Source organism: Petromyzon marinus, chromosome 19 (assembly GCF_048934315.1).
Source record: "Petromyzon marinus isolate PM22_M1 ecotype Great Lakes invasive population chromosome 19, UKy_Petmar_22M1.pri1.0, whole genome shotgun sequence".
Taxonomy (NCBI): Eukaryota; Metazoa; Chordata; class Hyperoartia; order Petromyzontiformes; family Petromyzontidae; genus Petromyzon; species Petromyzon marinus.
In genome coordinates, this window is record NC_133685.1 from 9,269,719 (window position 1) to 9,413,897 (window position 144,179).

The 144,179-nt window shown below is 44.1% G+C and overlaps 1 protein-coding gene across 4 annotated transcripts; it reads right to left on the minus strand.

The window, feature by feature from the left end:
* Positions 1 to 3,919: 3,919 nt before the first annotated feature.
* Positions 3,920 to 96,187, minus strand: LOC116943861 (corticotropin-releasing factor receptor 2-like). Of its 4 annotated transcripts, none has more exons than XM_076068140.1 (13): positions 94,605 to 96,187; positions 54,625 to 54,712; positions 43,675 to 43,794; positions 25,314 to 25,399; positions 23,031 to 23,134; positions 20,213 to 20,330; positions 17,341 to 17,494; positions 16,345 to 16,405; positions 15,699 to 15,771; positions 14,287 to 14,372; positions 12,690 to 12,828; positions 9,981 to 10,022; positions 3,920 to 9,324 (listed from the first exon to the last, which is right to left on the minus strand). In XM_076068140.1, the coding sequence occupies exons 1-13, from the start codon at positions 94,644 to 94,646 to the stop codon at positions 9,184 to 9,186; spliced, it is 1,254 nt and encodes a 417-aa protein (XP_075924255.1). In that variant the 5' UTR covers positions 94,647 to 96,187; the 3' UTR covers positions 3,920 to 9,183. The 4 variants fall into 4 exon arrangements, with proteins under 4 accessions (XP_075924255.1, XP_075924254.1, XP_032813021.1 ...); XM_076068139.1 differs by having other exon boundaries at positions 20,213 to 20,333; XM_032957130.2 differs by having other exon boundaries at positions 12,690 to 12,825; positions 94,605 to 96,185.
* Positions 96,188 to 144,179: the final 47,992 nt, after the last annotated feature.

A 144,179-nucleotide genomic window follows, 5' to 3' on the forward strand; every position in this document is an offset into this window, starting at 1 on the left:
GCGTTATGCCCGAGGCTTGGCTACCCACGTGGGAATGTGCAACGGGGCAATTACCAGAGCAATTTGGGGGGGGCGGGGGGGGGGGGCGGGTGGCGGGTGGCGACACTCGAAGTGCCACTAGGCATTTAGGTCGTTGTAATTGCGCGCCCAAAATGATCTCTGAAATCTGAATGGACATATCCATTTCGCCTGGCTCGCGATGTGGCCGTTCTAAAAGGGGTCGTTGATTGTTAGGCAACCTTGCACAGGGTGCGTGGGGTTGTCGTGGAGGAGCGGGGTGGAATATGGGTGTGCGAGCAAGGCTATTGTAATTCAGTTTTACAAGCCGATTCTAACATACGATGGTATCTGTAAGTGCTATACTGTCACGACAGGGTGAACGTACGTAAAATAATGTATTGTTAATGCGCACCAGCTCAAACAAACAATTGTTTGGCGTTTGCTTCTGCTGTCAGGCCACATTTCCATGTCTTGTGGCCAATCTCTCTGCGGAATAACCACTTTTGACTTCCCACAAAGTGGTTACGATTTAATTTCATACATAGGCTTTCACGACCAATATTATGAGAAATAAGTGTTGTATTTTGGATTTGATCATCGTGTAAACAAGTTTGTCGTGAGCCTTCCACCACCCTGCACAGTCTAACAATAAAAGTCTCACATGAATCAATCGTGCCAAACATTACTGCTTCAGCAGCATCACCACCGGTGTTGTTGCTGTTGTTGGAGAGGAATCTCACAACATTTGGAGATTACATCCAGCATTCTCAGGTTAACAGGCGCTAGCTCAGATCTCTACTACCAATAGATGATTAGGATAAACGTTGGTTCTTTGACCAGGATTTTTACCTTCAACTTTTCAAATGCAAGTCAAGCCCTCTCGCCAAACCACAAGCCAGCCCAATATGGATGAAATCGTGAATACCGGAGATATAAATCATAACACGTTTCAAAATAAAACGTAATGATGAGTGGTGGGATTTTTCAGTGGAGTATTCAACAATTGGCTGTCCACCACTTCATGTACAGCACGTTATCCGATCGACAAAAAAACCAATTGCTTTGCTTAATTGTGCTTCACTGCAACTGCATTAAAGTATATTTTACATATTATTCTTTTGTTTTTTCGGTAAAGTCACGTAGAAATAATAAAATAACCTAATAGTGTACGACGTTTCGATTGCAACACAAGCAATCATCATCAGGTACAGAAGAGCTAAATTTACGAGAGAGAGGAGACACATAACCGCAGATATATATACAGACACAGATACAACAGGGGATACAGAGAGAGAAAAACGTGGGAGCACACTAATTCAAACAGGTTTTAGCAAGATTTGGAAACCATATAACGCAACACAGACGGTCGGTCAAAACACAATTAACGCAAGGTCAGGTTGATTACGTTATTTCAAAGATTGCTAAATTGTATATATTTTTTTAATCTAAAAAATACAGACCGCATACATATATAGACATCCAAGCAGAACGAGTTAGCACAGAGACACATGGAGAGAGACAGGCACACAGTGAAGCATCATCTCTGTGTCAAGGTTTTAAATAGACAGAGAGGGCGGGGCTGAGATGTAATGGGGCTACAAATTCGAACGCGGCACGAGGCCCAAGGAAGAAACTACACATTCTCGGCGAGACAATGGGACACAAATTAGCATGAGGCATGCAGCAAGTGGGGGCGCGGAGGCAGCAGAGGAAACGGCACACACTCGGAAACCCAAGGCACAAACACAGGCAGAGACAACACAGAGACACAAACCTATGTCAAGAACACAAAGGTAAACACACCGGTAGAGAACACAAAGACACATACCTCATACCTCCCCGAAGAGGTGGTTGAAACTTGAATATTTTACACACTTGCAGTGCTCATCTCAGTAGAGTCCTAAAACCGGTGATGGACAATCCACATTCGTATGGTTGGGTCCCGTCTTTCATTTGGATAGCCCACAAAGTGGTCCCAGTTGTATTGAAAGCAGAAAAAATATTGCCTAAGTCACCCCCCAAATGGAATTTGTGCTTTTAATCTTCCGGCCGCTGATCGAGCACTGTTCCACAGCACCACCCGTTCGGAATTGGTAATTAACAAACGATAGAACATGATTCCTCAATGGCATATATAAAATAGGAATTTAAACTGAGGAAGAGAGAGAGTGATAGAGTAAAGGTCACAGCCCATATTGGCATGTTTCGCTGTCGTGACAAATACATCTTTGTAACAAGACTGATTGTTAAATTGCTTCGTGTTTCTTTGGGGATCACAGCTTGGTGCAGCAAGCTCAGGTTAATTACACATTTCACCAATTAACTTTTCATCTGAGAACATTGCATTGTAATTGCGAGTAATTAAAGCTGTGTTTGCATAACACAATTTTAATTTAATTTGTTACAGCCCCCTTCTCGATCAATTGTTAATCGTTTGCAAATCTAAAATGGGAGCATATGCTCTGCTCTCACTACACATTTTATTTGTTATATGAAGCCACACTTTAAGAAATTATTTTCAATGCAAATGCGAATGGAATAATGGATATTTAATGAGAATGAGTGCCCGAGATGTGCGTCCCCAATTAAGGATAATAAAATAATTTTGCAAACCGTTTGTAATTGCTTTAGTTTGTAAATCTTAGCTACAGATGAAGGGCACTGAACCAGTGAGTGTGACAAGTAGGATCCACTTACTGCAGCAGTGTGATCATGCGGTGATCCACTAAATACTCCCTTTGCCTGCTGAGGGGGAGCGGGGATATTAAAGACCCTCTGATGTTGTTGCCAAGAGCAAGACATTGCGTGCCACCCAACAGTTCAAATCCCCCCCCCCCCCCATCAATAAATGTCAAACAATTCAAGATGCATTGCAAGTTAAAATCCCGGGTGTGAGTTCGCCCAGCCTATGAACTCTCTGTGGTTGATAAAATAAGTACCACTTTGTGTTGAAGGTCAACAAGTCGTTATCCCATGGAGAGAATGGCGTCTGCCATAAGAAGGCAGAATTTCCACCACTGGATCAGAGCTGCCAATAGATATGACCACTGCCTCACATTTCGTGCTAGAAATGCCTAGACTTGGCTCGTGTTTAGTGCGTATGCAAAAAAAAAAACATTTTCGTACGGAAAATAGGTAACCGCCATCATCATTGCATGGGGCAATGATCCAGCTCACGTGCAGGGTCCAGATGGAGGGTTACAATGCAGGATTGCAAGCGATGGCAGTGACTTGGGAAAGCCTGAAGCTAGCAATGTATTGAACATGGCCGATGATGATGATGATTATTCCTATGATGAGAAATTATAGTGGGAGACGTTTTCAGGCAATGTTGATTCTTCACTTCGCATGCGTCGGTGTCTAAAGTGTTTGCCCATCATTTATGTATATAATTAATATTTATTTCACGATGGTAAACATGCAAATTGTCTTCGTGCTCAATTGAGCATCGGATGGTGTTCATGCATTTACATTGGCAGCCCTCTCCGAGCCAAAGGCGGGATTCCACATTTACGTGACGGGATGCTGCCGTGGCGTAGCGGTGAGCGATTTGCCATCGACAGGTCGCCGGCTCGATTCGCTCTCCTGTCACGGCAGCTGACAACGGTGGGGGCGGGGGGGGAATGCAAAAGTTTCCTAAACCTTTCCGCCTCTGTGCGCGGCAGCGGAATAAATGGGTACACGGCGGTCCGTCGATCGGCAAGGACCGTGTCCAGCGGGGTTAAAGCCTTGGGTATCCCCCACGTCTTCCAAGCAGTAGGCGTGAGCACGCGATTTGCCGAGCTACGTCCTGAATGATGAGGGCACTCTTGGAAAAGGACGTACACCGGTGAGCCCCCCACGGAGCCGTGTTCGTGCTATCAGCCTAAGCACTGTTAATGACGTAAGCGGTGAGATTTCATCAGTCTGAGATCGTACATCAATGCCAACAGATTTCACTTGGGTTTTATTTTTCATTTGTACACACATGTGCGTGTCGCGTGTAATTCCCATACATATATACACACATACACACCCACACATTCAGTATACACACGTAACACAAAACACAATGCATTTATAAACGTATACACACTCAAATTAAATAAGTGTATAGGGTTAAAGGACAATAAAATTAGTTATTTTTTTATCACCTATATAGAAAAAGAAATCAAACGCAGTAACAATAATGTATATCCTAAATATATAAAGACCAGCTTGAGCTCAACATTAAATGTTTCCTTGCCAGGCAGAAAGGAATAAATCACTTAAAAATAACGTTACATTCAACTTGTATATGATAGCAGAATAATTTAATTTACTATACAAATATACAAGAGACGAATAATTATAATTTCTTCATGCACTGTTAGAGAAGTGCTGTTAAGACCGACGTGGGATACGAGCGTATGTTGGCGCCGGAAAATGCGCGGTTGTTGATCGAAATAATCCCACATCAGCTGCTCTGTTTAGCCTTGGTGGGTGCTATGGTCAGAGATCATGAGTCACAATCAGAGAACATGAGCAGTCGACTCAGTCCATCATCCCCTCAAGGTCGATAAAATGAGGACCGCAATTCTCCAATGTATCTTCCACTCTTCAGGAAAATTAATTTCGGTGATGTCTGCCATTTTGCTCCACGTGCTGGAAGCTTCGTCGGTATTCATTTTTTTTTCCCCCATCACACTTAACAGCACATAGCGGCGCAACCTGAAAACACATTGGAGAGCTGCATAGCACAACGGTGCACACCTGCACAGTCGTAAGAAGGGTACCACTTTGTGGGAAATCAACAATGGTCATTTTAACGAAGAAGAGTAGCTCCCGGCATGGGAACGAGGAATTTCCACTACTGGCTGAATGCCGCCAAGGGAGATGAACGCAGCCAAACGCTTATTGGAGAAAAGGTGCAATTTATTTTTTTACTCATCTCAGGCCTAGTCCACCTAGGAGAGGCCTGTGATAGATACAGATACCAATTGCGGCTGGTATTTTGCTTGGCAAAGGGTGAGCCCAGGTGACCAGGGACACGTGAATCGCATGAACCACTATGCTAATTCTCTGCATTGTACACTGCACTCTACACACACACAGATAAGGATTGCCAATGCAGTCACGTAAATGACAGGGACAAGCGCTGTTAGTGAGCACCTATTAGGGGGGGGGGGGGGGCATGACACGTGAGGCCGGTGCTACGGCTATAGTACTGTGCTCGGCCACCTTTGTCTCTCCAGTGCAGATATCTGTCATTCCGACAGGCATCACTGGGGACTGTGGGTTCAGGTCAGGTGAGTAATGGGTTCCGTTTCAGGTTTTCTCGTGAATAAATCTCCGTGGCCTCCTGGGAGGCAGCAACCTGGTTCATTAAGCATCGCCTCCGCTTCAAATTGCACTCTTAATCCATTGATCACCTGCTCATGTCACCTGCAATTGCAAAACCCGGCACGGAGCTCACTGTCCACCTGAACTGGAGTCACGGAATGCCACTCTCAGGCACTCATTTAATACTGAGTGGACTTCGAGAATTGAACCCCTGTTGCTGGAATTGTCGCATAATGTGCTAACCACATACACATATATACACACACACACATTTAATCTGTATATACTCCCACAGTGGCTAGATTACACCCACACATACTTGTATGCCACCATGGCATAATTATTGACCGACCGTATAAAACTGATACAATGAGATGCATATTGGAAACAATAGCTTCGTTTACATCGATAAAGATTTGACAAGTTTAAATGGTCATTTAATTCTGCATCGAAATGATCTTTGTTAATTCTGACATCAATTGATCAATGACACTGAAGCTCTGCTGCCTTGTGCCAAGTTTCATATTGCTCCGTTTTTAACAATGTAATAACCCCGCGAAACTGTTAACATTGAAATATAAAAGTATTGCCCAGCCATAGTGTATGGCTTTATACGTACGTATATATATACAGAGATATGCAAGGAGCTTGTGCCATAAGCAGTACCTTATCTGAAACATTTAAGCCAACAGTGTACAGTTTCAAGCACAAAAACAGTAAATTCAATTAAATTAAATAAAACATGCAAATACAATTATTTCTGCTGCAGATATTAAACAAACACGTGACGAAACAAAAACTCGTCGTTTTTTTTTTAAACTCCACACTTAGGCAGTGCAAAAAGCTTTCTTAAGTGACGTCTGACACGCTGGCGCTGCCAAAATAAGCTGTGTTCCTGAATGTCCATTGAAAGTAATTTTTCTCATGAAGAAGGTTTCAAAACTCATGTCGGACAGCCTTGTTCATTGAGCCTAGGTGTGTAAGCTACAATAGCTGTTTGTTGTTGTATTGAGTCTTCTCTTACGTTGCGTGTTCCACTTACATCGTAACAGGTCTACAACGTGCAAACCTCGCAATTATGACGCACGGCCCATCTTCCGAGCATTGCGATAAACGATTGCACTGGGGATATACTGCCACAGTGGACAGAGAGTAAACCTTCGTTATGGGTAAAACTGAACCACCGCTGCGAGTCTACAAACAGCCAGACTCGTTCCGTTCCAGGGTTAAACGGAGTCGACAAAGTTCGTGCAAGTCCGAGGCTATTGTTTGGGAAATGTGCACGGTCACACTGTGCGCGCGCGCGCGTGTGTGTGTGTGTTCTAGAATCCTGTGGCACTCGGTCAACAATTATTATTTTGATGAACCTCACAATTAAAGTATGTTGAAAACGTTCTCCAGACAAAATGCCATTTTATGTCGATGTCCCATTCACCGCAGGCATACGAAATGTTATTTATTTTATTTGTTGTTGGAGAAATGTCAGCAATCGTGAATGCATCTTGCTAGCATGCTGGAGGGTGACTCATTAAACAATAAAAGTTTCACGGCTACAATTTAAAATTAAATCACCTACTTATCGTTGCACTGCCAAAGATGTACACTCATCGCAAACCCTATATGAGGGGGGGGGGGGTGGTAAATCCAGTGAATCCACATTTCCATTGATTCTCTCTTGCACGACTTTTGATCACAATGCCTGCTTGCCCATGGCCACTAATCTACAATGGAAGTCTGTAGATCCACCTGCTTTGTTGAAGGAGCGTGGACTACAATGTTTTTCTTTATGGGAAATCGTTTGCGTTGCATTGCCAAAATCGCACGACCGTGGCTTGCCATTAATTTGTCATTCATGGAGGGAATGTCCACATCGGCCTGTTGATGTTCTAATGTGATTGATGGTTCCACCGCCAGTGTCTTCGAGGCAATGTCAAAGCCAGGAAGTGCGATGATGTTTGGGTCTCGAATGAGCTGCATATTCAGGACGTCCGCGTTGTTCCACTGTTAAACAGAATTCTTCCGGATCTGGGTGATGTATACTGACAACAGAGTCGTTATAACCAGTGGAAACAAACTACATGGAGTTGTGGCCGAGCTTAATAAAGAACGCTGTTAGGTGGGGTTCAAGGTAAATCTGAACACAACTTTGCTAGCCAACTGGAGATACCTGTTGGCATGTCACACCTGGAAAAATGTATTTGATTATTTATACCCAGGGCAATTATTAAAGGTCAAACAGGACCAAAGTAATGAAATAAAGAGGCAGAAGGTGTGCTTTGCGGGAATTAAACTTCATAAGGAGAAGCAAGAACAGCAATGAGCCTAAAAATGTATTTTAATCGGTGATTATTACGTGCTATGACAAATGAAACATGGACATTGACAAAGACACTGAGACAAAACCTGAAAAGTGTACAAAGAAGCATGGAGAGGTGCATGCTCGGAATCACACATGCTTAGACTGAAAGAGGGACTCACGGTTCAATCTTGATTTGAAGCTTTCGTGACTGCAGGAATCCATACTCTTTGATTCTTTCGGTAAAGTCATGTAGGTATAAAATAAAATAAATCACGTTTCGGGCGCTTGTGTTGTGCCCCTTAACGTCGTGATTTATTTTATTTTATACCTACATGACTTTACCGAAAGAACGAAAGAGTAAGGAACTCACGGATTGGATAAAATATTTAAGCTATAGACATCAAATTGGCTTTTAGGTAAAATAAGTGGGTATGGGCAGGAAATGCAACTGATAATTAAAAAAAGATGATGAAAGGGACAGGTTGGGGAAAGCCTTGGCTGTCAGGTGTCGACGGGTCAAGTGGAAGGAAGCGATGGTAAGGTGTTGGTGGTATCACCTACACTGGCTGCGATGAACTCTTGATATTGAAGACATTTGTCTAACGCTTCTCATTGTCCTTTTCCCTTCCATGTTCGTACTTGATGGTTTTAATTTCTGGCCAGGTGGCACTATTGGCAATGCTGCACCGAGGGTCATCGGTGAAACAGTTCTCATTGTCCTTCCAGGGTTGACGAAACGAGCACACCACTGTGCTAGAAGTTCGCAATGGTCATCTGATGGAGAGACTGGCTGGCCCCTGCTACTGCAATGTGGGGCTTGCCACCACGTGCCCAGCGTCACCCACGATGACAGAGACGGGCACTGCCGTCAAGGTTGTCTGACGACGAACGCTTGCCTTGACGAACGCTTGACTTGAGCGTGTTTTAATAAAATACACACACGTGTTTGAAGAAATTATCTTACAGCTACGTGGGACGCCACAAATCCCACGCCCACGCCTGCTAGCGAGCAAAGTTTAAACTGGCGTATTTTTAATTTTGCTTAATAAGCACCGCTTTACCAATTTGTAAATCAGCTTAACACCACCGCCGCCTCCCCCCCCCCCTGCTCCCCACCCCGGCTGAGGGTCAGTGCACTCTTTGAAAGTCCTTCTGCAACACAAGTCGTCGTGGCCCTATTCACTGCTTGAATCGTTAGATTGTTTGGGGAAAGACAAACCACTCGAGTTACCCCTGCTTCCGCTTTCAGATGGAACGATATTTTCGTCGAATAATAATAACAACGACGACGACGATAAATAAATAAATAAACAGAGCGCCCCACCCCCCGCTAAGTAATAAAGTAATTAAAAAACAAACCACCTTGAACGCCAGGAGTCCATTCGGGGTAATACGTACGGACAGCCGTTTGGAGTTTTTGGACGTGAATCTGCGACCTATTGACCCCGAGCGGGAGCGTCAGGTCAACGCCGGCGGTGGCGGAATCCGAGAGCGACGTGTGCAGATGCTGTGGGTCATCACTGTCATCGTCGCCGCTGTCCATTGCCCTCGACGATCCGTCTTTTTCCGGAGCGCTCCCTCCGTCAGACGGACGTCGTGCGCTTGAAGCTGTGGAAGCTGATGCGCGTGGGCGACGTGGGGATGGACATGGCCCTCGTGACACGCGCCTGCAACCGGTGGTTGTCCATCCAGCGGTTCCAGCGCTTGCGCAGGGCGGAGCGCACCTGCGCGTGCGTGCGCGTGTGTACGTGCGCGTGTGTACGTGTGTGTGCGTGCGTGTGTGCGTGCGTGTGCATGCGTGTGTGTGTGCGTGTGTGTACACGCGTGTGGGTATTTATGTATGTGTATGTGTGTGAAAGTGTTCGTGTGTGCATGTGTGCGTTTGTGTGCGTGTGTATGTATGCATGTGCATATTTGCGTGTTTGCGTGTGCAAATGTTTGCGTGTGTTTTGAGCGTGTCAATGTGTGCGCATCCATTAGTGTGTGTGCATGTGTTTTTGCGAGTGTGTGTTCATGTATGCGTATGTTTTTGTGTGTGTGTGTGCATGTATGTATGTATGTGTCGGTGCATGTGGTGTGGGTTTAGATGGGTTTATAGGTTTGTTGGTGAAAGATATGGTTGCATTGAAGGCAAACAGACATTGCTTTATAATCTGGAGCACATATATATGTACAATCTGATATGCACACATTGCTTAAAAAGTGATTTGAGATGCTGTGCAGCATTTACATATATTAATGCCACCCAAGTGTATCCTTACATTAACTTATAATTTAGTATAGACGTAGAAAATGTATACACGTACAACACGTTTCCATGAAAAGCATTTGCTGCATCGTTGTACTCTATTTGTACCTATGTGGCTCAGTATTCGCTTACCTCCCCATTCAGGAAACAGTAGAATACTGACACAAAGAATCCCTGAAAAGCATGAAATACAACATCGTGTTAATGTTTTTTTTTAACTTGTAATTTTTAAATTGTGTCTTTTTTTTGTTATTTTATTGAGCAAAAAACGCCATTAAATACGAACGGACATTTCGAGGTTATCACAGCCAGTAAACACGCCAACTTTGGGCCAACGTTGACTCAACGTTCCATTTAACATGTTGTAGTAGTAGGCTTTCGCGACCAATATTATCCACAAGAGGTTGTTTGGGTTAGATCGCATACATATAAATGTGTCGGGTGGTGGTGGGTTTAACGACACATTTATATTTATGCGATCTAACCCAAAAAAAAACGTCTATTATGGATCAACATTCCATGTTTTTATTGGAATAATGACCACACACACACTTGGCCTTTACTTCCTTCCAATCTGATCCTACAACTGTTACACAGGTGGACACCTGGCCTCCAAGTACTCAATTAGAATCAACACAGAAATCATCGCCCCCACCCCGCTCCACTGAGAACACTTGGCAGGATCCTCCTGATAAAGAGACACGAGGCTAAGTGAGTTTTTTTTCTGGGTCATAAGAAATAAAGTTTGCTGTTACAGGCTCACGGTCACTGACCTGTGCCTTCCACTGCCAATGCCTGTCTTATTATTGTTACTTCTGCGCTTTTTTAACCAGCAAAGCCTCGCTGAGTCTCACGACCAGGGGGTCGGCAACCTGCGGGCTCCCGAGCCGCATGCGATTCTTTAAGGAACTTCTTCGTCACGTAATGTATGCGTGCACGTACGTATTCACATGTATTGGCGGCTCTTGAAATATTGAGTTTTGTACCGAATTCGCAAAAAAGATGGCTCTTCTTGTTCCTTTGGTTGCCGACACCCCTGCTCGTGACTCTTTTTCAGAAGGGCGCCTGTCAAGTTGTCACAGATATGGAAATAAACTGGGAGAATCCGGAAGAAACCCACACATAGAAACTTCACACAGAGAGGCACCCGAGTCGGGAATCGAACCCAGGCGCCTCTCGCTGTGAGGCATGAATCTTTACCACTGTGCCACCCTTGATGAAGCACCGACTTCCAACCTGCACATGTGCCCGCTCATCGTAATCCGGTCTTCACGATTCCTCATCCAAAGTGGTTTATGCAGTCCATTGACGAGCCCACTGCTGACTTACCACGACGTGGTGTAGTATAACACCGTGTAAGCTGCGCTCGCTGGCCACGTAGATTTGGGCAGTGAAGTGAAAAGGGACGAATACGTGAACATCTATCAAAAATGACGGTTACACCACCATGTAAAAACACTGCACAGAGTGTGGGGTGGTTAATTGGGCAGTGCGGATATGAGATGGTTAGATACGTGACATACTGTATGGGAAACTACCAGATTTTTGTTACGTGTAAAAGATAATATTAATAGTAAATAAAGTAGATGACATTTTATCCTTGAGCAGAGAATCATCATAATGCGATTAAAGTTTATCATCAAGAATTATTCACGCCATGCACAATGGGTGAAGGCGGATATGCGACCGGTCGGATATGCGGCACTGTACTGCACTTGTTGTATCATCCTTCAGAATCAGAATATTGATTTTGACTGGAGCAATCCGATGAGCTATAAAGCTCTTTTTCACAGATGTCCAGTAGGGGGGGGGAGGGTAACAATGTTACAAAAAAGAGTGCAAAGACATTATCTCAGTGCAAAGTACAAGAAAGGTAAACAGATCACCCAAACTCTTTGGTTCTTTTGGTAAAGTCATGTAGGTATAATATAAAATAAAAATAAAAATTTTAAAATATTTTTTATAAAAATATTAAATAAAATATAATTTTATAAAAAATTATTTTATTTTATACCTACGTGACTTTACCGAAAGAACCAAAGAGTATAGATTCCTGCAGTCACGAAAGCTTCAAATCAAGATTAAATCACCCAAACACATATAAATAAAACGAAACCACCCCCAATTCAACTAGGAAAAGCCCACTTCGGTGTTCACTTATTTCTCAGAAGCGACCTGGCCACAAATGATAGCTCAACAAAGTGGCCCCATCATTTGGACATTTATAGCACCGAAATAACCTCAACGGACCGACGGTTTCAACCGGGATGTTTACCAGCGTGATGATTACGAGTCAAGCTCTAAAACCACGGCGTCATCGTCCAAATACCACAAAAGCAAAGAGATGAGGGTGGCCTGGGTGGGTAGAAGAGGTGTACTCGCAGAGGGGTCAGCTAGGGTTGATTAACTGTGGATAATCCAACTAATAATCGGTACTGCATATTCTCAGATTAATATGATCCATTGTAACTTATATGATTACATTACCCCCCCCCCCCACGTCTGGTCTTCGAACCTGATTGGCTCACAGTGATGACATCACATTTACTCCCCTATTTAAGACCGAAACAGGAGGACTTCTTCACAATTCTGGCTATCGCCTGATGAAGCTGGTTTTAATCATTACTCTAATTGTAATTGTTATGAGTTTCACTCTCCAACACACTGGTGTTTGCCGAAGTTGTAACTAATTGGCACGCATTGTTTCCGTGACCAAAACTTTACGAATTGGCTGTGTCGGGTGGTGGCGGTGGGCGGGTTTAACGACACATCTATATTTACACGAACTAACCCCCCCCCACCCAAAAAACCCTATATTATGGATAGGGTCGCTCTCTTTACCTGGAAGGACATGAGGAAGGAGTTGACGTAGATGAAGATGACCTGGGAAACGGGGTCTTCCCCGGGGTTCACGAAGAACAGCATGTAGGTGATTCCCAGCAGGGGCAGCAACACCAGCGTGGCCTTCACCGCCTTCCTGCTCCAGGCAACACGGGTGTGAAAACCTTTAGGGGGGCCACAGCGGCAGCACGGAACTAAACTAAAACTTTCGTCGTTTTATTCCACCAGGTAAGGCCCACTGAGCTATACAGTTTTTTTTTTTTCTCCAGATGTGTCACACCAACATGCAAAGCATCATCCAAACGTACCTCGGATGGAGTGCAGAAATGAGCAAAAAAAAAACATACGGCAATTGCCTTCATTTACCCCGGAAAGTCTCATTGAATTGTCAAGACTCCTTTCTAGGATGGTCCTGAGTTGAGGATGTTTGGCCAATTCCGATACGGAGAGTTTAACTGAATGTGGGAGGAAATCAGAGAAGCAGGATAATATGCACTATGCACACGATTAAAAACTATTACACTATTTTTTATTTACCAGGTAAGGCCCACTGCGCTATATTGCTCATTTTCAGAAGCGACCTGGTCACAAATGATAGCTCAACAAAGTGGCTTATCAAGTGGAAATTTATGGCAGCCGAATACTCTAAACGCGCGTTTATAAATGTGGAGGAAAAAAACGTGAGGACCCGAAGAAAAATCCACACAACCACAGGAAGAGAGGCATGCACACTCTAAATATACAGCAGGTATCAGGGTTGGGACCGAACCCACGTCCTCCTGTATACCAGACGAGGTAGTTAACATCTCGCCACCTTGTCAGCAGCAGCAGCAACAGTTACTTGTTCCCTGCCCCAAGTTGAGGAATTGTAGCAAGAAGGAAGAGGCGGATGAGCGTGACTTAAAAACAATGCATGTATGTTGAACTTCTTTCGCGCCGTACATAGCCAACCGTGCTAATCGCACGTGTGGAGAAGAGCAACAAACTAAACACAAAAAGCAGTTCTAAAGAAACGAGTTTTCAATCTAGATTGAAAAGTGCGTAGCTCCAGTGGCTTCCTAATATCAGAGTGAAGAGCGTTCCAGACGGCCGAAGAAGTGCATCTGAAAGAGCGCGATGCAGTGACCGTCAATTATGATGTATGTTGAACTTTTTTCATGATGGTGAGGATGACGTGGAAAAAGATGACGGCGATTTTGATGCTAAATAAAGATGACATTATTCATAATTTATTTTTTGAATGGGCCACGTAATGATCTGACCAAATCTTTTACCATGAGGAATCCTCCACCACCCGACACGGCCGTACACATGCAAACGTCCCGTGTACTGTGCAAACATTTAACGAGCCAATTATTCTCGCTCGAGCCCTTAGATTTGGTCACATAATGACGCGGCGGCCTAACCCAAGAATAAATTGTGAATCCTAATAATGGCTGCTGTCACGTGTTGCGTTAAAGATGATCTTGATGTTAAAAGTGGATGATTTTAACGATAAATTAAAATTATTATGATGGTAATGTTCACTACTGGTGCTGCTGCAAATACTGATTATCCATAAAGTTCCCCTCCCAAAACACCTTTTGTGTATGCATACCTGTATTGGATGGTTTCAGAAGTTGTGGAGGCTCTAAGCTTGGTCATCAAAATACGCACGATGTTGAAAAGAAAAATGAAATTGACCTGTAGAGAGGATGGTACAAAGGCATGTTAAGGGTGTGCATGCGCGTGCACATGTGGTGTGCCAATTTGTGTGGCTGGATATGTGTATGTATTTACATACACAGCTGTAAAATTACTGGACATCTATGAAAAAGAGCTTCACAGCTCATCGGATTCTTCCAGTAAAAATGTAGATTCTGATTTTGACTGGTATGTTAATAATTGGGGGAAAGCGGTGGTGCAGCGGCTAGTGCACCGTGCTACGAACCAAGTGACACGAGTTCAATTCCCGCTCATGGCCAACACCAGTGAAAATTATCTGAACCGGTCCTGGGCCTCCTCTAGGTCGACTCGGCCTCAAATGAGTACCTGGTGCAATGTGTAAACATCAGCACTGGGGAAACACAGGTGGCCGGATGTGTTGCTGGCCACCCACCCCCTCGTGTGCTGTACCGGCCTTCATAGGTGCTTGCTGGCAGTCTATTATGGCTACATGGGGGGAGGGGAGGGAATCTTTATCTTTGTTAGCATATATATGTATGTGGGAGTTGTTTGTAAGTGAATGTGTGTGTGTGGATGTGTTTTATTATTTCATTGATCAAAAATAGAGCAATTAATTTAATCAAACAAATGACACGTGTAAAATAAACATTAACAACCACGGGACATTTTACATCGCAAGGTCATATGTCTAAAGTAAATAAATAAATAAACAGGATTTACAATTCATGTGCTTATGAATTAATGATGGTTTCCAAACTCACAGGGATCTAGTTTCAACAACACCCGAGCGTGTGTACAATACGTGTTATGGGGAGCAGTAGTACAGTGCTGCGTGCACTGCGCCAGGAATCAGTGACCCATGTTCGATTCAAACTTAATGCCGACATCAGTGATGAATATTTGAAATGATAACAGGCCTCCTCCGAGATCGACACCCGTACATGAGTACCTGGTGCAGTGTGTAAACATCAGCGCTGGGGAGACAAAGGTGGGTGAACGAACGCAATCCGAGCCATTCCAGTCTCCATCCTCAACAGCCTATTGAGCCTACAGCGGGATATTTCTCTTACTTTGTCTTTCCTTGTGCAGTTCTATGTATGTATGTACGGGCAGACAGTAACCACCACTGTCAAGTTGTCGAATCAAGGCTCGTTCCTAAAAAAATGTAAGCAAAAAAAATACGGGGGAGCATTTGTTCCATCTGAAATGACGAGCAATCAGAGGTTGATTTTTTTTTAAAAGTAACCCACTTTCAGCACTGATCTCTGTGCTGTGGAAAAACAAAACAAAGATACAACACAATCGGGAAGGAAGTGCAAGTGACACACACACAGTATTCATTACCAGCAGAACAAGTATAATGGGTCCTTGGTAAATGTAGTCGATGTATTTCCCTTCCGTTTTTCCAAACCAGCATCTGCAGGGCAATGTAAACGCACACCACAGCAACAGTTGTGGACGTGGCTTCAGCACGTCTTCTACGAATCGTAATAATGACATCATTTATTTATCCAGGGACTTCATAACGTCTCAAGACCGGGGACCGGTTTTTTTTTAAATGCCGGTGGCCAGAAGTAAATCCAATCTACTTACTCAAACAAAACGCGGCTCATAAGTGTTTTATATATTTATAGTCGCATGCGTTGTCGACAAATACTGATTAGTCTTACGAAAAGTGAAGTGTCATCAGGTTTTTGTAGTGGAATGAGCCAGGGATGTCAAAAGCAAATTCCACATTTATATTGCAGCAGCAAGTCTCTGCATGGATTTTGTATTACCCACAAAGTGGTAATCATTTTGTTGACCCAAAAGGGGATAAACAGGCTGAATAAACTTAAACCAGGATACGAACTCATGACATTCTGATTTTTATTCAAGCACACTGCTACGCTACTGCCTGGATGGTATATCCTAATGAGCTATTACAATTATGTCATGCATGCATGGCTTAAGGATAATTACGCTATGTTTTATGTCGGATTGTACTCACTTTTCATCTTCGTAAAATAGCTTCACCATAGCCCAGACTATGATGATAGGCGCAGGGATGCCTGTAGTTAGACAAATGAGAAGTTTGAGAAAAATTAAAGTTACCATTTTCATTTCACATTTTGTAACCATTCATCAAAGTGTCTCCCTGCTTACGTTGACATGGGGCAGCACTCGTCTTGAGCCAGTGGTGGAAATTCTACATGCCCAGGGCAAGGACCAATCTCTCCACTATCGATTTTCCATAAAGTGGGGCTCATTTTTATTGCATACGGAGGAGTGATTGGCAGAGTGGATGTTTGACCAGATATTACATTCGCAAACCTCCAACTGAGTCGAGTGTTCTAATCAGAGTGTCACATGGCCTGTGTATACTACGTTTATTTATTTGCCAATCCACTGCTGGATGAAGGCCTCCCCACACCGTGTGAGTCATGGAGCATGAGTATACATCACCACGCTGGTTGGTGCAGGTTGGTGAAGGTGCGCCTCAGGAACGGTTAAGAGATTACATGCCACTGATGTGAGATACTTTCACATGCGTTTCTGTGGCCGTCTGGAATGCTCTTCCTTCCGATAGCAAGAAATCACTGGAAGCCATTGGAGCTATGCACTTTCACATACAAATTTGAAACTAATTTCTTTAGAACTGCTTTTTGTTTTTACTTTGTTGTCCCTCCCCCCCCCCGCACCTCTGATTAGCATGGTTGACTATGCACGGTGCGAAAGAAGTTCAACAATACAGCAAGAAACGACCGGGTTTGATTCCCCGACTCGAACGCCTTTCTCCGTGGCATTTGCATTTTCTTTGCCTGTTCTGCGTGAGTTTTCCACCGAGTTCCCTGGTTTATGTCAATAACCGAAAAAAAAAATACAGATTTATTAGGCCACGTGCGTAGCCGCCGCCACCGCCCGACCGCCGGCCCCTCGTGCGACTGTGAGCGGAGCTGAGGGAGCGAGCGAGGGAGGGAGGGAGGTTACGCGGTGCGGCACTCACACCAGCCGATGCACACAAAGATGGACTTGCGCAGCTTGTCCGTCGAGTACGTCATGACGATGGCCGTGTGCAGGTAGCAGCCCTCGACGAACATCCAGAAGAAGTTGGTCACTTGGAAGTAGTTGAACACCGTGATGACCACACGGCACCATGGCTGCGTGGGGGGCAGAAGGCGCCGTGCGAGCATTAGCGAGAGGTCAGGGATGACGACCCATCTCAACGGGGCTCTCGTTCATTCACTCGTTGGTTTGCTTCCAACAACGTATTGTGGTTGGATGTGGGAGGGAACGGTAGTACAGCTTCCCCTCGTTGTTCGCGAGGGATACGTTCCCGAGATGATCGTGAATAGAAAATGTCACGGATAATGATAATGGCTTACAAATATCGTTATGCGCAACGTCTGCAGATGCTTATTGAAGCTACGATAAGTTTTCTCTCTCTCTCTCTCTCTCTATTGCTCTCATCTCTTTATCACATCACTTTATCTCTCGTCACTTATTGCCATCACTTTCTCTCTCTCGATGCAGTAATGTAGAGTTCCAGATGCGATTTGCGGATAGCAAGGTCGTGAATACAGGGGGAATACTGTGTAGCGGTTAGCGCACTGCATCTTACGAATCCCGTGAGCACGAGTTCGATTCCCGGCCACAGTTTGCATCAGTGACGAGTGGCATATGTATCAGTCACGGATGCCCCCATCTCTTCACCAATCCACATGACCAGAATGGTGAAGTATGGTCAAATAACCTCCATGACCGACAAGAATGGGGTGGCCTTTATTTCGCAGTGAATTTACTTGGGGGCTGGATATTATTATTATTGACCAAATAATTGAGATAACGTGAAGAATGGAAACCTTTAAGTAGTCTGTATTGCTGTTAAAGGTGATGCTGTGCGTTAAGATGCATTACTGTAACCTTCCAGACTGCCAAGTGAGGGGGCAACCCCCCCCCCCCTTCCAGCCACACAACTTGACCTCCAATGGCCACACCAATTCAATTTGAGATATTTGGCAAATATGGTTTCAGACCAGTGTGACAGCTGGCTGAGATCGTTTCAGCTTCTCAAATGAAGCGAATGTTAATAGCCAGAGCCCAGCCACTGATGACACGCGTAAGAAAACCATTATATAAATTGGCCCTCGTGCTTAATTTGGCATCGTAGCGCAGCTCCGAGGAGTTATTCTTCGCGGAGTAGGCACACGGAGAAAACGGCACGCGTATCTGCACCGCTGTGATAAGATAAGGTGCTTGATTGATGTCAGGGTGTGGACTGCTACGTTACGTCGAGGTCATTCCCCAGTGTGGAACATTGCTGCGCTGTTGAAGACTGCCAGAAAGGAAACAGGAATGTTTCACCTTGGCTGGATGCCGACAGCAATTTCAAAGACCCGAGTTCATTAGCTCACGACCTGAACAGACCAGGTTTGGCAATGTGCGAATGTAGGTGCAGGCATCTGAAGATGTCATATGACTTTTTAAATCATCGCAATTAGGTTGAAAATGCTCAGGCTTCAAGGAAACAATCATATTGCATAGGCCTCTGCTTATTAAATACAAACAGATGCATGTGAGATATAATAATAAATATACAAACACTGGTTTCATCATGGGACCTCCTTTGCCAGTACCAAAATATGAGAATAGGTTTTCCCTTTTTTCCTGGTAACAAAACAGGTGGTAAGATGTTAAACACCAAACTGAAAGCTGTCTCTGGTGTGGACCAATCAGTTTCAAAGACAATGCATATATTATCAGAGTATGTTTTTTGTTTGCATTCTGGCCACAAGTATTGTGGTTAATGCAGACATGATTCAGTTTGGTGTTTTAACATCTTAACACCTACATTTTTATTTAAAGCTTTCGTGACTGCAGGGATTCATATTCTTGGTTCTTTCGGTAAAGTTATGTAGAAGGGAAACAATAAAATAATAAAATAACCAAGAATATGAATATCTTACACCTATATTCTTGGTTCTTTCGGTAAAGTCACGTTGAAGGGAAACAATAAAATAATAAAAAATATATAAAACAATACAATTCTCACGACGTTTCGACTGCAACACAAACAGTCATCAACACAAACAGTCATCATATTATTTATTATTTTATTGTTTCCCTTCAACGTGACTTTACCGAAAAAACCAAGAATATGAATCATTGCAGTCACGAAAGCTTTAAATCCAAATCTTAACACCTGTTTTGTTTTCAGAAAAAAGGGGAAAACCTATTCTCAAACAATGGTTTGTTTAAACACTAAAAAAAGGCAAACATTCTTATTTTATGATTGCGCTCTTTTACCCGGGGAAAGCCTCACCGAGTATCTAACTTTTTAGAGACGGTCGCTGGATTTGAGCTGTGAGCCTCCGCAGCAAGTAACAAAATAATTACCGTAGCTGCGCATTTAAACCCCATTAGTCAAAAGGCTCATGTTTTCCTTTTGTAATTCGTTCAAATATGCATACTGGTCAAGTTTCAACTTTCAAAATTTATACAGCAGAATGTGGCCTGTTCAGAAAAATAATCTGCTGGGTTTTCTGGTATCTAGACCAAAATATCGGTCCAGAAGGATTGTTTTTTGATCGACCTAAATGTATTTTACATTAATGAAATGCTTTACAACCCACGCATTCCTCTCAGTCTCATACAACCAGTATTCATACCTTTAGAGAAATGTGTCTGAGCACGGCAATAGTCTCCTTCCAAATGGTCAGTAAGAGTCACACTAACACCATCAGTTTGGACAACCGTGAGATAGGCGTGCGAAAAAAAAAACCGATTTGGTCGGCCGTGCCCTTGGTTCGTTGTGGGAGACTGGGGGTATGGAGGGCGGAGAGGAAAGGGGCATTGCCAGCCGGGGCCTTTTATCGTACCTCGTTGCGCTCCTGCGTGCTCAAGTCGATGATCTGCAGGAGCAACCAGGCGGCGTTTCTCAGGATGAACGTGGTCACCAGGTGCCAGTGGATGGCATTACGGAGACAGCGGATGCTCCTGCTCGAAACGCCACGAACGGTCGCGCACAAAACGGGACAAGTAAGCCATCGCCCGCAGCCACAGCCCGAAGCTCATGCTCTCCGCACACCCTTGGCAATCGTGGACCCAGTGAAGCTTTCAGCATCTGGGCGTGGACCAAAGCAGCGGGTTCCCACGCTGTGGTTCACCGACCACTGATTGTCCGGTAAGGCCATGGGAATTGGTCCGCAGAACTTCTTGCAGACACGGTTTATGTTCACAAAATGCCAGGTTTTTTGTTGTTGTGTTCACTTGCATGGTGGTTGTTCTGAGTGTTGATAGCGGGTTGCACAGATCCTGCAAAGTTGGGAAATGCTGGGTTAAGTAAGCTGAAGCATTTGTTAGATTCTCCTCCATGCGTTGCCGGTACGACCTGCTGCGGTGAGACCGGGGATCAGTATCTCTCACTCGATATGTTCTGCAACACTGCTCGGCTGGCTTGCAGGGAGAACGACTTTATCGGCATGAGGCACGACCACTGGAGAGCAACGTACGCCGTAACGATCCCATTTCATTATTATACCCGAAGCTATGATCAAATGAGGACAAAATAAGGAGAGATGGATGTAGTCTGCCTCCGATTAGCATGGTTGGCTGCGAAAGAAGTTCAATGTACATACATGCGTGCCAAATAATGCCCGGAACAGCATGCCAGACTCTGACAGCTGAAATTAAGTTCTGAGTTACAACCAACGCACGAGAGTCATCAAAAGGGTGGAGATATATCTGATTCTTAAATTAGCATTGGGTGGTACTCATCTCCACTGAAAGCCCTGTTGAGCTGGTGGTGGATATTCCATTCTTATGGCACAGGCCAGTCTCTCAATTCGAAAACTACTGCGGACTTCCCACAACTGATGATTGCGTTATTTAAATCTGTGGTATCTATTCATCAGGCAATGATTCGCTGCCCTGCCTTGGAAATGTTCTGTTCACAAGTTGTCCTCACAATCTGATTGAGTAGTAGATTTGTTTTTGTCTCGTTTTTTCCACCTCGTTTGTATTGTTGCTCGTTTGTCCGTCTTGTTTGCACGCACGATTCAATGGCGTCTCATGGATATGAGACTCAGTTTTAATCTCTATTTTGGTGGTTCGTTATATGCCCAATTTCTATACACATTTTGGCATGTTATAATGACAGTAATAATAATAATAATTGTATTAGTCATGAAAGCCTCACTGAGTCTGAACACTTTTCCAAAAGGGCCATGAATTTGGATGTTTGGACAATTCCACGAATCCGTGTGTATTTGCATATGGGGGGGGGGAGGGAAGAGAGTGTGTAGGGAAACCCCACGCGTTAAATGGGAATAACAATCAACAATCGGTAACGGGTGGGCCGGCGACCACTCGTTTTATTTCCATCGACTGTCCATCCCACAGTCTCGGAAGGTTTGGAGAATCAAGCACGTAGTAATATGTACGTACGTATGTATGTTCAACTTATTTTGCACCATGCAAAGCCAACCATGCTAATTGTAGGTGCATATCCGCGTGATCCATTAACATCGCCCTCCAAAGAGTCACCCAACGATGGCCAGCACGGGCGACTTCGCAAAGAGCGAGACGCCAAAACAGGCTTTTTGAGTTCACGGCCGTGCATAAAAAGGGATGCCCAAAGAATTATCCCGCCACCTTCCTCCAACACCCCCCCCCACCCACCCTCCCCCAAACAGCAGTGAGCAATGATGTTCGATTAATATTTTAGCATGTCTTATACAGCCAAATAATGCCTTGAGTGCTTTTAGGATGTAATATATTCGAGGCTAACGAGCAAGTGCGCCGGAGTAATTTACGCAGTGTCAGCTTCCAATTGCTGTCCTTGGACACCTTTTTGTGTCGCGAGCAGGAGTAATTAATGGTTCTTTGCCGCGAGTCCCAATAAAAGTCTACCACGAAAAAAAGCCCTTGCTTCAATCAATCTTGTTGGGCCAAATTGTGTGGTAAATGTGCCACAAGTAGAGGTGACTGGGTAGGTCGGAGGGGCTTACACCAGGGATGATCGTGCCGAGGTCCTGTTTTTTAAATCCGGGCGGCCAACCGCGATCAACCGACGTTATTAAGAACAACGGAGGTAATCCTCTCAGCCCAGTCATCAAATCAAGTAAAAGCGTCCCCGTGATCAAATGACCATAGAATGGTGCTCATCTCCATTGACAGCCCTGAGCCAATGGAAACAATTCCACATGCCCACGTAGGGGGTCAGTCTCTCCAGACTATGATCACTGTTGACTTTTTCCCGAAAACCAAAGAGGTACTTATTTTATCACCTCGATTGTGTTGCGATCGAAACATCGTGAGTTTTTATTTATTTTTATTTTATTATATTCTATCTACGTGGCATTACAGAAAGAACCAAAGAATATATAGGGGCGAGTCAACATCCAACTGTGATTTGAAGTCACGACCTGAAGCAAAGCGTCGCATATCCGACCATCACGAATCCGCCCCGACCAATTAACTGCCCGCATCTATTTCAGTATGTCGAGCATGGGTGGAATTTTCGATAGATGTTCACGTATCCACCTATACTTGAGTCCGCCCCAGCGAGTCGGCTGTGTAATATTGCGTGGCGTGATGAACCACAGTGCCACTCTGTCGTTTACAGGGCTATTGCAATGTCACAGAAGGCATTTTTTTCAATATAGTTCCTAGCTCGTATGTTGTGCACAGCCTTACCGGAGCCACCAGAAGAATCCAAATGCGGTGATGAGGGCTGCCAGCGAGATGCAGTGTCCTAGGTAATTGACGATGAGTGCAATTTTGTAGTGCTGGCTGTTCGGCTAAATTGAAAGAGACGGGTGGAATTAATTCACGTATCATTCCAAAGACACTCAGCTCACATTCCACGGCATTAACAAGTAATGAGCATGAAGATGACTTTGAAATCTTTTTTTTCACATTGCAAAGCTGACACTGTTATTAAAAGAAGGGGAAAAGCTTTGAATCTCGTTAAACCAAAACATGTTTTAATTAGCATATACGCCATAATTTTACGAACGTTCTCCCCTTTATTTTCCACATTAAATCATCTAATCCGACCAGCTTCCCCCGAACACCCAAAGGTATAATAATGATCATTTTTTTGCGTGTGTGCATGGCCCCAAATTATATTTGCTGGTCAAATTGAACTTTGAGTTTGGTAAAAAAAATACATGTGGACCTCAGATCAGAGATGTGTGACACCTATTGGAGATGCTCGAATAGCACTCAATGAAAGTAAATCAGTGTCTGTCAAATCTCCATCTGCCAGAGGAGCATGTGGCTGCACTCATGCTGTAGTTTCTCTACGAACGTGAATCGAGGTAACTTTAAAACTATATCTATAAGAAAGGTCAGATCGCGTAAATATAAATGTGTCGTTAAACCCACCACACTCGACACAGACAATTAGTCAGGTTCGTCACGTACACAATACGTGCCAATTAGTTACTAGTTCAGCACACCCTTGTGTTGGAGAGTGAACCCACGACGTTTACAATTCGAGTACGACGTTTTGCTGGCGATTACAACCAGCTTCATTAGGCGATAGCCAGAACTGTGAAGAATTCCTCCTGTTTCAGTCTTAAATAGAGGGAGTAAAGGTGATGTCATCATTGTGGGCAGATCAGGTGCACAGACCAGAGAGGGGCTAACGTAGTCATGTAAGTTAGAATGGATCGTGTTAATCTGAAAATTCGCCGTACTCATTATTGGTTAGGGTTATTCCATAAAACAATTATCTTTGCCAGTGAACGAGAGATCGCTGTAAAGAGATTTGAATGACTGCGAATGTGGGGTTCAATTTAATTAACTCTATTAAAGTAAATGGCGATCACTTTAACAGGCAGCTGTAATGAAAGTGAAACGTGATCGAAGTGATGGATTCCCATCAAAAGCGACCAGTCATTGTTCCAAGCGGTGTCCATGAAAGATAATAGACAGCCTGCGTATCATATCTACAGATGGCACTCAATGACTTTGAATTACACTCGATGTCAACGCAGTTATGCACGTGAAAGGTGGTAACCAAGTGAAGCGATTAGATTTTTATTTATTTAAATTAAACTTCAGCCTAAGCACAACGATTCATCCTCGACGCAGCCCCCCACCAATGTGATGATGTGTTATGATTCAGGGCGATGGGTTCCGTTCAAGAATAGATTCACTTGAAACAAGTGTGGTGATTTGGCGGCATCTCATTATGTATAAATGTCAAACATTCATTATTAAAGTCCTCATTCGATGTGTATATATCATGAGTGCAAGGGTTGACGTTAATCAATGCACGGATGCAGCCTTCCAGACTCGACTATTTAATAACTTATTTGGTGATTCTGCATTGGCGGTGGTGCACAAATAACATGTTGCAACGATAGAAGGGCCATTGTCCGAAACGTCGACTTGTATATCGTTTTCCTGTAAAGGCCACACAGCATTGCCCACGTTGAGTTTTCAACGATTTTAGTTTTTCATATATCCTTGTTGGAGGGGACTGTCGTGTTGGTTGCACGTGTCCGTGAAAGCAATTTGACAGTCAGCAGGCAACTTCAAAACGAACACTGTTTCAGAAGTACCCCAGCATTGCTTTTACAGAATTGTGCACAGATCCGCTCAGGCTCAAGGCCTCGAGGTTAACTCTCCCCACCATACATTCACTGCACATCACCTTTTTCCATTTTTTCCCCTTTCTCCTCCCCCTCTCGTGCTATTCCTCCCCCCCCCCCACCCCCCACACGTCTCTCTCTTTGCACCCAATTCAATGTGTCAGGCTGGTGGTATACTTTCCATGGGCGACGATGCAAATTAATAATGAATAAGGATCGCATTTCGATATACGCGTGTATCCCAGCCATCCTGCTGTTGTGTACTCGGACCCTGGTTTCCCTCCGTATATGCCATTGTTGTTATTGTTTAATGCAAAAAAAAAACCCCAAAGCATTGTTGGTAAAGTGTGTAATGAGGCACAGAGCACACACTGACCTTGGCGTCGATGATTGGCTTGCACAGGGAGTAGTTGGAGCGTTGTGCCCACGTCCCGTTCGCTAGGCACTCGCGGATTACGCTCTCTGTGCGGAGGGAGAGACGGGACACATCCGACAGGAGCATTGCGTTGTGGGTTCGTGAGCCAGCAAGGACAACGAGTACAAATGTATCCGATTGTTACTCGGTTTCTTCTGGGTTTTTTGGTCGTGTAAAAAAATGTGCCGTAAGCCCTCCTCCACCTAGCACAGACAATTAATACAAGTGTCACGGGAATCAAACGTGGCCAAATATGTTACTGCTTCAGCTGCACCACCGACATCAGTGTTTGTGTTGTTGTTGGAGGGGAATCTCACAACATGTACATAAGTACGACGTTTTACTTGAAATTACATCCAGCATGCTCAGATACAAATGTATTTTTGTCTTGGGGATGGGGGGGGCTCATAATCGCCGTGTCAAAGCATTCAGCTGGCACCACTCAAGCACGATAAAATTGGATTCCGAGGAATACTGAGTTAATGGCCTCAGACTGGTCACCAATAAATGCAGAAAAGTCCATGATATCAAATCACAGTTATGTTCTCTGCAGTTACCAGGTGATAATATTTTACTATTATCGTCTCTTAAAACTATTCTGAAGGATAATAACGCAAATGAAAATGCAAGAATGATGATGTCAGCAGGCGTTTGATTCTCGCGAGAATTTCAAAAAACAATGAAATCCTCGAAGTAATAGAGTATTCAGATTTTGTTGAGGTGGCTGTGTGGCCCCGAGGTCAGAGCGCTGAGCTGGCACTGCTGGGATATCCTGGGTTCAAATCCAGACAACCACCGGTGATAAATCTGCGTCAATGACTGCACACACACAAAAAAAAACACGACTCTCACATTCAATTTGGTCGCTCGCTTAATTTCGCGAATTAATTGTCAAATATCTGTTTGTTTCGATGCAATAGTAACTCCCAGTCACCGAGTGCGGCCAAAAAGAAAGGGCGAAATTGAATTTTGCTGCAACTCACGTTGTCCATACCGCACGGCGAATTTCGTCGCCGGGGCTAAGGCCGTAAAAATCGCTGTGCCGAGAAGCTTTTGTTTAGTTTCATAAACCAAAAAGACAATGTTCACGTAGTTTTTTTTTTCTCATTTGCTCCAGGGCTCGAAAAAGCAGGATTTAAGAGTTGCTGTCTCAGCACGCTTCAGGACATGGCGCATTAACCTGGGAAGCCACCCCACTGCCACCGCAATGTGAGCATTCACAAATGGCATGATTCGACTATGGTGAAAGATATGCTTTTTGGATTAGGTGCAAGTATTTTATGTTTCTTCTCGTAAAATGTTTCATTTTGTCAATGCGGTGTAATGACTTTAGTAATGGGCTGAAACTAATAATAATGCACCGTTTTTTGTTGGTGTTGCACGTTTATGGAGAAATGGTGGTACCGCGGTTCATGTTACATGCTGTGCAAGAACCCGATAACCTGAGTTCGATTTCCAACAGATGATAACATCGTTGGTGAGTGATATCGGAACCAAACCTGATACTTTGATCCCAAATAGCCAGCGTGAAGTATGGTAAAACAGCCCCCATGACTGACACAGCATGGAGAGGAGACCTTCACCCGGTAGTGGAATGACAAAGGGCTGTACATAATAAGTAATACTACTGTTCAGTTATTTACATAGCATGGGCATTCCTGAAAAATAGCATTTCATCTTCGCTGAGAAGCCGCACACAAGCTTGGAGGCAGCCAGGTGGTGAGCGAGTATTAACAATTGCCCAAGCCTTGAAGCCCTCTATATATAGATGTTTTCAGCCAATTAACGTTTTTTTTCTGATCTTTACTTCTTATCCGGTCAAGTGAAATGTTTATCACTGTACAAATTATATTTGCCAGCTCCCGACTGGCCAAAGGGTGCGCCTGAGTCAAGAGTACAAACTCTGCGTCTCTGCAGCACTCTCCACACGAGTGCTCCTGACTTCCCCACAAAAGTGGCATGGATTTTATCGACCCTGGAGAGTGATGATGGGCTTAGGTGACCATCCAAATGGTACTTGCCACAGCACTGCCTGGTTGATTCTACGATTGGGACAAAATGTGTGTTTAGTTTGTTGTCTGTCCCCGCACCTCCGATTAGCACGGTTGGCTACGTACGGTGCGAAAGAAGTTTGACATACATACTGTACATACACATTTGGGATATTCCTGAACAGTCTGTGTTCGGACCCTTCGAACGTAAACACAATCACAACATGTTACTTCACGTATGCTAAGTAATTGTTAGGACACATTTAAAAATAAGTGTGCAATTATTTTGTTAACATCAATGAGTTCGGTACTCTGGCCCAGTGTGTCTTGTGTTGTGACATTTGCCAGTTTTTTTTTATTAAATCATGGAAGTGTTTACCAACGGTATTACAATTTTTTGCTTTGTGCAGCTCAGGCAAAGTTTATTTTATGTCAAATGATTTTGAAATGTATGTACGTCTGCAATTTTAAAGCACAATGTGACGTTGTTAACAGTGGTTGCAGTTATTCGCCCCTGCCATAGGAAAATATAATTTCCTCCCATGTCTCAGAAGCCCAGATACACATGAGTAATATCCAATGCTTGGGTCGAGAATTGGGAATCCTCGTTTTAATCGTTGTGTTTTATACTATGCAGCACATTTGCTGCAATGAATATAATTAATCAGTTCACACATTGTTTACCCTGGAAAGATTCACCAAGTCTCAAGACTGATTTGAAGCTTTCGTGACTGCAGGAATCCATACTCTTTGGTTCTTTCGGTAAAGTCACGTAGGTATAAAATAAAATAAATCACGACGTTTCGAACGCAACACAAGCGTTCGTCTTCAGGTGAAAAATCGCGATAGCAATCGTGACTTTAAGCGAAAGAACCAAAGAGTAAGTCTCAAGACTATTTTTTCATCAGGGTCCTGCCACGTTTTCGGAGGAGGGGGCAATTATGCTGGGTGTAATCCCAATTGAGTAATTTGCAGGTACATTTTCAGCTATCGTTGGGATGTTTGGCCAATACCAATTACATTGTATTTTCAAAGCCATGAGAGGACATTGGAGAACCCGGCAGAAACCCATGGGGAACAGGGAGAGAACACAAATAGGGAATCGAACCGAAGCGCTTGCTGCTGTGGGGCACGAGTGTTACTGCTGCGGCACGCCCTGCCACTCCAAATTAACAACGTGGAATATATTATGGAACAAAGGAATGGTGTCACGGTGCATTATACTGTGGCAAAGCAACACTCCATGAAGATAAGCACAAGCTGTGCGGTCTAATCATGCACGTTTAGAACACAACACACTTTTGAGGCTTCATTATGCAACTGTAAAAATAATACAAAGCATCACACCAACATACCTCGGCTGGCAATACAGACATTAGCAAAAGAACAAATGATAAATTGCCTTCATTTATACTCTTTGGTTTTATTCGGTAAAGTCACGTAGGTAAAAAAAAAACAAATTAAAATTAAATAAACAATTAAAACACGACGTTTCGCAGGCAACACAAGCTTCCGTCTTCAGGTGGAAACAGCCACAGCAAAAATTCGCTGCACCAGGTTTCCACCTGAAGACGGAAGCTTGTGTTGCCTCCGAAACGTCGTGTTTTAATTGTTTATTTTATTTTAATTTGTTTTTACCTACGTGACTTTACTGAATAAAACGAAAGAGTATGAATTCTTGCAGTCACGAAAGCTTCAAATCTAGAATTAATTCCTTCATTTACCCAGAAAAGTCTCATTGAATTGTCAAGACTCTTCTTTAGGATGGTCCTTAATTGAGGATGTTTTAGTCAATTCCGTTATGGATAGTTTAACTTAATGTGAGAAAAAAAATCAGAGAAACAGGATAATATCCACTGTGCATACATTATGACACTATTTTAAGGCCCACTGAGCGATATAGCTCTTTTTCAGAAGCGACCTGACCACAAATAATAATATCACACGACCACGGGGAGGGAGACATGCAAACTCCGAATATACAGCAGGCGTCAGGGTTTGGGATCGACCGCACAACCTCCTGCATACCAGGCGAGGTAGTGAACATCTCCCCACCGTGATGCCCCCCAAAAATCTCTGCATTTAAGCGTGCAACACACAAATCTCCGCACAGATCGATTCAAGAATATATCGCCGTGCTGCTTTCTGGCCACCTCACAGATCAAGGCCACAGCATGTAGCATTCCCAGGCAGTCTCCCATCCGAGTGCTAACCAGGCACAAACCCGCTTAGTATCTGAGATCTGGTGGAATTGGGTCCATTCATGGTGAATTCCAGTAGTCAGTCGTAGGCATATTCGGGGCTGATTTTCCTTTTCAGTAGCGAATGCAGACCCAGAGGCAATGTAGGAAATAGGGTAAGCATTGACACGTGAGGGCGCAATGCGGTGTCTGCATGGCGCCGTGATTGAGCTCTCGACTAGAAAAAACAAGGCTACACGTTCAAATCACAAAACGTAATCTACTCCAAAATTATGTTGTGCTATACCAACCGTGTTGCTTTTCTTTCTACGGAGAGACTGGCCTTTGTCATATGAATTAAGTATTCTGCCACTGGTGGTTTGGGTGTTTTAACGTGAGAAATGTAGTAAAACGGTATTAAAGTGAGCTGAATATTAAGTGCCTGTCACCGATTTGGTGTTCGTTATTGCAACTTGTTGGACATTCTCAATACGTATTCTTGTCCTTCAATACAGTCTTGATTTATAACGTACTTTGCACGAAATGTCAACATTAGCTACGTAAGTAAACAGGTGCTAATCGCACCTCTGATTAGCATGGTTGGCTACGTATGGTGCGAAATAAATTGAACATAGATACGGAGTTGAAAACATACCTAAACACACGCTTATTAAATCCTTGAATTGACTGTGTCAGGTATTGAAAATCAAACTTTTAAAAATGATTGGCCATATCTTGACCGACGATTCAATGTTACATTTTGACAATGGCTGCTTTTCCCATAAATTTATGCCGACTCGCAAGGCTCTTTTTTTACGACCGTTAATCCAGACTGAATAAAATATGTTTTTTTTTCATTTAACAGCCTTTTGTCAATCCACTATACAAAAGCCTCTCTATACCATTTTGGCAAGGGAGGTAGATTGAACATACTTCAACATGCTAGTCAGTGCGTATTGGTGAAGGGGTGCCCAGGACTGATTCAGATATCACTCATGGCTAATATTAACTGTAGCAAGGAATCACACTGAAGCTGCTGGGTTTGTAATGTTTCCCATGACAGAGGAATTATTAAACTAAGTACCCAGAATCTAACATGGCCCTGCCTGGGTTTCTGATTTGTTACAATATCAGATATACCATTGTTTCCATCCATATCCCATTAATTTAAACCCATCTCTTGTAAAGTAAATACTAGATATGTATGTGCTTTCTAAATGACAGTACTAACAAAGTTTATCAGCTGATTACAAAAGAACAGCAAAATAAAGTCTAATATAATCACCATAGATCCAGTTCAAATTTCATGAATATTGTTTACGTTTTGAAGGGCCAAAATGTATAAAGCAGTATCAGAAAAATAAGACTTAAATGGGCACAAATAAGCATAGAGAGATGCTTACTTTGAGACACACAACAAAAGCAGGTTAATCACATTATTCAAACTGTTCGGAACAATAAGTGGCTATATTCGGGATATATTGCTTGAAGGGACGGTGGCTTATGGTCATGAATAGCGATGGAATGGTAGCCAAGGAATGGAATGCATTTGACAGGACACCCGTCAGGGAGAGGAGCCAGTTTGTGTACAGCCGTGAAATGGATTATTACATTGCAGGATCGTGAGAAATGGCGATGGATTTCTGATGATGATGATGGAGGTGATCATTAAAGTTCAGTCGGAATGCAAGTGATGCTGCCAATGTCATGAAAGAGACTCGTACACTCGGGAACATTTCAGCTCTGTGGTGGGTGCAGCTTTTTAGCATTGTGCAAATGTGGCAGAGAAAAAAATGTAAGCTAGTCTTATTAAGGATGTTTTAGAAAAAATGTTGACATCTGCAATGTTTGCTTCGTGGAACTACAAAAGAAAAAGCATCTGTGGTGTCATAACGCGTGTTCCCACTCCACAACTAGAGGCAGGCTTTGCTTAAACTTAAGTTGATTAAACCTCTTTAAAGCTCAATGGTTATTTTGCCTTGGGGGCTTTAGGAGAGCAATGCCAAATCCTTAGCGAGTATTCTTGCACGTGAATATGGGGGACAGATGGATTTCGGGAAAAGAACTCCTGCAAACGAAGAGACAATGCTCAAAAGTCCATATGGAATGATCAGCGAACCTACTTGCCGTACTGCGATCTACTGGAAACCCTCTTAGCGTTGGAAGGTTTGGAATCACACAGCGCAGCCGTAGGTTGGTCTAAACCAGCGGTGCGTATGGAATACATTAAGGGAAGCCTCTGTGTGGAGTTTGTGTGACGGTTCCGCAACAGCTGCATGGTGTGCATTTGCGGCTAAGAGAACATTTTAAAGTATTTTTTTTAGCACAGCTTACAAGGATCGTTATTAATAATGATAGAAGTTGAACGTTTGCTTGTGTAGTTACGTGTCAAACTAAAAATCGCGCAATGTTGGCATCATTAAATGGTTAAATAAATATATATTTCAGCTGTAGTGGAAAAATAGGCCATGCGGGTGCATGTACTAGCAAAATAAAAATAAAGGCCCTTTCACAAAACACAAAGCCATTATATATTTGTCTGGATGCTGGCACGGACAATTTGTTTTGCTTCATGTTTGTTCATGGAACGAAATAGGTCAGAGGGGTTTTTTCATAAACATTACATGCTCTAAAGAAGTTGTACGATGGGAAGGCCAAGGTGAGATTCACCCATGCTTTGACCCATTCCTAAAATTCTCCCGGAATTGGCATTTTAAATTGGGATGAGTCGGTTAAATCGTGAAAATAAATCGAAGTGATTTGCTTCTCCATTGCGCATCAAGGCTTTGAGCCAGTGGTGGAAATTCCACATTCCTATTGGAGGGGCGTTGCATCTCTCAATTTGACAACCACTTTTGAATTCTCCACAGTGGTACTCATTTAATTGACTCGACAAATAACCCCCCACCCTTACCAGGATTTGAACTCACAACCTTCCAATTGTGAGTTGCTCTACTCTACTGCTGAGCCACCTGTTGATTATATAGGTTTGGACGAAGGATCCAAACGCGTAAACGGTCACTGTGAAAATGAACAGTAGCAATGTTAAGTCAGTCGCAGTCGGAGGGGTATAAGTTCAAATCCCGAGTGGATTGACTTAGCCCATCACATCTCTGGGGTAAATAAAATGAGAACTACGTTTTTGGGAAGTCAACAACGTTTATCCGATATACTGTTATTTGCTACAGGAATGTGGAATTTGCATCACTTCCTCAAGGTGCAAATGAATGTCAGCACCATAATTTGAGCAGAAATTACCGACACAATTCAAATACATTATTCAATCATAAACAACACTGCGCCTTGCTCAAATTAATTGTGTTTGGTACTCGACTTCATTGGTGGCCTAGTGCCAATGGAATAGTTCCAAATTCATTTAATAGGAGCCAGCTTCTCCATAAGACAGCTACAGTTGGCTTCCCATAAAGTAGTACCTATTTTATTGCCATAGGAGGAAGGATGCTGGGCTGAGGCGAACCTCTGCCAGAATGTGAACTCTGGTGGGAATTCCAAGTTCCCCTCTGTTTGGCAACTACCGGTCACTTCCCAAGCAGGGATACAGCCTCACCAGGTGGAACTCATCTACCAACCCTAAAGGGATGGTGATGATGAGAGGGTTAAAGTGAACCCTGGCTGGGTGGGATTACAACTAATAACCTCGTAACTGGAAGCTCTTTAGAGGAATCTGTCTGGGCAAAAGGTGGGTTCACAACTTTTTGACTCACGTTAATTGAACGTCCCGTAACTTAGACGACGTGAAATGAGTTACTCACCACCGCAGCACCTCCGGACTAGCACGGTCAGCTACGTAGGGTGCGAAAGAAGTTCTAAATAGGATGAAACCTAACAACACAAGGGTCAGTGTCGTGCGAATCTGTGCTGTGTGACGATTTCTTTATCGTTACACCGAGCAATCACCGCCACCCCCACCCCCACCGCCTTACTGGTAGACTAATCGCTGACTGTTTAACACATAGGTTTTCGCGACCAATATCATCCATAATACAGGTTATTTGGGTTAGATCGCGTAAATATAAAAAATGTGTGGTGAAACCAGCCACCAATTGGCACAGCCAATTAGTAAGGTTTGTCACGTAAACAGAACATGCCAATTTGTTACTAGTACAGCACACCGGTGTGTTGGGAGAGCCATGCCGCAACATTTACAATCTGAGTGCAATGTTTCACCAGTAATTACAACTATCTTCATCAGGCGACAACACTTGTGCACTCTTCTTGCGCGAAGTGGGGAGGGGGATTCATGAATGCATATAAATAACTATGGGTATCCATTGCTGTTTGGGCTATTTATATGGTCATCAATGTACATTATGCATGTGCATTATGCAAGCCCAATGTTCTTGTACCCTCCTATCCATTGTCTCGCTTCCAAGCAGCACTAAGTCTGTAGCTATCTGAACGCCTATTTCTTGTGGAAAGAATACGTCTTGAAAAAAAAAACAAAAGGAAGGAGCAGCAATGGGTTCTCCTTCGTCTCCTGTGATAGCGAATTTACACATGGAAGATTTTTTAAACAAAAGCAATAGCTTAAAGCACACTAAACCCTCTGCTTGGTTTAAACATATGGATGACACATTGGTGTTCTGGCCACACGGCAACGATACACTTAATTAATTGCTAGATCATCTCAACTCGCAAAAAACATCCATCCAGTTCACCATAGAAGTGGAAGCTGACAGAACTCTACCATTTCTGGATATTCTGCTCGGACGCGGTCGGAATGGTAAAATAACACAGAGTGTTTACCGAAATAAAAGCACATTAACGCCTATCTGAATGCAGAGTCACACCATCACCCTGCCCAGAAATCCGCTATCATCAAGACGCTCGTACATTGGGCTAAAAAAAAGTGTCAGATGGTGATCGTCTAAGTAGTTAAATAAAACATTTTAAAGCAGCGCTGCAATTGAACGGTTACAATGATGCACAGATCAACAGGGCATTGGATGCCAAGACCAAATCAAATAACACGAGCATTGAAACTGACCAAGTAATTAAAACGATCAAAATACCGTACATTGCGGGAGTAACTGATAAACTAGCCAGATGTTTGGAAAAACAAAACATCCGAGTCAGATTTGGCACGGTATATAAAATACAGAAATTTATATCTGGTACAAAAGATGTATTACCGAAGCGATCAACAGAAGGTGTGTACATGATTAATTTCACTTGTGGCAAATGCTATGTTGGGCAAACAGAACGAATGATCAGCACAAAACTAAAATAACACCAAAAACAATACTAAATACTCCCAAATACAATTGTCAGCAGTGGCAGAACACACTTGCCAACAAGGACACTCAATTGATTTTGATAATGTTGAAGTTAAGTGCAAAACTAGTTACTACTGGCCAAGACTAATTAGAGAATATATCGAAATTTAGAGAAATAAAAATAATTTTGACCGTTCAGATCACTACAGACTTAGTGCTGCTTGGAATCAAATCAACTAATACATTGTTTAAATGCAATTCTATACAGGTCACTCTACTTCAATATACTTCAATAGGGATTACCGTTGGTATGGCTATTTTAGTACACACAATCGACAAGAAGTGCATGCATAATGTACGTTGATCACCATATAAATATTCTAGATTTAAAGCTTTCGTGACTGCAAGGATCCATACTCTTTGGTTCTATTCGGTAAAGTCACGTAGGTAAAAAATAAAACAACAAAAATCACGACGTTTCGGCCACAACACAAGCAGCCTTCATCAGGTGAAGGGATCAGGCTGTCTCAAGGACAGCGCCGGAGTGAAACACAGCCACGCTCAGACCGCGACCTTTAAGCTGTGTGCGAGGAAACAAGGTGCCTTGACAAAGGAATTAGCATAAAATTAGCATTTGATTGGCCGACTTAGCATGATGAACGGTGTGGAGGTGGTGTACATGTGGGTGCACATGCCGGTTGGCGAGGGGGGGAGGGGGAGTTTACCTATTGATGGTGTGAAAAGGGAATTTTTAAGAGCTGCGAAAGTTTGGGGTACCACTACTTGAAAAATATACTGTACCATTGAAAATTAGTTTAATGTTTGGTTCGATTTAGAACATCTTTCCAATGGTTGCTTAATTTGAAACCATCTTCTCGGTTGAAATTGTGTCTGTGTTTGTAGATCTGAATTGCCTCGTGAACAAATCTCTGATAAAAACCCGTGGGTTTGCAAAGAACCTTGGTATCGGAGAAAATTATATCGTGATCACCCACAGCGTTGTAACAGTGATCAGCTACGGCAGAAGAACCTGATTTCTAAATTCAACCACCTATCAAAGAATAACCCAGTTCCACGTATAACAAAACTAGACGTCAACAAAATCGTCATTAATCAGAGTAGCACCCCGATTTCGGACAATCTGAAAACAGTACTGGCTAGGGGACTGAATTTTGCTGTCACCCCAAAACACATACCAGTAGATGGTATCATCTCTCAGGTCGATGTAGCCCTCAAAGGCGTAGGACACATCCAAGCAGACGTTGCGAGAGCTGAAATAGCCACTATTCTTAAGAATGCTAAGAAACCCATTAGTAACATCAGCAAAAATGAATGCTCTGAACTCGCGAATTTAAAAAACAGCAGTGATATAGTCATCCTCTCAGCCGATAAAGGCAACGCTACTGTAATTATGGATAACGATTCATACAACAACAAAATCCAGAATCTGCTCAACGATGGAAGTTACTCAAAAATTAAAAATGACCCTACCAATAGCCTAGCGATAAAAACCAACAAGATCATCACAAGTTCGACCTCCCTAATCGACCCAACTAAACGTCCCTCCCTAAAACCTTCTGCTGCAAGACCCCCTAGATTCTATGGTCTTCCCAAGATTCATAAAGAAGGCACCCCACTACGACCCATCGTATCCACGATCAACTCCCCTACCTATAGACTAGCCCGTTTTCTGTCAGATACCTTGCTGCCCTTCACTGGCAAGACTGCCTCAGCAGTACTTAACTCAGCCCAATTGGTCTCTATGGTCAAATACGTTGTACTGTCCCCTGACGATATCCTTGTCAGCTTCGATGTGGTCTCTTTGTTCACCAAGGTCCCAGTACCTGATACCATTGAAATAATTGAAAATTTGGTCCAACATGGACTAGACCCCGATACACCTGCACTGGTTAGGCACTGCCTCAACAATACCTACTTTACTTAGAATGGCTCCTTCTACAAACAAAATGAGGGTACCCCCATGGGATCCCCCTTGTCACCAGTGATAGCCAATATTTTCATGGAGAAATTTGAATCAGACGCCATCCAGACATCCACCCTCAGATCTTCCCTGTGGAAGAGATATGTGGATGACACTTTCGTCATTTGGCCACATGGCCTCCCAGCTCTGAACCTTTTCCTACACCACATCAATTCCAGACATCCCGCTATCAAATTCACCATGGAAGTGGAGAAAGATGGCAAGCTACCATTCTTAGATGTTCTGTTTGAGAGGAGACCTGATGGCTCATTGGGGCATTCTGTATACAGGAAACCCACCCACACAGATTCCTACTTGAAACCTGATTCCGACCACCACCCAGCCCAAAATAATTATTTCATCAAAACTTTATACCATAGGGCTCATTGCATTTCGGACCAACACCACCTGACCAGTGAACTAAAACATGTACACCTGGCCCTCAAAAGGAATGGATACTCTGACCGTACCATCCACCAAGCTGTTTCTCCCTCCATACAGAAACAACCACTTGATACTCCGGTCAAAACCATCACACTACCATATATAGCAGGCGTTACTAAAAAGATTTCCAAAATTCTAAACAAACACAAGATCCAGGTCCGGTTCAATACAGTACACAAAATTCGTGATCTGATCCCATCCGTGAAGGATGTTATTCCTGACTTACAGTACCCCGGGGTTTACAAATTGAGTTGTACCTGCGGTGATTGCTATATCGGGGAGACAAAGCGACATGTCTCTGACCGAATTCGCGAGCACAAATCAGATTTGAAACATGGCAGAACGAATTCTTCTGCCGTAGCTGATCACTGTTACAACGCTGTGGGTGATCACGATATAATTTTCTTCGATACCAAGGTTCTTTGCAAACCCACGGGTTTTTATCAGAGATTTGTTCACGAGGCAATTCAGATCTACAAACACAGACACAATTTCAACTGAGAAGATGGTTTAAAATTAAGCAACCATTGGAAAGATGTTCTAAATCGAACCAAACATTAAACTAATTTTCAATGGTACAGTATATTTTTCAAGTAGTGGTACCCCAAACTTTCGCAGCTCTTAAAAATTCCCTTTTCACACCATCAATAGGTAAACTCCCCCTCCCCCCCCCGCGCCAACTGGCATGTGCACCCACATGTACACCACCTCCACACCGTTCATCATGCTAAGTCGGCCAATCAAATGCTAATTTTTATGCTAATTCCTTTGTCAAGGCACCTTGTTTCCTCGCACACAGCTTAAAGGTCGCGGTCTGAGCATGGCTGTGTTTCACTCCGGCGCTGTCCTCGAGACAGCCTGGTCCCTTCACGTGATGACGGCCGCTTGTGTTGTGACCGAAACGTCGTGATTTTTGTTGTTTTATTTTTTACCTACGTGACATTACCGAACAGAGGCAAAGAGTACCATATAAATAGCCCAAACGGCAATGGATACCCATCGTCATTAATATGCATGCATTAATCCTCCCCCCACTTCGCACAAGAAGAGTACACAAGTGTTGTCACCACATCTACGCCTCTATTTAAGGCACGAAACAGGAGAACTTCTCCACGAATCTGGCTGTCGCCTGATGAAGCGAGTTGTAATTACTAGTGAAACGTCGTACTCAAATTGTAAATGGTGTGGCTTGGCTCTCCAACACGCCGGTGTGCTGTACTAGTAACAAATTGGCACGTTCTGCTTAGATGACAAACCTTTACTAATTGGCTGTTTCGGGTGTTGGCGGGTTTAATGGTACATTTATATATTTACACGATCTGACCCAAAAATAACAGTATTATGGATAATCGCTGACTGCAGCCTAGGCGCTGAGTCACATCGTGCCCACATGGGCAGCTGCTACCTGGGATGCCCTTTCAAATATGTTGCGATCACGTGTAAAGTACTCCGAGGCGCCCCGGCATAAAGGAGGGTGGCTGTCTCCAAAATAAATAATTTCCGTAGGTATTATTATTGTTATTACCATCATCACACGAATGCTTTGCTCTGTCCCTGATTGGCTGCCAGATCATGTAACATTCACTTAATACGTTCTAAAGTTCAACAAAGCAAGTCTATTTTACGCCTGTGTGACCTTGAAAAAGTTAACTTTAATGAGCAATTACGTTGAATTGCAAGATGTGCGTGCCCTGGCATGAACCTGCCCATAAACTTCCCCCAAGGTTCCATCCACCAGGCATTTAACTGAAAATGACTCGTAAAAGGCTGAAAGTGCAACAGAAACCCCAACAACATTCCCGTTTGTCCTTCGTGGGAGACTAATGTAATGTTACACACAATTACAGAATGCACTTGCGCAACTTGCACTACTAGTCTCTGAACCAACTGCCAAAGAGCATTTAGAATAATTTCAGTTGGTTTCTAAACTTGGTAAAATTGTTGCCACCAGTGTTGCTTGAAGGCACCGTCCCTGCATGTGATTGCGTGGGAACGTAATGACTTTAATCGCTGGGACATTATGGATTGCTATAAAAAAAAGACCACGGAAATGCGCTCGATCTGCAGTGGGCAAATCGTGCTGGCAGCTGCATACAGCACGTTCGATTGTTTATTTGTTAATTATGCTTTTACACTTTCTCTGGGAGCATAACAAGCCCGGTGGTGCTGAGGCACATTGCCAAGTTCACAATTAGAAGGGTCATGAATTAAAATCAAGGTAGTGGATCAGATGCGGCTCAATCATCTTCTGGTTCCAATGAGCAAATGGTGGCAATCGTCTCCACTGACAGCCCTGAGCCGGTTTAACACAAAGTAGGCGTTCGCGACCAATATTATCCATAAGAGATTTTTGGGTTAGATCGCCTAAATATAAATGCGTCGTTAAGCTCGCCACCACCCGACAAAGCCAATTAGTAAGGTTTGTCACGTAAACAAAACGTGGCAAATCGCTATGAGTACAGCACACCGGTGTGTTGGAGAGTAAGCCCACAACATTTATAATTCGAGTTGTGTCGGGTTGTGGCAGGTATAACGACACATTTATCTGATCAACCCAAAAACCTCTCTTATGAGCCCCAAGCCAATTGGTGGCAATGACCCATTCCTTTGGCGGGGTGCGGTCTCTCCATATGATTACCACTGTTAACGTCCCACAGTGTGGCACTCAATGTGACCAAAATAAAATAGTCGGCATCTCCGACCAGTACCACCTATCCAGTGAACTGGAGCACGTACGCCAAGCCCTCAAGATGACTGGATATTCGGACCGTACAATCCGCAAAGCTGTATCCTCAACCATGGGTAGAGAACCATCTGAGGACCCATGCAAATAATTTCTCACAATTGCTGGGAAACCACAGACAAGGTGAAAGGCAGCCAGGAAGTGAACTGGCACCAACAATTGCCCAAGCTCTGCAGTTCTCTATACGTGAATATCTTTTTTTATCAGCTAATTAATGAGTGATTTTGCATGTGGGAGGAAACCAGGGCACCCGGAGAAGAGCCACGCATGTCAAGGTTTGCCCAGAGAAAACCTATACAGATGATGTAACAGGTGGGGGTCCACGTTTCCTCCACGGTATCCTCCTGACAAGGTAGGGTATGGGCACCTTGACGCCGATGGGAAGGGAGTTTCACGACATCTGTGTGCACCACCAACCCTCGCCTAGGCAGTGCTGAATTACAGGCATGTGCCATCCCTGTCCTGGTTCATGAAACTAAATTGTATTATGAGCTGACCTCAAAATAAAGGCACTTCGAATGATTCAGAAACATAGAGGTTTTCACAGCGAATCAGACATTGCTCTGCAGTTTCAAATTTGTGATGTGAATGGGCTCCTAATCCTCATTCCCATGACAGGTGCTTTTCTATTATAATTTATTTTTCCATTGTCACTTCCCATTAGGTCTTTCTGTTCTGTTTGTGATTCTCGTGCCATTTGTCTTTCCATGTCGCAGTGTATATTTGGACTCAAAAATCACATTCTCTTAAACATTTGCATTGCACTTGTTACATTTCTATTTAAAGTGTCATACTTGCTTACGCTGCGTGTGTTTGGGTACTTGTGTGTGTGTGCTCGTGTATGCCGTGCCGGCTATCATAGATGGTCGCTAACAGCACTTGACCCAACAGTCTGTTAATGCTTATACAGGGGGTCTTTGCGATGTACGGTAGCGCAGTGGAGAATGCAGTGTGCTGCGAACCTGGCGACTCGGGATCGATTTCCGCTCACGACCAATGACGCCGACGAATATCTGAACTGGTCCTGGGCCTCCTCTAGGTCGACTCAGCCTTAAATGAGTATCTGTTGTGGTGTGTAAAAACATCGCCACTTTGGAGACAAAGGCAGTCGAACGTGGTGTTGACCACACACCCCCTCGTTCCTCGTGCCGGCCTTCATAGGTGCTACTCGCTAAGAGCAGTTGTGCTACGGTGTAGAGATGTTAACTACTTCGCCTGTCACACAGGACGTTGAATTCTTCGATCCTGACTCTGACGCCTGCTGTATATTTGGAGTTGTTCTCTCTCCCTGCGAGTTGCGTGGATTTTCCTCTGGGTCTTCCGGTTTTTCCCTCCACATTTAGGATCGATGTGCGCTTCGATTATTTGGCTGCTATAAATGTTCACGTGATAAGCCACTTCGTTGAGCTGTCATTTGTGGCCAGGTCGCTTCTGAAAAAGAGCTATTGTATATAGCTCAGTGGGCCTTACCTGCTAGAATAGAAATGGTTTAGTTCATCGTTTTAAATGTCGTATAGATGATATTTTTTACCTGTCTTTGTGTTTAATTTATGTTCTAGTATAGTCACTAGAACTGGGCAATTCTCATTATTGCTAACTTTGAATCGCGATTGCATAATTTGAATCGAATATGATTTCCTGTAGGATTGTGGGATTGGAACATTCTTTAAAGATGGGATGTCCGTTTTTAAGGCAATTGCCACAATTCTGGCCTGCTGGAATCAACCCTCGATAGCAGCCTGCCCCGCCTATGACACAAGTACCTGGAACATGCACTCAATATCATCAGCTCTGGGAAGATAAGCTGTGTTGAGCCTAGATAATGTTTAGATGGGTGACCAACATATGCAAAACTACAAACTAAACTATTCTTATTATTTGAGCAGGTAAGGCCCACTGAGCTATATAGCTCTTTTTTAGAAGCGACCTGGCCACAAATGAAAGCTCAACGGAGTGGCTTATCGCGTGGACATTTATAGCAGCTAAATACTTTAAACGAATGTTTCTAAATGTGGTGGGAAAACCCGGAGGATCCGGATCAATATCCACGTGACCACGGGGAGAACATGCAAACTCCAAATCGGTGTCGGGATTGAACTCATGACCTAATGTGTACTAGGCGAGGCAATTAACATCTCGTCACCGACCGCGGCACCCCTATTACAACCTGTTACACGTGTCATAGGTTGTGTGGCCGACATTATGAACAATCATTAAAACACATACTGTTGCACTGTACTTCGATTCCCCCACGTCTATGCTCTTCACCTTCACCAACCTGCACTGGCCTTGTGTGGTGAAGTATAATGAAAAAACCCTGCTACTAATATGAAGTTGAGAGACCTTTGTCTAGAAGTGGATTAAGAATTATTATTAAGGGATGCAAATTTATTAAGAGAGAAAAAAGTATATTTGCTTTGTGACATTTATTTAAAACATGTCTACGTTTTTAATATAAAATATAATATATTGCTTGCTTGCTGTTTTTTAAATTAGTTTTGTATATATTAACATTTTGTACCATTGCCCGAGTATATCACTCTGTATTTTCTATACGTTTCCGTTTTCTAAAGAGACACAAGCTCACAGAGAGCTCGTGGGTGCCTGAAAATGTTGTTTGCCTTCCTTACCAACTAACCACGCTCACCATCAACCTTACCCGGACTCATGCCTGGCAAAGTGCACTTTACCTAGGTCAGTTACGCTCGGTCCTCAAGGGGAAAAAGGTAGGAAAAAAATATAATATATTAGTATAGGAAGAACTACGCTGATTACTTCATAATATTAATTCTACCCTTAATGGTAGAGTGATAGCTGAGTCTTCATTTCTCCGTGAACGCGGCTTGCGGAGACGATTAAACAGAATCGTGAAGTTTTCCTTCTTGGTTTTTTATCCCAATTATATTCCAATTGTGCAATCGGCGGCCTGCCACGAGATGAAGAAATGTCCCATCGGAATGCTCACAGCCAGCTGTGCATCACCTGGCCATTGGGGACTCTGTAAAGGCATTGGACTCGGTGGAAAATTGATGCATCCATTCAAGTTCTCACAAACCGAGGCCTGGATATATATAAAAAAAACATTTATGAAATAAAAACGATAAAACAATGGGACAGCTCCACTGATATGGCATGAAGGAAGTCACAAAATAGATATTAGCAGGGGAGTCAGGCCAGGTCATAGCATTTCTCCAAGGTTATTCAGAGCGACGGCAGAATGTGCTCATAGAAAATTTAACAAATAATTTGGAAAATTCTGTGTTGAAATTGGTGCACGAGCACAATTAAACAAAATATTTGGTGTACTTTCAAAAAGATAAATTTTCTGAAATGTCACAGATTATGCATATATTTTTTTTTAAATGTGAAACTCACAGAGTGTTATTGATGGGTGTTTGTTGAGTTTTTTTGTTCACTGAAATTCGATTGTCAAAGAAAAGTAGAAATCTAAATGGAGAAAACATGAATAATAATATCAGATTTATTGACAACATAGCGGTTAAAATACGCAATGGGAGTGAACGAGACTAAACGATAACTACATGATAACAAACAAAAAATCCAACAAAGAAGAGCTGACCTCAAGATAAATGTGAGAAAAACTAAAAAAAAAATATAAGCAGAATAAGTTTGCAACAGAATCAGAGAGAAGAAACCCCTTGCAGGTGATGAAACAGAAACTTCTTCTGACCGAGATAATGTCGTGAACAGGAGAAGCGGGATGGGGGTGCCGTGCTGCCACTTACTGGAGGAGTCGTAGCGCACGCCGTTGAAGCGCTCGGGACAAGGAGTTGCCACAGTGCGACCGGCCTCGCTCTCTGGCCAGCACGTGCCGATCTCGTCGCGCGTCGCGTTGCACAATGGGCCTGTATGTACGCGCCCGCGCACACACACACACACAAAGACAAAGGTCCCCCGTGTAGCCTTAACAGACGGTTGTGGGCGAGTGCTGTTAGCGAGCACCCTATGGTAAGCCAGTAAGCCATGTTAGTACAGCGCCACGCCCGGCCGCCCTTGTCTCCCCAGGGGTGATGTTTTTTTAACGCCGCATCATGTATGCATTTGACGCCGAGTCGACCTTTGGGAGGCCCATGACCGGGTCAGATAATCGTCCATGGTATTTACCATGAGCGTTGATCGAACTCGGGTGGCCGGGTTTGTAGCGCAGCGCGCTGACCGCTACACTACCGCTTCCCCAATGCACGGACACACACACACACAAACAGGCAAGAGAATGCAACTTTCGACAAACGCACGTGCTTTTATCTCCCCAACGCTAATGTTTACACACCATACCAGGAACTTTATTTAAAGCTTGTGCTAACCTAGGGGAGGATAGGGACTGGTTCTGAAATCGCTCGTCACTGACCGTTCGCCGTGGGTGGGAACAAAACTCGTCGGGTTAATAGCAATAGTGCGCTAACGGTTGGGTCAACGTCTACCCCGTAGATTATATATGATATTTAAAAAGAATATAAGGACTATAATGCATGATATCCAAATACCTCAATCAGGCAATGACGACTAAAGAATTGTTCTATTCAAAAATGGTAGTAACACTGATGAGAAGAACTACATACCCATGAGCATCGTGTCGCACGTCTATCAATTATTCGCGAGGATCATCGAGAACAGTTATGAAAATGTTAGATGGACCAATCAAGTGAGTAGGCAGGATTTAGGGAAGGTTTATCTCTTTCGACCACACGGATCACTCGAATTCTAGAATAGATTAGTGGAGTTCCAATAGCCTTTGTAGACGGTGCAAATACCTAAATAATAATCATGAATATTTAGATGTAATTAAAACCCTTTAGAAACCTTGAACAAATGCACTGACACCATTTTAAGAGAGTAGGAAAATATTGGTAAAAATCGGTAAGCCACCTTGTACATTGCATCGCTCATCACGGGAGGATTTCATCCGGAAGTGGATCAACCACGGCTGATGATGAATGTTTAACAAGTACTACCTGCAATAAAGTTGAGCGCAATTGTAACAGCGTCTACAAGGCAGTTCGTGGAACACCCCGTATATGACATTAAAGTGCATGGGCTGTAGTCCCACATCCATAAAAAGGGTCATTATTGCATGGCAACTAGATTATTCTATACACAGCAGAATGGATGATTTGTAGTTTTCACTCGGTGCATGACTACTAAATTAATGCTCCCTGTTGGGGATTGATTACCTGAAGGGCAACATTGAATGTAGTGTGTGTACAGCACTGGTGATTGGGCTGAGACAGGGCTATCAATCGCTCATATATTTGTTTAAGTGGTACACAGGGGATAATATTCCGCAATAGGCAATTACATTGTCCTGCAAAATTCGCATGCTTTAGACCAGATTCTTCGCCTTGATGGAAACAACAAAGTTGCAACTGATGGTACACAATCCACACTACCCCCATCCGTCATCATATATGAAGTTGGATTATTCTAGCTCTGAAAATGTTGCATTTTGATTTGGATAAGCATTTGTAACTGAGCATTTAGATAAACATTTTTTTTAAAGGTACTGTATCTAAAACATGTGCCATGTAGTCTGAATAAAAGCCGAATCAAGTGACCTCACAAGAAGTTATGCGATATCTTCTGGGGCCCATTCTCTGAGCCACAGTTCTACACTGCTCACTGAAAGAGATTCTTCCTTCGGCCTGGTGGCTCAGTAGTACAGCGAGCGGATCACAGTCGGAAGGCTGCAAGTTCAGATTCTGGTTGTGGGTTGACTCAGCCCGTCATCCCTGTGGGGGTCAATACAATAATGACCACTTCGTGGGGAAGCCAGTAGTGGTTGTCCAATGAAAAGGCTCGCCCCTGCCCACAGGAATGAGACATTTCCACCACTGCTTCTCCAGGGCTGTGAACAGGCGACGAGCACCGCCTTGATGCCCATTTGAGCAGCGATATCACGGACTTTTGTCATTTGTACGCGACTTAAACGCAGTCAGAACATAATCGGAGTATATAAAACAAAACAAAAAAGACATTCGACACTCGTTTTAACTCGGTGTTATCCCAGTGGGAGCAAGGGAGTTGAAAGCACCTGAAGAACTACACCTGTCAGGAGCGTATCCCTATCCCCCCCCCCCCTTGTTAAACTAGAAATGATAGCTCCCAAGCGATCCTTGTCACCGCAGTTAATGTCAAGATAAAAGCGCGTCTGGTTCGCACGTTGTGTGCCGATATTTCACGCAGATGTGTTCATCGGCGTCTCTGGATCCCAAGTGTGGAATCTTCCAGTACGACCCAGATGTGGCTCTCGAAACAGGTGTATGCATCATTATTGCTCTATGTTCTTGTATGAGCACACAGTATTAATTAAGCCCCAAGCGATGACGAATTAAAACTAGGTTGCGGTTGTGACGTGTGTCACCAGTCCCGTGCTATGCAGGTGGGGTTAGTGGATCGCATAGAGATTCATGCGTGCATGGAACCCAAAACAGATGTTGACCATACTGTACCATTCACTTGTTTTTAGGCTAAGTTGACCTCGAGGAGGTCTAGGCCACGTTAATATAATAATGCCGTTATGATTGTATACATATATACAAGCCCCTATTGAGGGGTTCCCCAGAGGTCCCTCCCTTTGTTGTACTTTCCCGCACCTCCCATTCGCACGGGTGGCTACGTACGGTGCGAAATAAGTTCAACATACATAGGCGCAGGCCCATCCGGCAGCAGTGTGGTGAGCAAGCAGTTTGCAGTGCTGCACCTTTATCATGTTTTTATTTATTCAGTGGGTATACGCGCAAATGTAACGTTACATATGTACACTCTCCACCCAGTCTTATTTTACACGCATGAGCACATGTGTCCTACTGAGTTGAACAGTGGAGGATCGCTCGGTTCACTACCAGAAGGCCCTCATCAGTAGCGGCGGCGGTGGGGGGGGCGGGATCCGTCGTCATCAGATAGTAAATATTGTGGCTTTACTCTCCAACACACCGGTGTGCTGTACTCGTAACGAATTGGCACGTTCTGTTTACGTGACAAAGCTTATTAATTGGCTGTGTCGGGTGGTGGCGGGTTTAATGACACATATATTTACGCGATCTAACCTAAAAAAACCTCTATGTTGGCGGGGGGGGGGGGCTTGACTCAGCTCATCATCCTTCTGAGGGCCAATAAAATAAGCACACAGCTTTGTGGTGAGTCAACAGCGGTGGTCTTGCAGAGGGACTGACTTCCAGCACATTAAATGCGGAATTCCCATCAGCGGCTCCAGGCCCAGCAGTGTAGATGACTACTGTGCAGCGCTCCTTTGAGGATGGAGCCACGCGTATCCATATTCACTAAGCCTACTCCCCCTCAACCCCCCCCTCCCCCAAATATGGATCATTGTATTGCCTACGAAAACCTACGTTTAATGTGACACATGGACTTGAACATCACAGCTTAACATGCCTAATCTCTGATATTGAGTGTCGGATCTCATCTGTACGAAGACATGGGTGAGCGTCCCATCACTCCGTGTGCATCCACTCCGAGTACTAATGGCATCTCCTTGCGAGCGGGCAATGGTGTCCAAGGGCAGCTCGCGACCAGGTCGCCTCCCCAGAGATTTATTGACAGGATGAAAGGTCAAGGACGTGCCGCTATCCCCCCCCCTCCCCACACCTCACGCACCCTGCATCCGTTCGCGCTCGTGATATCTTTCAAAGTCTTTGATGAAAACCGATAGGAGATTCGAGCGGCATGATTTAAGCAGCGATTGCCTTCTAAGGTGCGAATGTCAAAGGCCAACATTGCAATGTTCCCCATGACTGTCCTTGAAAGATGAATTACCTGGGTCATATTATACATGAACTATACTTTTCAGGTTTTTAAGCATAGAATGTTACAGTATATTCGCTCTAGAGTGAGTTTTTGTTTGTTGCAAAAGCACAATGTTTAATGTAAATACAATATAAAATACGATCTTTTATTGACATCAATTTCGTAATAAAATACCAGATAGAAAATATCACGTAGTTATTATTAGTGACAAGCATGTTAACTGTAAACAGTGTGCCTGCATAGTGATATGTGTTTATTTTGCAAGCAATACGTATGTTATATTCTCATAAAAACACGTTTACATATTTCCCAGATTAAACATGTGCCTATTTAAGTATTATTAATGATTTTGCCAATATGTTACTTACAATGTAAGATTATACTGTATTGTGTCTCTCAAAATGTAGGTCTCAGCTGGGAGAGGAGGCTTCCATTTATCCATATAGTCTGCGAAAATGCCTTTATCAAGTATCTATTAAGGCCAGCACCATCCGTACATCATGAGGCCAGATAGAAACACCAATTGCTTGGCAGCTTTGTCTCTAAGGAGCTAAGGTTAACACACTGCACGCATATTTTCTGCGAAGCAGATCCATAAGAAGCCCAAGACCGATTCATAAACCAACCGCCCACTGACTTTTATCTGGAATCACACCAAATTCCCTAACACATCATTGGGCCAAAACGCTAACATTCCACGCACACATTCACATACATATTAACATACACATCCCATTAAGAAGACTTTTGTAACTTTTTTTTATTGCACTCCAAATGCAATATGGTTTATTGATTAATGAAGGGCACATGCATGAAGATTCATGATATCATTTGCAAAACATATACAAATTCATATTTTTGGTTCTTTCGGTAAAGTCACGTAGAAGGGAAACAATAAAATACAATTCTCACGACGTTTCTTCACCTGAGGACGGCCGCTTGCGTTGTGGCCGAAACGTCGTGAGAATTTTATTATGTTGTATTTTTATTATTTTGTTATTTCCCTTCTACGTGGTGACTTTACCGAAAGAACCAAGAATATGAATCCCTGCAGTCACGAAAGCTTTAAATCGAAATTCATGCACAAATTTCTGCTGAAACCTAGGGCCATTTGAAATATGATCTAATAGAGAGACTGCTGGACCCAAAGAGTGACCAGCGTAGAGGTAGGGAAAAGGTTGCACACAGAAGAAGAAGACGAAGAAGATGATGATGCAGGCAGTGGTGAGAAGGAAGCTGGCACTATTTGGCCACATATGTAGGATGGACAACAGGAAAATCAAAAAATTTACTGTTCGGAAAAATGGAAGGGACCGGAAGGAGAGATGATGCAGGCAGTGGTGGCACTATTTGGCCACATATGTAGGATGGACAACAACAGGAAAATCAAAAAGTGTACTGTTCGGAAAAATGGAAGGGACCGGAAGGAGAGGAAGACCTCACAGAGGATGGCTTGATGACGACGACGACGACAGAAAGAGATTGGTGCCAGGAAGATGTCGCCACTACTTGAGCACATTGGCACAACACAGAGGAAAGTTGAAACAAATGACGTCATGTGCAGTGGACACCTACGGCCCATCTGCCCAAGGATCGTGATGACGATAATGAGACTGCTGCCAGGGTCAATGAAGCATCAATCAAAATAACGTGGAATTTCCACCAACGGCTTAGGGCAGCCGGCCGACGGAGATGACTGTTGCCGCAATTTTCCCATCGTCCCATATCTAGCGACCTGCCCTGCCCTTCCCCTCCCCCCTGATCCACGTGCTCCGCATTCTGTCTCTCAACGTAATTCTAAGCACACCCCCTCCGCAAGAGTCTTTGAAAACTTTACATATTTTGCACGTCTTTTCATTTCCTTTGTTGGATGTCCCTGTTTCCGATCCGTACGTCATGGCATGTTATACGTAATCGTATACCGTATATATATGTCCTATGACGGAATCCATGCATGTGCATAATTTTCTCCCTTGTTTACTATGCCCCGTTCAACTAATTATCATTGCGCTTCAATGCAAAACACAAGACGGACCGTTTTGCCACCGCGTGCGCAAAACGAGCTGTACATTCAGCGTAATTAAATAAACGAGCAGAATATATGTGTGTATGTGTGTATGCGGTGGCTCTAAACGTTATGGCTCATGCAAACAGATGGGGGATATGCTCGAAAATCACACAGATACCATACCACTTGGCACTGGATGTTATAGCGAGTGGCGGCTTGTGCCCTTATTTAACCCGGAAAATGCTAAGGGCGACAACACGCTCTTGCTGAGGCGTGACTTCTGGGTGTTAAATGGACAGCAGATAGCATGCACTGGAAGCCTCTGGTCCAAGTGTATAATTTTAAGAAGGTAAAAAAAAGAACGACAGACGAGGTGGCTTAGGGGGTTAGTCACTGATCCGGTACTTCTGATATCCTGGAATCAACTCTGGGTTTCAGTAATCTGTGATTAAACTGGGCTCTCCAGTGTAGCAAGGCAATATTGTCCATCCAGTTGCTAATAGCTCATCTCATTGCATTTCTTTTTTCACTTAATTTGCTGAAAATCCAGCTCGATATGAAAGTAAATGGGTTTGATTGGCATGTGACAAACCTCTCTCTATCGCAGGGCCTACAGGAGAGCGTAGCGCACCTGCAGTGGAATCTCAGAGTAGTTCTGTGATATCATCTTCTGCGGATCATTCTCTACTGTCGAGTGATTCAATGCTCTGTGAAAATTCCGAGGTGACTATTTGTCTCGTGACATGACGAAGACAGCACAATTGGAATGCAATAGGGAAAAAGATGAGTATATCAAGAAGGTAAAAGATGTAACGATTCACTGTTGAATTTAACATGACATAGTATAAATCTGTTCGTGGACCTGGGCCAGTGGTGACAGCTCTACATTCATATGACTGGAGCCAATCTCATATTAGGAAAACACCTGTCGACTTCCCAAAGAGTTAAAGTCTGATAATGATGAAAAAACCCATCAAAAACAGAAACATAACCACAATGCAGTTCTTCCGAACTGGTGGTATTTTATAACGCACAGGGCAATGAGCTTTTCTGCATGAAATGCACACTTTTGTGTATTGCTAAATATATTTTTGACAATCTTTTGGCAGCTAATGAGTTTGGATTTGAAACCTTCCAAATGCGAGTCACGCAATCGAATTACTTTGTTGGTTCCCACAATGGCAAAGTGGATTTTCCAGCGCTGCCAATGAAGCGAAACACTGCACCATGCTTGTTAAACAGAGATTATTTGGCTTGGATCTGACATGCAGCTGGAACCAGTGTCGCCACGAACACAACCACTGCTCTTGATACTGCAGGGGTGCTGCCCTGGTGTAAATGTTAGCACACTGGACTTGCAATCGTGAGGTCCCTGGTTTGATTTGTAACAGTTGAAACATTGGGCAATGTCCTATCTCCCCGCTCTGTCCGCTTAGCGGTGTACATGGGAACACTGATAATGCGACCTCAGCAAGGTCACGTATGGTGGAGTATAGTGTGGGCACTCCGATTTCTATCCAAAACGTCTGGCTGGCATTAAAGTGTAGGCCACAATATAAATATGCACACCTCTCTAGAGCTTTCTCCAGTGTGAGCCCTTTCGCTAGCTGCGGCACGAGTAAGAAATGGCAGGGCTGCAACTTTACCATTTATCCTTTACCGATTGATACTTCTAAAGCCTTAGCGCCGTACAAATTGCAGCCAAGAACTGACCTGGTTGATATGTTGTGTTTGGAAACACCAAAACGGGAACATTGCCTTGCAACCGCGCATCGGCTGCTCGATGGCGCCCTCGCGGGAGGCGTGCTCCGGAAGAAAAAAAATGCGCATACGACCTTTCGGGAATCAAGGGACCTGGGCGTGTGTCACTGCCAACGCTCCCCGCCGGGGGGGGAAGGGGAGTGGTGATACCGGCTGAGCAGAGCCTCCCGTACCCGAGATTTATCAACCTCGCCGCTCCCAAAGCTGGCCCGGAGTGTGACTCACCCTGGGAAGCTGAGCTCCCGGGTCACCCCACACCCACCCCCGCTCGCCCCCATCGCTCACGCTGCACCGTCAGCGCGCGCCGGTCACTCGCCGTTTTTTTCCCCGATTGGACGCCGACGACGACGACGTACTCGTTACGCGATGGGCGCTCAATTACCGCTTAATTGCACAAATCGACGTTAATGAAAGCAGCTCAAGAGGTCGAAATTGCCTCCACGCTCAAACGAGCCTCTGGGCGGGGGCAGGGGAGCCCTGCGTGTTGCTGCCGGTGGCCTTGAGACTTTGGTAGAAATTCCACATTCACTTTGGCGGGGGACAGTTTGTCTACAGGGCAAGCAGTTTGGACCTTCCCACGAAGCGGTACTTTTTTTTGTTATCAACGGTTACAGGAATTGTTTTTTTTTGCTCGAACGTCAAAGTGTGTTTTGCTCAAATGAGCATTGTCGGCAGTGCTCAGCTCTTGATTATCGTCCTGAGCCATTGGTTGCAATTCCACATTCCTGTGGCAGGGATGATGATTGTACGATATGTGAATGGCATATTTCCCTTTTTAAAGCATTTTTTTTTTAAGAAAATACTTTTTTTGTATCATGACGTAAATTAATATTCTGCATTGGCGTCAAAGTGATTTCTTTCTCAAATGACCATTGAGGCAGGGCTCAGCTCCTGTTTACAGCCTTGCGTGAGTGATGGGAATTCCACATTCCTGTGGCAGGGGAGAGTCTCTTCAGATGACGACCACCGTTCATTTCCTCTAAGGTGTGACGCTCACGCTAGTGAGTATGGAAAGACGATTTGTCGAGTCAACCCTAAACGAGGATTTGCAATTGCAACTTTCCACTCGCGAGTAAAGAGCTCGAACAACACAGCTGTCGCCTCGTCAGCTCCGCTCGCATGGAAGGGCACGCAGCAAAAACACGAACTCCGATGCATCGGCTCTACAGGATGCAACACTTATAACGTCATCCTTTGGCGACTAAATAATGGAAAGTTCGTCTATCGATGCCGCAAAGTAAACGTGATGAATTGCGTCTAATATTTGAAAGGAAATTGGAGAAATAAAGGCAATGCAATATTTTACGCGCATTTCCATCTGAACAGACGCCATTTGTGCATCGATGTATGAGTCCATTTGACATTGAGAAGGAATAGGCCACAGTACGTTCGCATTGGGGCCAATATTTAAGTGCCAGAAATCAATAAGTAATGTTCCCTCAAAAATACACAAGTGACCTTATTTAATGTGCTGTGCACAGCTTAATTTGGATACACACGGGCACGGATTTTCTACTTTTCAAGTTCTCTGCTGAAATTTCGCACGCAGAACGATGAGCAGAGCATGGTAAGCTTCTGTTAGTTGTTACGGCATGAAGCGTTCAGCTAATTCGGAGCTGTGTTTTAATATTCAACGGACCAAAACTTGGTTTAACTAAAACATGTATTGTTGAAGCATGGATAACAAGCCAACATCAACAAGGAAAACGTTGTATGCAGATCAACCTTGCATTGGCAGCTGGAGCAGTAATTTTAATACAGCATAACAAGGGATTTCATTCTAAATACACAGCCATACAACATATTAAATGACAGAAGCTAGATTAAATTCAAATTGTATTTCTGCTCAAATGTGTTTGGGATTATGCCAATCTCTTTGCTAACCCACGCTGAGGCAGTGCTGCAAATTCCAAATTCACATGCCAGCCTTGAGTCACTCCATAGCATGGACATTGCATTGTATGCAGCGCTCTAAGTGAACTCCTATTGACAACGGACAAATTACGATGACAATGGTTATATTTTGGATGGCCCAGCTCTGGCATCGGAATTGGGAATTTCGATAAATTGATTAGGGCCCCAATGAGAGGCAAGTACCGTCTCGATATTCATTTGAGCAGGTAGACACTTTTGACTTTGATATCTGTCAAATTAATCCCACGTGGCCTTGGCTTGATCAAATTAAGTTGAAAAATATATTTGTTTTTGCACGGCGATAGGTGACCTGGCTCAGACTATCAGATTCACAATGTCACGATCATACAATAGCCTCCACTTGCAAATGATGTTCGAGACTGTTGAGCATCGAAATTAAAAAAACACAGAAAAGCTTTGAGTAGTTTTCACACACACACAAAGTCTATTATCCGCCAGCGGTAGCTCAAATTAAACCATGTTTGCTGGAACGAGTTGGCACAGCAGCGAATGCAATGACAATTGCGCTACACGACTACCCTTGCGGTGTGCAAATCCCCCTTGTATGAAGCCTGACAGACCAACAATGGGAGAGCACATTGCGTCAATGCATCGGAACGACTTACCAAGACAAGTCGTTCTGATGCACACTGGCGCCGCCAAACGTCAACATACCCAGGAAGGCGTAGCAAAGTAAAAGAGTACTAACAATACAACTCGGAGTACCATACTGCAATGCTGTGCGAGGCGGTTGGGTGGCTTAGGGAGATAATACCTCCGATGGGCACGGTTGGCTGTGTACGGTGCGAAAGAAGTTCACCATTTATACAATACTGTGGCAATAGCCAAATCAATGAGCACGAGATACGCCTTCGTCAACCGCCCTAAGAATGCATACATTGTTCCCTTTTTTTCGTCCCAACAGCTTTCCTCCAACAAATTTGGAATTCCCCGAACGTCTTCTCTATTCCCAGGCTCTCATAACCTCGCCCAATGCAGGGAGCGTGTTACACTCTCTTATCTGCGACAAACAACTTGTGATGGTGCTATTTGTTGCCGTGCCCGTTTGATGTTTTGGGTCTGCGCTCAGCAGCCGCGTTAGAAACATATATTTGTTTTTTTTTCTTCCAGCGAGCCATGTACGTTTTACACCAAACGGGACGTTAATGAGGCAGCAGCAGCAGAGGCGGCGGCAGAAGATGCAGGTGTGTGTTGTTCGCTGGACACTCACCTGTGAAGTTGGCTTGCTCCTCCCCGTCGCACAGCAAGCGTTCTGAGCGCACCGTGGTCGAGATGCCCAGTAGAAGCACGAACAGCATCTAGCCGCCCAGGAAACAGGTTGCGTCAGCTGGGTTCACTTGACCATGTGTGTTGAACTTCTTTAGCACCGTACGTAGCAAATCGTGCTTATCGGGGATGCGGGGGAAGGACGACAATTTAAATTAAAAAAGCAGAGGCGTTGGGAATTGCCAATCCCCGGATATGCCAATGATCTTATCATCGGGGATGTTTGGCTGGCAGGGCTCAAGACTGAGGCGGGTGTTAACGCACCTCCGATTAGCACGGTTGGCTACGTACGGTGCGAAAGAAGCTCAACATTCATACAGGAGTGCGCACACGACGGCACCGATATGAAGAATGGCATCTCCGGGAGCAGCCAAGACCTGTACGTGTGTTGAACTTCTTTCGAACCTTAGATAGCCAGCCGTGCGAATCGGCGGTGTGGGGGAAGGACAAACTAAACACAAAAAGCAATTCTAAAGACATTATTTTTCAATCTAGATTATTTTAACGTGCATAACTCTAGTGACTTCCTGATATCTGAAGGAAGAGCGTTCCAGACGGCCGCAGAAGCGCATCTGAAAGGGGCTCACATCAGTCTCTTAACCGTTTCTGAGGTGCGGGTCAAATTGACTTTGGGGCCGTACACAAATGACGTCACGCGATTTTGGACGATTTTTGCCCCCCCCCCCTCGTCACACGGCGTCACAAAAAGTCAGACCCCCCCCCCTCAAATATGACGTCACAAAGCTCTGCACCCCCCCCCCTCCCAAAACCATATTTCCATTTTGAAAATAAAACATGCTTCAAATCGCTTTAAACTATTGTCATTGTAGTGCGTATTTAATGTGGCGCTGCACTCTGATGTTGTAGGAGTGTTGTTATAACAATTAGTGTTGTTATAACAATTCTATATTTATTTAAAGTTTCGCATTTTGATGTGACGTCGCATTTCTCAAACCCCTCCCCCCCTCGTCACACATCGTCACAAATGTCTGACCCCCCCCCTCTCTCTAGGTGCGTGACGTCATTTATGGACGGCCCCTTTGAGGAGGGAAGTTATAATTTGGGGGGGCTCCAATTTGTACAATGAACACTGAGGCCGCGGCTCAGCTCCTGGTTAAGGTGGCACTTGGTACGGTGGGGTGAATTTACTATCCCAGTCATTTGATCAACTCCGGGAAGGGGGCCGCAGTCAAACTCCAACCAGGATTTGAACTCGCAACCTTCCGATTGCGAGCCACTCGGAGTCTACCACCACCCATGCCAAATGCCCCATTGGTATTTTGCCGTGGTTACCTCACAAATGACTCGGTGACTGCGTTGGCAGCGGTTTCACAAGCGAAAACAACAACAACAACAACAAATAAAAACCCCCCGTAAAATTATACCGTGTCAAATTTGATATTAAGAAGAGTCGTCGTTTGAAACGTCACCTACTGTTACGTTTTACATTTTAAGACGAATGTTATTAAGTGTTTTGGTTGCTTCAGCACTGTGTTTTTTTATTTTATGTACGCGTTGCAAAGCGTGATCAACATTAAAATGAACGAAACTAATTTCATGTCGGAACATGACCAGCAGCGGTACGCATAGTGATGCTGTTGCTTTAATGACCGAATTTCACCGTGGAATTTAGTGCTACTGCATTGCCTTTCAACCATTATAAAGCAGTGCTGTGTATATATGTTGGGGCTTGGGAGGTGGGGGGCTCAATGGTCAAGCCCCTATAGCCCCTGCTGCGTTAATCTGGCCCTGAGCCCGACTTGTGTTGGGAGAAATAGGGTGTTTAACACGTAGTAGTAATGTGGAGTAGAGGGTGTTTAACACGTAGTAGTAATGTGGAGTAGAGGGTGTTTAACACGTAGTAGTAATGTGGATTGCAGGGTGTTTAACACGTAGTAGTAATGGGGAGTGTATGGTATTTAACACCTAGTAGTAATGTGGAGTAGAGGGTGTTTAACACGTAGTAGTAATGTGGAGTGTATGGTATTTAACACCTAGTAGTAATATGGACTATAGGGTGTTTAACACGTAGTAGTAATGTGGAGTAGAGGGTGTTTAACACGTAGTAGTAATGTGGAGTAGAGGGTGTTTAACACGTAGTAGTAATGTGGAGTGTAGGGTGTTTAACACGTAGTAGAAATGTGGAGTAGAGGGTGTTTAACACGTAGTAGTAATGTGGAGTAGAGGGTGTTTAACACGTAGTAGTAATGTGGAGTGCAGGGTGTTTAACACGTAGTAGTAATGTGGAGTAGAGGGTGTTTAACACGTAGTAGTAATGTGGAGTGTAGGGTGTTTAACACGTAGTAGAAATGTGGACTATAGGGTGTTTAACACGTAGTAGTAATGTGGAGTGCAGGGTGTTTAACACGTAGTAGTAATGTGGAGTAGAGGGTGTTTAACATGTAGTAGTAATGTGGAGTAGAGGGTGTTTAACACATAGTAGTAATGTGGAGTAGAGGGCGTTTAACACGTAGTAGTAATGTGGAGTAGAGGGTGTTTAACATGTAGTAGTAATGTGGAGTAGAGGGTGTTTAACACATAGTAGTAATGTGGAGTAGAGGGCGTTTAACACGTAGTAGTAATGAGGAGTAGAGGGTGTTTAACACGTAGTAGTAATGTGGAGTAGAGGGTGTTTAACACGTAGTAGTAATGTGGAGTAGAGGGTGTTTAACATGTAGTAGTAATGTGGAGTAGAGGGTGTTTAACACATAGTAGTAATGTGGAGTAGAGGGCGTTTAACACGTAGTAGTAATGAGGAGTAGAGGGTGTTTAACACGTAGTAATGTGGAGTAGAGAGTGTTTAACACGTAGTAATGTGGAGTAGAGAGTGTTTAACACGTAGTAGTAATGTAGAGTAGAGGGTGTTTAACACGTAGTAGTAATGTAGAGGGTGTTTAACACGTAGTAGTAATGTGGAGTGTAGGGTGTTTAACACGTAGTAGTAATGTGGAGTGTAGGGTGTTTAACACGTACTAGTAATGTGGACTAGAGGGTGTTTAACACGTAGTAGTAATGTGGAGTAGAGGGTGTTTAACACGTAGTAGTAATGTGCAGTAGAGGGTGTTTAACACGTAGTAGTAATGTAGAGTAGAGGGTGTTTAACACGTAGTAGTAATGTGGAGTAGAGGGTGTTTAACACGTAGTAGTAATGTGGAGTAGAGGGTGTTTAACACGTAGTAGTGATGGGGAGTGTATGGTATTTAACACCTAGTAGTAATTTGGACTATAGGGTGTTTAACACGGAGTAGTAATGGGGAGTAGAGGGTGTTTAACACGTAGTAGTAATGCGGATTGCAGGGTGTTTAACACGTAGTAGTAATGGGGAGTGTAGGGTGTTTAACACGTAGTAGTAATGTGGAGTAGAGGGTGTTTAACACGTAGTAGTAATGTGGAGTTGGGGGTGTTTAACACGTAGTAGTAATGCGGATTGCAGGGTGTTTAACACGTAGTAGTAATGTGGATTGCAGGGTGTTTAACACGTAGTAGTAATGGGGAGTGTATGGTATTTAACACCTAGTAGTAATATGGACTATAGGGTGTTTAACACGGAGTAGTAGGCTTTTGCGACCAGTATTATCCATAAGAGGTTTTTTTCAGTCAGATCGTGTGAATATAAATGCATCGTTAAACCCGCCATCACCCGACACAGCAAATTAATAAGGTTCGTCACGTAAGAAACACGCGCCAATTATTTACAAGTAACAGCACACCAGTGTGTTGGAGAGTAAACCCATAACATTTATTATTCCTTATTAGTACAGCAAACCGGTGTGTTGGAGAGTAAATCCACAACATTTACAATTCGAGTTGTCTCCGGTGGTGGCGGGTTGAACGACGCATTAATAAATCAACTTCTTATAGTGCGTAAACGATATGTACATTCACATCCAATTATCATATTCTTGGTTCTTTCGGTAAAGTCAAGTAGAAGGGAAACAGACCGCATCCATTAGTTTCGTCTCCCCCCTCCTCTTTCCGAATATAGATGGACTCGTCCATCTGAACAAACTGTCAAATCGTTCTCCGTGGTGCTATCGTTAAAAAAACGCCACTATTTTAAAAAATTCTTGCTGTGGTCTTTACACTTGATGATGATTGCTTGTGTTGCAGTCGAAACGTCGTGAGAATTTTATTGTTTTATATTTTTTATTATTGTATTGATTCCCTTCTACGTGACTTTACCGAAAGAACCGAGAATATGAATCCCTGCAGTCACGAAAGCTTTAAATCAAAAAGCCCATTATCAATCAAACTGCTGGATTTACCAAGTGGGGAACCCGTTTGGGTGGACTCACGCTACAACTATTCATCATTTTTTTATGATTTTGCTTTGATTGTCGGGTTTTAATTTGCTTGCTATGTGTGTGTGTGCTTATCCAACTGCGCACATGGGATTTGGTCCTTTTTTATAATTAATTTACAGCGTTGTGGAATTCTGTTGCCATGAATAGCCGCTACATGATATTATTATCACTCGCTGCTTGCAATCATGCATTTCCCGTTACGTTTGGAGCTGTGGCGGGTTTGGTGCGGTGCTCATCTTCGATAAAGCCTCCGAGCTAGAGGTGGAATGTCCACTTTCCTATGGAAGCATCACAGGGCAACCTCTGGTGACGTCCCACGATTTCTGACCTCGCCTATATTCCTCCCTGTTAAGATGGGCTTTGCCTGGCTTGGTCGGAGAAAGTGTGGGTGCTGTGCTTTTTGCATTTATGTACGTCGAACTTCTTTCGCACCGCACCTAGCCAACCGTAGGTGCGCAGGCATCACGGTCAATCCATCACAATCATCATTGGCCATAATCTGTCCACTGCTGCATGAAGGCCTTCCCACACCAGCATTATCCTTCGTGGTCCTGAAATGCTTCGATCTGTTCTCACTCCTGGCATATGAGCAGATCTCATTCATATTATACGGGGAAAGATGAACAAAATTAAACAACTAAGTTATTTTTGTTTCTCTCTCCATTTCTCCTATGTGTAAGTGAGCGCATTCTCTTCAGGTATTTTATCCCAAACGGACATTGGTTTGTGGGGATTTGGCAGAGCTAAAGCTGATGCACACACCCTTTTGATTACGAAAGGGTCTATATATAAACATATGAATGGGGCAGGGGGGGGGAATTACGGGGAGCCATGGCACGGATTCAGTCAGGATCGATTGCTACGTTGGCCTCTCGATTAGGGTTTAGCGAGAGTACAGAGTAATATTTTATGGCTCGGGACTATGGAAATCGGTGGCGTGTTGAGCAGCCTGAGCCTGCTGTTGTCAAGACTAAACAGCCTTCTGCTTCATCGGGCATTCAAAAGTTAATTTTGTTTCTCGCTCAGATGAGCATTGAAGGTTGTGGTACGTTTACTGTCCTAAGCCATTGGTTGCAATTCCACATTCCTGTTGCGGGGATGGGTTAATCCACAGGATAGCCACTGTTGACGTCCTTAGAAAAGTGGTATCCATTATCATGACCCCCTGAGGGATGATGGGGCTGTCAATCTACAACAATTATTTGAACTCGCAACCTTCCGATCAGTGAAGTACCTGGTCGGTTGGTCAATTTAGCACTGGACCCTGCTTATGTACAATGGCAGTCCTGGAGTATATGGGGAAATTACACGTTAATATGGTAGAGCCCGCTTCCATAATTAGACAAGGAATGTTGCAGTAATAATGGACGGTAGTGGATAGCCTTGGCCAAGACAACAGACATCGCTCGTCAATGAGAATTACCTTAAATGTACCTCAATTTATCCAGGCGCCCATCAGTTTAGCTCTATTGTCTGCATACCTAATAAATTCTTACCATTAGCTGAGTGTATAATCTGTTCAACACAGCCGGCAATATGCCAAAAGCTCGAGTTTGTTTAAACAAAAAGTAAACTCTTTTCCCACTCAACTAAGCAGTTGTATTTTCACGTCAGCAATAGGTCCAGCGGTAAACGCAATGCAAAAGAGACTCACATTGGACTTGCACTACCAACTCTTCTCTCCCCAATATAATCACAACATAAGCGCCACTCTTGCAGTCACGAAACCGCCAAATCAAGTTTATAAGCACCACTCTTTCAAGTTGAAACGCCACATCGGCGACGGTGCACTAAATGCCCCATTACAGTCCATTGACAATCATTCGACCATCACGCTAGTGACGCTTAACGCATTAAGGTAACACGTGTCATGCAACTGTGAAATAATTCACTAACACAATCCAATCGCATTTCTGCCGCTGCAATTTACAAAAGCGCCATGGCTCAGCTGTGGTTCTCCGAGCCTCTAACGCTCGGAGCGTTAATGTAGCAGTCCGTCGGCGGGCATGGCTTGTTGATGAGCTCTTATTAGGCCAAATAAATCTATTTCCAAATTGTGTTGTCCTTCATGTTCTTCAAGGCAGCATAAATTAGTCTTAAACCATCGACGACGAGGAGTTTTGTTGGCCACAATTTATTAAGCACGTTGGCCACGTATAAATAATGTAATTGTGAACGTGACAATCGTTCGTAATAGAGGTTTTTTTGGGTTAGATCGCGTAAATATATAAATGTGTCGTTAAAACCGGCCACCACCCGACACAACCAACTAGTAAGGGTTGCCACGTAAACAGAACGTGCCAATTCGTCACTTGTACAGCACACCGGTGTGTTGGAGAGCCAAGCCACAACGTTTACGATCGGAGTACGACGTGGCAATCCTGTCGGATGTTGGAGGGTTAATGGAAATAACTTTGGGATAAACTACCACCACGTCTCCTAATCCCAAAACAAATACGGATCATTAGACAAACGTAATTACCGTAATGTTTCGGTGAGTGAGACTTACACTCGACCAAGCTGCGAACGTGCCCATTCCTATTTTTTTCAGGGGTAATTATTGCAAATTTTTAAAGTGAATATTGAAAGTTAAAACATTGTGTTCAACCGGAATTATGCCAAGTAAAGGGAACCTTTTATCACTCAGCAAAATTACTAAGATTGAGATCACCAGTGAGTATTGGCTGATAGTAATCTAATTACTGTAATGGTTATCTTCTCAAAAATAGGTGCTGATCATACAATTGCTACAGTAGCGCAATCTTGGTCAAGTTAAACATAATTTAAATATTTTTTGTAATTCACAAAATACGATTTGAATTTAAACGGTAAATTAATAACATTTACAATAGTACATGAATTGCATTATCTGGATATATTTCTCCCTGTCACGGAGATGTGGAAAAAAAATCACAGATGGCAATAAATGGAAATGATCGCTGGCCACAAATGCTCATTTAAACACACTGAGACACTCGAAATAGACTTTGAGTAACAAATTATTTCCAAACAAACAATAAACATTAAAAAAAACCCGAATGTGCCCTCGACCCAACACACGTTTACTACTATAAGTGTTAAGTATATAACATATAGCTCTGAGATATTGCATCTGAATGGGTTTTATGACTGGCAATAACACACCGTGTTGATGATAATCGTGTAACACCTGCACAGTCAGTACCCTTACAAACGCATACAATTTTCATCAGAGGGCAGGTCAACACAACACCACCATGCCTCCTGTCTCCCCTCCCATCACGTAACACAACAGGGGGGTGGGGGGAATGGAGGGGCGGGGAGGGAGGTAGAGAACATTGTTTGCGCGTGGGGGCGGAAATTTAATCCTAAATGTTCACTTGAAGATTGTTCAGCGCGTATCAAACAAATAAGTTGCATTCCACACGCGCGCCGCCGTGGACGAATTCATTATGTAGTCGGTGCCGAGCTCGTGGAGATACGCTGGCAGGTGCGGGTCAAATGATGTATTGTGAATCGCATTGAAAGCGATTAACAACCCAGTGGGCTGCTGGAGCCACGCCTGCCCGGAACGGGTATCGGTTGTATTTCATCATCCAGATCCGGCTCAAAACTAAAAACATTGCAGCCGAGTGAAGGCAGCGGTGGTTGGTTGCTAGCCCAAGGGTTCGGCAACCCGCGACTCAGGAGCCACGCGCGGCTCTTTAAGGACCGCTGCTTCGCGACGTTGTTTAATAAGGGACCACCACCGTCTCGTATTCACCACGGTGCATTTGCAGTTCTTGAAATAGAGTTTTTTTTTTACAGAATTCGGACAAAAATGTCACTTCTTGTTATTTTGGTTACCGACCCCTGTGCTAGCCCATTGGGAGGGCCTTAAGCAGGAATCATTGTTGGGCGCGTCACGTGACTAAAGTAGAGACGTGACATGATGAGCAAGCGACACGGCCGGACTGTATCGCAGTCGCATTAAAGTAATTATGTTAATAGACGACTTTCAGTTAAAATTATTTGAATAGTATCATTAGAATGATGACAGTGATAGTTTTTAGATCAGCTGGTCGAGTGTGGTGGGGCAAAGTGTGAGTACTCCCACCCCTTCAAAAGACGTCTGGCCAGTGCCTTTACCGACAAGAATGATGAGATTTAATGTTTTTTTTATCTTAGGATCTGACATCGAGCTGATATTTGGTGCACACCTATTATTTTCATGGAGCCACAACCCCGTTGAGTTACATGGGGCCCTCAGCCTTTGCCGAGTTTGCTTATGCAAACGCCACCACAGATTGTAGCCCGCACTCCCCCCCCCCCCATCCACTAGAACAATGTGGAATTCCATCCCACTGGCTCAGAACCGCCAACGGAGGTGGCACATCACTCACTGCTCATTTACCCAGGGCGACGTCGTTACTTTGCTCTGCAAAAACAATTTCAAGTTTTTGATACACACAGCATTCGCTCGCCCTCGACGAGAGAGAATGTGTCAAGAGGCGCGAGGAGGGACCACGGACAAACGGGAGCTGGCACCAAATTCCCTCCAAAGCTCTGTGGTCCTCTATATATCCAGGTGTTAGTGGCCAATTAATACGTGTTTACATGTGGGAGGAAATCGGAGCACCCAGAGAAACACGTGGGTGCGAGGGGGCAACACTCTATCCCATACAGATGGAGCCCACAATTTACTGCACCGCCTACTCCTGGCAAGCCAGGGTATGGCACCTCTCTTGTGCACCAGAGATGAGTTGGCCTTGTGGACACCTTTACCTGAACGTTCGCTAACACGATCTAAGTAGAGAGAGAGAGCACACACCCATATGGCCATAGAGTGTACATTGCAATGGGAATGAAAAGGAGACGCTGTGCAATGTTTTGCTCATGCTACTGCTGGCAGAAGGGCCTAAACGAGGGGGGACTCTAGATAATCTCTTTAAACATTATTTGACCTACTCTTCTACGCTGGTCAGAGATATTAGAAGAGATGGGAGTACCCACACTTTATCCCACCACACGTGACCTGCCGGTGGACGAATTGCATCTCACACAGTGTGGTAAAATATACAAAATAAATGAAAATCTCAGCTTCAGTAAATCGAATAAATTGCCACTGGTCGCAATTAGATAAGGGTAGAAATTCCACATTATCATAGAAGAGATCAGAGCATGGATGACTTCCCACCTCTGGATAAATAATTACCTATGATGGAAGTGTGGATTCAAAACCTTCAGATTGTGAGTCAAGTGCTTACCAAAATCATGACTGTCCCTCATCGATGTATTATACTCGTGTAGAGCCATCTACATTTACAAGCTTTATTCTGGCTCCACACCTCAGTGGCCAGTTGCGCAACTTTATGGACATTACTCAGATGATCACGTAGGCTTTCGCACAAGTGTTTTCATCACATCTACCCCTCTAAGAAACGAAACAGGAGGACTTCACAAATCTGACTGTCGCCTGATGAAGCGAGTTGTAATTCCTGGCGAAACGTCGTACTCCGATCGTAAACGTTGTGGCTTGGCTCTCCAACACACCGGTGTGCTGTACTAGTGACGAATTGGCACGTTCTGTTTACATGACAAACCCTTACTAGTTGGCTGTTTCGCGTGGTGGCGGGTTTAACGACACATTTATATATTTACACGATCTAACCTATAAAACCTGTATTATGGATCACTCAGATTGTTGACGTTTCTGCAACCAGCTGCGATCAGTTTGTACAACTGGTTGCTCGCAGCACAGACAGACTCCCCTTTCAAACGTCTCGTCTGCTCGGTGATCTGTAGCAACGTATTTCATTCATCACGTGCCGCACATTTGCGATCTACGATTGGCTGTCGGGATCCCGAAACACGTGCCGTTTAATCTCCCCGTCGTGCAACTGCTCGCTCAGATGTGGACAAACCAGGGCGCAGGCGGTGATGGCCTTGCGCGAATTCGGTTGCGCTACTGATCGCTCAGGTGTGGACCCGGAATGTAGTGCAGTCTGTACAAAAACAAAGCTCCCCCGTATAGCCTTGAAAGACTGTTGGGGCAAGTGCTGTTGCCGAGCACCTATGAAGGCCGGCACGGCACACGAGGAATGTGGGTGGCTAACACCGCCCGGGGCCGCCTTCATCTCCCCGGCGACGATGTTCACTACACACCGCACTGGGTACTCATTTGAGGCTGCGTCGACCTAGGGGATGCCCAGGACCGGTCCAGATAATTATCACTGGTGTTGGCCGTGAGCGGGAATCGAACTCGGGTGCCCGGGTTCGTAGCACACGGCGCTAACTGCTACGCTACCATTCCCCAAAGTCCGTATAACACACACACACACACGTGTGAAAAGAATATAATACCGTGTGTTTATGGTCTACACATATTTGTAGTGTATACATGCAACGCATAACAAACTTGTTTGAAAACACAGTATTTCCCAGTGCTAGTGACCTTACATCTACAAACATTGTAATTTAACACAGCCCTTAGTCAATCGCCTGCTGGGAGAAGGGCCACTTTATTTCCGTTTCAATCGCCGAGGTTGTTTGGCCGCACTCCTCCACTGTGTTGGTGAGTGTGGATTTGTGGGGAGGAGGACCGAGGAACGGTTCATATGTCACGTGTCACTGATGCTAGCCTTTGTTCGGAAAATTAAACTCAGGACACTGGGGTTTTTAAGAATGCAGAGCGGTAATTACTGCGCCAACCGCTCCACCCGCTCCACCCCTACACGCTAGCAAGGGACGTTAACGTCTGTTAACCGAGTGAAGAGTTGCTGAGAGTTTGCTTATCCCTAACACGATACCACAAGCTGTCTCGACTTCAGGCCTTCCTTTACCCCACGACCCACCCGATCCAACCCGCGGATCATTTCGATGCAGCCAGCTCGGTATTTTTTTTTTCATTTGTGCTCAAACATCACAAATGTTAAAAGATCACAATTTTTTTTACATTCGGACACATTATTATTACTCTTAATATCAGCCCGTAGATGAACTCAGCCAATCATTATCAGCAGCACTCTGGAGGGGGGGGGGTAAATAAAATGATTATCACTTTTTGGATAGTCATCAGTCATTGACCTATATATTTATTCTAGATTTGAAGTTTTCGTGACTGCAAGGATCCATACTCTTTGCTTCTTTCGGTAAAGTCACCGACGTTACTTTACCGAAAGAACCAAAGAGTATGGATATATATTTAATTGCACAGTAATTTTCACTGATGTTACAGCGCCACAACTTACACTGAAAATTCACGCGAGTGATATTCATCAGCCGCCCTAGAGTGGAGAGCCCCCTGCCCAATGCATTTTCAGAATCAAAAGCACTATTTAATTCTGGAGCAATCTGATGAGCTATGAAGCGCTTTTCACAGCTATCCAACAGGGGTGGGTCAGAAAGTACAAAAACAAACAACACAAACAGCGGTCGGAGTGCAAAGTATAGGGGAGGAGCAGAGGAACACTTTGACCTGGACACGATGATTATCATGGTATGTGTGAGATTGTGAATAATGCATTTATGTCATAAAACAAAAATTGAGAACTACCCTGAAATAAGTAAATAAACCCAGGACAATTTCCAATGTTTTTGCAATATAACTCTCATACCACACCTCAAAACGGCACGATGATAGAATTGATCTTCCTGCCATAAGGTAGTGCATTACCACTTCAATAGCCTTAAGTCAACAAGTTGTCACCCAAAGTTATTTCACGAAGATATTAAACCGAACCATCAAAATGTGGAAATTCTACCAGGAGCTGTGGGCCACTGACAGTGAAGAGCACCATAGCCATGATGAATCATGGACATACTAACCAAGGCTGTATCATTTCAGTTTTAATTAACAGTCATTTAATATTCCATTGCACTTCAAAACATATTGGGCCAACGTCTTGCTACTCACGCACTCCTTTGTCAAACATTTATATCTAAAGGTTTAATTTTGATTTAAAGCTTTCGTGACTGCAGTAATTCATATTCTTAGTTCTTTCGGTAAAGTCACGTTGAAGGGAAACAACAAAATAAAAAAATATTATATATTATATATATTTTATTATTTTGTTGTTTCCCTTCAACGTGACTTCAAATTCAAGGACAGTGCATATTATTATCAGAGTTGTCTTTTTTGTTTGCATTTTGACTGCTTGTGTTGTGGTCATTGCAAACATGATGCCTTGAATAAAGGTATCAGTTTTTGTGCCAGTTAAAAGGGTAAAACCTATTCCTATAAACTAAGAATATATCTAAAGGTTTATTTTACAACGTGTCATAACGTTCTGCCTTCTCCCTCTCTGTTCTAAAACAAGAGGGCCGACTGTCAAAACCTTAACTTAAATATTTTTACTACACATTCCACCAATAAGGCTGTGCTTGTTAATGATTTTCATGGGGTAGTTTGTATTGCAGGCAGATTAATACAGAGTTATCTGTATTGGTGTGCTGTCATTGGTGATTAAACCAAGATCATCAAACCTGACACTTTTTTAATCCAGGGATTAAAATTCACGATGTCGCGATGGTGGTGACTCAGTGCTTGGACATAAGTAAAACATTAGTAAAAAACAAAATAGGCCACTCTGTCAACATAACAGGAGCGTAATCACACCTGAGCAGGTGGTTCGCAATCATAATTTTGCGAGTTCAAATGACGGTGTGAAGTTGAATCAGCCGATCATCCCACTGGGGTCGATGAAATAAATACAACCCTGTGGCAAAATAAACAATGTTTGTCCGAAAGATATACTTATTCCCGCCACAAGATCGTGGAATTCCCACCACTGGTTCAGGGCTGTAAACAGGAGGCGAGCCGTGCCTCAATTCTGATTACAGCAAGAAATCACTTTGATGGTTGAGCAGAATATTAATTTATGCAATTGATGCAATTCATACATCGTACAATAAAAAAACAGCACAAACAAGCTACCTCATTCTGCGATTGGTTAAACGACTGAAGCAACACATTTACTCCATTCAATCAACCAAATTAATATACACGAAGCAGACATGCAATAACATCACGCACCCTATTTTTATTGGAAAATTCATCAGCACAATGTGTTTCCAGAGGTTTTTTTTCACGAAGTGCTGGATTATGCATTGAACGCAGTTTAACGTGAGCTAAGTTTTTCCAGTCAATGTGAAACTTTGCATTTCTTCAGGGTAAATTAATTAATGTCCAGTCTATTTGTTCAAGGCAAAAGGCTACGAAGTAGGCCAATGAGTTTGGGATATATTACTGCGACTGGTTGCAGATTGACGGGTATTTATTGCGGTTTTTAATAGAAAGTTCTCATGTAACATAGGGCTCAAACGAAGGACATCTTTGCACTGGTAAACTACTGGATGAATTCACACTCATGTTCCAATGTTAATGCTGTGGATTGTATTGGAATACATCATCATCAACAGCCGTGATCAATCCACTGTTGGATAAAGGGTCCCCCGCGGTTGCGCCATCGCTCACGGTGCTATGATCCCATGATCCATCTTGCTCTTGTACATGAGCTGATCTCATTGCTCCATCTCTGTGGCGGTCCGACTCTTGGGTGTGTTCCTGCGTCCTCCGCAAGCCAACATCACGTTATCTGACCGATGTGTTTCTCTCCTTGTCTCTCGATGTAATTCCCAGCATACATCTCTTCACGCTTCTTTCCGCAGTTTTCAGTTTTTGCTCCATGTCCTCTGTCAGTGTACATGTTTACGATCCAGTGGGTCATCAGCACTTTGTCGAAACGTCTCCTCTTTAGTGACACTCATATGTTTGTTTTCTTCGAATATTTTTTTTTTCAAAAGCACTGCAACCTGCTTTGGCTTACCTCTTCATTTATTCTGTTTGATCCAGGCTTGCCTCAACAATTTCGCTCGATAAACACAGATCTGTTGAACATTCCACTCGTATCCTTTCACTAATATTTTCTTTATTTTGTTAGGATAAGTTACCTTTAAATTAAATGCGGGCGGGGGGGGGGGAGTAACATGTACACAACGAGGACTTTCTATGTACATTGCAAGGTACAGGGTTAGAATTTCATGAAAACCAAGTAACCCAGAAATGTACCCACCCTCCTCCGATTGCGAAAAGCTAGCAGGGCTGGTCGTGGTTAGTTCTTGTATGGGGGATTTATAGGGAATACCAGGCTTTGTTGTAGGTGTGGGCTGCGACGTGGCCGAGAGACAGCAGTGCGGCCATGGACCCTTGAATATACCTGAGTGGACATTTGACCGTGTCACTGTCTCACATGCGTCAGTTTTTTTTCTTGGCACTCCAGTTGCCTCCCACACGCCCCGACTCTCATGAATGGCATCGGTCACAGAGTTCCAAATGCAAGTGACTCACCCGCGTAAACAAAGACCACCGCCATCATCATCAACGTTATTATTATTACAGCCACCTCTTGGTAATGTGATGCCACTGGGGTTAGTGGTGGCCCAGATAACAACAACGCATGTAAACAAGGCTGCCGAAACGTATTCATCATTTACTGGCATAGGCACTGAGTCACGGGGCCCTCATGTGTCAGGAGCATTACAACTTCATGCAAATGCAAGAGTAGGTTGCCTTCTTGTTAGCAACAAGGATGTAATACATTTTATTTCATAGTTAATGCTTTCCAATAATGCTTTCTATTAATCCATAATAAACATGTATTTTGGGTTAGATCGACTCAATATAAATGGATCGTTAACCCGCCACCACCCAACACAGCCAATTAGTAAGGTGTGTCACAATCACAAAAAGTGCGAATTAGTGACTACTTCAGCACAATGGTGTATTGGAGCGTAAACCCACAAGGGTTACTATTTGAGTACGACATTTCTCTGGTGATTACAACCATCGTCATCAGGCGATTTGCCAGAATTTTTAAGGAATCCTCCTGTTTCGGTCTTTAATAGAGTAAAGGTGATGTCACCAACTGTGAGCCGATCAGGTGTGAACACCAAAGGGGGGTTAATGTATATTTATATATTACGTTAAATCTTGATTTGAAGCTTTCGTGACTGCAGGAATCCATACTCTTTGGTTCTTTCGGTAAAGTCACGTGGGTATAAAATAAAACAATAGATCACGACGTTTTGTTTCCCTCGTTTTCTAACGAGCTGGATGTCTCACCAGCACATCCACCGTTGCGTTGGTTCGTTTACATTGACATGCAAATCTCTCACAATACAATAGCCACCTCCTCAGCTCTCGTACCTCTCACCCTGCCCCCCCTTCCCTCCCCCCATCTCGATTCCCATCTTGGATTCCCACTCGCTAAGGCACCATCTCTAGCCCCCACACTCTTGCCCGATGCGGCAACCCCTACCCCCCCCCCCTCTCCCGGCTCTATATATAAGGACTTGTTTCAGCAGCCTGTTTCTGTCTCCCACCTGAAGACGGTTGCTCGTGTGGCGATCGAAACGTCGTGATCTATTATTATTTTTCTACCTACGTGACTTTACCGAAAGAACCAAAGAGTATATTACATTTACGTGATGCAACCCAAAAAAAAACCATTTTGTTACGGATAACATTGGTCGCGAAAGCCCACTCGTTAAGCTTTCCAACAATAATGCTATCTTGTAAGCGTCGCCTTAGAGCATTTGCTCGCTCTCGAAGAGAGCGGACGATCCAGAAGCGCGAGGAGCACCCAGCAGCAGCCACGCGGTGAGCCGACAACTACCAATGATTGCTGCGTTCCTCTTTATGTCACGATGTGTTCAGCCAATCAATGAGCGCTTGTGCATGTGGGAGGAAACTGGAGCACCTGGAGAAAACCCCACGCGTGCGAGGGGGCCACGCTCTATCCCAGCGTTCTTCATTGCAAGGCTCCGTGGGCCACTGCCGGCCCCTGGTGGCCTTAAGTGTGGCTCCCCGACAATACACAAATGTGAAAACAGACCTTGCGGGCGGTGCGGCAGCCCTCACGCTGATGATGCCTCATTGGTGAAAGTGTCCCCCCTCTGAAAATTAGTGAAGAACACTCCTCTATCCCATACAGATGGCAGAGGTGGGGATTCGAGTCCACATTTTTGCTTAACCACCTTCGCCTGGCAAGCCAGGGTATGGTGCCTCCTCGACGCCCTACCGTGCTGGATTACAGGCCACGTGCAGGATGGCAACTATCGTTTGAGCTGGGAAATTCTGATTCGTTCTTGTTTTTCTGCGCCATCAACAGATGACTTGAAGCCTCCTTTAACAAATGGAAAAAAAAAATCGCATTTGAAATTCTGAAAGCTTTGCGGAGTAATTGCTTGACGTTCGTGAAACGGCGCATTGTGAGAGAATAACATTACGCATTCACAAAGTTAACGAAAGAACGGCCTGCCAACTATTGAGTCCCCGCTATACAATTTGAATTTTAAGTGAACATTTCTCATTTTATGGTTGCACAAGCTTGGCCGGTGGTGCTTATCGATGTTGGCGGCCCCGAGCCAGCGTTAAAAAAACTCCCACGGTGAGGACGAGGGTCTTTGAAAGGACAACCAACGGTCAATGACAACTACAGCTGTGCCCTTAAACCGGCCAGGTAGCTTAGCTGTAGAACGATCGGCTCGCGGTCAGAAAGTTGAGAGTTCAAATCCTGCTTGGGGGATTGGCTCAGCCGATACTCCCTCTGGCTTTGATATGACGAGAACCACCGCGTCAGGAAGTCAACAGTAGTTGGTTGTATCGATACACGCCTCTGCCATGAGAATGTCGAATTTCCACTGCTGGATCAGGGCTATTTATAGGAGATGAGCACCACCTCAATGCTCATTTGAGCAATAAATAACTTTACTTTGAACTTATTGTATCGAACCCTCAGTCAATCCCTCACAGGAAATTGTAATTTTCTAATTAGTAGTTGCTTGCTATAACCTGCAGCATGACTCAGCTTGAATTTGATCTATACGTTCTGCTAAATTAGAACAAAAAATAATTGTGGAGGCAGCCCGTGAAGGCCAAAAGTCAGCTTTACAAGTGCCACGTGGTTCAAAGAGATCACAGAATTCCAAAGCAGTGTCAGCAAGTAAGCAAAATAGCCTATTTAAACTGGGAGCATGGCCACGTATGTATTATTACTACGAATACTAATAATGCTTCTACCCAGAAAAGCTTCACGGAGCATTAACACGTTGCCTGGTAAGTATATGTTTAGCTAAATACTTGAATGTTCATATAAAAACAATTAAACTAGGTATATATTTATTTATTTTACCAGGTAAGGCCCACTGAGCTATATAGCTCTTTTTAAGAAGCAACCTGGCCAAAAATGATAGCTCATGTTTCTAAATGTGGACGGAAAAACCGGAGGACCTTGAGAAAAATCCACAGACCCGGAGGAGAACAGCCAAACTCCATATATACAGACAGGGATCAGGTTAGGAATCGAACACCACGACCTCCTGTATACCAGGCGAGGCAGTTAACATCTTGCGGCCAAGGCTCTATGTAGAAGCAGAGCAACAACTACAATTGTACATTCAGGTGGTCAGGAGCAATGGAGTGCATCGCTGTGATGGCCCCATCCTAATTGTGAATCGGGGCATTGAGTCGTTATACGATGCACGGTCCGTTCGGGATGACCACAGTTGCACACTGGATAGTTTTTTTTAATCTTCCATTTGTGCATCAGGCATCCGTGTCAGTCAACATGATGTTACCAAATGGTGTTTCTTCCCTGATCTGCGTGTTTCTAGTTTTGTACCTCAGGGTTATTCTCAGGATGCATATCCTTTGCCTTTCTAATCCACGTCTTGCCAGTGTCCATGTTTCTGATCCATATGTCATAGCAGGCAATCCACACTGATTAAAACGGCCCCCATTAGGCACACCGGCACTGTACCGCTGCTTTTCAGAATAAAATAAAATCTTTCAAAAACACTTCATCAAGCTTTTCTCACCTCTTTGTTCAATCAATTTGGTTCATTGTCTACCTTCAAAAGTCGCCCCAATAAATATACTGTATTATGTTGTGTTTGACAGTTGCATCCCTCCAACAATTGTTTTTATCAATGAGCTTGCTATATAACTTTTGTTTTGATTATATTTAGTCCGACCTTGCCTATACTGTATTGAGCCCAACTTGGCAGGATTCCTCTTAGTTTTTTTCGGTAAAGTCACGTATAAATAAGAAATAATAAAATAACATAATAGCGTACGACGTTTCGGTTGCAACACAAGCAGCCATCATCAGGTACAGAAGAGCTAAATTATGAGAGAGGAGAGACACATAACCTCAGATGTATATACAGACACCCAAGTAGGGGGAACTGACACATACAACAGGGGACACAGAGAGAGAGGCATACCAGACAAACAGGGTTTAGCAAAATTTTTGGAAACCATGTAAAGCAACACAGACGGTCGGTCAAAACACAATTAGCGCGTAGTCCGGTTGATCACGCTATTTCAAAAGATTGCTAAATTGCAAGTAAAGTATGAAACTCTGTGTGTGTGTGTGTGCGGTCTGTATTTTGAGTTTCATACTTTACTTGCAATTTAGCAATCTTTTGAAATAGCGTGATCAACCGGACTATGCGTTAATTGTGTTTTGACCGACCGTCTGTGTTGCTTTACAAGATTTCCAAAAATTTTGCTAAACCCTGTTTGTCTGGTATGCTTCTCTCTCTGTGTCCCCTGTTGTGTCTGTGTTAGTTACCCCCTACTTGGGTGTCTGTATATACATCTGGGGATATGTTTCCTCTCTCTCGTAAATTTAGCTCTTCTGTACCTGATGATGGCTGCTTGTGTTGCAACCGAAACGTCGTACGCTATTATGTTATTTTATTATTTCTTATTTATACGTGACTTTACCGAAAAAACCAAAGAGTAATCCCTGCAGTCACGAAAGCTTCAAATCAAGTCTTGGCAGGATTCTCTGTTAAGTCCTGCAACCATTTCATTTATTTAATTTCCATCGGTTGCTATAAAATGACTGTCATTAACACATCAGAGATGGTGAATATGTCCTCTTTAGTTATGTACGTGCTTTATTTCCTCAATACAATTTCAACGTGTCTGTTTTTTTTTTTTTACAGAATTTCCTGTTCACAATATGTGCCGTCGCTTGCCGTCGGAACGCCTTTGCGCGTTTGTGTCCTCTATTTTCATTAAAATTATTTTCCAAATGGCTTCACCAAGTTTTGTCTTTTGCTTTGCATTCCACCTTGAGTGTGACATTTTCATCGCTGTCCATTTCCTTCCTCGTCGACATCACCCTCGCTGCGGTTTCAGACAACTTGCTCTCCGTTTTCTGTCTTCAGGCCTCCTCAAATTTCAACGCTACATCCATTGCAATCCTTGTTAATGTAATGATCGTCGTGGTGCCATCCACTTTGGCGTAGTTCTCCGCGAGCGGTTTCAATCTGTCGCTTGGAATAAGTCGAAATTCTCGCACCTGAACTAGATTTTGTTGTTGTCTTCGTACAGACCGATGTTGTTTTTGTCTGTAATTAGATATGATGTTACATTATCTTCTATATACATCAGCTCAAGGTTTCTGTAAATCAGACGACTTGTGTGACCACCCCCACTCTGAATCACTCTTCCTCTCTTTCTCACCCTGTGAAAGCCCACAATGCATGAGGGCCCTTATTCAGACTTTTCCGCCCTACCCTCATCTTTTATTACCCTTGGCTCCCGTTTCTCTCTTCCTTTTCCATCCTTGACCTCATATTTCCCATTCTTCCTCATCCTTTATCTTCCCCTTTCCCGTTCCTCTTTCTTTTTCGCACACATCATACCCCTTGACTCGACTCCCCTCCTGCATCGCTTGTCAGTTGTAAACGTTGCTCGTAAGATATTATTCCAAGTGGGTTTATTTTTTATGTTTAACCCAGGGTAGAAATTACTGCAAAAACATCAACGTGGCAATCATTTTCAAATTGTTCACTTTGAATGAGAGAAAAAAAATGCACCCCCCCTCCCCCCACCACCTGAGTTTTGGTCAGGTAAGCACACAGACTGCCTAAGCCCTAGGAAAGTGCTGTGCGTATACAGGATATCCACATCCTGGAACGTTACCATTGACAAGGTGTGCAAACATAAATAGACAGGCTGCTGGGGCAAGTGCTGGTAGCGAGCAGCTATGAAGGTCGGCAGAGTGTACGAGGTGGGGGGGGGGGGGGCGTGTGGCCTGAACCACACCTGGCCACCTTTGTCTCCCCAGCACTGATATTTATAAACTGCGCCAGGTACTCAATTAAGGCTCAGCCAACTTAAGGGAGTCCCAGGACCGGTTCAGATATTCGTCACAGCTGTTGACGGTGAGCGGGAATCTAACTCGGGTGACCTGGGCGCGTAGGGCAGTGTGCAAACCACTGCGCTTTCACTCCCCACATACACAGAAACAAGAACACACGCGCACATAGGCGCTGCGCTCTCTCACTCGCATGAACCATTTAACTAACACCAACTGCCAGCAGGGTGACTTTTATTATGAATCACCTTTGCTGGTCACAGGCCCAGATACCTAAAACTCTAATCAGCCAGCAACAAACAATGCCATTGAAGGTGTAATAGATAAGAGGTCATATTTTTATTTTGAGATGTAATATTATAAGAGCTTGTGAATAGAGACGAGAGGAGGGAATTCCAAAATCGAGCAGTGCGCGGAAAGCCGCAGTGGCGAGATATTAACTCCTTTGCCTGGTACGCAGGAGGTCGTGGGTTCGATTTCGGTCGTGACCCTGACGCCTGTATATTTGGAATTTGCATGTTCTCTGCGTGCTCGCATGGGTTTTTCTGCGGTTTTCCCTCCACATTTAGAAACATTCGTTTAAATGTATTTGGCCGCTATAAATTGCCACACGATAGGGTACTCCGTTGAGCTTTCACTTGTGACCATGTCGCTTCTGAAAAATAGCTATATAGCTCAGTGGGCCTTACCTGCTAGAATAAAGCTTTGTTTAGTTTGTTTCAGAGTAGTGTTTTAACCTGCAGTTTTGTTGGTCGAAAGTGTGGATGAGACGAAGTGTTCAGCCTGGCTTTATCAGGCTTCATTGCCACCCAAGCCAACAGATAAAATATAATTTCCTTTACACTGTTTGCATCTAAAATATAATTCTACTTTTTTCGTGTTTAGCTTGTCGTCCCCCCCCGGCACCTCCAATTAGCACGGTTGGCTACGTACTGTGTGAAAGAAGTGCACACCTCCTGGTGAGAATTTGGCCACACAGACATCGATTCATTGAGCAGCACCTGCTGCTGTTCAAGGGCATGATGCCTCGGGGCTCGCCTCGTGAGCAAAGTAATCACTCACTTCTATGTCACAGCATCGCCTACAATGTGCGGATTTAGGCACAAAGTTGTTCATTTTATGAAGCATCCAACAAGGTTTTATGTCACTTGGCATCGCTAATAAATGAAGCAAAGGACACACAGTGCAGCCTTTTTAAGCGATACTTGCATGTTCGTACTTGTTATGCCTCGCAGGCCATTCTGTTTTTATTATTAAATGTATTTACTGCATTGTTGGCTTGATTAAACAAATGCTACTGGATAATTTTGGTCTAGAAAGCCAATAGGCTGATGGACTGAAACATATTTTAACATGTTGAGATAGAATGGAATTCTGCTCATACAGGTAAATGTTCTTGCCCATAGTACTCTACATAAATGCATAATAGTTTTTGTACATGATTCACTTTTGTGTTGGAGCGACGGTTGACATGGAGTGCTTTTGCACACTAGGTCATCTATGGATGGACTAAACAAGCCTTGCTGTTGATGAAATCCAGAAGATCAAAACCAGTCCAGAGTTGTTTTCGTGATTAAATACATGCTTTTGAATAATATCTGCCTGGATAGCCAAGAGTCCAATAGGCTGAACAATATTTTAATATGTGGAGACACAGAATAGAGGTCTGTGTATATATTATTTTTGCGTCGTTGACACTGAAACTATTTTCCAATGTATTCGCACGTAATAAATAAAACTAATCATATTGTATCCATGCTATTCTTAAGTTTGCCTACCACTGACACAAATAAAAGCAGAAATATCGAAAGCCAAGGGTACATGTGCATAATTGAACAAATTAACTCTGCGTGCGAAACTGCTAACACATTCATCACTGGTTCGACTGAATGCACTTTAGATTGGAACTGTCTTGGCCCATTGGGCAAATGAATGCGAGTTTAATGCGAGCTCCTGAGCAAAGAGGAATGTATAAAAAATAGAAAATGTAATTCGGCAAATCAGGTGACTGTTTCATTTTCAAACTTTGCGACTCAGATAAACACCTAGATACTAACAAAGCAAAAGGAACAACCAATTTAACGGCTTGCAATTAACTTCAGCGTTCACCAGACAATTACCGAAATGGAAAATGCCGACGCTTGAATTTAAATGCGAAATAGGGCATATAGGTGTCGTGACATAGAATCAGTCAATTTGCAGCATAGCACTTGTTGCTGGCAGAGAAGGGGATCTGCAGTTGCAGCAGCCCTGACTAAAAGCAGGTCACGTGTTAAGCAGACAGAGAGGGATGTAGGGGGAAAGGTTACAGAAGGGGGCACGTGAGGGAAGCTCGGGAACCCGCTGGTAGGTTCTAGAAAGGGGGCGTGGCCGGGGCGGAGCGAGGCCACGCTGGGAGGATAAAAGGGGGCCCCGAGCGAAGGCTCGGGGCTGTTGCCTGGAGTGGGATCCCCTCGCCGTGCTGCTAGAGTCTTCGCCGCTGTCAACGTCTTCACCATTTCGGCGTCGTCAGTCAGGGAGTCTGCCAGCTGTCCTAACTGGGAGCTGTAGTTACTTTACAGTGAGGGAAAAAAAGTATTTGATCCCTTGCTGATTTTGTACGTTTGCCCACTGACAAAAAAATGATCAGTCTATAATTTTAATGGTAGGTTTATTTGAACAGTGAGAGACAGAATAACAACAAGAAAATCCATAAAAACGCATGTCAAAAATGTTATAAATTGATTTGCATTTTAATGAGGGAAATAAGTATTTGACCCCCTCTCAATCAGAAAGATTTCTGGCTCCCAGGTGTTTTTATACAGGTAACGAGCTGAGATGAGGAGCACACTCTTAAAGGGAGTGCTTCTAATCTCAACTTGTTACCTGTATAAAAGACACCTGTCGACAGAAGCAATCAATCAATCAGATTCCAAATTCTCCACCATGGCCAAGAGCAAAGAGCTCTCCAAGGATGTCAGGGACAAGATTGTAGACTTACACAAGGCTGGAATGGGCTACAAAACCATTGCCAAGCAGCTTAGTGAGAAGGTGGCAACAGTTGGTGCGATTATTCTCAAATGGAAGAAACACAAAATAACTGTCAATCTCCCTCCGCCTGGGGCTCCATGCAAGATCTCACCTCGTGGAGTTGCAATGATCACGAGGACGGTGAGGAATCAGCCCAGAACTACACGGGCGGATCTTGTCAATGGTCTCAAGGCAGCTGGGACCATAGTCACCAAGAAAACAATTGGTAACACACTACGCCGTGAAGGACTGAAATCCTGCAGTGCCCGCAAGGTCCCTCTGCTCAAGAAAGCACATACGCTTGTCTGAAGTTTGCCAATGAACATCTGAATGATTCAAAGGACAACTGGGTGAAAGTGTTGTGGACAGATGAGACCAAAATGGAGCTGTTTGGCATCAACTCAACTCGCCGTGTTTGGAGGAGGAGGAATGCTGCCTATGACCCCAAGAACACCATCCCCACCGTCAAACATGGAGGTGGAAACATTATGCTTTGGGGGTGTTTTTCTGCTAAGGGGACAGGAAAACTTCACCACATCAAATGGACGGGGCCATGTACCATCAAATCTTGGGTGAGAACCTCCTTCCCTCAGCCAGGGCATTGAAAATGGGTCGTGGATGGGTATTCCAGCATGACAATGACCCAAAACACACGGCCAAGGCAACAAAGGAGTGGCTCAAGAAGAAGCTCATTAAGGTCCTGGAGTGGCCTAGCCAGTCTCCAGACCTTAATCCCATAGGAAATCTGTGGAGGGAGCTGAAGATTCGAGTTGCCAAACGTCAGCCTCGAAACCTTAATGACTTGAAGAAGATCTGCAAAGAGGAGTGCGACAAAATCCCTCCTGAGATGTGTGCAAACCTGGTGGCCAACTACAAGAAACGTCTGACCTCTGTGATTGCCAATAAGGGTTTTGCCACCAAGCACTAAGTCATGTTTTGCAGAGGGGTCAAATACTTATTTTTCTCATTAAAATGCAAATCAATTTATAACATTTTTGACATGCGTTTTTCTGGATTTTTTGTTGTTATTCTGTCTCTCACTGTTCAAATAAACCTACCATTAAAATTATAGACTGATCATTTCTTTGTCAGTGGGCAAACGCACAAAATCAGCAGGGGATCAAATACTTTTTTCCCCTCACTGTATGTGAACTGTTAAGGCTGTTAATAAACAAAGTGCCTCCTACTCTTAGTGTCTCCGACCAAGTCACTACATAGGTATAACAACAATATATTACATAAGAATAAATGCCAAATAGATTTTTGAAGCTGGCATTTCCATTTCGCCCATGGGGCAGTTCATAAGCTCTGGTTGCGATTTCTAAGTTCGACTTAAACGATGCGTATTGACAACCTTTCCACTCACCTCCTCACAACACTGGCATCGGCAGGAGGCAATGACGCTGACGTTGAAACCAACAACAGGGCAGTACGCGCGCAAATTATTATTATTTCTTACCCCCGCGTGCGTGTGTGTGCAAACACTCAGTTCAGAGCTGTGCCACCCATTGTGTTACAAAGGAATAAACAAAGCCTCTCATGATTAAGATGATGTTCGCAGACTGTTGCCGAGTGCAGTGAAAAAGCGTATATTCCAAACGGGGCGAGCGAAAAACGATTCTGCGGTACAATTGTATGGTACAATCACGCGGATGCCGTAAGAGGCCGTGTGATGACCACAAGGGCACTATAGAGGTGTAGATTTTGAGTGATTTTTATTTTAACGTGTACATCTTGTCCAGATTTTTTTCTTCCCAAGCAAGCCCACTCATTTAAATAAGCGATCTGCCAAACACCCAAATACAGGCCCCTGTTAAGCAAGAGCCCTGAGGCTCATCGAGGCTTTCCCGAATAAATTAGTATTTTTTTTGCATGGATAGATGAATTAGATTATTGAACACTCATGTTACTCATCGCGAACACATACTATGTTAAATTGCGTTGTGTTTCTTCCAACGTGGACCAGTTGCTGTGCACTACCTGCACAAATGCCCATGGCACATCACACATTTGGGATAAATTTGGAGGGAATGGATAAATAAATATTTAAAAAAACATTGTTAAGAACACATGCAAGCACATTGCTCATATAGAATATGCTTCAGTTGTGCAACTTGCTGTCAAATAAAATATCATTAATCCGCCTGTACTCCGGAGGCTGGCAGGACAAACTGGCCTCATCAAACGTGATCGTTAATACAACGCAGTGGTGTTTGGCACTTCCAAAGCATCTCAGTTTTTTACATACAATGTCCAAATGTTATATATATGCATGCATTTGGTATCATCGAATCTCCGCTCCGTTTAATGGGAAAATACAGGGTGCTTAAAAATGTGTTTTAACACTTATATGGGACTTTCGTTTCTAATGAAAAAAAAAAGAACGGATAATACACTGTCTCCAGAGCCCAGAGGCACATTTGCAAATTCTCCGAAGTGTTTACATTTTTTTGAAGCACCCTATACACCAACGTGTTACACAGAGCATCATCAAGAGGCAGTGACAATGTTTGCTGAAGCGATGCTGTCGGTACACGTGTGCCCACACTTATAACAGTGAATATGAGTTGTCTCCGTGAGCTAATGCCTCTCTGTTAGAGGACTGAGCCAGCACTTCTGAGATCCTGCATTGTAAGCCATGCAGCCATTCACGATTAAACAACACAAAATCAACACATTCGTTAATAATTCTGCCTCAAAGGGAAATCATTATCATACCAGGTTCTTAAGTCTGGTGTGTTTTTGGATCTAGACCGGTCAGCGATAACTATGAAATAAATGATTTTATTTTGAAAAAATCTACCATAACCAAATGAAGAATGGGCCAAAATCGTCTGCACTGGTAGCACTTAGCTAGTGGTAAAAAAATCCACATTCATATGGCAGGACCAGTCTATCCATGAGATGACCAACAGCACTTCAGATAGAGTTGCCCAGGTAACGTCAAGGTTCTTGAAGTACTGCAAGTTGAAGATAATTCAAACATGTGTTCAGTCAGTGAGCCCTGAAGATTTAGCACTGCACCAAATGTATGAAGCAATGGACTTCTGAGGGAAAACATGTACAGTAATAACATCAGATTGAGAGACTTTAACGAAAATATAGCCAAGAGGTGCAGAGATGAGAGGATGATTCGAGAGATTACAATTTGTAATATCTTGATTCTTATGGACAAAGCACACATTGCCAGAAGTGTCTGTGTGCTCTGTGGAGAGGACACAGACAGTCGTCAAAGGTTGAAATGTAGGTTATGGTTCAACATTGCCTACGTTCGGGACAAGGCTATTTGCAAGATAAAACAACACCCTTCGTGTGTCATAATCTAGTTCTGGTAGGACAATTTTGACTTGCTATAAGCCTATAATAAAAATCCTGATGTTAACAAAGTTATGAAATGTCTGTCACAACTTTAAGTAAGGAAATAACGGAACATTGTCTTGGGCTTCACGCTGAAAGTGAGGGCAATGTAAGTGAACTGTGCTATGAACAGTGTCCCGAGTACAACTAACATCAGGCTGTGGTGACGAGTGATATCTAAACCAGTTCTGAACTCCCTCATCTCCAGCCATCTCCAGCCAGCACTGACCAGCATGGTGAAGTATACTCAAATAACCCCATGACCTATATGGCGTTAGGAGACCTTAATCCAGCTGCGAAAATTGACAAAGGCTGTAAATGATTTATTGGAAGCTGCCTAGGATAAATTCTAAACTAAACGATTTTGTTTATTTTACAAGGTATGTCCCACTGAGCTATATAGTTACCTTTCAGAAGCGAACTGGCCACAAATTATAGCTCAATGAAGTGGCTTATCACGTAGAAATTTATAACAGCCGAATACTCGAAACGCATGTTGATTATAATTGTGGAGGGAAAAACCGGAGGAGCCGGAGAAAAAAAATCCACGCGACCACGGGGGGCAGTGGATCGATCATGGCTGTTAATATTTGAACATCACATGATTGGCTTTGATTATAAATTAAGTTTGTTTTCCTTTGTAATAGCTCCTCGCCATTCTTCAAGTCCATAATCCAGATCTTTCTAATCTAATCAGGCTATGCCAGACACTACTTCACCTCCCACACGCATCTATATACACAGTTCATATACGCGTCCTTTCTCCTCTGATGCACACCCTATAACTGTTTCGTGCAGGCTTTTGAGATATGGTTGCATATAGCAGCGCTATATATATATCCCACTTGCACCTCCTCAAGACGAGAAACGTTTCGTAATGGAACAAAAGTAAACATTACACACACTCAGGACAATTTGTTTAACAAGCCTGGATCTGCTGATGAGATCCATAAAGTTTGAAGCCGGTTCAGAACTGTTTTTGCTTTAACAAATGCTGTTTGATAGTATTTCGGTCTGGAAATCCGATAGGTTGATGGCCTAAACAACATTCATTGTGTGGCGAAATAGAAGCGAATTCTGCCTTCGGTGTTTCTTTCAGCCAATAAAAAAAAAACTTTGGAACGATCTTGGAAACTTACAAATATGATGTTCGAATCCCCATAACCAAATACAAAAACATTCCCCAGGTTGCGTAAGTTGGGAAGGAATCGGTTAAAAGCAATGCACTTTTCAATAATATTTGGGTTCACCTGTCACGGAGAATTTGATAACTCCGAATTGGAACACAGCGCTCTCCCATTCCCAAGTCTGATGACAACACACAGCTGCCACGGCGTGGCAAGAACACTTATTTTCGTTTTTTTTTGTCGGTAAGTTCTGATTTGAAAAGCCCCTCGGTGTTTGGGGGAGCCTTGCATCCCGCTTTGCCCGCCGCACGCCTTCAAAGGCAATTAAGTTGCTCGGTGAGTTCTTAGCACAGCCACACACGTGATAGGGCTCACAGGGGAAATTCTGCTTACAAAACTTCGTGAAAATAATTAAGGTTGAAAAGACCGTCTATGTGCAATTTAAATTCCTAATTAATGACCTTTGGGGAAACTCTTTTGAGTTATTTTTTTATTCTTCCCAGAATGGTTCGAGAGGTTTTTGTGTAATGGGCAGATTGTGGGCAAAGATGGTTACCATGTTTGGGCATTATCTCAGTTAATTGCACCTATAATAAGGGCGTATATATTTAAATGTGCACGGAGAAAGATTATTGCCCCAGAAAAGCAAGCGCATTATTGTTGGCTTTAAATGTTTAATTAAAAAAAAATCCCAACCAATTATAGCTCAGAAATGTAAGTTGCACGCTATTGCTATGTTAATGTAATTATAGTGCATAAACGGGATGGTCTATCGCTATCATCAATTGTTGGTGGTTCTCGGTGCACTGCTGGATGAAGAAATTCAACCTTCAGATACTTAACCTCTAAGTATTTATACTTATACTAGCTTTACGACACGGCTTCGCCCGGCCGCCTTTGTCTTCCCAGTGGCGATGTTCACACACCACAGCAGTTACTCGTTTGAGGCTGAGTCGACCTACGGGAGGCCCAGGGCCGGTTCAAATAATCGTCATCGGTGGTGGCCGTGAGCGGGAATCGAACTCGGGTCGCCGGGTTCGTAGCGCGGCGCGCTAACCACTACACTACCGCTCCAAAGACAAAGATCCCCCATATAGCCTTAACAGACTGTAGGGGCAAGTGCTGTTAGCGAGCACCAATGAAGGTCGGAACGGTACACGAGGGGGTGGGTGGCCAGCACCACTCCCGACCGCCTTTGTCTCCCCAGTGGTGATGTTGACACACCACACCAGTAACTCGTTTGAGGCTGAGCCGACCTAGGGGAGGCCCAGGACCGGTTCAAATAATCGTCACCGGTGGTGGCCGTGAGCGGGAATCGAACTCGGGTCGTCGCTAACCACTACACTACCGCTCCCCCCCACACACACACGCGCGCGCGTCCATAGGTACACAAAGACGCGCATGCTGCAGACACACAACTTTCAGGGTGCGTACGGCAGTAAACGGCTGAAATAATAAAGCAATGCTGCGCGAAGAACGCCTTAGACCTGCAACACATTTGTATTTCACTTTACCCGCGATCAGCAGGCACACTCCGTTTCGCTTCTGCACACGGTTCACATGACAGATGTGACGTCACAGCTCACTTGCCGTGCAAAAAATAAATGCATTATTGAGCCCCCCGCCCCCCAAAAAAGTACAAAAGTCTATTTTTTATAATTTTCGCATGGTGTCCAGTCTGGAAAGTACCCACATGGTACCCACATGGCAAATTTAAAGTTTGTTGCATGTAGAGAAGTACGCGAAACATTTTGAACAGACACACATAATCAAAAATTTCCCTTTTTATATATATAGAGATAAAAACACACAATACTCAGAAATATGGTTGGTGTATCACAAAGGGATACAGCCGGACGAGGTGTGCTACACCAACTCCCAGTTACAGGTGACCTTTAGGAGGCTGTACAACAAGTATGTTACAACATTTATCTGTTGCTGTGCTGGTGGCATTGTGGGTAATAGCTCATAAATAACCGAAGAGACAATGGCCTGTTACACCCCCAAAAATAAAATAACCCTTAAGATATGTCAGACTCTGGTGCCTCTGAGCCACACTTTACAGCACCATACTTCAGAGTCCAAATTTGTAAAATTTGAAATGACGCTCAAATGACTCACATGGGATAATGCGTAATAATAATTTCTCCCTACTGGCAACTTAATGGCACAGGTCAAATGAGACTATCCTGGTCTCTTGAGCTCCCACCCGGTTAAACAAAATTAACTTGAACTTCATTTATACCTACATCATTAGATCTCCTTTGCCAGTACCAAAATGTAATAATAGGGTTTTCCCCTTTTTTCTGGCAACAAAACTGAAACCTTTTTACAAGGATTCATGTCTGCATTAACCACAATACCTGCAGTCAAAATGCAAACAAAAAACATACTATGATAACATATGCATTGTCCTTGAAACTGATTGGAACTTCATTTGTTTAAGCATTCAAACTCTGACCTCGTTTAGAATTTTAAGTCGTCAAAATGTTAAAATGTTGCCGCAAAACATCTACTCAGGAAGTTCAAAGGATATTGGACTTCAACACATAGACTTTAGTGACCAATATTATGATTCATAATTGATTTTTGGGTCATGTTGCATCTGTAAAATGTGTGTCATAAACCCACCTCCACCCAAAGAAGCCAATAAAAAAAGTTGTCACGTGGTGAAGAAACGTGCCAATTTATTACTGTTTCACGATATTTAGCAATTGGCTAGTATGACGTTTCACTGATAAGCACAACGGGCATCATCAGGCAGTTGCCATAATTCTGGCAGAAACGAATTACAAATGATAATGGACTTGTTATTTTACTGAATTCTTTGGTAGCGAAACACACACCTGTATACCCATTATTAGTATTAATGAGTGCGGGATGTTGCTTGTTGACATGTTAAACCGAAAGAAATGTGAGTGTTCCCCTCAGCTGTCGACCTCAACTAGGATCCACACTCATGACATCAAAGTAAAGAAGCTTTGCTACCCTTCCGACTGATTAAGAGACGCACCAGGAATGGCTACATTATGTATATAGTCAGTACATGTGGAAAGCCATTCACATGAGAAGGACCAATCTTTCCACAGCACAATCCACAACGACTTTCTACCAAATGGTACTCATTTCATGGACTCCTCAATGATAAGCTACTAATTTTGATTGCTGACCTGGACTTGAACTCAGCCAGATTCATCGCTATATGACTCACTGGCTTCCAGCTCAAACGAGCATTGAGGCAGTGCGTACAGTAATCTTCTATTTACTGCCCCGAACCAGTTATGGAAATTCCATGTTTATATGGCAGGGGTTAGTCTATCCATAGGACAACCCCACTTTGTGGCTGTGTCGGGCGGTGGTGGGTTAACGACATTTATTTACCCGATCTAAATTCCAAAATGATTAATAATGGACCCACAAAGTGGTACCTGCTTTACGAACCCCAGGAGGAATAATGGAACGAGTCAATCCTCCAACCAGGATTGAACTCACAACTTCTGATTGCGAGCTGCTCACTCGACCATCTGGCCTGAGAATTATAAGTAAGCACTCAATATATCAACGGTGCTTACTTTGCCTAGAGAGCTCTCATCTGTTTACAACCACTGCAAAGCATCTGAACACAAACAGGATTTTTTTTTTCAAAACGTTTACAAATTACCTGTCACTGGGAAGGCAAAAATACATTCAGACGAGCATCATCTATAGCAACGCTTTGGGAAGAACAGCAGAGCTGCTTCAAAAACATATCCTGCATTTTTCATGACAATGCCACTACAACGTCGCAAGACATACGGTTCTGAAAGTCAAAACTGTGTAAGGCATTTCCCGATTCTTTACACAGCAGTAGTCTGTGTGTGTACAGGTGTTCCAGATTCAGGCTTACATCACATTCAAGGGCACAATTTGAGGACGTTTTACAAATGGGTTCTTATGAAGACTCCTTTTTTTAAAAAAAGACGATAAATTAAGTTTGGCACAACTCACGTCGATGTAACATAAATCCCACATGCTGACAATACAATAATAGCCGGATAGCAATGTTAAGTTGTACATTTCCGTGGACTGCAAGAATGCTATTCTATGATTTCACTCATGCGCAATAATAATAATAAATAAGTACATGTACAGACCTTTATTAAATCCACTGCTAGGATGAGTGGGGGGAGGGTTATTTGACCATACTTCACCGTATTGGTCGGTGTCGGTCGGTGGGGAGGAGCATAAATGCAGGACTTTTGAAGTGAAATATAATTCTGGATTTTGCTGCCCTGCCCTGCATCCCTGTAGCCTACAACAATGTGCGGTTGGTTGTCCATCCCAAACGCGATGCAGGCCCATCCCTGCTTTGTTTCTGAGATCTGACATGATCGGACGCATGGTGGGTAATTTGACCACAGCTGACAGTAATTGTGCTTTGGATTTCCACTAGGGGTCAATTGCCCAACTTTCCCCTCTCAAACTTTAGGATTAATAAAGTATGATACACGTTTTGAGAAGTACCGTACAAAGGTACCGACCTCTGCCACAGAGAATACAGAAATTCCACCATTGGCTCAGAGCTTCCAATAGAGGTAAATGTTGCCCCACGCGAGTTGATGTGGAGACACTGCGACCTCACCACGATGGAACACACTTCTGTACGGGGCATCCTCATGTTTGAGATCTCAGTAACACGATGCGATGTCGTTAAGGTACTCGTCTGCATCTATATTTATCGTAGCTGTCAAAGACACGAATGGCCTCGTGTAGTTGAGCATCAACATCTTCTTTATTCTTTACAGAGCAATCTGCCAGGTCGTCACACCCCCCACGCCGCGGCGATGGCCATTTTTAGTGTATTTTGGGTCACGAGATAAGGAATCTCAGGCAAAACAATGGGCAGTCCCTCCAGAAACAGGCAGTTGTCGAGACACAGCAGAGAGCAGCAGCAGCAGCCACATCGGTGGGAACTTACAGAATGCCACGAACAGACAAGTAGGCCTTGCCCGCTACCTTTGCTCTCTTTACACAACCGCCCGTTTGCAAAAAATGTCAACCAGCTGACAAAGCTAAGTTTAAGTGTTCCAAATATATATATAAAAAAATGCAATTCCCAACATTTTTGCAGTATTTCCTGTTGCTGCCAAAATGTCCATAAGGTAAACTCAGTGTCTCTCCCTGCCCAAGAAAATGAGTGTTTGGCAGCGCTCACATCCATGGGTGGCGCTGAGCCGATGGTGAAAGTTCCACATTCCAATGACAGGCGACAGTCTCTCCAAATAAAACAATTATTGTGAGATGTAGCCCACCATCGTTTTTGGGGACAATCAAACAAGTTTAATTGATTTGGAAGTCAACATTAATAATCCTATTAACTGGTAAATGCCATACAAGTGTGAAATATCCACCTCTCGGCTAAACATTCGCAGCATAGACGATCAGTGTGACGATCCTTGTTTGACACCGACTGAGTGAATAGTCTGACGACTTTTTTTTTTACATTGGTGCTGTCTACATTTTCTGAAGGCCAGATCGTGTTCAAATGACATTTTTTGTCATTTTGTAAGTTGGTTGGCATGGCAATGCAATGGTTAGCGCACTGCGCTGTGTAGCGCAAGCAACAAGAGTTACGAGTCCACGCTACGGCCAACATCAGTGGCAAGTGATATTTGAACCAGTTGTGGGTGCTGCTTTCATAAACCCTCACTGACCCGTGCGGTCAAGTATGCTGAAACGTATGCATGTATGTTGAACTTCTTTCTCACCGTACGTAGCCAACCGCGCTAATTGCACAAAAATGCTGTTCCACCTTCATCCAGTAGTTGATTGAGAAAGAGCTATTAATTACTATTAATATTATGAAAAGCACTGACCACTATCCTGTTAAACTGCATGATTGAAATGCTAAGACATTTCCACATAACCATAGTCCATTTACACGTCAAATAAATGCTAAAAGATGACCTATCATGCGAGGCATATTGTTTAATCTTTGTGAATATGGCGTTGCTCTTTTGCTTCCGAAGCCTTGAGTGAGTTATGGTGGTAGCTGACCCCGGCTGTGCAATGTGTCCTCGATAAGGAATACAATCGGACATAAACAAATAACATGATCGATGCATTGTTAACGCTTTCTTTGCACTTTACCTGATGATTGTTGTAAATGCCACTGTTTCAGTAAGTGCATTTTCATAATCGTAGGCGACAGGTTTTTGTATTTTAGAAACTTGCAATGATTTTTCAATGAGCCTCATGCAGATAACATTTTTGTGAACGAAAGATCAAAATATAAAAGGTCTATAGCAATATCCAGAGTAATGAATAAATCAAGAAACATAATTTTGACCCGTGTTATGGGATTTTTGGCTGCTTATTTAACCTGCCACAAATGTACCCATACCCACTCAATATGCCATAATTGATTTTTTTGCGTGGAATTTGTAGTTTGTGAGTGCCGTCCACCCTGTATGTTGGCTTTCATGGGGTACTTTGCTCTCACATGAACACACTGCATACGGATGACGTGACCCAACATACTAATTTGGGACCCTCCTGAAAAAAAAGGAGTTCTGATTTACCCACGGAGAATCAATGAGGCTGGCTTGATAAATAAAGGGTAGCTAGTATTGTAATGCATTATATAATAGTGCTATTGAACACAAAAGAACACGGGCCTTCATGTGGAAAGGATGACCCTCACCACAGGAATCAGTAATTTCCACCACTGACTTCGGGCTTTGCAATGACAATGAGACGCACACAATTCTCATTTGCCAACTGAGCTATAACTTGATTTGACTCTTCCAGTAAGTAAGGGTGCATTGAGAGCTGGTTAGCATGTACAAAATATATATACACCCATATACGAATGGTTTATCATTGCAGATAGAGTTACTTTTCAAATTTGAGATGGAGTCTAAGATAACGGCATGCAACAGCCATACACCGTTAAACGATTCCACCGAGTCTTCAACGTCCTCTCAACAGCAGATGGTATTCTCTGGTAATCCCACAGAGAAATAATTGCACAGTGGTCAAATTCAAACTTCCAGCTCCTTGCAAACTGGGGCTCTCGACGACTACATTGTCCAGACGCCTGGGCTACGGTGCATTACGTGCAATTAAATTTAAATTCAATGTAATGTTCATTTAGAGCTCATTGCGCCTGTTTATTCCTATAATTTGTTGTTACGTGGCATTTGATACCAAGACCGGGCAGATACATATCTTATAACTCAATGAGTGATAAATACAAAATATACTTCTGCCTTTCCATGGAGTTTTATTTTACCGCAGTTGCAGAGCGAAGGCCTGAAGGCCAAAGATGCCAAGTGGTCAGCAACAAACAGCACTATTGAAGGTGTAATTGAAAAGAGGTAATGTGTCTCTTGAACTGAGCGAGTTTATAAGAAACTTTTGCAAAAAGAGACAATGAGAGGGCATTCCGAAGTGGAGCAGTGTGAGAGGAAAAAGAAAGAGAAACGCTATTGTCCTGGAGTGCAGTGAGTGGGTGAGAGTGAGTGAGTGAGACTGAGGGAGAGTGAGTGGGTGAGAATGAGTGAGTGGGTTGAGTGGGTTTTACCAGGCTGGATTGTTTGAAGAGCTCACAAAATCCTTGAAAAATCTAGACACATTCCTATCATTGAGCTCCTCCGGCAGACAAGACTGCGTTGGCTGGGTCATGTAGCCCACTTGCCCAGCCACCACATGCCCAGCATCTTCTGTTTGGCCTCATAGAGGGGGCTAAACGGGCACGACATGGGCTGGAGAAGAGATGGACTGATGTGGTACCGGAGGATGTGGAGCTGAGCGGACTTGCCGACGACTGGTACCAGCGGTGTCAAAATCGGCCTCTACGGAGGAGGCTCATGAAGGATGCTACTGGGCAGTTGGAGGCAGTCGCCCTCCAGCAACAACGGAGGGCAAGAGGAGCGACGTTCACAACAACGAGCGGAGCGCCGGGCGGATAAAATTCAGCAAGTTGGCACAGTAGGGGGTACAGCTGGTGCATCTACCAATCATCTCAGTCAGCCGACCTATGGCACCTGGGTCTGTCCCGAGACCTCCTGTCAGCCAACCTTTCGACACTTCGCGATGCCTTAAAGTGCACCTAGCCTGGCACAGGTGCCGTTGTGACGTCACCGCGAATGGTGGGTATTGGTATTGGGTGAGTGAATGTGTTGTTGTCACCTGGTGGTGGTGGAACACATTCTGGCTGGAGGAATCAATGCGTAAATTTTGCAGAGACAGTAACCATGGTTGTAGCGATAGAGGATTGGTTTTACGTCAAACCACAGGCTCTTTATTACTGTGTTTTCTACTTAGTGCCTTTTTTGAATGTTGTAGATATGTGTTTTGATAGGTCACAGTTAAAAGCTTATATGGGTGCTGCATGGCACAGCTCTTCACAGTATTTTATAATGGCAGTGATTAGACAAGGATAGAGGGAAGAAACTAAACATATTTATTGCTCAAAGATTATACTAAATATTGTAACGGGCATATTGAATCAAAGCACGGACATTCAACGTATATAATAAATGCACGCTTATACTTACTAATGATGTATATGTGGCATTTGCATATTTAGCGTTTAACACATATATAATAGCAATACGATGTGTAATGTATAATTTTCAGCTCTTTGTCAATCCACTGCAGGGTGAAGACGTCCCTTAAATATATCATTCGTGTCAGGACTATGTGACAATTGTCAGTTTGACCATACTTCACCACGCCGGTCGGTGTGAGTTGGTGAAGGGGTGGTGGTGGGGGGAGTTGTGGAGTGGGGAATCTAAATGAGGTCACCGGGGGAATCAAACTCAGGTGGCCAGGTTCACTTCATAACAGCCTCGCGGACTATCCAGACTGTCAGTATGGAAGGTCCTGAATTGGGAATGTTTGGCCGATACCATTCACGAGTGCATTCCATGCCACGTGTACGGTTCGCGTCGATGAAATATGTACCGATGTGTATAATAAATCATATCGCAGTGCACGGTAATATGATGTATGCTTCGCGCGTACGTATACATATACACACACTTCACGATTATACACTTAGCTGTCTTGAGAGTAAGAGAGCACTATGTAACACAATAGCCTATGCACACGTATTCATTTTGAACACATTAACTCCAAACATCAATGCACTTATCGCTGACACCATTCGCGCACAATAGTGGAAAACTACTCGAGCATTAGACTTGGTGTCACGTCTCTTTTGGTACAACGAGTACAAGCACAGTCAGCACATGGTATCAAACAAAAAAAAATCCACATTGCGGAGGAGCGGTGGCGCAGCGGTTAGCGCACGCTGCGCTGTGAACCCGGTTGCACACGAGTTTGATTCCCCGGCTGTGGTGAAGGTCATCTGGACAGGTCCGAGGGACACGCCACCCCACCAACGCGGCACAGACCAGCGTGGTGAAGTATGGTTTAAACAACCACCTTTACCGACACGGCATAGGAGTAGGCTTTCAACTTAAAGCAGAGGATTGATTTGAGTGCGTTTCAATACAAAAAAAAAACGTTGTGGCAGCGCCTGGCGTGTATAAAAAGAATATGGCATGCTTGTACTGCGTTTGAAACTAAAGCCAGAACATAAAAACACGTTATGTGTGAGGCACATTGACTTCTGCTGTATGACATACAGAATGCATGCAACATAACATGTATACAGCAGCCTCCCTTCGTTTCTCAGTAAAAAAAAAAGTGCTAATTCCTGTACCTGTAGCAAACCGGTAACCGTTTCTACCATGCGGTTACCGGTTTTGCTATTTTTTTGTGCACCGATTTTAACAACCCTGGTTTGTACTCACGTGCATTAATGCATATGTGCGTGTATATTAAAACGCATACGCTCACGAAACAATTTAATTGCAACGTAGATTTCATTCATGAGTGAAACATAGGCAAAATGCAGTCACATGCGATGCTATTGCATTGCACTATATCGCATAGCATCACAAACAACTGGATGTCCGGTGCGGGCAAGACCCTATCACATTTGCGTCTAAGCACACATTATATCGCGACACTGCGTTCGTTCGCAGTGACGCACGAGCGCAAATAACAACAACAAACTCGACACATCCGTCAACAACAACAACAACAACAACTGTGACGTCAAAAGGGAAGAACACATATAATGGGCGACGTTTCAGTCAACGACCCTTCTTTATACGTGCTATCATTGGGCCACCACCTGCTATAAATTTATCTCATTTTAACAAACAAAAAAAGGTCGAGTTATTGAACGAGGTGCGTTCACCTTTTTGTTTGGTGGTGGTGGTAGTGGTTGGGGAGGGGTTATTTAATTGTGCGTGACTCTAGGCCGTCACCGCTGGGCGTGAGATTGGCGTAGTAGCGGGGCGCGCCCAGCAGGGGGCTAAGTGGCGGCGCTCCGCTCACGTGAGCGCAGTCGGTCGCTGAAGTTCTAACGCCCGATGCGTGACCGTTACAAGTGGGAATGTGGGTGGACGAGTGGGAAGGGGGGGGGCGAGATACCACAGTCTGAATGCATGCATGCTCAGCACATTAAAAATAAGAATAGGTTTCACTCTTCCTGGTAATGAAACAGGTGTTAAGATGTTCAAACACAGCGTGGTGTCCGGACTAGTACGTGTGCTTAATGCAAACCACAGTACTAGTACGTGTGGTAAGTGCAGACCACAGTGCTGGTACGTGGCGTTTGAAGATATTTTATTGCCAGAAAGGGTAAAACCTATACTTTGATACTGGCAAAAAGGTCCCGTGATATGCGCAACACAGTTTCATTATGCCTTGCTGGTGAGACCCAGAATGTCGAAACCGGTCCATAGTTTCCCCGCTTAAGAAAAATGCTGCTGGATGATATTGGTCTGAAAGGACAATAGGCCGATGGAGTGATATAATCACGGAAGGGGCTTTTGACTGTTCTTCTAAACAAAGACGGTCACTTGCATCCATCGCATGCTTTCAGATGCGCCTCTGCGGCCGTCTGGAATGCTCCTTTCTCCCGATATTAGGAAGACATGCACTTTGAAATCTTGATGAAAACTAATTTCTTTAGAACTGTTAGTTTGTTGTCCTTCCCCCGCACCTCCCATTAGCACCGTTGGCTACGCACGTTGTGAAAGAAGTTCAACATACACACGAATTGTATGTGTATGTGGAGAGATATTTAACTGACCTCTGCTGATATAGTTCATGGATAGACAAGGTGATAACATACATGTATTATGGAAAGTAGGTACAAAAGAATATTAATAATTATATAAAGAGAAACATTAGGATTCTTGGACATGTAATGAGACTGAATGCAACGCTTTGACTGGGAAAATTATAGGAACAAGAAACCGGGGAAGGCAGCGAATTAAGTACAGGAGCAACTTGTGAACAATTGGATGCAACTGGGAGTACCTAATGCAAAGCTCTCGAGTAAACATCATGGACAGGGCTACATGGAAGGGAAACCACGATCGTTGACGTATTTGCGAATAAAACACGACACTTTAAGAGATAATGAATAGAGTAGTTAAATTCATGTAGCTCAAAAAGGTACACAATGCAACTTTTAATTAACTTACCATACTTGATAATCGATTACAAAATGAGACCAGTTAAACATTTTGCTTTCTTTGGGCATGCTCCAAAGAACACCACCACAGCAATAATGTTCACACAAAAATATATTCCCCCCTTTACCCTTAACAGAGCTTTGTGGCAAGTGCTGTTAGCGAGCACCTATGAAGGCCGACACCGCACATGAAGAGGGTAGGTGTCCATGTCCGACCGCCTTTGTCTCCCCAGTGGGGATGTTTTATCCATCGCACCAGGTACTAATTTGAGGTCAAGTCGACCTATGGGAGGCCCAGGACAGGTTCAGACACTTGTCACTGGTGGTGGCCATGAGCGTGAATCGAACTCGGATCGCAGAGTTCGTAGCGCAGCATGCAAACCACTATGCCACCACTCCCCAGAGTGTCCACATACACACACACACACACGTGACAGTGCATCTCAACTCACCTGCGCGGTGCGGGCATCACGGGTGAAAGGGGGGCACCCCATCGTCGCGATCTTCACTGTGGTGATTGGTTGATGGATTGTAAAAGCTTAAGAATTCTTTTACTACATTTCACCCGCTTGGCTGCTATGCTATTGCACGCATGCAGCGTGCGCACAGATGTATACCTATCACAATCATGAGTTCTATCCTGTTCGGCTGCTCGGGGCTTTTGGGCAGTCCAGCGTCATGTGGCGTTGCATGTACAACGTAGCCTGTCAGTTCTGCTCAATATGTTCGGAATCTATGACCTATTAACAATATATGAACTACAATAGCAAAAGTTTGATAGACAGTATATACTCCAATAATACAACCCAGCAGAGTAATTCTACTCGAGGGGCCAGAAATAATAATTTTACAGCATAGTACGCTTACAGTTAAGCCAACAACGCATGAAACAGACGACTCTTATACTCTACATCTGTCCAGCTGTGTATAAACTTCACGGCTAGGCAAGACTCTATCCGTGCAAAACAGCAGGCAGCGATCTCCGTGCGTCTACGTGCTGCTCGCAAGTATGCAACCTCTCCTATAGCTCGTGGGCTGATTTTATCCACTGCCCGAGGCTCAAAACAGTGTTCACATATATTGTACTGCCATAGGCTTTTGGTTAATACCTGCACGCGTATTAGATTTAACCCGAGCACGTGAAAACTCTTCTCTAACTATTGCACAGTGGCAAGCACAATACCGTTCACGCCTTTTCCTGAAACATTAAATCATGAGCGCTTTATATTCGAATCATACGTAAAGCCACGGACTGTAAAAGCACGAGCTTGCCTTATACGATTGCAGCATATATCTACGCGCAATGCCCCACTACACTTGTGCTGTATCACAATTGAAAAATATAATTTAGGACAATTCTATTTCTCGATCGCTTAAACGGTAAAGTTGCACACGTTTCAACGGCAGATTACATGACGTTGCACACTACATTGCCACGAATATCATCCATAGCTACACAACGTGACGGCTGCAGTACAAACGCAATTAATGATCCCGCGTTAGCAATGCTGTAGCAGCACACACTGACCCACCACAATCTCGTGGGCTATTGCAGCAGCAACGGAATCAATCGGACGGAGCCCCCCTTTACAAAACAGCACGCGTGCACTTAAAATACACTTAAAATACAAATACCAACGTACAGAAACTACTAGCTACCTCCACCCCCCCCCCCCCCCAAAAAAAAAAGCACCTTGTGCCCTTTTTGTAGTTATAAACACATTTATACACAGCAGCAGCAGCAGGCGAAAACAACTGTATCCTCCCTCAAGGCTTCCCTCCGCACGGCTCTTCTGAAATCTTCACACCTTCGATCTGGGATTGATGATAGACAGAGTAGTGCTGGGCTGCGGAGATGCGGGTACAATGGCAATACTTTTCCTTCGTGCTAAACATGTGCGCCCGAGACCCTCGGATGCGGGGAGAGCTTCCGCTCATGTTCTGCAGCGACTGCGCATTTTATTTATGAGCTCGGCAGAAAGAGGCAGGGCTGGGGGTGGCCGTGACTGTAGGCTGCCCACCGCAGTGACTGCTCCGACCTGGGTGGGTGGGATTTTGGGGGTGAGTGAGTGTTGACATGCGCTGAGAGAGAGACGGGGGGGGGGGGTAAGGGAAGGATTAAGGCAGGGAGATTGGCTGCTCTGCCTAATGTGAGAAGAGAAAAAAACAAATCACAAATCAAATGCATTCAGTGAGTTGCCAATTATAATTGGATATTCGGCTGTAGTTTTATATGGGACCGTTAACAAAAAAGTACTGTACAATTCCGTTTAAGATGCCCAGTCTATTTTGCGCGTTTTATTTTGTTGAAACGTGAATTAAGCTCGCAATAAAGGTTTTTGGGTTAGATCGCGTCAGTATTAATGTTGTGTCGTACCTCTCCGCCACCCCACACAGCCAGTAATGTTTGTCACGTAAACAACGCTCCAATTCGTTACTCCTTCAGCCCACCGGTGTGTTGGAGAGTAAATCCACATTTACAATTTGAGTAGTACGACGTTTCGCTGGTAATTACATCAACCAGCATCATCGGGCGATTTGCCAGAATCGTGAAGCCATCCACCTGCTTTCGGTGCAGAAATTAGAGGCAGGGGAGGAGCGGGGGTTATTGTAACATTTAATTAGTATGTGTTTCCTCTGTAAGTAATTGTAATTGCAAGCTGTCTTCTTCTTCTTCTTCTTCCTCTTCCTCTTCTTCTTCTTCCTCTTCTTCTTCTTCTTCCTCTTCTTCTTCTTCCTCTTCCTCTTCTTCTTCTTCTTCGTCTTCTTCTTCCACGCGTTTGTCCCACTCAGTCGGGTCCGCCGTCCCTGCCAACCTTCTGCAGTTATTTGAGAAGCAACGGTGATGTGCACAATTAAATCAGATTATTGTTCGCTGCATTCGAAGGCATACACAATATAAATGTGTCCTGCTCGAAAATAGGATACATTTTTGATTAGGTGTACTTTGGCCTTATTCAATTTATAGCTTATCCGTACGCCTTTTAAGAACACATTTTGAATAAAGCGGACTTTTTATAGAATAAGATGCCAATTGTAAACCGAGCACGGTCACAATAAAAAAAATAAATTAACTTTGATAAGTAAACAAAAAACATGTGTCCTTTATTACTGAATGGCACGTAAAAAGCATCCATGCGATAAAATAAGATGTACAGTAAATTGTTATCCGAGCTTTAAACATGGTATCTGTGAATGCATTTTTTTTTTACATTCAACTGATTTCGAATTACTTTTTTTTCTCAAAACAGCAGCATCTGTAGTTTATTCCAAAAGCTCAGTGCATATGTGGAATTTACCATGGCTGTTTGTAATGCCTGTTCAATACTTAATTTAGGTGACAGTACAGTACAATGCTCGTGCAAAAGAGCATTGTTCATGGCCTAAAACAATTGGTGTAAATTCCACATTCCTATGTTGGGAGCCAGTTTATCCATGACGCCTACTATTTATATATATAAAAAAAATACATGCAATAAAACCGGTATCGGAAGAAAAACATCCCAGTACGTACTGCAAAATTGCCGGGATTACACAAAGCAACATCGCCTCCTGTTGCGAAACTTGACAGGAGCCTAGTGAAAACGAATCTTGAGACTGTGAGGTTTTTCTGGGTCAAAAAAAACCCCGATATAAACATAGAGCACCCAGAGACACGACCACGGCTTCATGGGGATGAAGAGGACAGGGACGTCAGGAACCTACTTGCTATACTGCCTCCTAGTGGACGTTACCAACGAAGAGAGGGGTCTTTCACACAGACGTCATTCAGCTCCGTGTGAATGGCCAACATTCAACTCCGTTGCACTCGAATCTACGACCACTGGTACCGTGCACGACACATGCTCTAATTATTTGTGATGCGTCAATGAGTGAGCCGTTGTAAAACAAACGAACACGTTGGTAAGGGCTTAAGTAAATAATGTTTAATGTAGAAGCCTGCATGCCTCGTTTCAGCTCGACCATATGTGCAGGTAAAATGTGTTTAAACCATGCAACCTTGGGATGGAATGTGACGCATTGAGTGTGCATACTAAATGTTTTCTGTGGAAGGTCAGCCAGCCGCTCCCCCGCCCCCAAAAAAAAAAACCTCACGGTATATTGTATTTTCTCAGCAAGGTGAGACCCATTTCTCTTAAATTTCATATGATTTCTGATGCGGCAACACTTTCCATAACAAAACCAAATGTCTATTTTATGTCTGTTGTTTAACCATGAGAGCGACCTGGAAAATGCAACTTCAAAGGTACAGTTTTTATTTTGTATTTTTTTTGTGGAGGGTGGGGGGGGGAGTATGATATTCCTTTCACAATACCTAAAACAATTCAAATGTCAAGGTGTACCCTGCCGTTTCTTGCTCACTCCACTGCTAGAGGGAGCTCTTGAGGATATTTAGATGTATTCTTCCATGCTGGTTAGACATCTTGGAAAAGGTAAAAGTTTTCACGCTTTACCCCACCGCACGTGACTTGCCGGTCGGCTAACTGTGGTCTACCCGTTAATACCGCTCGTCAGACTGAGGTGGGGGATTTAATAAACATGCCATATATATTTTTTTAAGCTGCCGTGCTGGCAGATCTGATCGGTGACCTCAAGATTACATGTCCAGCGTGCTATCCATTACACCATGGCAGTATACCATGTCTATATTTTCCAAAAATCAGTGGTGTATTTAATGAGCACTACACAACAGACAACATTATCTTCTCTAGACGTTACAGGTCTGTGGTGGGGGTCGAACCTTTGAGTCTATACCTACTGGCTCGGGGCTGATTACACTGGCAAAAGCTGTCCAATATGCTGCCAATTATATAGCGTAGAACTTTTAACAGCCGAGCTCCAAAAATAATGACTCTGAATGTCCATATGTATGTTAAAGAGCTGCGTTTGTTTCAACAAGTACAGCTCTGGACTGGATTCTATATTTGGGGTCTCATCAGCAACATAGCCACGTTTGTGAGGCGTGTTGTGCAAATGGTGAAAATAAGTCAGGAATGACAATAGGCTGTTTGTAAAAAAAAATGCATATGCTTTTAAGTATTTTTATTTGTAGATATAGAATGGAGGTTTCTATATATATTATGAAAGAATTATGTACAATAGTTTGTCATTTTAATACATGCACTCTGCATGGGACTGAATAAATTGTGAAAAATTGAGTTATGCAATGTCAGGATTTTTGTCCAAACACGAGTACACACACACACATAAAAATAGAGACAAAGTACCCCACTTACATGATCAGAATTGTGATTTATACTTGTTCTTATTTAATGCTTCCGAATTACATGTGTAAAAAAAAAATCAGGAACGATACATATTTGTCCCAGTTTTAACTGTGGTTATTTTTACTTTTGATTAGGCCGGATGTATCCATCATGATTTTCTGAGTTTTTTTTTATGAACTCGTCATGCAACTAAAATAAAAAAAATTGTGAGACCAACACTGCATCTGAAATTTGCAAAAATGTACGTTCGTCCACAGCAGATTATAATGATGAAAGATTGTTTCCAAAAGGAAGGGGTGCAGGATATGCTCTTCTTTTACTGTTAATTACACATGTATATTTATATCTTTAATGAGAATTAGGCATACTCATTTTCTGCTTTGGAGCAAAAGTTTGCCACAATCGTATTTATAATGTGCAATTTGCAACACATTAAATGCTACTGTCGAGCATTATCAGTAATCACATTAAATGCACATACTTCTACAACAACAACAAAAACCCCACGTCTTATATGACATTGGGATACACTTAACGCACCATTGTCCGCGGGAAAGTCGCGGATTAACTGTGCGCATTCACGCATTTTTACGTGCACGCTGATTCTATGAATAGCTGCTCCTACTCGTCGCAGGTCAGTGACTCAGTGCCCCACTTGACCGCAGACACCCGTCGGAGAGTAAACAACACAGACACATTGTGCAGTACAACTCTCAGACACATTATACAATCGTCATTCCTTCGTGCAGTACATTATATCACCTTAGCCGGAAGTCAGATCATCTATATCAACTTAGATCAATGACGACCATTAAGTAGGGGACGCGGGCTCGTTGCACGATCAGCATCATCAGCTGTGCGTGGCTCCTCTAACAGACTACACTCATTTGCACACACAACGTGATTGCCACAAATGAACCACAATACCCTGCTAATCTCGTCAAGGAGCATAGCACGTGACGCAAACTCCCGTCATCCTCGCAGCAGCGGCTTTTGTCAACTGGCCATCGAACAAAAACGATTTACTGCATCGCGCGCTTTCAAATAAGCTTCTGCATCCGTCTGGAACGCTCTTCCTTCCGATAACAGGTCCCTGCAGGGTGGGCTGGTAGGAACATTGGAATTTTGCGCAATTTCATGACATTGTTACTTCCAAATGTTGGGTGCAATAAGACATATCAAGTCTCTGCGCTGTCTATTGCTGATTTTACACCCAACAGCACGAGATTTCACTTCGTTAAAGTATTGAAAGGGGACGGACGGACACATTAATCTATTGCAGGCTGGTACACTCAGTTTACAACTTCGTTCCTACCAGTATTAGGAAGCCACTGGAGCTACGCACGTTTAAATCTAGTTTGAAAACTCATTCCTTTAGAGCTGTTTTTTTTGTGTGTTTAGTTTGTTGTCCCTTTCACCCCACCTGCGATGAGCGCGGTTGGCCGTGGTGCGACAGAAGTTCAACATCCATACATCAGCTCCTCTAAACAGACTTCAGAGCAGATGGGCAAAGATTGGGCGCCACGGTGGTGAGATGTTGACTAGCTCGCATGGTATACAGGAGGTCATGGGTTAAATCCTGACCCTGACACCTATATATTTGGAGTTTGCATGTTCTCCCCATGGTCGTGTGGATTTTTTTTTATCAGGGTCTTTCGGTCCCCCCCCCCCCCCCCCACACATTTAGAAACATGCGTTTATAGTATTTGTCTGTTATACATTTCCACGTGATAAGCCACTTCATTGGGCTATCATCTATGGCCAAGTTGCTCCTGAAAAAGAACTATACAGACAGCTCAATGGGCCTTACCTGGTAAAAATGAAAAACAAGTTTTTTTTTTTTTAAAGAGGCGTTATCTGCTCTTCACCGAAGACGTAGTTCATGTTCAGGTCCTGGTGGAGATGGCCTCAACTCCCTGCGGTTCGCTCAGCAGCGGCGGGCACCTTTACGATTGGCCGTGGTTCATCTTACATACAGTATGTAAGCATCACAAAGATAACAAATAGCCAAATTTACATGTGTTTTGCGGCGTCTGTGTTTTGGTTTTATCTGGGCCACACCTTCCCCCCCCCCCCTTCTTTACCCTGGATAATCGAGTGTTGACTGTCCTGACTTTTCCAGATCAACGGTGCGCAGAAGCAGCATCGGTTTAAACACGCAAACTCGAGATCAGTGTCGACATTAGTGAATCTCATTAGATAACAGGCTGACGGGCGATATAAAACAAAAGTAGAGAGATTGACAGAAATGTGCATTAAAATTAATTAAAAATACAGGTCTAAATGCATATGTAATCTGCAGTCAATTGCATAACATGGATGTATGTATACCACTGTTGACAGTGGTAAGTGACAATGCTGGAATCATCAAAATTGCTACACTTGAGAACCTGATTTTATCATAATTGCAGTGGTTAGTGCACCACGCTATAAACCCAGCCGCCCGTATTTGATTTCCACTCGCGGCCAAAATCAGTGGCGAATATCTGAACCTGTCCTCGGCCTGTACTTGGTCGACTCGGTATTAGATGAGTACTTGGTGCGGTGGTTTAAACATCAGCATTGAGACAAAGGCTGGCCACACCACCACCTCGTGAGCTGTGACGACCTTCACAAGTCCTTGCTACAAGCACTTTCCCGAACAGCCTTTTAAACGGCTATGTGGGGTGTTCTTTGTCTTTATGTGTTAAGAGCAGCTGGGGAAGGTGGCACCAAATAAGTGTGTTTGCTTCTTTGCCATGGAAAGCATCACTCGCTTATATATTGGGCTTCCCCTAGGTTTAGTCGGCATCAAACGAGTAGCTAATGCCGTGTGTGGACGTCAGCACTGGCAGTTGACCATAGTGCTGGTGGCGACACTACGCAGACATGTGCCATGCTGGTCTTGTTACGTGCTCGATTCAAGTATTTGGTCCCATATCCTTCATGGAAACAGATACATCTTATTATATTGCGTGTGGTGCAAACATGATCAATATATGATAATTGCATGAAAAAAAGGGATGTATGTTTAGTGCTTACATTCTCATTGAGAGAAAATCACGGGTAATATTGGCTAAACCATTTGTTGTCGTATCTCCTAATACCGTACGTCTATAATCGCTTAACGATAAGGGCGCAATAATAGGGTTTTCCCCCTTTTTTCTGACAACAAAACTGAAACCTTTTTACAAGGATTCATGTCTGCATTGACCACAATACCTGCAGTCAAAATGCAAACAAAAACATACTATGATAATATATGCATTGTCCTTGAAACTGATTGGTCCACAACAAGGGACGGCTTTCTTTTGAGCTTCGACCCAATTAGTGCTCGACCAGATGACGCCAGAAGGCGTACAGCTCAATGACAATGCACTATCAAAGTAATGAGGGCTCGGGGTGAGCATCTACATCATTAGACCTCCTTTGCCAGTACCAAAATGTAACAATAGGGTTTTCCCCCTTTTTTCTGGCAACAAAACTGAAACCTTTTTTCAAGGATTCATGTCTGCATTAACCACAATACCTGCAGTCAAAATGCAAACAAAAAACATACTATGATAATATATGCATTGTCCTTGAAACTGATTGGTCCACACCAAGGAACAGTCAAGTGCTTTTTGTCAATCTATAAAACACATACGTAGACTGTAACGTTGTATTATTTCACCTTTAAAAAAAATATGTTTATAATCTTGACGTAAAGCTTTCGTGACTGCAGGAATTCATATTCTTTGGGTCTTTCGGTAAGGCCACGTAGATAGAAAAAATAATAAAAATGATGACAATATCACGATGTTTCGATCGCAACACAAGCAATCGTTATCAAAAAAATGTTTCCTGCCTCAGCAGCTCTCCCGCTATATTTGTTCACCTGATGACGATTACTTGTGTTGCGATCAAAACGTCGTGATATTGTTTTTTTTTCAATTGTTTTTTTTCTATCTACGTGGCTTTACCGAAAAAACCCAAAGAATATGTTTATATTCTTAGCTCTTTCGGTAAAGTCACGTTGAAGGGAAACAATAAAATAATAAAATATATTATATATTAAATAAATAAATACACCGTTTAAAAATAAATTAATGCATGCAAACCGACACACCTGATGACGACCATTTGTGTTATGGTCGAAACGTCGTGAGAATTTTTTTTATTGTTTTATATATATATTTTTTATTTTATTGCTTTCCTTCAACGTGACTTTACCGAAAGAGCTAAGAATATGAATCACTGCAGTCACGAAAGCTTTAAATCAGAACATGTTTATGTTTGCTGTTTGACCCTCTCGTGTCTAAATATTCCAAGAAACCTGCCTGGAATAGTGAGTCCCCACGTCGGTGCTGCGTCAAACTTTTCAGATATTCATAATATAATTGCGTTTTGCCAGCGTGAGCAATTAGAGAATTGGCTCTGTTGCTTTCTGTCGTCTCATCTATCACACTTTTTTTAAAAATGAAAATTAATCTCCGAGTAGCAGTTTCAACTTAGCAAACAAATTTTGATTGATTTATTGATAAATATACGTCTTTATGTTTCATCATTTGTTTGTGAATTATTGGAAGACTGCATCAACTTTCATCGAGTAAAATCCCCTTTGATATTCATGGGACCTTATTTTGCCAGTATCAGAGAATGAAAAATAAGAATAGGTTCGCCTTTTGGCGTTCTCTGGTCTGACTCTGGTGAGACTAGGCACTAAAGACGGTGTAGGCCAATCAGTTTCAAATGCATACGTTATCAGAGCATGTCCACGACAAGTGCGTGTGGTTAATGCAGACTTGATTCCTTGCAAAATGTTTATATTTGGTGTTTGAACATCTTAACACCTCTTAGGGTTAATTTTTTTTTAAAACATTTTTTAGATAATCTGGTTATTAATTTGAAACAACGAGCAAGTTTCAAAATCCAACCCACCTCTGCCCACCGAGCAGTACAATCGATCGGCAGGTGTTGTTTGTTAGGGCGAAGTGTGGGTACTTCCACCTCCTTCCAAACGTCGAACTAGCGTGGAATAGTGAGCCAAAGTACACCCTGCCGAGAAGCTCCCCCACGTGGGATACCCCGTCGGGCCAGCAGCAGCAGCAGCAAGCACGAGCAAGCTGCTCTCACAGGTTGCTGCTGTCGCAGTCCCTGGTACAAAATGCACACCAACTACTGCCCCACAGAACTTCAGGCCACGCTTCCACCCCATATGAAAGACGCCATCCCACCCAATGGTGCAGAACCCTGCCAAGCCACGCCCTTGCCCCCCCCCCCCCTCCAGTTGCCAGAACATTGCTGCCTGGACAGAAGCTCCCTTCTTCTCTCTGCTGTCCGGATATGGAACTGCCTCCCTGAATACATCACCGATTCTGGTCTTCAGGCCTTCAAATGGCGAGCGTACATGGACATCTCCGAACTTCACCACGCGCCTTGCAGGGACTGAGTTTTTGAGCTGCAGTCAACCAATAATTATGCCGATGAGATGAACTAATGTCTGATATAGCTATTGTTCACAATTGCACCCAATAAAAAAAGCAATTGCAGGGCTGCACCTTTTTTATGTTGTCGATGACAGAAAAACAACCTTTCCTAAAATTATGTTATAACGTACATATCCATCATTATAACCTTGTTATGGCGCGTATTCATGTACACGCAATGTTCACGAAGCGCATTAGGAGAAGAAAATCGACAGATTTATGGACCAACCACAACAGAAAACTATCATAATTCATGATTAATACGGGCACAAAAACCCTCACAATACTCTTTTATGAGGATTTTGTATTGATATGTTTGGTCAATTACTTAATGTTCATTGTGAAACAAATCTTAATGGGCTCGCATCTGGTTTGCTCATGGGACATGACAGGTGCTGAAATGCCAAAGACGCATGCATCTATAAGCCATCTGCCACGTCGAAAAAATAACCACGTGTTCCGTCGCAGGAATTGTTTACAATATTTATTTACTTTGCGTGGTGACTGCAAACTCCACAGACTGTCCTGGCTCCCATTATACACCTACCCTTCATCAGCAGACCATCTGTGTACCGAGCAACATGTTACGTGGGTAGCAGATGACATTTTACAGAGCCAGTGTGTGTATATGTTTATACAGGTGGGGAGCGGCAGCTTAGGTAGCGGTTAGTGCGCTGCGCTACGAACCTGGCGAACCGGGTTCGATTCCTGCTCAGGGCCAACACTAGTGACGATTATCTGAACCGGTGCTGGGCTTCCCCTAGGTCGACTCAGCTCCAAATGAGTACCTGGTGCGATGTGTAAACATCGCCACTTTGGAGACAAAAGTGGTCGTGCGTGCTGCTGGCCACCCACCCCCTCGTGTGTCGTGCCGGTCTTCATAGGTGCTCGCTAACAGCACTTGCTCTGACAGTCTGTTATGGGGGATATTTATTTATACGTGCTTACCTATATACACTACAGCAGTGTTCGTCACTAATTCTCAGAGGGGCGCCACACATTTGAAACCATTGGGTTTGACCGCACGACGATGGGGTGTTTTGGGGGCGCGACGTCCACCCCCTCCACTCCGTTCTCCACCGCGTTGATCGGTTCCCGCCGGGCCCTCACCGACCGGGTGATCGCCCCCCCCCCGCCACGCTAGCGCCGTCTCTGAGGGACATGACTGAACAACTGGCTTACCGCTATACAGAATTAGCCCGCACTCACCCGTACACGCCACCACTGTTAACGCTAAAGCGGCTGCGCGAACGCACGCGCCCCTGCAGGCGATTATATTGTAACGCCCGTACACACCACCACTAATGCGAACGCGGCGGTGAGCACACGCGCGCCCCTGCAGGCGATTATATTGTAACGCTCGTACACACCACCACTAATGCGAACGCGGCAGTGAGCACGCGCGCGCCCCTGCAGGCGATTATATTGTAACGCTCGTACACACCACCACTAATGTGAACGCGGCGGTGAGCACACGCGCGCCCCTGCAGGCGATTATATTGTAACGCTCGTACACACCACCACTAATGCGAACGCGGCGGTGAGCACACGCGCGCCCCTGCAGGCGATTATATCGAAGAGCGCTCGTGCTGCGCCTCTGCCCTCACTCTCGCCGCGCATCCGCCCACGCAGCCGCTCCACACACAATCAAATCACAGACACTGCACCGACGCTCCGCGCTAACGTTTATTAACGGCGCAAACCCTGCACCTCCCGGAGGGAATATCCCGCGAGCAGAGCCTGGCCTACTGCTATCCAGGTCCCCAAACACTCACACGCCCTATCGCGTACCTCGCAGCTGTACTCACGACGTCGCACGGATGCTGTGAGAGTCGGAGGGAGGATGACGAAAAAGCCTCGCCTATCACTGCCTCGTATCAGCACTCGCTGGCATCCCACGGATGCTGCGAGCGGCTCGAGGAGGCAGGACGGCAGGGGTGGGGGTGGGGGTCTTCGCGACCAAGCTGCTGAAGATCAGATGTCAACTGGACGGCTTTTGTCTCACCTTTTTATGCACCTTGACTTAAAAAGAAATCCAGGGTTACGTTATCCTGCGCAGCCTAATCGTGCGCCTACCTGTGATTTTTGTTAGAATTGTTTTTCTTCCCTTACATGGAGCGTTACGACGGTTATTTCTCGACCTATTGTTTCTGCACCTGTACTCATTAATTCCTGACTCAGCCTGTTTAATCTGGAAGGGCGTCCGGCTGGCGAATACACCCCCTGCCAGTGTGTATTACGTCAGTGGCGCTGGGATCCCCTGACCTCAATGTCTGCTCTGCTCGCTCAATATTTCACCCCAGCCCCTTGCCCGATGTCGTGCATGACTCATTACGGCTGGCCCAGTGAACCTTTGTGCGCCCATACAATTTTAAGCCAATTTAGGGGCACCGCAATGTGACCTGTCCTGTGAGGGTCGACCAATCTCCTGGCACTGGGAAACCGCGGGACTTCCCTCTTAGGGGCCCTTCGGAATGAAAACCCATTGTGCCAGGCGATCCCCTGCCGGGACACTACGTGTGTGTGCTACGTGTGTGCTGCGTGTGTGCGCGTGTGCTGCGTGTGTGCTGCGTGTGTGCGCGTGTGCTGCGTGTGTGCTGCGTGTGTGCTGCGTGTGTGCTGCGTGTGTGCGTGTGTGCGTGTGTGCTGCATGTGTGCTGCGTGTGTGCTGCGTGTGCTGCGTGTGTGCTGCGTGTGTGCTGCGTGTGTGCTGCGTGTGTGCGTGTGTGCTACGTGTGTGCTGCGTGTGTGCTACGTGTGTGCTACGTGTGTGCTGCGTGTGTGCTGCGTGTGTGCTACGTGTGTGCTACGTGTGTGCGCGTGTGTGCTGCGTGTGTGCGTGTGTGCTACGTGTGTGCTACGTGTGTGCGTGTGCTCAGGGTGGGGGGCAGGTTGGGAGTGGTGCGCTTGCAGAGTTGCTCGACGGTCGTGGCACCACAGTGTTTTCACATTTGTGTCTTGTCGGGTATCCGCACTAAAGGCCACCAGGGGGCCTTGCGATGAAGAACACAGCACTAGAGGCTCCTGTGGACATTATTATCATCATCATCATCGGACATCGTGAACCCTCTGCTGTATGATGGCCTCCCTAAGCTGCTGCCATCTTCCCAGCCCCTGCAGCGAACTCGTCCCGTGCAACGTGTCACGAAATGTAATGAACAGATGTGAAGTCCTTCTCGGCCCATAAAAAAATGAATTAAGATGTTTTATAACTAATTGCTTTTGGGTCTTCTGGACCTACATTTTCTGCAACATTTGTTTAAGCAGACGAACTTGAGAAATATCGACCTTCAGGTTGTCAACAGCAGTCACACGTCGGAATTGTGTCCCGAATGTGCTATCGGGTCATTACATGAGATGAAGAATCCATTTGGAACTCACAGAGCAGTGCATTGCCCCCCCCCCCCCATATTATAGAAGGGCCATTGAAGGAAACGTTAGTTAGCTGCTCCTGAAATCTCTTCCAGTGACATATTATGCACTCTACAGAGTAATGTTGGTCACATGACAGCAAGGCAATATATATTTAATGCTCAGAGCTGGAATGTAGCTAAATTAAGTGCAAATACACGTGTAATGATCGTTATTTTGTTGCAGACATTGCTAATAAGACTGAGACAATCTTCTCACGGCGCATGAGAACCAGTTTATAATCATGGGCGGCTGAACGTGGATTTGAACCCAGGCCCTCAGTAGTGCCAGCTCTGGGCTCTGACCTCAATTTGCAATGTGGGGAACAATGCAGCAGTCAGTGGTTAGCGCACTGCAATGCAATCTCAGAAAGCAGGGAAACACACGTGGCCATCGGTATCTGAATGTGGCTTTAGCTTCCCCTTTGGTTTGTTCAACCCAAAATATCGTGGTGCGTTTCACAATGAACAACAACAACAACAATGACAGAGCAGAGAAAGGCAGGCAGTCAAGCGTGGCGTTCTAGTCTATTCTTGTATTATAGCAATATTTTCAGGAGCTAAATGCCAATGTCGAGGTCTGCTAGCCACGAGAGGCCTTCAGGAGAGAATTCGTGTAGTTTCTGCTCTTCTTACATTGACGGATCACAGACTGCAGTGATTCACGTGAATGGTACACAGTTTTGGTTGCATGGCCATAGTAGCACTGCTATGGCTCGTGATGTTAATCACACCACGCACACGTCGATTTACCATGCTGCCCTTAATACACTCGGTGCCCGCTGACGGTGAGCAAGTGACCTTGGCAGTACGTAGGCAAAATAGCGGAATGCTTCTGCGTTGTATGCATAGGTGTAGAATCGCAGCATTATCGTTTGCATAGACTTGGATTTTGTGTTATACTGCAGGGCTTGGTGCCACACATGCATGCATATGTTGTGACTGAATTGTAGAACTGATGTGATTGGTGTGTATCTATCTATCTATCTATGTTTAACTTCTTTCGCACCGTACGTGGCCAACCGTGTTAATCGGAGGTGCGGGGTATAATGATGTTGGAGATGATGACGACGACGAATACGGTGTGGACATGAGCACGCGGTCACAGGAGTGATGTGCGGCGCTTGGTCAGTTCCGCGGACGCGGGGTCAAGGGTGCCCAGCAGCCAATGGGAGCGCGAGAGATGCGTAAAGGCCGGAGCAGTGAGCATCAAAATGCTGGCGGGTCAGATCCTACGGCGGAGACCGATGGATTGAAGAGTCAAAGGGCCGCAGAGGAGTTGGGAATCTCCACTCCCTGGATATGCAAATGACCTTATCATTCGGAATATTTGGCTCGCAGGGCTCAAGACTGAGGCGGGTTGGCACGGCTGGCTACGTACGGCGCGAAATAATTTCTACATTCATACAGGAGTGCGCACACGACGGCACCGATATGAAGACTGGCATCTCTGGGAGGAGCCACCACCTATACTTGTGTTGAACTTCTTTTGAACCCGACTTAGCCAACCGTGCTAATCGGAGCTGCGGGCGAAGGACAACAAACTATAAACAAAAAATGTAGTTCCTAGAAATTAGTTTCATATCCAGATGTAAAAGTGCATAACTCCAGTGCCTTCCTAACATCCGAACAAAGAGCGTTCCAGACGGCCGCAGAAGCGCATCTGAGAGCGCCGCGCGCGATGCGCTGACTGCCGCCTTTGTTCGATTTGCCGAGTCAAAAAACTGCTGCTGCTGCTGCTGCTGCGGCAGGCTGCACGCTCCCTTAACGAGAGATCCGCCCAAGGTGCTTTGTCGTGGTTCATTTCGCGGCGAGCGCCTCTGTGCGCCACGAGCGCGACCTCACGGCGAGGAGGGCTGATGCGCAGGTCGGGTTGAGCGAGCACGGCGTGGGGGGGTGGGTGGGGAAGTGGAAAAGCGCGTGAAGAGGGCGGCGCAAGTGGACACCGCTGAGCGAAGGTCGCGGGGCACCTGGGGCCAGCGACGGTGGTCTTAGGGCGGCAGCCCGCCGGTCGCGCGGTGGGTGGGTGCGGACCGGGGCGATGCGAGTGGGCGATGTTCGCGACAGCGTGAGGTCAGCTGCCGCAAGTGTTGATGGCAGCGAGGGGAGTTTTACCGTCGCGGACCATCGAATGCGGCAGTTTTGGCGATAAAAGTTGATAAAACACCGCAACAGGGACGTGGGTTGTAACGCACAAGTCATTATGTTGTAATGGATTAGGCGAGTTTTGCGTCGTCCGTCGGTCCTCTGTGTGGGTTTTTTTTTTCTCTTTTGCGTCTGTGTGTTGGTCTTCTTTGGTTCTTTCGGTAAAGTCACGTAGAATGAGAATAAAATAATAAATTGATAAAATAAAACAACACAATAAAATTCTCACGACGTTTCGGCCACAACACAAGCGGCCTTCATCCAGACAGTCTCGTCCCTTCACCTGATGAAGGCCGCTTGCGTTGTGGCCGAAACGTCGTGAGAATTTTATCGTGTTATTTTATTTTATCAATTTATTATTTTATTCTCATTCTACGTGGCTTTACCGAAAGAACCAACGAAGATGAATCCTTGCAGTCACGAAAGCTTTAAATCGAAAAATTTGTGTGTTGGGTTACAATCGCCAAGGCTCGCGTGTTGTGGATTCCGAGCGCACCTGCGACAGCCCCCCACCCCCGTCCCCGAGAGGTGGACACAACACTACGCATGCGTGCGCGTGTTGTGGAACACACATACAGGAGAATAGCCACCCAGGCGTGTAATAACATAGCTGTCCCTGTGAGTTTCCTGAGAACATTTACGCACACGGACAAACATTCACCGTGTAGCCCATGTTGGCCGTTGAGTCGAGGCACGTGCCGTTCGTGAGCACCCATTAATGCACACGAGGGTCGTGTTGTGGCTTGCACCATGCCTTGGCTGACCTTTGTCTCCTCGGTGCTACTGTTTTACACTCTGTGTACCAGCTCGTAATGCAAGACAGAGTTGACCTACAGGGGGAGGCCATAATCTGGTTGAAAATTCCTCGCCGTTAATGTCTTCCACGTCTGGGAATCAAACTGAGGTTGGTGGGGTTTGTAGCGCAGAGTGCTAACCACTGCAACACCGCTCTGTACACAAACGATGATCAACTGCTGTGGCATAATGAGCTGTAGACAAACTGTTAGTGAGCACCTATTAAGGATGGCAAAGCACATTGGGGTTTAAGTGCTGCCCAGACGCATTTGTCTTCCCAAAGGGTGATGTTCAAGCATTTGGAGCAGAGAGTTATTTTAGGCTGAGACGACAGGGGAAGTTCAAATAGCAATGGCAATTAATGTTATGTGATACATCAAGGTGCCAGGAGTCAAACCCTGGATGTCGCGGCTTTAAATGACGTGCAACAACCACGACACCATGACGATGCGCTGCTAGTGAGTATAGCACCGATTAAGGATGGCATGACACACGTAGGGGAGGCATGGCGAACACCAAGGCCGTAGGCATGGAGTCAACATTGTGGGGGACCAAATCTTCCAGGGGGTCTGGGGGTCCCCCCCCCCCCAGAAAAAAATAAATCTCAATTTGAAAACTCATTTCCTGCCATTTCCTGCCTAAAATATTAAAAAAATTAACTAACACATAGGATAGACTTTTTATTTTATTTTTTACAATAATGTGTAATAGTGTTTACATTGCTCTGTTTTTTTCTTTTTTACCTTTTCTGGTTTCATTGTATGTAATGGCAGAGATTGCCGATTAATAAAGGACAACCATAACCACAATCATACAAACAAATCTATTTTATAGCAATATATTGAGGGGGGGGGACATATTGAGCATATTTGAATATATATTATAATTACGGCATTGGCGAACACCACACGTGGCCACCTTTGTCTCCCCAATGCTGTGAACAAGCTGCACTGAGAACACGCGACAGTGGTAGGTATGTGTAGAAACACACGTTTATGGCTCCGTTGACTTCAAGGAGGGCTTATTAAAGTTAGACTACCTTAGAGACCAGCATAGTCTAATTTACAAAGAGTCATCCGGGGGCATTAGTCTGCCAGTAGAATGTGATGAAAGCTATGTTTAATTAAATTTGAGCAATTTGTGTGTCATTTTCGAATTTGGGGAATATATGTGTGTATATTCTTGGTTCTTTCGGTAAAGTGACGTAGAAGGGAAACAATAAAATAATAAGAATATTAAACAATAAAATTCTCACGACGTTTCGACGGCTTGTGCACCAGATCTTATTTATTCACGATGTACTTACAAAAAATTCCGCAGACTACCTACTGGATCTCCTCTCTGTTTCAAAGAACAAATTTGACCTCAAGTCTTCGCTCATTTACCAGCTTCACATTCCCTATTGCCGTACAAAAACTGGAGGAAGGGCCTTTGCTATTGATGTCCCCAGGGTCTGGAATGCTATTGCCAATAAACTGCAACTTGAATCACTACCTATGAGATCTTCACTCAAAACTGCTCTAGAGGAGTTGTACAACCCTAGCTGCCACTGTTATTCAGTGGCCTAAAATATGGCTCTAGATTTTGGTGTTATAATTTATTTATGTAGTTTATTGTTAAAAATTCGGTCACAGTCCCTATGATCACTGTTACATTGCATTTATGGCTTTATTTTGGTGATTTCGAAAACGTTTTTTTTGTTTTGGCCATGTTTTTGTTTATTGTGGTACGGAGTTAGACTGATGGCCTTACTCTTTGTTTTCTTGTGGTTGTTGTTGTTATTTGACTTGCATCCCACTGGGATTTTTGCACACAGCGTTGGTGTACGGTGCTATTTCAGGAATATTTTGATGTTTTTTTCCTGGATTTTCTGTTTGCAAAGTCACATAATCACTTTAAGATGTTTTCTTGTTCATGTTTTTGTTTGTTGCGGTTGCACCCGATTCAAGAGCCGAATGGCTCACAGGGCTATACCAAATAAATTAACTATGAACTAAATGAACTATCATCATCTTGCTGTGGTTTTCACACCTGAGGATGATTGCTTGTGTTGCAGTCGAAACGTCGTGAGAATTTTATTTTTATATTTTTATGATTTTATTGTTTCCCTTCTACGTGACTTTACCGAAAGAACCAAGAATATGAATCCCTGCAGTCTCGAAAGCTTTAAATCAAAAATATGTGTGTATGTTGAACTTCTTTTGCATCGTACGCAGATAACCGTGATAATTGGAGATGCGGGGTGAAGGGCAACAACGTATGACGACAACATCAGTGCCAGATGATCCCAGTAGCAGGTGTAGCTACGGGCTCCGCACTTTCAAGGGCCCCCCGCTAAATGCTTTCAAACTATCAATTCCGGTCCAGTGATTCTGCACTTGCTCTATTACTATAGTACAATACTATCTTCAACTTTTTTGAACGACTGGCTGTTTAAGGTTAGCGATTTGTTGTATTATCTGGCTGTATAGCAAATTACAAAACACAATTACTTTACTATGCCAATGAAACATTTCTGTTTTAATATTTACGTGTTTTTTTGTATTTAGGGCCCCTTTATAACATATGCTACAGACCCCGCACTAGCTTAATCCGGCACTGAACAACATATGTATCCTGTGACACCACCACACAATAGCCTACTCTTGTGAACAATGTCACGGGATCTTCAGCATCCACTCTCAAGCCTATGGCGCAATAATTTGGTGATCATACCTGCAGTATTAATCAAGTCGGCCGCTGGATTCCAACCTCTGCCATAAGCGGCCAACGTGCCACTGCTAGGCCCAGTCACCGCCCTTCCTAGGGTAAATGATCATACCACTGATGTTTATTGTTGTGGTGATTATTATTACATTGAAGCCAGGTGGCTGGAATTGTAGCACAGCTTGCAAACCACTGTACAACCACTCCCCATGTATTGTATGTTGAACCTCTTTCGCACCGTATGTAGCCAACCGTGGCAATCGTAAAGACACAAACCCCCCATATAGCATCGAATAGACTTGGCCAGTACTGTGCCCATCCGCCTGTGTCTCCCGAGTGATGATGTTTTCACGCCACACCAGATACTCATTTAAGGTTGAGTCGAGCGAGGGGAGGCCCACCACCAGTTCAGATATTCATCACTGAATATTGATCGTGAGTCGGAATGGAACTCAGATATCCAGGTTTGTAGCACAGTGCGCTAACCACTGCATTACCGCTCCCCACGTGTGCACACAACGACAAAGATCCCCCGTATATCCCGAACAGACGGTTGGGGCAAGTGCTGTTACTGAGCAGCTATGAAGGCCGGAATAGCACACGATGGGGTGGGTGACCAACACCACACCTGGCCGCCTTTGTCTCCCTCGTGGCGAGGTATTGATTTGATGCTGAGTCGACCAAGGCGAGGTCCAGGACCGTTTCAGATACTCGTCACTGGTGGTGGTCATGAGTGGGAATCGAACTCGGGTTGCCGGGATCATAGCGTTACACGACCGCTCCCCACATATATACATGCACACACACCTGCACAGCTGTAAAAAAAACACACACAAGAAGCAATATTTGAATAGGTCATTAAATGATGGAGGTTGAAAGTTGTTGTTTTTTATGCATGGCAACATTATTCATTTTACAAACCAGTGTGTCTGTGCTGCAGTGTCAAAGCAACCATTAAATGCATTTTACTATATATATTTTTTCATTAATATCACGTACAGGATTTGTCTTCAGTCCAGTGATTCACTGCATTGGCATGTCGGAACCCAGCCAAAACAGGTGATAGATACGAATCCAACATAATAAATACACGACTGTGAAATGTACATTGATTTACGTCTCATTCATACATCTGGTTGCTTCTATTGTGCACCGTTAACTCGGCAATCCGAGTTCGAGTTCGAGCCATGGTTAACGTCAGTGGCAAAGTGATATGTTAACTTGTCGAGGCCTTCATTCAGTAGTGGATTGTCAAAGGGTTGTAAAGATACATACCTATGATATATACACCTATCAGATAAATGCATAGCTGTCAGCTATATACATACCGAAAATATATACACATACCTGTCAGATATGCACTTAACTTTAAGTATACTACTGCCATTAGGTAATGGCGAGCACAATGGACTTGCATTCCAAGAGTCACATGTTCGATCTCCCGCGACGGCAGTTGATACAAAGGGAAAGTTGTATCAAATCCCCCCCTGCCTCTGACAACCCAGCTGTGTAAAGTACATGGCGTCACCACAAGAAGATCAGCAAGGTCACGCGTGGTAGGGGTCACGTGTTGGTAGTCCAACGTCTTCCAAGACCTCTGGCCATTGTGGAAGAGTAGGCCGAATTACCCTCCAGTGGAGACCCACCAGCAGTGGCAAGGCTGCACCATTACCTCTTTAAACTATTATTCTTGCCTATGCAGTGTGTGTACTTAAGGGTGTGTGACGGCTGTGGGTGGGGAGCGGTAGTGTAGCGGTTAGCGCGCTGCGCTATGAACCTGGCGACACGGGTTCGATTCCCGCTCACGGCCAACACCGGTGACGATTATCTGAACCGGTCCGGGGCCTCCCCTAGGTCGACTCAGCCTCAAATGAGTACCTGGTGCGGTGGATAAAAACATTGCCACTGGGGAGACAAAGGCGGTCGATCGTGGTGCTGGCCACCCCCTCGTGTACCGTTCCGGCCTTCATAGGTGCTCGCTAACAGCACTTGCCCCTACATTCTGTTAAGGCTATACGGGGGATCTTTGTCTTTGTCTTTTTGTGACGGCTGTGGCCTTGGCTGCAAAGTGGCAAAAATCTCAACTATTGATCAAATGGAGCAGCTCATGACTTATCATGGGGAGCTGGAAGGCACAAACCCACGGCTAATCAATGCAAAGTTAGGAATAAAAGAGGAGTGCAAGTGCGCCGCATGTGGCTTTACACAAATGGCTATTGAATCCTAATCGCTGTTAAATTATTAGCCAAGTGTGTTTTGAGACCACTTTCCTAAATAAACTGGAATCCCCTAGTTGCGATCTGCTTGTATCAAACTGCTGCCCAAAGAGACACCCGGTCAATGCACTTTTCAAAGGACACGCTCTGCTTCAGTGTCTTGAATCAATACGGTAGTTGGACATGAAATACGAAAATTGTTGAAAATATATAACGTAAAAATGTTATATTTAAGATGCTCTTTTGTTGAACGAAATGCCGCGTCCTGGATGGAGTGAGCCGCATTGTGGACGTAATACGGATGAGCCAGTTGTGACTCATGGGAAAAATGTGCAGGAAAGAGGGGGACAGGTTAAAAGAGACAGACATTGAGGTGGCACCCAGGGGTTAGTGACCAAGCGGGTGGCCTAAAACCAGATGGTGGGATACTGTTAGAGCGGAAACTTTGGAGGTCATGCGTTGGACTGTGAAAAGATTGAGGCAGCTATCAAAAAAGGGAGCGTTTGTGCGTTTAGTTTATTGTCCTTGCCACACCTATTAGCACGGTTGGCTATGTACGGTGCGAAAGAATGTAGTTGTTTCAGCGATATTGGCCAGAATGGCTGCTTGCATTCTTATTGTGCACAGGGTGGGCTTCTGTTATTCGCATATCATTTTCATCAAGCAAACTCCGGTCAGCAGATTTTGGATAACTATTAAACAAAGACGGTCACTGCATCGCACGTGCGCTTCTGCGGCCGTCTGGAATGATCTTTCTTTCGATATTAGGTAGCCACTGGAGCTGTGCACTTTTACATCTAGATTGAACATTAATTTCTTTCGAACTTCTTTTTGTGTTCAGCTGGTTATCTTTCCCCCGCACCTCCGATTACCACTGCTGGCTACGTACGGTGCAGAAGAAGTTCAACATACATACACACAAAGCCAGAACTGCTCAGTCTGTGTTAGCCACTGATGTCGTGACGGTTTTTCATTCTTGTTACATCAAGACGGGAACTGTACTGCCCCTGTACAGTTCCCGTTCTGATGTAATGTGCACTGATGCCTACTCTAGCGAGGGTGATATTGGCACATAAAAGAAAGATGAATTGATTGGCTCACACTTTTTAGAGAACCTAATGCAACAACAACAACACATAGCCCTCGGTGACTCGAAATGCAAGGGAGACAAAGTTAATACTTAGTTCATGGCCAAGAAGATTTGTATAGAGACTTGTTCAACCATCCAATAGATGCACAATACATGCACAACGATATAACTCTCATCTTGTAGATGCGTGCCGAGCCTTTGTGTCCCAGACTGTTTGAGCAAGAAGTTAAATATTAATGTTTCTTTAACTTAATTGTATGATGAACGGTTTTACATAATTTGTCTGAGGCAACTTACCTTACAGAAATTTATTTTACTGAATTTAATTGATGTTTGTGTCGATATTTTCGATTTCTACCTGTAGCGTGGTCGTCTTTGCTCTGAGTTTCAATTTCCTTCTATTGCTTTTTGGCTGTACTCTATTTTGCAGTTGTCATTTTTGTGGCCCAGCTCCCTTTTGGAAATAATACTCACCCGGTCTCTTGAGGTCTCACACCTGTTTAAGCAATGCAATTTGAAGATTTGTCACTAAGAAAATCCACTTCAAAATTCTCAGTCAAGGCCCCATTTCAGTATTTCAGTACTCTGGCCACGTCTGTGCATATATCTTCTCTTTAATCGTATTACTGTGACATAACAGTGATGTCACTCGAGTTCCATAATTATGCACATGATCGCACATTGTAAGAATCTCCTGTTATTATCATTGATAAAGATTTAGACTCATGCAAGACAGATTGGGATGCAGGGCAAACGTGCTACAAGATGAAGCTACTTTTTTTATTGTATTTTCCATCAATCTGACAGAGGGCAATTAATGGGTTATTTTTAATGTCATGGAGATTATACAAATTCATATGTAGCACAATTGTTTGTCTAAAATGCCCTATCATTATGCATAGCTGAATACTGATACAAGCTGTCTGGCCATTGCTTACTTGCTTAATGAAACAATTATTTTGAAACGTCGTACCCAATTTGATCGCTCCCTGACACACGAGTGTGCTCAAGTGGTAATACATTGGCACATGTTCTCGCGTAAATTAATTGACTGTGTAGGGTGGAAGAGGGTGTGTGACACATATTTTATTCACATGATCTGAGCCAAAAGTAAATGATGAATCAAATTATTTGGTGACAAATTACTTTATCTGTTATGAATAAGGATCATTGCCCAAAATGTGTCCGATTATATTTTCTTCCTTTCAAGGCCAAAGTGTTATGGACAAATGTGTTAAGTTGTTTTGTTATTTATGGTTAGCCGCTGGAGTAATTTTGAGCGTCTTATACCATCTACGCGAGATTGTTTTGTCCACATCGTTATGCAGACAATGTCTTTCCACAAACCGGACAGAAGAGACGTCCTCTAATGGTGGTATATCACTGGCTGTAATGTACAAGTTCTACTGCTGACAACCATATAGTAGAACTTGTTTGAATCTGCAAAAGCAGCCTGATTGGTCCTGAAAAGGTTTGGCTTCATGTTCCGATGGCGTAATTCCTTTCTACAATTCCTCACGAACTCTTGGCATCTTGGCGGCCTGTGGTAACACATATGGACAATACTGCTACACGGTAACAATTGGCCATACTGTTTGTTTATTTTTTTTCCTATCTCTGAATACATTGCGTGAACATGGTTGGCTGCTGCTTGATGGGATAGGACATTTTTTTTATCAACAAATCTAAAATGCTTTCGGATCCACACGTCAAACTGATAGTGGTGACTTTCTTTTGCCATTGAGATTTAGGTGCCCTGCCAAGACATGGGGAGCAATGCATTTAGCATCCAGTCCATCAATGTATTTGATAGACAACCATTATTATGGAGGCTGCCATGGTGTAACGGTTAGCAGACTGGACTTGCATTTCAGAGGACACCAGTTCCTATTCGATCTTCTGGCGCGGAAGTTGGAAGAAAGGGCTCGCGTGGTGCGGTAAAGTGTGGGCACTCCCACCGCTTCCAAAATATCTGCCCAGCGTGGAGGAAGAGACCAAATACCGTCTCGAGGAGCTCTGCAGACGTCTGTCTCTCCTGGTGCCCATTCCACCAGCATTTGTCTAAGCAAGCAATTGCAGGGCTGCGCCTTTGCCTGATCCGACCAGGTGGCTCAGCAGTAGAGTGAGCGACTCGCAACCAGAAAGTTTCCTCATTCAATTCCTAGTTGGGGGTTGACTCAGTCCATCATCCCTATGGGGTCGATAAAATGAGTAGCAATTTGTGGGGAAGACAACAGTGGTTGTCCTATGGATAAACTCAGCTCTGCCACAGTAATGTTGAAATGTTTACACTACCTCAGGGCTGTAACAGGATATGACCACCACCGCAATGTTAATTTATGCAGGAAATCGTGTTGACTTTGTTGAGCGTTACCTTACCATTGACTGGCATGTACCGGTTTATTGATTTTTATGGTTACTTTAAGGTTGAAAACTTGCAAATGATTCCTTAACAAATAAAAGATGGTATGATGTCATGTCTGCTATCTGTGGAAAGGAGGCGATCTGTGATTCAATCCGTATCTGCAGATAGTCTCCGCCTATTGTCCCGAAATTCAGTGACAACAATGTGAAGAACACACGCATGCACTGCGTGACAACAAAAAGTAATATCGTCACCGTTGTTGCTGTTGTTATTCCATTTTTGCCAAAGAGGAGGAGTCCAGATATACATGATTCCTATTATCTGCAATATCATGGAAAATATTCTGCAGAGAGGCGTCGTTTCCTCCACAGTTAACAGAACCAGAGCTCTGCTTGTTCACATTTTCACTTGTGCATAACAGAGTCCCTCTCTTTCCCACAAATGGGCAGAACTCCACAATTAAAATTGGGCATGGGGACAGAAGACCCCCCCCCCTCCCCCAATTGTGGTGGGTATGAGCCAGAGTCAGCAATGAAGATAAGGCTTTACCGAAAGAACCAAAGAGTATGGATTCCTGCAGTCACGAAAGCTCCAAATCAAGATGGTCTTAAGGAGTTCAGGACATTCGCTCTCACCCAGTCAGTGTGTGAAAGATATATATCTTGGGGGAAACCACTCAAAGCCTATCCACCCCTTGTATTTGTTGTACTTCTATGGTCAGTGCTCCCTGTCTTTTCCCCATTTATTATCCCTTTTGTAGTTCATTGGCATCGTGTCACGATATGAGAACGTTTGCATTCGGGAAACGTGCAGGAAGCGGTGCGCCACCTCCGTGTGAGAGTTTCGGTTTTCAGTTTCATTTCAAGAGTCATTCGGCCCTTGAATCGGGTGCAACCGCAACAAACAAAAACATGAACAAGAAGCATCTTAAAGTGACTACGTGCAAACAGAAAAATCCAGGAAAAAAAACAGCAAAGTCAGAGAGAACGACCCCTGGAAGATGATATCACAGAGCTACGTCAGAGATGACATTGATTGTCTCATGCAACGTGGGTGAAAGCAATTGACGACCAATGTTATTCATAATAAAGTTTTTTGTTGGGTTCGATCGCGTAAATATAAATGTGTCACTCACCCACGACCACCCGACACAGCCAATTAGTAAGGTTTGTCACGTAAACAAAACGTGCCAATTCGTTACTCGTTCAGCACGCCGGTGTCTTCGACCAGGTTGAGAACTCAAGAGAGCAGGGTAGAGTCTCGTTTTTAAAGAGTTACCTGGGTCACCAAAGTGACAAAAATAAAACGAATACAATAAAGTACAGCAAAGAAGCAAATACAAACTTAGAACTGCCCACATGACAAGTTGAAACTATTGCAGAAATCTAAATCAACGTCAAACAAGACACTCCCTGGAGTATTAGTGGAATTGGAATATTTTTTAACTGATTTTTAGACTCGTGGTAGGACGATGGGCTGTGCCCAGCTGCTCTGTTCCGGTGAATGCCAACAGCTATACTATGGTGACCTTCAAAGTCTTAGTCATGTAAAGGCAGTGTTAGGAGGCTTATTTTTCAAAGAAACTTGTTTCAGAGCACTGAGTCTCAAGATTTAAAAGCATAAAGATATAATTTACATATTGAAATCTGGAAATGTCATATCCTTAAAATCTATGATATTCTGCATGGAAGATAAGGCCAAACTACCCTTGAGGGGCTCTCGAGAGCTGTACCTCTATGCAGATAATAGCATTGATTGTAGGTATTATTATACCTAAAAAAGCACAGCACGAAATATTTGGGTGCCTCTATCATCACATTAACCCAAGCCAAACTATTGGAATTACTCTGTATTTTATTTACGACAGTAAACATAAAAAAGTAATTAACGGATATTTGCTCAGTAGCAACGAAACGTCTTTACACCCTAAAAATCTGAGTCTTAACATTTGAATACCAGCACCTGCCTTTGGTAGTATGTTCGCCAGCGATGCAGTAGAGTATGTGGCACGAAATCGGAGGCTGCGAGTTAAAATCTCATTTGGGGGTTCACTGACTCAGCCCTTCAGCAGACCCATTGCTACTTTTGTGTGTGGTGGGGGGGGGGGTCTCCAGGATAGTTCGCTGTGCCGATGTGGAGAAGTGGGGCGGGACGCTAAACTATAAACTATTCAACTAAACTTTGTTTTTTTTTTAATCTTGACTTAAAGCTTTCGTGACTTCAGGAATTCATATTCTTTGGGTCTTTTGGTAAAGTCGCGTAGATGGGTTCAAAGAAAATAACAAAAACAATTTGAGACAGATGCCATCCAGGCATCCACTCTAGGTCCATCCATGTGGAAGAGTTACGTAAGTGACACGTTCGTCATCTGGCCACATGGCTGACAAGCTCTGAACCAATTCAACCACATCAATTCCATACACCCAGTCATCTAATTCACCATGGAGGTGGAAAAAAGATGGCAAGCTACCTTTATTGGATGTTTTAATCGAAAGGAGACCAGATGGCTCAATGGCACACTCTGTCTACAGGAAAGCCACCCGTACGGATGCATATCTAAAACTTGACTCCCACCATCATCCTTCCCAGAATAATTCCCTCATCAAAACTCTACACCATAGAGCTCGATGTATTTCCGACCATCATCACCTATCCAGTGAACTGAAACACGTACACCAAGCGCTCAAGATGAATGGATATTCAGACTACACAATCCGTAAAGCTATTATCCCAACCGTTGGGAAAGAACCATCTGAGGACGCAATCAATACCATCACCTTGCCATACATAGCAGGGGTCACCAAAAAGATCTCCAAAATCATGAGCAAACACAAGATCCAGGTTCGATTTAACACAGTACATACAATTCGTGATCTGATCCCATCTGTGAAGGGTGTGATCCTTGACATGCAATACCCAGTTGTCTACAAACTAAGCTGTGTCTGCGGAAGTAGTTACATTGGGGAAACTAAGCAACATGTCTCGGACCGTGTTCGTGAATATAAGGCAGATCTGAAACATGGTAGGACCAATACCTCGGCCGTGAGGGAGCGAGTGCGAGCATCAGCCAGCCAGGGTTACTCTGGGGCATGATACTCTGGCTGACCTGTTGTCACGTGACCAGACGATACTCTAGGGGGCAAGGGGCGGTCACGTGATCCCGGAGAGCTCTCAGGAACATTCGAGAAGGAGCTTGAGGAGCCAGGAAGGTGGGCGGGGCTAAGAGCAGAGCCAGCCCCAGCCCAGGAGCATATAATGAGAGCTCTGTGAGGAGCCCGGGGTTCTTCCAGTGTTGGTGTTCGAAGATCCACGTCGGGGAGAAGAAGCCTCTAGCCACGCGGTCCGGGACCCAGCTTGTGGTCCGGACTGGGATAGCGAACCGTGTCTAGTTCTGCCGTAGCATGGTTGGATGGGCTTTCGAGACCCGAGCATAGGTTGTGTTATGTTTGTTCTGTTGTGTGAATAAATAGTGTTGCTTCCAAGATAACGTCTGCGACTCAGTTGGACTCACTACAACTGGTGTCGGAAGTGGCCAACTTTCTAGGCTATAGCTTGCGGTAGATGGAGGATGTCTACACGTCGGACGACGAAGACGACTACAAGCTGATTCCGCCCACGGCCGCCAAGGACGGAGCGGAGACGTTGGCCGCGGAGCAGAGCGAGCGATGTGGACCTTGAGGTCGCCGAGTGTTTGAAGAGAAACTTTTCATGAGACGTTGACCTCCGTGCTTCTTGCTGTGTTTTAACTTTTTTTGTGTTGTCAGATTTGATGTGAATTTGATTACCAATACCCTCTGTGGCCAAAAAAAAGTCAACAACTGATGTCATATGGAAGGACTCGCCCCTGTCATAGAGATGAGAATGTCTCGCCACTGAGCATCTCTGCTCAATTGAGCGAAAAACCACTTTGACCTTTGTTGATAACACATCACTCCCCTTTACTGTGTGCAGATTGGTCATTATATTCATACTGCTTCAGGGAGGCTTATACAAAAATATTTGAACAATTATGGTTTTGCATGCTGACAAATAGTTTTTGATCTTTCAGCTGACAGGCCAGAAAGAAAATCATTAGCCAGTCTGTAATGAGACATTTCATTTTGTCACGTTGACCTCATTTGTCACGCTTTCCAAGTAAGGTTAAAAATGTTAACGCTTTGGGAAACTTACCCTGGCTCAGTGAGCCTCAGCAGTCAACACTGCCCCCTCTGGGAGCCTTAGTCTGGCTATTTGAGCCTCAGTGATTAACACTGAACCCTGTGATAACATATAACCTTTGTGTGGCTCTGTGAGTCTCGGTGATTTACACTAAACCCGATGGGTGCCTTAGACTGGCTCTGCGAGCCACAGTGATGAATATCGTATTTTCCCGCATATAGCCCGCATGCGCATATAACCCGCAGACGCATATACTCTGCAAAAAATAGCGTTTTTGTGTAAAAAAATCTCAGATAGCCCACACCTCCATATACCCCGGCATGCATTCATATTTTTAACGTCATTACCGCAGCTTAATTCCATCATATTAATACAAATTTTACATTTGTAATGCATTCCACTATCAATTGTTAACATTAAAATCATAACGTGCGCAAAGAAAACAAACTAACCAGAAACGAGTGAACTTAAAACAGTAAATAAGTAACACAAGTAAATATCCAATAAATAAGTAACACATAACTGGTAGATAAGTACCGTAATTAAGCGTACTGTTAGGGCTACCAGCATTCGACCTCATCATATTACAGCTACTGGACCGGTAGTTACCCCTGTACAGTTTTAGCACTGGTAGATTGTGCACTGCGCAGACAATAGCGGCACTACGGTAACGCCATTGCCTCCTGGCAACAAAGCGACTGTATGGTGCTCAGCCAATAGCAGCGGCCTAAGGGACTCAGCAATTATGATTTTGCATCTGGTAGATGCTTGTTAAGGCCCTTCCCATTGTGCAATCCATAGCCTCAGCTGAAACTTTCGCACCCCCCCAACAGCCTCTCCCAAAGTCGTGAATGACTCTTTGCGGCTGGCCCAGTGAACCTTATTGCGCTCATACAATTGTCAACCAACTTAGGGGCACCGCAATGTGATCTCTCCTGCGAGGGTCGGCCAATCTCCTGGCACCAGGAAACCGTGGGACTTTCCTCCTAGGGGCCCTTCGGATTAAAACTCGTCGTGCCAGGCAATCCCCCACCAGGACACTACATGTGTGAGCTGCGTGTGGGTGCTCAGTGTCGCGGCACTTTCAGAGTTGCTTCGAGGCCGTGGCACCACACCAACGGCATAGACCTTGGATTTGTAGAACATGCGGCATGCATTGCAGATCATCGTCAGCTCGTTTGAGACTACTACCATGAAACCGTGGATAAAACAAAGCATTGCATCAATCCTAACCATTCGCTGTAAATCGTCTTGCTTGAAGACGAGAGGACGTGACGCATCTTGAAAGTGCCATTACACGATGGCACTCACAGCAGGATAAAGCAAGCACAAGCAAGTGACGGCATGGAAGTGATGCAACTTGCTGTGATGCCACATCATCAGATAATCCTCCCCCCCCCCCCCAAAAAAAAAACATTTAATCGTCAGCAAACGAAACTTCTTATCAAGTGCTGCGTTTTCTGATTTTTCAGACGAATCTGAAAGTGTCGGTATGCATTTTTATTACTAAAGCTGACAGGACTGCATCTTAATAAGTAACATTGGCCATTCCTAATGAAATGTGAATATTCGTCGCACACACACTGCTGCAATGTCATTTCCCACGTCACCTGGATTCACTTGCACGTCACCACTGATCGCTAAAAATACAATGCTCCTACGCTACTAATGTAGGTCACCTTTAGTCTCTTCCTTCACATCAAACGGCCCTCAAGTGCTTACTCCCGTAATTCCCATTGCTTATTGCGTTAGCATTCGACAATCATGGGAACTTAAGCGAATTATATACAGTGTTTACCTTACCTCAGATGCAAGTTTAATGTGAGGAATACATTTCTGATACACTTGACTACACTGCTCAAAAAAGTACATTTTATGCCAAACGACTCCTCGTTAAAGTGGATAGCAACCAAGATTGTAATTTCGTCCATATTACATTGCTGCATGAGAAAGAAAAAAATCACAGCAGCTCCACTGAAACATGTGAGTATGTTTAACTGTGCACCTGTAAAGCCTACCGATTTTAAGCCAGCCAATTGCAAATATCCTTCCATTGTATTGCCGTATTACCGTGATGCTAGATTGAGTCTTGGATACACAGCTGCAATATTGGGGGGAAATCGAGGTTACTGTCCCAAGTTGCGATTCCTATCAGTAAATGCACACTGTAGTTGGTTACATGCCATTACAGTAAGGGAAAAAATATTTGATCCCCTGCTGATTTTGTACGTTTGCCCACTGACAAAGAAATAATCAGTCGATAATATTAATGGTAGGTTTATTTGAGCAGTGAGAGACAGAATAACAACAACAAAATCCAGAAAAACGCATGTCGAAAATGTTATAAATTGATTTGCATTTTAATGAGGGAAATAAGTATTGGACCCCTCTGCAAAACATGACTTAGTACTTGGTGGCAAAACCCTTGTTGGCATTCACAGAGGTCAGACGTTTCTTGTAGTTGGCCACCAGGTTTGCACATATCTCAGGAGGGATTTTGTCCCACTCCTCTTTGCAGATCTTCTCCAAGTCATTAAGGTTTCGAGGCTGACGTTTGGCAACTAACCTTCAGCTCCCTCCACAGATTTTCTATGGGATTAAGGTCTGGAGACTGGCTAGGCCACTCCAGGACCTTAATGTGCTTCTTCTTGAGCCACTCCTTTGTTGCCTTGGCCGTGTGTTTTGGGTCATTTTCATGCTGGAATACCCATCCACGACCCATTTTCAATGCCCTGGCTGAGGGAAGGAGGTTCTCACCCAAGATTTGACAGTACATGGCCCCGTCCATCGTCCCTTTGATGCGGTAAAGTTGTCCTGTCCCCTTAGCAGAAAAACACCCCCAAAGCATAATGTTTCAACCTCCATGTTTGATGGTGGGGATGGTGTTCTTGGGGTCATAGGCAGCATTCCTCCTCCTCCAAACACGGCGAGTTGAGTTGATGCCAAAGAGCTCCATTTTGGTCTCATCTGACCACAACACTTTCACCCAGTTGTCCTCTGAATCATTCAGATGTTCATTGGCAAACTTCAGACGGGCATGTATATGTGCTTTCTTGAGCAGGGGGACCTTGCGGGTTCTGCAGGATTTCATTCCTTCACGGCGTAGTGTGTTACCAATTGTTTTCTTGGTGACTATGATCCCAGCTGCCTTGAGATCATTGACAAGATCCTCCCGTGTAGTTCTGGGCTGATTCCTCACCGTTCTCATGATCATTGCAACTCCACGAGGTGAGATCTTGCATGGAGCCCCAGGCCGAGGGAGATTGACAGTTCTTTTGTGTTTCTTCCATTTGCGAATAATTGCACCAACTGTTGTCACCTTCTCACCAAGCTGCTTGGCAATGGTCTTGTAGCCCATTCCAGCCTTGTGTAGGTCTACAATCTTGTCCCTGACATCCTTGGAGAGCTCTTTGGTCTTGGCAATGGTGGAGAGTTTGGAATCTGATTGATTCATTGCTTCTGTGGACAGGTGTATTTTATACAGGTAACAAGCTGAGATTAGGAGCACTCTCTTTAAGAGTGTGCTCCTAATCTCAGCTCGTTACCTGTATAAAAGACACTTGGGAGCCAGAAATCTATCTGATTGAGAGGGGATCAAATACTTATTTCCCTCATTAAAATGCAAATCAATTTATAACATTTTTGACAACATTTTTTTCTGGATTTTCTTCTTGTTATTTTGTCTCTCACTGTTCAAATAAACCTACCATTAAAATTATAGACTGATATTTTTTTGTCAGTGTGCAAACGAACAAAATCAGCGGGGGATCAAATGCTTTTTTTCCCTCACTGTATGATATTGGATATGACTGCACTTTTCTACGATCGCCCTGTCAATATAATTTCTGCTCAAATGAACACTGAGCAATGCCCATCTCCATTGGTGCTCTATAACCAGTGATGGAAATTCCTAATTTCTATGGTGGAAGCCAGTATCTCCACAGGGTAAGTTTATTTTGCTGAACCAGGTGAGAACTCAGGACACCAGGATGAGTCTAAATTTTCAGGAGTGACCATCGATGATTTCTCATCAAGTGGCACTCTACTTGCAATAAAGAGACTATGGCCTGAATTGAATTAAGTCCAACTTAATGATGTGTTGTTATGTGCCAAATTTAATTATCAAATGTTTATATCATCTTTACTCAGGAAATCTTGACTCAGCCTCAAGAATATGTATTTTTGTTCGCGAGGTAACGCCGGGATTTGTTTGACAAATTGCTTTTCGAGTGAGGAAGGAAACTGGAGTATCGAGAGGAAACCCATGCATAAGAGGGAATACTAGTCAATCCTGAAACCCACTTGGTGTATTGCCTTTATATATACAGGCACTTCACGCTGCACCACACGTGGGTATCTTATGCGCATGGTTGTATTTATGGATGTGCGATCCACCGAAAACCATTTCACCGGTCTCTGTAATACAAGTGGACATCCTGGTCAGCACACCTTTGAGCAATTATTCTAAAATGTATCATGCCGCTTGTTTCTTAGAAAATCCCCAACTGAATCTCGAGAGTCCTTTCCAGGAGGGCCCTGCCAGGTTCTTGTAGTAGGGGGTGATGTTGCCATGTGTAATCCCAATTGAGTAATTTGCAGGTAATTCTTGAGCATTGTGGTGTTTTGGAATATACCAGTTAAATTGTATGTTTTTTTCTTATTATCTCTTGGAGAACACTGGAGAATCCGGAGGAAACCCATGCCGAACAGGGAGAACACACAAATTCCACACCGAAAAAGGTGCCCAAGTCGGTCATCGAATCCAGGCCCATCATGTTTCCAATTGCGAATTAACTCCTGCAGCCTCTGCCTTTCTTGTCATTGTGTAATGTTTTTCTCTCACCAAGTTGTCACATTTTTTCCTCTGCCGCCACCACATTCACCGTCTCGATAGGTGCTCTTCTGCCCGTCAGAAATAATGGTCAGGTGGCACTGTGGTGCTCACAATCAAAAAGTTGCAAGATCAAATCCCTGCAGGGGGTCAACTCATCCCATCATACATCTGAAGTTAATAAAAATAAGCATCGATTCTTGGAAAGTTAACAGTGGGGAGACTGGGTCGATGAGATTGCCCAGAGGTAGCCCGTTTGCCACTTGTAGCAGAGGTTTGTGGTCTGAGCACATGGCGACTGCGGGTGTATTAACCGTAAAAAAACGTGCATCCCGTGATGTCACTTGAAATAGAATAGGTCATGGGTGCCTTCCGTAATGCTAAAAATATGCCCAATTTTAAAATGACTCGCAAATTGCTCAATTGGGAAGCATAGCAATCATCGCCCCCTCCTGCGAAAACTTCGCAGGAAGCTCCTGAAAAAGTCTTGAGACTGAGTGGTGCTTTCCTGCATAAACAAATGCAATAATACAAAGAAAACAACCATGGCAATGTGGACATTTGTACCACTGGCATATGACCACCAAAGTAAATTTTCGCATCACTTCATTCTCATTTGTAACAGATCAAATCCAATGTGCCGATATAGTAAAATCTACTAAAGACTTGCAAACCATTCACTGGACACGTTCACAATGTTCCTTATTTAGCCATCGTTTATGTGATTTGCTATTGCATAATTGGGCTTTTGAGCAGAGTCACTACAATGTCGCCTTTCACCTCTGGCTGTACGGCACTTTGAGTCACTTCAGTAATTAGTCGCGATGTAAACACAAATGATTTCTTACACTGACTTTCATTTGATGTGCTCCGGAGCACATGGGGGTTTGAGTGAATGTTTCCCAGTGTCGGAGTCGATGGCTGAGCTTATGTATGTCTGTGTTGGTCAGATGAGAGCAGATGACCGAATTCATGTGTAGCGGAACACACTCCTTCCGAAGATATTACCCCGTGTATAAGGGAAATTGATGGGCTATATGGTAAGGATGTGGCACCACAACGGGGAACTACAGCGATGGGACGCCCGACTCGTAGTGCTGAATGTGAATACCAACCAATGAGTGGACAGAGCCCCGGCCCTACAGCTCGTGGGTGTGATGTGTGGCGTGATCAGCGGAGAGCCAAGAGGCTGGCAGTTAAAGGCAGTTGAAGGGCAGTTAAGTGAGTTAAGCATTTAAGTGAGTTGAAGGGCCTTCAAGGCAGCTGAAGGGCAGTTTTTGTTCAGAGTGTTATTGTTTTTATTACAATTCAATGCCAGCCGAGTACAAAACGCCGATCATAGAATGGATAGGGAACAAACAGTTGAAGGGCAGTTAATGGGATTGAAGGGCAGATAAAAGGGGTGGAAGGGCAGTAAAACAAAAAAAATAGTTTAGCTTGGGTTTCATGAGAGCTCTACGTAAAGTTGTGTCATAATTATACACGTGTCACAATGAAGGTAGACACACGACAAGTGTGGAATAGTATATTGTAATGCTTTATTCTGGTAGGAACCTCCTGGTTACACCAGCCCACAGGGGATTATTGTGTCCGTCCTTCCGTCCGTCGTGCATCCAAAAATGGGAGGGGTGGGGCTGGGTGGAGAGGGGAGGGTGGGGCTGGGTGGGGGGTGAGAGGGGTGGGCTGGGTGGGGAGGGGCTGGTCACCCCGTGGTGCCCTTATAAAACTCAACGTTTAACCTACTCATGCCGGCTTGTGCCCGCCCTCACAGTCGGGCATATTGTGCGGAATACACCACCACGTGGTGCCGCCGTTGACCCTGGCCATTGACCGAGCAACCCAACGTTCCTACCAGCTCCCTCCGCAGGAATGTGCTTCAATCATTTTACCCATCTGGGTTCAAAAGTACAACGTTGCCTGAGTCTTCTCTCGCTATTTATAAACTAGCCTTTTGCCCGTCCAAGGACGGGTGTATTGCAGTAAATCTGAAACTTGCAAGCGAAAATCAGACCGTGACGTGATATTCATTGCATTAATGCGTGTGCAATTTATAAGGGCGCGGTGACACAGACCTATTTCATTTTATTATTATTATTACACGCTTTTATTTAACTCACTCTGTCGTTGTTGTATCCTCAAATCTTGTAACTCAATTTTAACCCACTTCCCAATGTGGTATCGACTGCAAACTTGGTATACTTATGTCATCCTGATGACAATACTATATTCTATCATTAAAAATAAAACTATTTTTAAACAATCATTTTTTATGTTATGTTTCGGCTTGGGTCTAATTGTCCACGCTCAACTGACGTTGGCTGTACATCACCACGGTCCCCTTTACGTTGTGGCAAGCTTCTGGGTCACTTCCTGGAGTCGTGGAGTTCTTACATTACTCGTAGGGTACATTTCATTAAAGCGTGTTTTTAAAACAAGTATTTTTAAATATTACTTATTTAGGTTATAATCCCTTAAATTTTGATTTAAAGCTTTCGTGACTGCAGGGATTCATATTCTTGGTTCTTTTGGTAAAGTCACGCAGAAGGGAAACAATATATTTTTGTTGTTTTATTGTTTCCCTTCTGCGTGACTTTACCGAAGGAACCAAGAATATGTTATAATCCCTTGTTCATCACGACGTCCTTTTTACTTTGATGTCTCAACAGCGTTACGGAGATCACGTGACGTGAGGGTTCTGCCTTTGTAGTGAGGGTTGTCAGTTGACGCCGAGGAGGGGGGAGGAGGCGCCTCGCCCCCTCATGTGGAGTGACGTCAGCTGCTAATTATTATGAATTGGGGGGGGGGGGGGGTGTCCATTTGGAGGACATCACCTTATAATGATTATTAGTGAGGGGGGCTGGTCGATGTTGAGTGACGTCACGAGCGTTAAGGACAGACATTCCTGGGTGATCATAGTAGGTATATGGTAAACAGCGAGGCGGCATTACGCACCTCCGATCAGCATGGTTGGCTACATACGGTGCGAAAGAAGTTCAGCATGAACACATAACATTACACGTGCACACTGCCTATTCTTGACTGTATAAATGTATTGACTTTGTATTCATGCATATTGCATAAGTTGTAGATATTTAAATGTGTGTATACTGAATGTGTCACAACGTGTTTGCTATGTATGTGCCGCTTGACACTTGCAAGGGAGATGTTCAATCTCAAGGGATTATCCAGGTAAAAAACATTTTAAAATGAAAAAAAAGTCTTGACTCCATTTCACAATTTGCAATCTACGTGGGAAAAATTCACTATAAAAGTTGTTCGTTGCTTGCTGCACGACGTTTCAGGCCTTTGGGGCTATGTTCAGCAACTGTTTTACATTTTTTTACAGAGTTCACGCTGCTGGTTTTTCATTCCATACTTGTGAAACGGTTCAAAATGCGTGTGCCATTAAGATGGTGCTTAAGCGAAACGACGTGGAAACTTTGGATTAATTGTGGAATCGCATTGATTGGTATTTGTGGGGTGGCCTCTGAATACAACTAAGAGTGGGTGGCCGCAACACATTCTGCCATAGAGCCCATGGACCCAAATCAAATATTTTACCTGCTGGTACTGCCTGAGGTGGCAAAGCTTCAATTGCACCAACATCTATGCATCGCCACGAGTTAATTAGACAGTAACCGTTTTAATCAACTTGTAAATTGTCTTAACATTTACTTCAATTTGTCATATAGACACACTGGCATCACTAACGCTATACCGCCTCCTGTGTTACTGACTTCTGATTCATGGCTTGGAGTATAATTTACGTGGGGCGTTTTCCCCCAGAATTCCGCAGACTTGTGGCCAAATTTCCATAACAAATTCAGAGAATCACTGAGCTCACGAAATGAGGTCAGATGCGGAAGAATTCACGCTTGCATAGAAAAATGACGATGAAGGTGATAATAATGATGACAATTCCAACTCATAACACGCACGGTATTTGTTCAACTCTCGTAGACACAACGATTCAGAGGCACGAGGAAAGACAGAGAAGTGAGCCTGTGTAAAATGTGTCCCCCAAGATCTGCGGTTCACTATATATTAAGGTGGTATTGGACAATTAATGAGTGTTCACACGTGAGAGGAAACCGGAGCACCTCGGAAAAGTCCACGTGTTTTCAGGGGGCAACACTCTATCCCATGCGTATGGAACAGGTGGGTTCCACATTTGCTGTACCGCATCAGTATTTTGATTAAGATTTTCCTGGCTCTTTGACGCCCACGGAGAGTTTCAGGACTACATTTGTGTGATCCACCAACCCTAGCCTCCGGTGATAAATTACAGGTGTGCGCCAATACCGCCCAATTATGTTGTCGATGAGGAAGTTTATGATCATGATGATGTTGACAATTATGACGATTGTGGCGAAGATGGGGATATTCTTAAGGATGATGATGATGATAGTGATGAAGATGGCAATAATAACAAAGATGTCATTGATAATTATATTAATGCTGGTAACATTTATGGAGCTATGAAAGCTTCATGCAGAGTCCTGCATTTAAATGTGTGGCAAATCCTTCTAATGGGTGTCTCCAATGGGGAAACACGATCAGGAGCTGGAGAAAACCCATCACGCATATGTGGCGATGTCACCCAAAGAATCAACATTGACGTGTTCACGAACCTACTTTCTGTGTTTACCAATCCTGGCCACCTTACAGCCCAGAGGATTTGAGAATGTTACCAGTCTCTACGTGGGACAAACCATGCCTCGATCACAGGCGTGCACTGGTGATAAAGATACTGCATTGCACATGATGCCAGGTGAAGCTCAGGACAGGTCAAGATACTGCTTGCTACTTGGAATGGCACCCCGGTTCTAAGTGGCTTCATAGTGCAATGTATAGGCTACTGTACGCCCCATCAACACTCTTTACAAAGGCCAAGATCCCCCATATAGCTTGAACAGACTCTTGGGGCTGTTCGCGAGCACCTACGAAGGCCGGCACGGCATACGAAGGGGGTTGATGGCCAGCAACACGCTACCTTTGTCTCCCCCAGTGGCGATGTTTACACACCGCTACACCAGGTACTCATTTGAGGCTGAGTCGACCTAGGGGACGCGCAGGACCAGGTAAGATAATCATCACTCATGTTGGCCATAAACCGACACACAAAGACAAATATCCCCCGTCCAACCTTGAAAGCTATTGTAACAAAGGAGATAAGTAGCCAATATATTTCATTCATATATCTGTCTATCTAGGTTCATAAAAAAGTGTTTTGGAGTTAGGTTTGTCACGTAAACAAAACTTGCCAATTAGTTATTACTTCAGCACAGTGGTGTGTTGGAGAGTAAAACCACAGCATGTATTTTGGATAATAATTAATACCATTGGTCGTGAAAGCGTACGTGTTACACTGAGCATTGGTTCAATACAATGCGTGCAGTGTCTCATCAACAGTCAGGCTTGCTTGAACAAATGCCACAATACATGACACGAAATAATCATGGGCGTTGTTGTGGAGGATACAAGGCTATTGGGCCAAGTACTATTACTTGTGAACCCAGTTACATGAATTTCATTTGTAGCTACGGCTAACATCAGTGGCACCTATTCTGGACTTCTCATTGGCTGACTCGACCTTCAATAGGTACTAATCACGGTGTTGATTGGTTTGGATTGGTGGGGGTTGGTGGATCACCTATAGATTGGGGTTGGTGGGGGTTAACTTAACCATAGGGGATGGTCGATCATAAAAACATTGGACGTGTACACCGGCGTGATTTCACATTCGGACATAAACTAAATTATTACCGTGAGATCTTTTACACTTTTTTTTTCCGACTGCTTCCCCCCCCCCCTCCCTATTGTATAGAGGGGCATTGCTATTTCTTTTGGCGATCACGATTACTCTACCCACGTTCGTGTCCACTGTGCGGCAGTCCATAAAAGGACCCGGTGTATATTTTGTCTCGCTAGGCAATTTTATCCCCGTGGCCGTTTTTCGCAGAGGGGCGCTGTAGCGTGATGTGCCTCGGACACAAGATTGAGCACCTTGCCGCGCGGGGCATCGCCGCGTGCAAAAAATCCCAGCACGTGGCGCGTTCTGCGTGGGAAGGAGGGGGAGAAAGGGAGGGAGGGTGGGTGGGTGGGTGAGGGAGTGCATGGACAAGAGGAGTGTGGGCTGGGGGGGGGGTGGTAAATGCTAAAACAGAATCCGCAACGAGGGATTGAAAACTCTACGGGAGGGAGGGGGGGTTAAAAAATTCGTACGTCGTTATTATCCGACAGCATTAGACACATTTGTAATGTCCTCGTTCTGCACATTTCACAATCAGAATTTTGTGAGTTAAAAAAACCCAGTTGTGGAGCATATCACACTGCTAACATTCCAGGTTTAGACAACATGAATTCCAGTGTGTGTAAAAGTTAATGGTGCCCCTGCTTTGGCGAGGCTGATCCCTGGCATGTAGACGGGGATGTTCCAGCGCTGTCTCAGGGCCACCAACAGATATTAACCGCTGCAGGGTTGTGAACAATGGATTTGTGGGATTCGTCTCCCACTCTGGAAAACTCAAAGACAAGCAGCGACGCGTCTCACCCTGGAAGGGGTGACGATTAACGCCACTCACCTTGGCTCGATATTTTTGCAAAGGTCTAATTTTACACGTGTTCTGGAGACCGTTCACTTGTGTTTCCCTATCACACCCATGACCATTTGAAGGCGATACCATTGATATGCATCGCCACTGATATATTACACTCATCGTTGTTTCTTACGTATGTTTTCGTGACTTTTGTTGAAGTTTTTTTTTTTCAATATCCTGCACAGGCCTCCTGAAACCTGGTTGTGGTTTGTTGCACTTGTACATAAAAAAAGAAATATGAGCAGGTCACACATTATTAATTAAATAACCAATTGTGTCTATATATATACTATCGTTATGCAGTAATATAAGGGAAATGTGTTATTACGCTCGTATAAATGTGGGGCAGCCCCAAACCAATGGTGGAATTTCCACATTCCTATATTGGGGACAGTCTATCCAGCGGACAAGCAATGTTACCATCCCACAAAGCGGTACTCATGTATCTCCACAGGGATGATGGGTCAATGCCCAGGCTGGGCTAGGTTCCGCTCAGCCTTGTTCTAATCACAGCACCACAATTCCGGATCCCTAATGCACACCCTTGTACACATTGTACTAGCGCATGCACGACGATGATGAAGCGTCCTCCTTCTGGGAGCTAAAGAAGCGGACAATGCCGGTTTCAGACTCTCTTATCCCGACCCGTGTGGCCAGCGGGCTTTCACACCTTGTTACCTTGCTCCGAGGCTGAGTCAGCAACCCTTCTTTGCTTTTGTAGTGCCCGCAAGCACGCGCTATGGTGATGTACCTTCGTATGCTGAACTCCTTTTGGAACCATACTCTTTGGTTCTATTCGGTAAAAGTCACGTAGGTAAAAAAATAACAAAAAAATTAAATAACAAAAATCCTTTCGGAACGTACATAGCCAACTGTGCTAATCGACGGTGCGGGACGAGTAAAACATATGTAGATGTCCCATTTGCATATTTTTTCCACCCCATACGCAATATATACAAACAACAGACTCTAATAAAACCACTCAATCTCCACTTTGGACCTCCCCTTGAGTGCGGTTGATTTGTACCATTCCTGAAGTGACTCATGTTTACATGTGTATATATATAACTGCTATTTAAATTAATGGCTGGGTAGGTATTCAGAGGCTGTAGAAAGAAAAAACCCACCAGCCTCGACTTCTCAATATCGCGAGCCTTAATTGGGGCTTTGCATCGCGTGGTGGCGTGACCTCTGTGTCTCCCCGCCCTTGTGTATCGGCTAATTGTTAAGCCTGTGCCAAACTGCCTAGTAAGGTCTTTCATAAAACAGATATCAACTCCCTGCGGGCAAAGAGCTTTTTGCACAACAGGGTGACATTTTATCAGGATGGACATTGCAGCTCGGAAGGTCAGAAGTTTGTTTAAAAGTTACCGTCAAGGGTGTCATCATCATCGGGCATGATCAATCCACTGCTGGATGAGCGTTTCCCCAAGCTTCTGCCATCCCCCACGAGCACATGCGCACGCACGGACCTATTTCACATCTCATCAGTGGACATACTTTTGCAAACGTTCCATTCCTTAACCATGCAATAACTGGCGACGTTTCCCACCGGAGCCCATCTGCTTTTGTTAGCTTTGCTTTTCACGTTCTAAGTTTGTGTCTTACTACAGCTAATATAAGCATCATGACCACCACCATCATCATCATCAACGATCTATCCATTGCAGAATTGAAGGCCGTACCCACATGGACATCTTCCCCCATGGTCCTGTTAGATGCTTGCTCTTTAAAAATCCACGCATTTTGGGCAGCAGCCTAATTGCCGTACTGCCACCTACGAGCCACATCTTAGCCCTGCCGGTGGGTGTCTCATGCAGATGAAGATCCCTGAACAATCCACCAACCCCATTTTCCACGGTGCAGGATTACTGCAGCGGCATCGCCATGCTCTGATTGTTTATTTTGACCGCCAACACCGGAGAAAATTACATTTTACGCTTCAGATGCCAGATTTTATAATGCGGCGAGCAGCTTAGCACTGCCTAGGTCATTTACACATTGCTGTTCCCATGCGAATAGATATCCTAAGTTGCATGCAACTATGTGTAGATCAGATCTACGTCCGAGGGAGTATCCAGCATCAACCCTCAAGACGCACTGAGGGAATACACCAGTGACATGAATACAATCAATGGAGCTTCTACAGCTGAACTTGTTTAATCATGACCGGCTATGATCAATCCACTGCTGGATGAAAATCTACGAAAGCCACCGCCACCTCTCACTGTTCTTGTGCTGCTGAAATCCATCCAGCACATGCACAATAGCCGATGCCATTGCTCAATCTCCTCAGTAGACGTAACCCTCAGACGCGTTCCATTCCTTGGCTGCCACTCCGCTATTATTCTTGGCTATCTTCCAGAGTCTCCTCTGGTCATGATGTGTGCTGCCCCAGTCCACTTACTTGTTTTTAATAGTTTGGATTATGTCATTAATCTACGTATGTTCTCTAATCCATGTGTTTCTCTTTTTGTCTCTCTCTCTCTCAGTGTAATTCCGAACAAGTAAATCTCCTTGCTTCTTTGTGCAATTTGCCGGGGTTTTTTCTATATTTATATTATTAAGGATCATGTTTCTGAACTCATATGTCATATAGTAGATAGTACACATTGGTTTAAACACTTTCTTCTTTGGGCACGTCGCTATGTCTTTTAAGACAGTGATTAAATCTTCATCCATGCGGCACTGTGGCTGAGAGCTCAACACACAACCTGCAAGTTGTCAGTTGTCCAAGTTTGGGTGTGGGGTTTACTCAGGTCATCACCATTCCGGTGTCAAAATTAGTTCCACTTTGTGAGAAGTAAGCAGAAGTTATTCTAAAGAGATAGGGCCACCAAAGCAAAATATTGTATTCTTATTTTTTATTTTTTCTACCTACGTGACTTTTACCGAAAGAACCAAAGAGTGTGGATGCCTGCAGTCACGAAAGCTTCAAATCAAGATTTTATTCTTAGCAATAATAATCACAGCTCTTTGCAAATATTCTAGTGGCTGAAGGCCTCCCCTTGCTGACGGTCATGTGGATTGTTTGACCAAATTTCACCACACTGGCCAGTGCAGATTGGTGAAGCAGCCTGCCCAGGACAAGTTCAGACGTCTATTTTCACTGATGTAAGCCATGCCTAGGAATCAAACTCAGATCATGATATTGAGAGCTTGGTGTGGCAATCACCGTGCCACAACTCCCATGCCACCAGCCAATGGAACGGATATTTTCCACATATGGGCCTGGTGCCACCAATGGAGACGAGTGCTGTTCTAATGCTTGTTTGAATAGAGAAACACTTTGACTTGACTTTGATATTGATCTACAGACACAGTCAGGCTCGGACTGGCCATAGGGCAGCAGTCCGGGCAAGTGCCCAGTGGGCCGGTCCATTACCTCTCTCGATACTTCCTTGCTCTAACACGTCGGCTTTCGCGACCAATATCATCCATAATATAGTTGTTTTGGGTTAGATCGCGTAAACGGCAGACATGATCTAGTTCACACATTAAACAACTGTAAGTTAAGGATCTCCGTGGATTGTTATTCCCTTCACTGTTCTCTTGATTTAGCTGTGCAGTTCATCTTTCGTGTTGACTGTTGGGTGGTCATTTGGAAGGAAGTCAAATTTAAACATAAACTTTCTGTTTTTTTACGTAATTTTTTCCATTGTTATTCCAGCTGTGCTATTGGTGTGAAGTCACAAGAAAAGTAACCAAAGCTGTGCCTGCTCCGTGTGTAAAAAAGAAAGCCTGTGGAAACAGATTTAAAAGACGTACTTCTAAACATCGATTCAAGTAATAATAATGTAAACTTGCAAAGTGCTGCTGCCGCAGTGTTCGCTCACTCTCGAAGAGAAAGAGAGAGAGGACACCTGGGAGGCGGGAGGAGCCACAGATGAGCGAGGAAGACAGCCACTTCGTGAGCCGGCGCTAAATTCCCCCCCTCTCTGCCCAAGCTCTGTGGTCCTCTATATATACAGGTATTATCAGACAATAAATGGGTGTTTAAATTTGAGATGAAACCGGAGTACCCTTAGAAAACCCGAACGTGCGAGGGGGAAACGCTCTGTTCAGTATATACGCAACAGGCGGAGTCCACATTTGCGGTGCCACATTCTCTTGTCAAGGCAGAGATTGGCAGCTCCTCGACGTCCACGCGAAGGGAGGTTCACAACATTTTGTGTGATCCACCATCCCTCGCTGCCTCTATGGCACTGAATAACAGGCCACGCGCGTCACCGTCGGCCAGCAAAGGTGACCTCGTATCCACAGAGTAGGAGGAGCACTTTCCCACTTCGTCGTGGGCAGATGAAACCCAGCACTGCTGAGATCAGAGCTCAAGATCGAGCGAGAGATCAGATCCCAGGATCTGATCTAACCAGATCCTGGGATTCTTGAGTCACCTGGTCATTCCAACTGTACATCCCTCATCGACCACCACAGGATGACAGGTTGAGTCACTCCCCGACTGTGATTTAAATTCATATATCATTCAGATTCTGGATATCACATGCTCCAACTGGCAGATGGCACCATCCTTCCGGAAATTGGCAACAGATGCAAGAGATTAAATATTTTAAATAAAAATGCAGCAAAATGACTGTACGCATACCCAGCAATCCAATATTTCTGGAACCTTTTCCTGTACGAGGAAAAAAATAAAACCCATCAACTGGGTAACATATTCCATGGCCTCGGTGCCATATTTACCATGTTCAAACAAGGTCGGGGATTAACGGCTCTCCAAATTGGGCGGCTCACTGAGCATTTAAACGTCATCCATTTAAACTGACATCCTCTTGTGATGAGAACAAAACCATTTCAGGTGGGAGCCACAATTTAGCAATTTATGGCACAACAGGGTACTCTATTGATGCATTCAGAGTAACGCATTACCCGATAAATGGCTTTTTAAGTGGTGTGAGGTAGCAGCAATGAATATCACAAGGTAGCACACTGTTTCTATCACTTCCTTCTTGGTGATACACATTTTATCCAGAATTTATTAGAGCAATGTGTAGCGTCTTCCCTGAACGCTTTGCTTCGTGACCAGGCTTTGTTGGAGGTTTACCGTTGAAGTGTAAACAGCTGTCGGTCACCGCTGGAGTTGTATGGATGCGTCAGAACAATTGATTCAATCTCGCAATAGATTAATTCAATGAAATGTATGAGATTGGGAACATTTATATATTTATTGTTTTATATGTATTTTATTATTTCATTGTTTCTCTTCAAACGTTACTTTACCGAAAGAACCAAGAATATGAATCACTGCAGTCACGAAAGCTTTAAATCAAATTTATATATTTATTTAACAAGTAAATGTAAAGGCGCAAATGCTTCAATTGCTTGATCACACCACTGCTGGGATATAAGGCCTCCACGAGAGGGAGCTTTAGCAAACCCCTCCAGAAGGTATTTTTTGCCTGCTGGCTCGACATCTTGAAAGAGGTGGGAGCACCTACGACTGGCCGATTTACTGCGGTGAACTAATTTATACTGCTGTGTCGACAGAGGCCCTTGTTCTCAGTCTCAGACTTTATATCAGCTGGTAGGGCCCATTACTGTAATGTACAGTTATTGGTTTGCATGTCCCCTGCAGCCAATAGTAGCTGTTCCGTTGACAGGATTGCTAAACAAAATGAGTAGGCTTCGTTTGTATTGAATTTTGATCCTGAATCACGATAATGTATTTGCATTGGCTGCTCGTGTGGGGGTGGAATTGTTGTGCCTTTCAAAACCTCCAATGATTACCGATTGAAGACGATTCAAAGGCAAAAATGTGGGGCAGCCTCACTTACATTGTGGCTCATGTGCCAGTCGTGGTCATGCCACTTTCCCATGGTTGGAGGTCAGTCTCTTTGTAGGACAATCACCGTTGCATTACCACAACTTGGTGACCCGTTTGTTACATCACTGAGAATAATGGGATCACTGCAGATTACATGCGTTTCAGACATGTAGAATGTACTCCTGTAGAAAACAAATACTATTTAAATTAATGTGAAAATGAAAAAGACAAAATGACTTGATTACTTGAACGAATAAGAGTTTCGATTTAACACACACACACACGGCATGTTAATAAGCCTCATCTGTCACCAGAAAGTTAACGGCGCGTCAGCAGTTGCGACATCATGGACCCTGCAATACATGTTATTATAAGCCCTTATTATTTTTGTTATGCTTTAATTTGTATCGTTTCATATTTTGATTCTACGAATAAATGAGTACGATGACTTGAACGCGCATATTTACTCATCACAAAGGTCTCCCCCAACAGTCGTACAGATTGTTTGGAGCAACGGCTGTTAGCGAGCACTCGCGAAGGCTGCAAAGGTGCACGAGGAGGTGGTGTTGCCAGCACCATGCCCAGACAGAACCACCCTCGGCTGTCTATGTCTCTCCAGTGCTGATGTTTACACACCATACCAGGCACCCGTTTAAGGGTGAATAAACCTGTGGGAGTCCAAGGATCGGTCCAGATGGTCACCCACTGCTGCTTCACAATGTGGCTGGAATTCAAACAGTGCCGCAAAATCCATTGCTGTGCTGTACTTCTATGGCCCCGTGCCTATGCTCCCCCCTTCAAGCAACCCCTACTGACCAGCATGATGAAGTTTGGTAAAATACCCCTCCCCCCATGACCTGTGCAACAAATAGGGAGACGTTCCTCCAGCAGAAGAGTAACACAACGTGCTGTACATCAATCAGTACCTTGTGCTTGGGTAAATTATAGTAACATGTTAACATGTTGTGCATCAGTTGCAATCTGTTACTTTCCAGGACTGTACAAGAGGTTGTGCGCAGGAGAGGTTTAGTGACCTCAATGTCACTGTCAGATGCATTCCAAACATACAAGCTCTGATTAGAAGGGGGGGAAAAAACACACATACACACACACAGAACAACAATACAGCTCACTCACTTGCTCGCCCACTGTAAATCAATAGGCTGCACATTTGAGAAGCACAGAAGCCACTGTCGATGCTCTCACCAACTTGTTTGGGGTCAGTGGTTCCGGATTTCACGGCTGCCTGGCAAATTATGCAAGGGGTGTTATTACCCGCAGTGTGCTGTCCCGCTAGCGGAGTGGGTGTGCGAAGGACCCCGTGGTCATCATCGTTCACTGGAGCACGCAGTTGCCTTCATGGCAGCACAGGGCGGTCCACAAACGTGAAGATTGTCCACGGCTAATTGGTAATGACAAGGGCCTGTAAGTGGCTCAGTCGATTGAGCGGCAGTGCTTTAAAGTGCGAGATTGTAAAGTAATATCATCACTATCATCATCAAGGACAGTATCATGTAATTGTATCGCGGATGTGCTAGAGATACTGGGGCATGTCATAGTGATGTCGAATAGCCACCACAACTAGTCACGAGCTCAGAGCCAATGGAATTGACTTTTGCATTTTAAATATTGAACACGTAATAATAACTTACAGACGTTCGTCAATCCACTGGTGGATGGTAATAAGTGGTGACAGAATGCACCGATGCTGCTTAATCGACCAGTTTGGTGCTGCATCGATCCAGCAAGATTTGCTTGAATTCGCTTGAAATTCTTTACCCGACAAACTCAAGAACGACCACTTCAACAGAGACCTCAAAATTAATCAAATTACCAGTGTGACCAGAAGGCAAGGCTCATTCGAGGTACTATTAGCATGAGTTTGTGTTTTATTAATTAACTATTTACATTACCGCGTGGGTCGTTTAACCATACTTCACCATGCTGGTCATTGCGATTTGTTGAAGAACCGCTGGGTTTATTTTAAACCCAAATTTCAGATTTTAGAGGTATTTTAATGTGCGGCTGCAACTGAGTGCTTTGCTCACGGTGGCGAGGCTGTGAGGACAAATTTCACTTTTGGGTCAAGCTCAGCCCATCATTCTTTCGGGGTCGATACAAATAAGAACCGTTTCATTCAAAGCCAAGCGTGGGTTTTCTATGGAGATCCCGGCCCACAACGTTGGAATGTGGAATTCCAACCTCTGGCTCAGGACTGAAGAAAAGAGATGAGCACTGGCCCGCGATTCTTGTATTTGACCGTGTAGGCAGTGGCGTCTACAATGAATTGATGCAGCACCTGACCCTGATGTGTGAAAGGACCCAACACACAGCACCAGGGCGGTTCGTGGAACTCGCGGAACGTTTGGCTGCCAGTGATATCCATGTGTTTGGCCCTCTTGAAGGAGCAGCACTTTGGCTGAAGGACAATTCCAATGAGATGACGAAGTGGAGACGTGCCTGTGCCGCACTAGACATTCAGGGGCTTGTGAATGGGTTGAGGAGAAGTGCTGCGCGTGTGAGTGTGGCGGCCGTGTCTGTGAGTGTATGTGGGGAGCAGTAGGTTAGCGATTAGCACGCTGCGCTAAGAACCCAGTGACCCGAGATCAATTCCCTATGATGGCCAACACCAGTGAGGATTATCTAAAACCGGTTCTGGGGCTCCCCTAGGTCGCCCCAGCCTCAAATGAGTACCTGGTGCGGTGTGTTAACGTCGCCACCTTCATAGGTGCTCACTAACAGCACTGTCTGTTGAGGCTATGTGGGGCATCTTTGTGTTTGTGTGCGAGTATGGCGGCTGTGTTTGTGAGTGCGGTAGCAGGGAGAAGTGCTGTGCTGTGTATGGAGACTGTTGAGATAAGATTTAGTTAACACAATGGATTCAAAATTCTCTTAACAAGTTTGCAGAAGTCATCGTGAGCCTTTTGACTTTTTTAAGCGTGAATATTTTTTTTTTATAACTTCAAGATTTTAAACTATTTTTTTGCATGCATAGAGAAGGCCACTGGAGTGGCCAGCAGGAACACACACACTTGAGAAGATGACACTCAAGCATCTGTACAGATCCAGCATCCTACTTGCTGTACCCAGACACCACATCAGTGTCCTGCAAGCGGGCGACTTACCATTCGTAATGATCCACCAATCCCTCCTCCAGATTAATAATGAGTGTCGTCGTGGAGATCATAAGTTGCGAAATTAATAAGCAGACAATATCCCTCCTTCAGACATCTGTCATATGAGAAATACAAGTGT

Bases quoted from the DNA above. Each gene is read 5' to 3' on its own strand.
- LOC116943861 (XM_076068139.1), bottom strand. From the start codon at position 94,646: ATGGGGTGCCCCCCTTTCACCCGTGATGCCCGCACCGCGCAG. The intron at 43,795-54,624 runs GTGAGTGTCCAG...GCGTACATACAG, and splicing joins GGAGCAAGCCAACTTCACAG to GCCCATTGTGCAACGCGACG. The intron at 9,325-9,980 runs GTAAGCGAATAC...ACGCACGCGCAG, and splicing joins ACTGTTTCCTGAATGGGGAG to GTGCGCTCCGCCCTGCGCAA.